This window comes from Somniosus microcephalus, chromosome 1, assembly GCF_052327205.1.
Source record: "Somniosus microcephalus isolate GS21.2 chromosome 1, FLI_Smic_1.0, whole genome shotgun sequence".
In the NCBI taxonomy this organism is placed as follows: domain Eukaryota; kingdom Metazoa; phylum Chordata; class Chondrichthyes; order Squaliformes; family Somniosidae; genus Somniosus; species Somniosus microcephalus.
The window spans coordinates 411,021,401-411,165,579 of NC_140987.1; the positions used below are offsets into that span (position 1 = coordinate 411,021,401).

Sequence of the window (144,179 nt, forward strand, 5' to 3'; positions counted from 1 at the left end):
GCCAATTAACTGCCTGTTAACAGGTAGTTAACAGGCAGTTTTTAGCCTAATGCCTATTTTGAGGGGTGTCGTGTGGGATTCCCGACGGCTCCAAACCACGCCAGGTTAGAGCAGGCGGGCCGTCGGGTTGAAGGAGTTGGAGGGGTCGCAATGTCAGTGTTCAGGTGAGTGATGGGTACATGAGTGCAAAGGTGAAATAAAGAATAGATTTGCCTTTCTAATCTAGGCTTTATTAACTTAAAAATCCTGTAGCACATCTTTCAACACCCAGTCCCAACTAAAGGCTGGAAAGAACTGAATTTAAGATGGCCACCACAAATCACATGACATCAACTACCAATGAGATTACAGCATATATCCCAAGGCAGGAAACAAACAACCAATCACAATACTTCTTACTAAACATAGAGAATAATCACCACATTCACCCCTCCTTTTAAAATATACTCCAACCTAAATAACCTTTACAATTTATAATTAATTATTTACATCTAAAACTATGCACAGACAAAATAAAACTATTCAACATGACACAATACTAAGTGAGCAACAACAAATAGTAACATTGCACATAAGTATTAAGTATCTCTCAACTAAAACAATATAATATAATATTTCAACAATTTTAAAACATTACTATCAATTTAAAAGTCCATTTTCAATCGGTCGACCAGATATCTTGTTCGTGTCGACCTTCTTAACCTTGGTGAAATTCCTTGCCCTCCCACACCAGGAGACACAGAAGTATCTTCTGCAGGAAGGCTATCCATATCCTGATTTTCAACGGTTTCCGGATTAGAAATCCCATCAGGAGGTAAACTGGGACGGTCATGAACATCCATCGAGGGCTGACTAATAGAAGTATAATTATCTGCAGTCGGATTGGAAATATTCGTAGTATCTGTAACAGCATCCACATTATCTGAATCATGACTATTGTTAATATCCTCAGAAGAGGGCTGGCCACCACAAGGAGCCAAGTCTTTAATTGAAACGGTACTTTCTTTCCCATCTTGGAATCGAATATGAGCATATTGGGAATTTGCCTCCAACAGCTCCACCTCCTCCACTAAAGGATCATCTTTTGACAATCTAACATGGCGTCGAAGCAGCACAGGTCCCTGCATAGTAAGCCATGAGGGTACCGAATATCCCGTAGTAGATCTCCGCGGATAGTTAAAGAGCCTTTCATGGGGGGTCACATGAGTAGCCGTTGAAAGCAATGATCTAATGGAATGCAGGGCATCAGACAGTACCATTTCCCACTGTGTATTCTTAAGGTTCCGGGATGTCAAAGCCAACATAACTGCCTTCCAGATCACCCCATTGTATCGTTCGCACTGGGGATTATACGGGGTAGTTCTGCTAGTAGAAATTCCCCGACTCTGAAGGTATTCCTTCAACTGGGAAGACATAAAAGAACTTCCCTGATCCGAATGGATATACGCAGGCATCCCAAAGATGACAAAAAGTTGAGTCAGACATTTGATAACTGTAGCAGCTGATACATCTGCGCAAGGAAAAGCAAAAGGGAACCTTGAAAACTCATCCACAACAGTAAATATATATCGGTTTTGAGTAGTTGAAGGAAGAGGCCCCTTGAAATCGACGCTCAAATGTTCAAAAGGAGAAGTAGCCTTTATAAGATGAGCTCGTTGAGGCTTAAAGAAATTCGGTTTACACCGAGCACAGATAGAACATGATGAAGTCATCCGCTTGACGTCTTCAACTGAAAAGGGCAAATTCTTACTGCGTACGAAGTGTATCATCTTCGTAACCCCAGGATGGCATGAGGCATTGTGAAGATTAATAAGCGTATCTCCGTGAATCACAGAACAATAAGCCCTCAACAGCGCATCAGCAGCAACGTTATCCTTCCCCGGACGATAAACTATATCAAAATGGTAACATGCCAACTCAATCCTCCACCTCATTATTTTATCATTCTTAATCTTTCCAAAATGTTTGACATCAAACATAAAGGACACAGACTTTTGATCAGTTACCAACGTAAAATGTCGCCCCGATAAATAATGTCTCCATTTACGCAGTGCTTCTACTATTGCATACGCCTCTTTCTCTATTGAAGAATGCCTTTTTTCACTATTGTTCAAGGTACGTGAGAAAAAGGCCACTGGTCTTCCATTTTGGTTCAGAGTAGCCCCAATTGCAAAATCAGAAGCGTCCGTCTCAATCACAAAAGGAACCTGCTCATCAATAGAATGCACAACTGCTCCAAGGATATCCTTTTTTAAATTATCAAAACACGTCCTGGCCTCCCATGATAGAGGATATGTCGTAACCCGAATAAGAGGCCGGATCTTCTGTGAAAAATTTGCAATCCAATTAGAATTGTAAGAAAACAGTCCAACAACTCGTTGCAAAGCCTTAGAATTAGTAGGACAAGGTAAATCAATCAATGGTCGCAGACGTTCTGGGTCTGGTTTAATCTTGTTTCCCGAGATAATGTACCCCAGTAGATTTACCTCAGTGGTCGAAAAGGTACACTTCTCTTTATTGAAAGTTAAACCAACTTTTTCCGCAGCTTGAAGGAATCTTTCTAAATTAGAATCATGCTCCACCCTTGATTTGCCACACACCGTGATGTCATCTAAGTATGAAAAGGTGTCAGAGAGAGAGTTATCACTTATAAAAGCATCCATTGCCCGTTGAAAACAAGCAACACCATTAGTAACACCAAATGGTATTCGGCAAAACTGATACAGCTTTCCACCAGCCTCAAAGGCCGTATATGGTTGATCCTTCTTAACAATAGGAATCTGATGATAAGCACTCTTTAGGTCAATAGTGCTAAAAACCTTATACTGAGATACTTTATTGATAAGCTCATCAATCTTAGGCAAAGGGTACGCATCTAATTGAGTATACCTATTAATAGTTTGGGAATAGTCTATCACCATTCGTTTCTTATGTCTCTCGTTAGTCGTGACAACTACCTGTGCCCGCCAAGGCGAACAACTAGGTTCAATGATTCCTTCCAATAAGAGACGTTGAACTTCAGAATTAATAAATTCTCTATCCTGACTGCTATACCTTCTTGACTTGGTAGCAATTGGCTTACAATCCGGCATCAAATTGGAAAAAAGTGATAATGGAGAAATGGATAAAGAGGTTAATCCACAAATAGATAAAGGTGGCTTAGTCCCTCCAAATGAAAAACTGAGAGACTCGTGTAACTGAAGCACATCATGACCAATCAAAATATCCGCACAGAGATTAGGCAAAACAGATAGGCGTATATCAGTATACGTATTACCTAGAAGAATCAATTTCACAAGGCAACAACCAGCTACTTGTGAAGTGAGAGTCGTCTGAGCCATACACACCTGATAGGAAACAGGCGAAATTTTCAAATGCTTCTCCTTTGCAAACTGAAGACTTATAAAACTCTCGGTACTGCCCGTATCTATAAGGGCCTTCACTTCCAACCCATTAACTTGGGCCGTAGCTATAGCTTTGTTTAGGCCATGAGCAAATGCAGCAGAAATTGATGCAATAAATGCCCTATCTAAAGGCTGAATAGTCACAGAGGAGGTAATTGAACCTGATGATTTACACACACGTGCGTAATGACCTCTCTTGCCGCATTTACTACACACAGCCTCCCGAGCAGGACACTTCAGACGAGGGTGCCGGACGTTCCCACAAAAATAACACTTCTGAATCCTAGAGGCAACAGCCGCTGAAGTAGAAACTGTTTCAGAATCTAGTAAACCACTCCTATTAAGTCCACATAATTCCTTTTCATCCGGAACTGCTGAAACCACAGTCACAGGCCGATTAAAAAGAGCATAAGAATCCGAACTTCTCTGAACCACATCCAATGTAGAAGCTTGCTCAAAAGCACTCTTAAGATCCAAAGTCTTATTTTCTAACAACCGCTGACGAATTGATCTAGACAGTAATCCATTAATAAAAGCATCCCGTACCGATTCTTCCTTATATTCTTCAGCCATCACGGCCTTATAATTACAGTTAACACTAAGGCACCGAAGTGCTTGTAAATAAGTATCCAAAGATTCTCCCACCTGCTGCCTACGGGCAGATAGAAGGTGACGTGCAAATGCCTCATTCTTTGGTTTAACAAAAATCTTTTCCAATGTAGAAATAGCCACTTCGTAAGTTTTACAGTCCAAAATATACTTATACACATCCGGAGCAATGTAGTTGATCAGCATATTCAGCTTATTTAGAGCCTCTTGATCCAACACGCCCAAAAAGTTTTTAAATGTACAATACCAATGTTTCCATTTATCATCCACTCCTGCAGAATTAGGGTCAGCATTGAATCGTTCTGGTTGAAGATATCGCTCCATTCTGACATTAAGTTAATAAATTGAAATAAAGAATAGATTTGCCTTTCTAATCTAGGCTTTATTAACTTAAAAATCCTGTAGCACATCTTTCAACACCCAGTCCCAACTAAAGGCTGGAAAGAACTGAATTTAAGATGGCCACCACAAATCACATGACAGCAACTACCAATGAGATTACAGCATATATCCCAAGGCAGGAAACAAACAACCAATCACAATACTTCTTACTAAACATAGAGAATAATCACCACAAAAGGTAAGTATGTTTGGTGTGTCTAAAGTGTGTAAAGAACTTTTACTTACCTGTACTTACCTTAACAGCCTTTCTTCCTGTAGGCGTCGGGAGCGCATCACTCAGCCGGCACTTAAAGCTGAATGGCTGCGATCTGTGAAAAGTGACAGCCTTCAGCTTTGAGTGCTGCTGAGAGTTCTAACTGAGTCTGTGCAGAAGGACTCATGTTAGAACTCAGACTGTCAGCGTTTGGCAGCTTCAAACAGCTGTGAAACACTGATATTTCATCTGTCAAGAACTCTTGACAGATGAAATTGCAATCTGTGACGTCACCTGTTGCCGGGTGGCCCTTAATTGGCCTGCTGAGCCCGCTGGGCGGGCTCAACAAGGTCAATCAAGGGAAAATCGCGCGGATTGGCCGGACGTCGATGTAGGCGGGTCTAAAACCCAAAAGTTGTAGTCCCGCCTTCTTCCCGACAGCTTCGGGAAAATCGACCCCAACGTTTCTGACTCAGCTGTTCCTGTTCAACTCTTGAGGCCAAATTCAGTTGAACAAGATTCAATCATGTTCTCAATCTCCTCTTCATCAAGAGCTCTGCTGGGGTATGTCCAGTTGTAGTGTGCGGAGTAGTTCTGTACTTCAGCAAGAAATTTGACAAATGTTGCATCATGCTGAGCCCCGAACAACCCTGCAACACTTGCTTTTTGAGAGCTTCTTTCACTATTCTAACTGACCTTTTGGCTGCTCCGTTTGAAACTGGATGGTATGGTGGAACGAGAGTGTGTTTGATACCATTCTGTTGCATGAATTCTTCGAATAGAGCAGAATGGAACTGAGGGCCATTGTCAGAAACAAGCTCTTCAGGTAAGCCATGGCATGCAAAGATAGACCTCAACTCATCTATGGTACATTCAGTTGTAGTATTTGAACCCATGTGTTTCACTTCAATCCACTTTGAGTGACTATCTACAAGTACCAGGAAATAATCATTTGCTTTCTCACAGAAGTCTACATGCATTTTCTGAAAAGGTCTACTTGGCCATGACCAGGGTTGTAGTAGAGTTTTGAGTGGTTTGTTTCTGCAGTTTTGGCAAACGCTGCATTTGCTGACAAGTGATACAAGATCACTGTCCAATCCAGGCCAGTAAACAAAGCTTCTTGCAAACTGATTTCATATTGGCGATCCCTGGATATTCAGTATGAAGTTCGGCCAGAATGCTAGCTCTCAAAGAAGTAGGTATCACCACTCTGTTTCCCCACTTGATACAACCTTGCTCACAAGACAATTCAGTACAATGGTCATGGAATGGTTTCAACTCTGTGTCCAGATACTGATCAGTCCATCCATTCAAGGTGTTTTCATACACTCTTTTCAGTCTCATCTGCAAACTCAGTTGCATTCACGGGAAAGTCTTTGTCAACTGCACCTAGCGTGAAAATCGCACCTTCACTCCCAACACAAGTCTTCATGTGGCAACCTGGACAAGGCACCTGTGATTGCATTTTGCTTTGAAGTGCGATGTTCAGTCATGTAGTCATATTGTGACAACAACACTGCCCAACGTTGCATTCTTGATGCAGCCATTGCAGGGATGGCAGATTTGGGCTCCAATATTGCTCGGAGCGGTTTGTGATCAGTGATGTGCCAAATAACTGCCCGAATCCGAAGTTAAAGCTTAAGACTGAAGCCTTTTATTAAATAAGAATCATGGCAGAGTTAACAGAGTTCATCATTGACCGAGCCCTTAGTAGAACATACCAGAAGAGGGGCGGGGCCAGGGAGGAGCATTAGTGGTTCCCCCCGGTGGAACATTCCAGACATTACAAGTACAAGTACAAATATCAGAACACAGTTATTTCATAACATTCACCCCCTGCTATAGATTCAGTCTGTCAGGAGGTCTGATAATCCTCTGGGAACGACGTAACTCTTGCTGAGGCTCCTCCCGGAGTACTAACTCCGGTTCATTCGAATTCCCAGAATCATCAGTATTTTCCACACTGAGGGTTTGTGTCGCTGAAGGTCCAATACCACGATTGAAAACTCTACTCTCAGAGTCGAACTCTTTTCGAGCTCCAGCAGGTGCAAGATCTTTAATAGAGACCGTATCCTCTCGCCCATCCGAATATTGAATATACGCATACTGGGGATTAGCATGGAGGAGTTGTACTTCCTCCACCAGTGGATCAGTCTTGTGGCCTCTCACATGTCTGCGCAACAACACAGGGCCCGTGGTCGTCAACCATGTGGGTAACGATACTCCATTAGTAGCTTTTCTTGGAAAACTAAACATCCTTTCATGAGGGGTGGCATTCGTCGCTGTACACAAAAGAGACCTTATGGAATGCAGCACATCTGGCAGGACATCCTGCCAGCGAGAGGTCGGCAGGCCTCGTGACTTCAGAGACAGTACGATAGCCTTCCACACTGTCGCATTTTCTTTCTCGACCTGCCCATTACCACGAGGGTTTTAGCTGGTAGTTCTACTCATTGCAATCCCCTTCGATAGCAAAAACTGTCGTAATTCTTCGCTCATAAAGGAAGAACCCCTATCACTATGTATATAGTTAGGCATGCCGAACAAGGAAAACAGTTGGCAGAGGCATTTAATTACAACAGCACTAGTCACATCCGGACAGGGGATAACAAAAGGGAACCGAGAGTACTCGTCTATAATATTAAGAAAATAGACATTACGGTCGCTCGATGGAAGGGGACCTTTAAAATCGAGACTCAAACGCTCAAATGGTCGAGTTGCTTTAATAAGATGAGCTGGCTCGGACGGCTTATAGAAGCGGGGTTTGCATTCAGCACAAACATGACAGGTTCTGGTCATTGTCCGGACCTCCTCAATAGAGTAGGGTAGATTGTGGGACTTAATGAAGTGGTTCATTCTGGTAACCCCAGGGTGGCAGAGTGCGTCGTGGAGACTTTGAAGCTTATCTGTACCTAGACTAGCACATACTCCTCGTGACAAAGCATCCAATGGCTCATTAAATACTCCAGGCCTGTACTGAATATCATAGTCATATGTTGACAGTTCTATTCGCCATCTTAAAATCTTATCATTTTTGATCTTGCCTCTCTGCTTAGTGTTGAACATAAAGGCCACAGATCGCTGGTCAGTAATGAGCATAAAACGTTGGCCAGCGAGATAATGTCTCCAATACCTGACTGCTTCAATAATTGCCTGTGCCTCCTTTTCCATTGAAGAATGTCGAACTTCTGGTCTTTGCAATGTACGAGAGAAGAAAACTACTGGTCTACCAGCTTGGTTAAGAGTTGCTGCCAACGCAAAATCAGATGCATCACTTTCCACTTGAAATGGGATCTTCTCATCCACGCCACATACCACTGCCTTCTCAATGTTTGATATTAAGGAAAGCCTCCTGAGCTTCTGCCGATAGTGGAAAAGACGTCGACTTAATAAGAGGTCGGACTTTATCTGAGTAACTAGCCACCCACTGGGCATAGTACGAGAAGAATCCCAGACACCTTCTTAAAGCTTTTACAGTGTGAGGTAAAGGTAATTCCTTAAGTGGGCGTAATCTTTCAGGGTCTGGCCCGATTACCCCATTCTCCACAACGCAACCAAGAATACACAAACGTGTAGTATTGAAGGTACACTTGTTTTTGTTGTAGGTCAGGTTTAACCTCTTTGCAGTCTCCAGGAACTTCACGAGATTTTGATCATGCTCCCGTTGGTCACGCCCACAGATGGTAACATTGTCCAGGTACGGGAATGTTGCTTCCAACGCGTATTCATCCACCATACGATCCATCTCCCGTTGGAAGACGGATACCCCATTCGTCACTCCAAAGGGCACCCGAAGGAATTGGAACAGGCGCCCATTAACTTCGAAGGCCATATAAGGTCAGTCTTCTATTTTGATGGGGAGTTGATGGTAGGCAGACTTTAAATCAATGGTGGAGAACACGCGGTACTGAGCTATCTGGTTCACCATCTCAGAAATACGAGGCAAAGGATAGGCGTCTAATTGGGTATACAAGTTTATAGTCTGGCTATAATCGACCACAAGTCTTTTCTTCTCATTAGTTTTAACCACCACCACCTGGGCACGCCACGGGCTACCACTGTGTTCGATGATTCCCTCCCGTTGAAGCCTTTCCACTTCCTCTTTTATAAATGTTTTATCTTCTGAACTATACCATCGACTCTTAGTCGCTATAGGTCTACAATTAGGAGCAAGGTTCGCAAACACAGAAGGCGGACCTACGTTTAAAGTAGAAAGGCCGCAGACTGTGAGCGGAGGCTGAGATCCACCATACTTAAGGGTAACGCTCTCATGCTGACACTGGAAGTCCAAGCCTAATATTAAGTTCACACACAACTGAGGTAATATGAGGAGTTTAAAGTCCTTATACTCCGTATCCTTAACGGTCAATGTGACTTTACAATATCCAGTTACCTCCGAAGTAAGGGATTTGGACGCCATCACAATTTCACTTCGAGTAGGATACACCTTCAATGAACAGGAGTTAACAAGGCTGGGGTGTATAAAACTTTCAGTACTGCCACAGTCTATCAAACACCCAGTAAGACGACCATTAATCTTAATGTCCATCATAGATTTTGACAAGGAACACGGTATGGTCTGGTCAACCGTAGCCGAGGCTAGAGTAAAACGATAGGCGGCAGCAGAGAAGACATCGGGTACAGGATTACCCTTACACACTTTACTAAAATGTCCCCGTTTCTTACATTTAAAACAGGTAGCCTCTCTGGCTGGGCAACTTTGCCTGGGGTGTTTAGATTGGCCACAAAAATAACACTTAGACCCATGGGGCACAGCCGCAACAATAGGATTAAGTGGGGGCTCCATTGGTGTTATGGATGCCTCCATACTCGGAACACACGAGGCTGAGAGAGATGCATGGGCTGATGCATGCACTTCTGAATTCTTCTGGGCTACATCTAACGACCGAGCAGCAGCGACAACCGTTTTTAAAACTAACGAGTCGTTCTCGAGGAGTCTCTGTCTAATATAATTAGATCGGAGGCCAGATATGAAAGAATCGCGGATGGCTTCTTCCTGATACACTATGGCAGAGACAGCCTTGTAGTTGCAACCCTTAGCCAAAGCCTTAAGGTCCTGCAGGAAATCGTCCAGAGATTCCTCGGGTAATTGCCTGCGAGTAGACAGGAGATACCTGGCGTATACTTCGTTAACCGACTTAAGGTACTGGGCTTTAAGAGCTGCGAGGGCCTCTTCATATGTAGTAATATCTTCAATTATAGAGTAAGTTTGATGACTTACCAAGTTGGTTAGAAGACCCAACTTGTTAACCGTCGGATCGGTCGATGATGCGATGAAGTGTTCAAAACATCGGAGCCAATGCGTAAATTTCTTCGACGCATCTGCCGAATGGGGATCGATATCCAGACGCTCTGGTTTCAAAAATCGATCCATCTTCCAAAAGTTGTTATTTAATAAAATTGATGTGCCAAATAACTGCCCGAATCCAAAGTTAAAGCTTAAGACTGAAGCCTTTTATTAAATAAGAATCATGGCAGAGTTAACAGAGTTCATCATCGACCGAGCCCTTCGTAGAACATACCAGAAGAGGGGCGGGGCCAGGGAGGAGCATTAGTGGTTCCCCCCGGTGGAACATTCCAGACATTACAAGTACAAGTACAAATATCAGAACACAGTTATTTCATCACAATCAGTTATCAGGGTAAACTTTCTGCTGATCAGGAACTGTTGGAATTTCTTGATTCCAAACACTATGGCGAGTGCTTCCTTTTCAATTTCCGCGTAGTTTATTTCGCTCTGTGAGGGTTTGCGATGCGAATGCGATTGGTTTCTCTTGGCCGTCATCCATTATGCGGCTTAAGACAGATCCCACACTGTAGCTAGAAGCATCACACGCTATCTTAAGCTCACGCTCTGTGTCATAGTGCACAAGTAGAGCATCGCTAGAGAGACTTCTCTTACAAGTGTCATAAGCTTCCTGTTTTGCTTTCGTCCACTTCCACTGGACATCCTTCTTGAGGAGCTCGTGCAATGGAGCTAACATGGTCACTAATTCAGGTAAGAAACGTACATAGTACTGGACCATTCCAAGGAAAGATCTTAACTCAGTCACGTTCTGTGGCTTTGGAGCATTGATAACAGCATCAAACATTTCCTTAACTGGTTGCAAGCCATTTGCATCAACTTTCAGACCAACAATCTCGGGCTGCACAAAAGCTCATTTGCTCCTTTTCAATTTGACATTGTGGGCATTCAACCACTGAAGCACTATATCGAACACTTCTAGATTTTCTTCCTCACTGCTTGTTGCGCTCAGCACATCGTCTTGATTGCATAAGCAATTTGAACTCCTTGCAAAATCTTATCCATTGTAGCCTGGAAGATTTTGGGGGAGGACATTATATCATACGGCAGCTTGGTGTATGAGTACAGTCCCTTGTGTGTGTTGATGGTGAGATACTGCTGACTCTCTTTGTCAACATTCAGCTGAGCGTAAGCATGCGACAGGTCAAGCTTGGAGAACACCTTTGACCCAGAGAGTGCTGCAAACACATCTTGTGATGTAGGTAACGGGTACTGCTCGTCGTCAACTGCTTGGTTGGTAGTTCTTCTTAGGCAGTCCCTCGGAACCGAGGATGACTTGCTTCCACACTAAAAATGAGTTCTCAGGTGACAGATGAGTCCAATGCGGGACCTACAGACTCTGTCACAGGTGGGGCAGACGGTGGGTGGGGTGCTTGGATTGACGTGCGCTCCTTCCGCTGTTTGCGCTTGGCTTCCACTTGCTCCCAGCGAAGAGACTTGAGGTGTCGGGCGCCTTCCCGGATGCTTCTCCTCCACTTTGTGCAGTCTTGGGCCAGGGATTCCCAGGTGTTGGTGAAGATGTTGCACTTTTTCAAGGAGGCTTTGAGGGTGTCCTTGAAGCGATCCTCTGCCCACCTGGGGCCCTCTTGCCGTGTCGGAGCTCCGAGTAGAGCGCTTGTTTTGAGAGCCTTGTTTCGGGCATGCGGACGATGTGACCCGTCCATCGGAGCTGATCGAGTGTGGTCAGAGCTTCGATGCTGGGGATGTTGGCCTGAGTGAGAACACTGACATTGGTGCACCTATCCTGCCAATGGATTTGCAGGATCTTGCGGAGGCAGCCTTGGTGGCATCTCTCCAGTGCTTTCAGGTGCCTGCAGTACATGGTCCATGTCTATGAAGTATACAGGAGGGCGGGTATCACTACTGCTCTGTAGACCATGAGCTTAGTGCTGGGTTTGAGGTCCTGGTCTTCAAACACTCTCTTCCTCAGGCGACCGAAGGCTGCACTGGCACACTGAAGGCGGTGTTGGACTTCGTCATCGACGTCTGCCCTTGTTGACAGTAGGCTCCCGAGGTATGGAAAGTGGTCCACGTTGTCCAAGGCCTCATCATGGATTTTGATAATTGGGGGGCAGTACTGTGTGGCGGGGGCAGGTTGGTAGAGGACCTTTATCTTACGGCTGTTTAGTGTAAGGCCTATGCTCTCATACGCTTCAGTGAAGCTATTGACAATGGTTTGGAGTACGATCTCCGAGTGTGCACAGACGCAAGCATCATCTACAAACTGTAATTTGATGGCAGAGGATGGGATGACCTTGGATCTGGAGTGAAGGTGACGGAGGTTGAACAGTTTCCTGATTTTTCTGTAGATTAGCTCCACTCCAGTGGGGAACTTACTGAGGGTGAGATGGAGCATTGCAGCAAGGAAGATCAAGAAGAGCGTTGGTGCGATGACACAGCCTTGCTTGACCCCGGTCTGTACGTAAATAGCGAGTGGAGCTCAGGGCCAGGGATCACGAGGGAAGCTCGGGGCCAGGGATCGTGAGGCTCACAGGCACAAATACAAAAATCTGATGGGTTCCACTAACCTCCTCCCGGTTAACCTTCACCAGAATTGGTTGATAGTAACTTTATAGTCACCGCACAAGCGTACAGTTTTGTCTGCTTCGGACACTACCACAATCGGGGTAGCCCATTCACTTTTGTCAATTTTTACTAGCACTCCATTTTCTGAGCTTCGCTAGCTCTTCCTCCACCTGACTTTTCAACGCATAGGGGACCAGCCGTGCCTTACAATAGATAGGCTTCGCAGTGGACTTGATGTGGATATGCACGTCATAACCAGTGATGCCCTCATAACTATCTGTGAACATGCTTTCGTACTTGTTCAGCATTGTGTCGAGACGTGTCTTTGAAACATCTACACCGAAGATGTTTTGCCAGTCTAGTTTTACCTTTCTCAACCAGTCATTGCCCATGAGAGTTGGCCTGTTGTTGTAGCTTGCTACAATAATAGGCAGCTTTACTGACTGGCCATTGTGTTGAACTGTACATTCCATTTGTCCACATGTCAATAGGGTTTTTCCGGAGTAGGTTTTTAACTCTACGGTTTCTTTGTAAGTGGTATTTGATTAAACTTACTCTCATATGTGTCCTTACTCATGATAGAGCAGTCCGCCGCTGTATCGATACACATATCAATATATTGCTCGTTGATCAAAAGTTTTGTACAGAAGTCTTTCTCACGACTACTAACATTGCCGCTAGTGGCATAGATACTGTAGATGCCTAGTCTTCAACATCAGGTGTGTTCACTTCAATATTGTGAACTCCTCCCTTTTGTTGTCACTGCTTTGCATTGTCATAGAATGGTTCTTACTTCCTCCTTTTGATCTAGCTCTGCATGCTGTTGAAATATGGCCTTGCTTCTGGCAGTGAAAACACTTCGCATTTCTGTATTGGCAGGACTGTGGTGAGTGATTTCCATTGCAGCGATAACAATTCACTGAACTGCTCTCTCTGACAGGGTTTTGACTTGGTCTCACAGCTTTAGGTTTGGTGGTGGCTTTGTGACTGTAGACCTCAGCTGCACTCGTTACTTGAGTTGGACGGAGCTCCCTAGCATTCTTAGACACCATCTCCATAGGTAGGACAATTTTGCATGCTCTGTCAAACGTTAGGTTCGGCGTGTTCAATAACTTGGACTGTGTCCGCTCTTCCACCAGTCCACACAAAAACTTATCTCGCAACACACGATCCAAAATGTGCTGAAGTTACAATGCAAAGATAGGTTCTTAAGAGCTACAATGTACTCACCGATGGTTTGATTTTGCTTTTGGTTTCTGGTACCAAACTTATAGCTCTCTGCTATTTCTAATGGCTTTGGGTCAAAATGGTCCTTGAGTTTCTTGACAATCACAGAATCACAGAAACCCCACAGTGCAGATAGAGGCCATTTCGGCCCATCGAGCCTGCACCGACACATATCCCACCCGATCCCTGTAACCCCTACACCAACACATATCCCACCCTATCCCCGTAACCCCACGTATTTAATCCCCCTAACACTAAGGGTCAATTTATCATAGCCAATCAACCTAACCTGCACATCTTTGGACTGTGTCATCTGGACAATGTCTTCAAACGAAGCATCCTTCGCTTTCCCCAGCGTGAGTAGGTTTGTCAACGTTCCGTAGACATCTGGCCCGATCTCCATTAGAAAAATTGCTTTCATCCGTTCACGAATTACTTTATTTTGAGCTTGAACGATCTCACCTTCGGTTTCAATAATGTTATTGGCCCTAAAAAAGTCTCTATCTGCTCAATGTAAGAACTGAATGGTTCGCGAGCTCAGTCATACATGCCGAGGCTTCCAATGAATCCCGTAGGTGCGGCCATGATTGTCCCAATCCCGTCGAACAGTGACTCAGCGCGCTACCTGTGTACCTGTGAGAATCAATGCCGCTGTTGCTGTGTATACATACACGCGAAAGCAAAGCACAGGCAATTCTGCATCAGCATTAACAGTAAAACATCACAAAAAATTCAGTTTAGGTGTCACAAATTCACCTTAAACCTGTCCACTCGAAGGTTGAACACTGTGCCCTTCCATGATCCCTAAAAATGACTTTGGGATCCCATCCTTGTCACCAAAATGTAATATACATGGACAGAACAAATGATGGACAGAGACAGGATGCGTTGCTAGCCTATGTGCTTGCTTTATTAGGCCAGAGTGAACTGAGCATGCTCATACTAAACCACATCACAAACCATGTGATAATACATGACATAGTTACATTGGTTTTTTTTTTGCATTGAACTTAATTTATCTGCTTATTTTTGTTTCTTTGGCCCCGATACTTACCCAGAAGTCCGGGTTTCCCTGAACGCAGTGGAGTTTTAACTCCATGGTGTGCATGTTTTTTTTATGAACAGGTTCCCTACCCAGAAGCCAGCCTGATTGACAGGCTTGGCTGCCTGTCAAGTGGGCAATGCTCCAGGAGAAGCCACAGCCCAGGAGCAGGTAAGTTTAGTGCATGTTGGGGCTAGAGATTGCGGGGGTGGGTAGAGCATGGTTGGGAGGGTTAGGGGTGATCACCAGAGGTGGGGGGTGTGTGGAAGATTGGGGCGAGGATCGGGGAGAGATCAGAGGGGGGTCAGAGTTCGGGAACAGAGATCGGAAGGGTTGGCGAGAGATCGGGGGGTGGGGTGTCAGAAATGGGGGTGGCAGTCGGAGAGAGATCGGAGAGATCAGTGATGGGAGGTTGGGGAGAGATCGGAGAGGGGTTGGAGATGGAGGGTTCAGTGATGGGGGTGGGGGAGAGATCGGAGAAGGGTTGGAGATGGAGGGGTCAGTGATGGGGGGTCGGGGAGAGATCAGAGAGGGATTGGAGATGGAGGGGCCAGTGATGGGGGGTCGGGGAGAGATCAGAGAGGGGTTGGAGATGGAGGGGTCAGTGATGGGGGGTCAGGGAGAGATCAGAGCGGGGTTGGAGATGGAGGGGTCAGTGATGGGGGTCGGGGAGAGATCGGAGAAGGGTTGGAGATGGAGGGGTCAGTGATGGGGGGGTCAGGGAGAGATCGGAGAGGGGTTGCAGATGGAGGAGTCAGTGATTGCCGGGGGGTCGATGATCATGGGGCGAGAGGCGGTGAGGGGGTTCGGTGATGGGGTGTGTGTTGCTCCTCCTGGCTCACAAGCCGTGCTGTAAATGCACTTACTTCATGAATCCGCCCTTCTCGTCTCCTTTTACCTGCCGAGTTTCCCGAGGCCGACTGTGGTTAAAAATAGAAATCCTGTTAGAATGAAGGCACGCAGCTTGAACGTCTATGCCACTGGCTGCTTTCAGCTGGTGATGTTTGCCAGATCAAGCAGTATGCTTACATCAGGTGAATGATGCATTGTTTACCAGGGCCAAAGACTTCATAACTTTTCCTAAAGACGATGCTTATCATCAAACAAGAGAGGGTTTTTCATTTTTGCAGGGTGGCTGTCTTCCCAAAAGTGCAGCACCTCAGTAGCCATACGAGCTCCTTTCACCACCGGGGAAGAATTCCATTCCATTGATCTGCAGCTTGGATGTGACCATCAGAACTATGTTGTACAGGTGGAAGCCAAGCACTCTGGAAGCCACCATGATGCATTTATTCTGCGCTAGCCTACAGTCCCACCATTATTTCAAGGCAATTCTGCCCTAGATGAATGGATATTGGGTGTCTAGGGATACCCTCCCAAGCAATGACTGATGACACCTATGCAGAATCCAAGAACTACAGCAGGAAGAATACATAATGTGGCATATGCCTTTCTAAGGATATGAATCAAGTAGACAATAGGACTGCTGAAACAAAGATTCCACTGTTTGGATCGGTCCAAGGAATTGCTGCTGTACAGCACCAAAAAAGTATACACAACTATAGTTGTTAAGTATACTTTCCAGTGCTCATTCCAAAAAGGAAATTATCTTTCCTCTTCCCAACAACAGAAAAAGCAAGGCAAAACAAATACTTCTCACAAAACGTGCAGGTGCTGCTTTAAGGAATGGCATATGCACTTTTAAGCGCATGCTCCGGATTTCCCACCCATCCCCTGGCCACCATGCTCCCAATGCATCGGGCAATCTGCGCTGGGAACACTTTACCATTATGTAAATGAGAGCATCTTGGAAACATGGGAGAGGCTCTTCCCTGTTTCTGTAATGTGGAATGCACCTGTGCTGTACCATTACTGTAGCCTCCAGCAGAATGTTATTGCTGTGGGAGGCGGATAGCTCTAATTAAAGCTTTCAAGAGAAAATTATGACATTTCAGACGCAAAAAGGTTTCAGGCAAAATCTATGAGACCCCAGTGGAAAGAAAATAAATCTAACCTCTCATCTTGGTTGACAACTTTGCACTTATGTCTTATATTTTTACGATCACACTTAAATAAACTTAACTGTCCACATTATTTACACCTACCAACATTTTAAAGACTCAGATTATGTCCCTTCTTATTTTTTGTTTTTCAATGCTGGCAGCCATTGTCATTGCATAGAATTTTATATCCCAGTATCACCCTTGTTGCTCTTCTCTGAACCCACTCCAATGCATTATCTATGGTATGTCCAACACTGCACAATATTCAAAACATGGCTTTACCAATGAACTACATCAGGTTAAAAAAGGCTTGTTTCTGGTTATAGTCCCTTTTATATTACAGGGATACAGCTGACAGCAGACACCCCACTCTTCCTCCATCAGCTACATCCTTGAATGGAAATGAGCCATCGCCCAACTCCATCCCTGCCTTAGCTCATCTGCTGCTGAAACCTTCATCCATGCCTTTGTTACCTCTAGACTTGACCCCCACATTCTACCCTCCGTAAACTTGAAGTCATCCAAAACTCTGCTGCCCATGTCCTAATTCGCATCAAGTCCCGTTCACCCATCACCTCTGTGCTCGCTGACCTACACTGGCTCCTGGTTAACCAATGCCTCGATTTAAAAATTCTCATCCTTGCTTTCAAATTCCTCAATGGCCTCGCCCCTCCCTATCTCTGTAATCTCCTCCAGCCCCACAACCACCCCCCTGAGTTATCTGTGCTCCTCTAATTCTGGCCTCTTGAGCATCCCCAATTTCAATCACTCCACCAATGGTGGCCGTGCCTTCAGCTGCCAAGGCCCTAACCTTTGGAATTCCCTGCCTAAACCTCTCCGCCTCTCTACCTCTCTTTCCTCCTTTAAGGCGCTTCTTAAAACCTACCTCTTTGACCAAGCTTTTGGCCATCTGCCCTAATATCTCCTTTAGTGGCTCGGTGTCAAATTTTGTTTGATAACGCGCCTGTGAAGTGCCTTGGGATGCTTTACTGTGTTAAAGGTGCTATATAAATGCAAGTTGTTGTTGTTGATGAGCAGGAGAGCCTAGCACAACACAAACCCAGCTGAAACAAAAAAGGGGAGAATAACACATGGAGGCCATTTTCCCTTCACAGAACCAGTTTTAATAGGCAGTGCCTTATAATCCAGTGCTCTTGAGATGTAGTGTAGTAATTTCATTAGCGTTGTTGGCAACAGCCTCATAGTGACTGGATATGAATTATGTTACAAAGTCCAAAATTGTTAAATATGTCATCTACAAAAGCTATGGAGCCTCACAGAGATTCTCTTCCAGTTGAGTACCCTTGAAGTGTGCTCTGCAATATAAGGAATACCTCCATGTTGATACTTATTTTCATCAATCAATTAAAGCGGGGAAAGGAAGCAGAAAAAAATAATAGTGCACTGGCAGCTTCTTTAACAGGTACGCGCTAGAATGAACTGGTGCAGCAGCCATTTAACATCTGTTCTGGAAAGTTTTCTCTGAAACCTTACAATTCTGCTACATAAAGGCTGACCCTAAAGTTTTTTCTGCTATCTAGTTTGTTTGTTTTATAGGGCCTTCACTCCCTTAATGTCCACAGTCATATATCACTGTTTTTGCTGTCTGTCATTAAAATGCTAAGGAGCAGCAATTGGAGTGCTACAATTGGCCTCAGTATCACAATGGAGGGAAAAATCAGCCAGGGTTCATGAGCCTGTTCACTATCCAGAGACTCCTGCTAGAAAATGTGGATGTGTAAACATTGCCGAAGGGCAGGATCTGACTTGGCTGCGATGCCCTCCACAATAGTGTGCCGACACTTGCTGTCTTGGCTCATATGTGAAGATGTCCACTTGGATGAGATACCATAGGAGAGCCAGCACTTGTGGGAATATATCCTCGTGAGAGTCGGCACTTGTGGAAATATATCCCTGTGAGAGTCGGCATCTTCAGGAGGGAAGGGGAGAAAAATTGAAAATAAAACGGTTTAAAAATTTGTGATTCATACCTCGAGTACTTTTAAATGGACAAACACTCATATGGGACACTATGAGACATCTAGAGGGGCTGAACGGCCTACTCTTGTTCCTATGTTGCTAAAAGATTGCCTTACAAAGATATCCTTCAAACTGCTATGAGTGTTTCAAAATTATGAGGGGTTTTGATAGAGTAGATAGGGAGAAACTGTTTCCACTGGCAAGGGGGTCGGTAACCAGAGGACACAGACTTATGATAATTGGCATAAAAACCCTGGGGAGAGATGAGGAGAAATATTTTTACTCAGCGAGTTGTTATAATCTGGGATGCATTGCCTGAAAGGGTGGTGGTAGCAGATTCAATAATAGCTTTCAAAAGGGAATTGGATAAATACTTCAAAAGGAAGAATTTGCAGGGCTATGGGGAAAGAGCTTGGAGAACCGGCACAGGCACGATGGATCGAATGGCCTCCTTCTGTGCTCTATGATTCTATGTTTGACACCTCCTTTATTTCCGCCCTATAGGTCAATTCCACTTCTTTCTCAGATCACATCATAAAAAAATATATGTACTTAATTTTCATGTTGATAGTGAGTGACGGGAACATTGGGCTTGACTATAGTTTCCTCCACAAAAGAATAGTCTGTCGGCATTGAGGGTTCACATGTGGATGAGCTACTACAAAAGTGTTGCCTCCTGCTGAAGTAAAATTCCATAGAAGTCAGGGAAGAATAGAGGGGAATTGATTAGAATAAATAAACAAACATTACACTGAAAAAAATAGTTCTGATAGAGTATCTACCCGAAACATTTTTTTCCGTTGCTGACAGACTTGCTGTGTGTTTCCAACATTTTTCTTTTCTAGTTGAGATTTGCAGTTTTTTCAAATAAAGCCATATTTGGTGAATTTTCAAACATAATCGTCCTGTGTTTTTTCAACTAAATGTGATGAGTCTTATCGTGAAACGTGTATATAAGCCGTATGCTTTTGTTTTTGTTGGTTTTCCTTGGTCCTATATTGTTTGGATAGTTGCATGTATCCCTCATAATAAGAAATTAGATTTATCTCTGCCAGTGCACCAGCATAAAAGGTCTTTATTATCATGGCCCTGCGGGGCGAGTTTCTAATGGGAACAGCAGCAGTGATCCAAAGTGTTTGTTTCTGTCTCTCTAATCATCTTCTGCGGCCTTAATGCAGTTGCATCTTTTAACATTTTCAAGTAACTAACATATTTGTTAATCTAAGCAGGGATCTTCCATGTATCAAAAGATCATGAGGTATTTAACTTTGCTCAGCAAAATAGCTAATGGAAATAAATGTACTCTTTTACCTCAATTACTCTTTGTTGTGTGATGCTTAACCACCTGAGGACCATACCATTAGCCTCCTAAGTGCAGAATATTAAAACACCAAACATTACAACTGATACTTTCACGTTGAAGGTCATTTGTACCAATGCATAGAGTACATCGGAAAATCACACATTCAAAAATCGTCAAGTGGCTTAGTAGATTGTACTTTATTGCCTTTAAAGAGCTCTGGGACATCCTGAGGTTGTGAAAGGCGCTATATAAATGCAAGTCTTTCTTTTCTTTTTAACTGAAAACATACAGGCCAGAAGGTGCCAGGTGGAACTCCTGGCCTATGCTGAGTTAGCCAATTGTAGCTGGGGAAGCAGTTAGATCGACTACAATTGACCTCAGAATCTCTGGACTACAAAAAGAAGAACATTCAGCCAGCTTCCCCCTCCTGATAATTGTCCAATGAATGCTGCTGGAAAGTAGAAGCACATGGACATAAAGTGAGGATCAGAAATAACAACAGAAAATGCTGGAAAAACTCAGCAGGCCAGGCAACATCCTTGGAGAGAAAATAGAGTCAACGTTTCGGGTCAAACCCTTTGTCAAATCTGGAAAAGCACTGGAAATGAAATAGATTAAGAGGCCAGGCTGGGAGAGAACAAAAGAGAAGTGAAGAGACATTAAGAGGTATTCAAAACGAGACGAGACGGTGATAGGATTGGGGAGACAAAAGACGGCTCTAGATTAGGTGTGAAATGCGCTGGCAGAATGGGAGACAGCTGCCATGTGGAAGAGGAAAAAATAAGGCGGGGGGGGGGAAGGGGCCAAAACAAAGGTGTGGATAAAAAATAAGTAAAAATGTAATGGGGGCCGAGGTTATGATCTGAAATTGTTGAACTCGATATTGAGCCCGGAAGGCTGTAAAGTGCCTAATCGGAAGTGAGGATCAGACTTGGCTGAGATATCCTTTATGATCAAATAGCCTGCTGACACTTATTGTCTAGGCTCATACATGAAGAAGAGCCCTTTGTAAGTTGACCAGTGCCCATGGAACTGTATCCTGGCAAGACTCAACATATTAAGGAGGGAAGAGGAGAAATATTCAATATTCGTCACTAAACATACATGACTCCAGCAAGGTTTTACAAAACAAAGCTGTTACCAACTAATCAGTGTTGGCGGTATAATGGGGTAAGTCATTCTCTTGCTCATACCTGTGTGGTTCTTAGTCATATTGGGATGCTCTTGCTGAGCTAAAGCTTGGCCACATTCCCCTGAAGTCACTCCTCAGGTATCGTAGTGGTGTGTATAATTGGAGAGAGAGGAAATTACCAATTCTGAAGAAGCCCAAGACCATTTCCCCGAAATAGGTAAGCTCTTTCCCATGGTCCCATGCAGCGGTCTTGCATACTGGACCGTAGAAGTACATCTGAATAGAATGATTTGATTACTCTTCACCTCCGTAGAGTCTAATATAGTGACCCTATAGTTACATATGCGATGTAAGAATCTGGGTCTAGGGGAAGTTTTGTAAAAGCTGTGGGCTTTTCACCAATTTTTCATCATGTAGATCAGTGAGTCAGGCATGTCTGAGCAGAACTACAGCCATGAGATTGGACATCAATTCCTCCACTAACAAGATCAGAAATACTCTTAAGTTTATAGTTCTGACAAATTGGAAAAAGGGGCTAATATATCAGTGACCTTGTACTGTACTGAGTAATGGAAATTGCTCTGTCTATTTGCTTGAAATCAAGCTTCTTTTCAATCTGAACAAATCTAATAGAGCTGCACAATTCCCAGGGTCAATTTTAACTTCTCTTTTCTAGAGAAAGGCACCCCAGCCAGTTCACTCTTTCCTGATAAGTATATCCTCTCAGTTCTGGTATCATCCTTGTGAATCTTTTTTGCACCTTCTGCAGAGCCTCTATATCCTATATTCTATTCTATTGAATAGAACAGCTTACTACCAGGGCAAAAATCAGATCAGATGGGGATGGAAGCATGCAGATGAGGGTAAATAGGAAGAGGCTTGAGAGAGAAGTAGGTGTAGAAGAAGTAAGGCTAAGCTTCAGAGTTGGGGAGGCAGGACGCCAGCTTGACGTGGGGCACAGAAGGATGAGATTGTGACTGCACACATGCACTTTGTTTTGGGCACATAGGAGCAAGAGCCACTGGGAGCAAGGAAGGAAAGGAAGGGGGGGGGTGGTTTACGGGGTTTGCTTGTTGGACTGGGAGGAAACACTCCTGCTCCTCCTGGCCCACAAGCAATACTGTAAAGGTACTTACCTTATGGGTCCAGCCTTTCTTGCCTCCTTTTACCCGGCCGCCATTAGTTAAAAATAGAAACCCTGTTAAAATGGAGGCACACAGTCTCCTTAAAAGGTTTCAACGACTGACCTGCCTCCTGAGAGCGGCCTGGATGCTCACGCCGCCCCACCTTCCCGCTGTTCTGCCTCCATTAAAACCAGAAATGGCCGGGTTCGAGGCAGGTTGGGTACAGATTTGAGATTTTTAACATCTTAACTTCCTACCTGACCCAAACCCATATTTTTGGGGGGTTTAAAATTAACCTCCCCGGAGTCTGAAATGTAGTGGAAGGTGTAAGTAGGAGGGTCCATGGGAGTGAGGGGAATATAGTAATGGCAGCTGAGGCCAGATTGAGGCAGCTGGGGCGACGGAAACAGGGGCTGGACTTCCAACCTTGGCGGAGGTGTAAAACAGATGGCAGCAGATCGATTGCCCGTCACACATCCCGCTCGAGATTCCCTTGCATTGACGTCAATGGAAAGAAAAATCGGTGTGCAACAGGTGGCTGAACTGGCACCACCCATTGCACACCTCCACCGAGGTGGATAGTTTCACTCAGGGTTTTTCTTTTGTTTTGAGGAATATAATGAGCTTTTTGTGGGGTTTTTCCCCACAGCTAAATTGGGTTGTGTGGTACTGAGCTATATAGACCAGAAAGTTCTACCTTGAATTTGATGTGTGACAACACTGTTGATTTCATTCAGGGGCAAAATTTGTCTCAGCATCAGAGATGCTGTCCAGGGACTCCAATGGGGAAAACATCCAAAGGACAGCTCGGGTGTGATTTGCATGCAACTACCTGCCAATCATCAGTCAACAAATGGGTAATTTATTTCCACAGTCAACATGCTGCATTCGCCAGGACTGACATTTTAACTGCAGTAATAACACAAACAAGAAATGCCAATAAATGCTGTTCGGCATCTGAAAGAGCAAAGTAATGGGTCACTTTGGGGGGAGAAAGTCCCTTAGAGGGCCGTTTGGGGCGCTAAGCGAAGAATGTTTGGAAAGTTAGTGCCAGGCACTAACCTTTTCAAACATTTGTTAAATTCCCTGGAAATTCCCCTCGTTTGCACCTCCAGTGGGAGGCGCCAACAGGACATGAATGGCTTTTCGCCCCCGCCAAGGCGATAACTGCGCTTCCCGCAAAATTCCATGGGAGGTTAGAGGCGGCGCTACTGGGTATCGCCCTGATTTTCTGCGTCCGGAAATCATGACCTCATCTCCGGGCGCAGCGCCTCGGTAGCGCCTCGGGAGAAAAATTCACACTCGTGCCCCGCAGCAGCGCCGGGCGATGTTACCGACTGCTGCAGGGGTCGTGAACAGTGAGGCTGGCCGTTCGCGGGGTGCAACTTAAAGGCGGGTGGGCGGCCGGCCAAAAAAAAAGCCAATTTAAAAAAAAAATTGCGTCCGTGCTGCGATCGCTGAGCCCGGCACTCTGCTTGAGCGCCTGGCTGATCGCGCGGCACTCCAGCTCCCCGGTGGACCAGAAATCTACAATGCAGAGCTCGCAGCGTGGGGCCCTTCCCTTTTTCACTTAGTACCCCAAATGGCCCTCATGGGGAATTTCTCCCCTATCACTGTGGGGCACAAGTGCAAATTTTCTCCCGAGGTGATGACATCATGACCTCCGGGCGCAGAAGATCGGGGCATCCCAGAGTACTAAAAGAGGTAGCCATGGAAATAGTGGATGCATTGGTTGTCATCTTCCAAAATTCTATAGATTATGGAACAGTTCCTACAGATTGGAGGGTGGCAAATGTAACCCCACTATTTAAAAAAGACTGGAAAGAGAAAACAGGGAACTACAGGCCGGTTAGCCTAACATCAGTAGTAGGGAAAATGCTAGAGTCTATTATAAAGGATGTGATAACAGGGCACTTAGAAAATATCAACGGGATTAGACAAAGTCAACATGGATTTATGAAAGTGAAATCATGTTTGACAAACCTACTGGGGTTTTTTGAGGATGTAACTGGTAGAATAGATAAGGGAGAACCAGTGGATGTGGTGTATTTGGATTTTCAGAAGGCCTTTGATAAAGTCCCACATAAGAGGTTAGTGTGCAAAATTAAAGCACGTGGGATTGGGGGTAATATACTGGCATGGATTGAAAATTGGTTAACAGAGAGTAGGAATAAATGGGTCTTTTTCAGGGTGGCAGGCGGTGACTAGTGGGGTACCGCAGGGATCAGTGCTTGGGCCCCAGCTATTCACAATATATATCAATGATTTGGATGAGGGAACCAAATGTAATATTTCCAAGTTTGCTGATGACATGAAACTAGGTGGGATTGTGAGTTGTGAGGAGGATGCAAAGAGACTTCAAGGCGATTTAGACAATTTGAGGGAGTGGTCAAATACATGGCTGATGCAGTATAAGGTGGATAAATGTGAAGTTATCCACTTCGGTAGGAAAAACAGAAAGGCAGAGTAGTAATTAAATGGTGATAGATTGGGAAATGTTGATGTACAAAGGGACCCCTAAGTGTCCTTGTACACCAGTTACTGAAAGCAAACATGCAGGTCCAGCAAGCAGTTAGGAAGGCAAATGGTATGTTGGCCTTCATTGCAAGAGGATTTGAGTACAGGAGCAAGGATGTCTTACTACAGTTAGACCACACCTGGAGTACTGTGTGCAGTTTTGGTCTCCTTATCTAAGAAAGGATATATTTGCCATAGAGGGAGTGCAGTGAAGGTTCACCAGACTGATTCCTGGGATGGCAGGACTGTCATATGAGGAGAGATTGGGTCGACTGGGCCTGTATTCACTAAAGTTTAGAAGAATGAGAGGGGATCTCATTGAAACGTATAAAATTCTGACAGGGCTAGACAGACTGGATGCAGGGAGGATGTTTCCCCTGGCTGTGGGGTCTAGAACATTTAGGACTGAGATGAGGAGAAATTTCTTCACTCAGAGAGTGGTGAACCTGTGGAATTCGCTACCACAGAAGGCTGTGGAGGCCAAGTCACTGAATATATTTAAGAAGGAGATAGATAGATGGGGAGAGAGTGAGAATATGGTATTGAGATAGAGGATCAGCCATGATCATATTGAATGGCGGAGCAGGCTCAAAGGACCGAATGGCCTACTCCTGCTCCTATTTTTCTATGTTTCTATGTTCCTATACCAGGTAGTGCCGCCGCTAACCTCCTGCTGAATATCGCGGGAGGTGCGGTTATCGCCTCGGGGGGGGGGGGGTGAAAAGCCATTTGCACATTGTTAGCTCCTCCCACCGGAGGCGCAAATGAGGGGAATTTCACCCCCTTTGTGTTTAACATTTGATATTTATATTTCTCCCATTCCCTGAAATTGCTGACTTCTTCCTGGGGCAGAGTTCCATGACTGTTGACTGAGTTCAGTTGACCCAGCATAGATTAGGAATCAAGCATAGAATTTTTCAGTCTGTTTGGCTTAGCCCTATTCCAGTCAGCGTCTTTACTCACTAGACCATCACAGAAGCTGGCAATAGAAAAAAATCTATTTTGTTAAATATTATGCAATGTCTGTTTCATAGCTAATTATTATTCATAGTTAAATTAAACGGAATGACAAAACCTTACCGAGTGCAACTGATTGGATCTGAGTAGTCGTAATAGCAATCCGAAAAACGAAATTCTCTATCATTGTTACACTGTGAATGATAATGGTTTCCACAGTGCCATAAATCATAGTACTGTACTTTGATATGTGGCAGAACATGAGAGATTTGTGGCTAAACGTTTGTCTAACAGAATGTAAAGTATTAAATCCTACTGCTATATATCACATATTTAATAATGCACAAAAATGTGAAAATTGGTAGCTGGAGGTAATGGCAGGCTGTGCCCAATAAAACTTTTAAAGACAGAGAGAGAGATGTAGAGAGATGAAGGAATTAGGAGGGGAGTTTCCGAGTAGGGTTGAGAAAGCTAAAGGATTTGCCTCCAATAGTAAAGTGAAAGGAGGGAGCAATGCACGGAAGGCCAGAGTAAAAGGATCAGAAGGCACAAGATATAAGGCTGAAGGAAGTTGCAGCAACGCCATGCAAGCATTTATAAATGGGGACAGAAATTTTACAACTTGATGCATTTGTTGATAGGGAGCCAGTGTGGGTCAGCGAGAACAGGGTTAATGAATGTACAGGACATGGTGTGGAACAGGATGTGGGCGATACAGTTTCGAATGAATTGGAGCTAATGGATGGTGGAGGTTGGGAAGCTAGTAGGGAAGACATTGGAGAAATTGAGTCCAGAGCTGACAAAGGTATGGTAAGGGTTTTGGTGATGGTGGCGACGAGGTAGGGCTTGAAATGGGTGATGTAGTGAAATTAATGGGTCTATTGATGGATCGGATATGGGGTTTGAAATACAGACGGTACTGGGTTGAACAAGACAGTGTGGCTGTGCACAGCCTAGTTCTGCCTGAGTGAGCAACCAGGAGGGGGGAAGGCAAGGAAGGGAAGTTTTTGGCAGTGGGCCATGGTCTTCCTGATGTTCAACATTCGATGTTGGAGGAAATTCTGCCTTATTCATGATTTAATTTTAGATAGGCAGTCTGACAGCACAGAGCTAACTGTGAGGTCTAGGGGGCTGGTGATGCAATGGTGCAATGAGTCTTGATTTTAACTTGAGACTTGAAATTTCTGCCAAGCATAAGAGCTTACGATGGCAGGAGTTATGTGATTGGGGGGTCAGAAAATTGCAAGTTTTTCACTGGCGTTCTGCTTGCTCGGCGCGTCACATTTCATTCCTGACCTAGTTTCCTGTCAACAGCAGTCTCTGACACAGAGCTTCATTATCCATTTAAATCTGATGCACAATTCTTGTTCATGAGGGAGCCTGTGATTTTTCTGCACCGCTAATCTCACATTAAAGGCCAACCAGGTTCATGAATGCACTATTCATTTCTTGCAAGCTATATGGACTCTCTCACTGCATTTAATGGAAGAGGCTGAAGAACAAAGAGAATGCCAGGAATATAAGATTGCACCAGAGGTGTACTGGCCACACCCACCATTGTTCCACTAACTCTATCTGCAGGCCCAAAATAACCTGTAGCCAACCTCCACCATGTGCTTGGCACTGTCAGTAGCAGTCAAGTTGATCATGGCCTTCAACTTCTATGCATCTGGGGATGTCTGCAGTTTCAGCTATTTGCTGTCCACACATGTATCGAAAAGGTAACTGATGCATTGTTCAGCAGGGCCAATGTTTTCATCTCCTTTTTCAATAAATACGAACAGCCGTGTGACAGCTTCAAAATTTCACCGTGCTGCAGGATTTCTCAAAGTACAGGGAGTCATTATTGCCACTCATGTAGCCAACCAGGCCCCATTGGCACAGCATTGTGCTCTACATGAAGGAAAAGCGACTGTACTCCATCAATGTACAGCTGGTCAATGAGCGCCAACATTACATCATAAAGAAAGAAAGACTTGCATTTATATAGCGCCTTTCACGACCACCGGACGTCTCAAAGCGCTTTACAGCCAATGAAGTACTTTTGGAGTGGAGTCACTGTTGTAATGTGGGAAACACGGCAGCCAATTTGCGCACCGCAAACTCCCACAAACAGCAATGTGAAAATGACCAGGTAATCTTTTTTTTGTTATGTTGGTTGAGGGAGAAATATTGGCCAGGACACCGGGAATAACTCCCCTGTTCTTCGAAATAGTGCCGTGGGATCTTTTACGTCCATCTGAGAGAGCAGATGGGGCCTTGATTTAACGTCTCATCCAAAAGACGGATGCCAACTTCCCAGGCAGCAGTTGTGATGCTTACATTTTGAGAAAATTGTCATTGCTAACTTATTTAAAGGTGAAAGTTGGAAGGATTGTTTTTTCAGAGACCAAGGCCAATTTCATCAGCTAAGGGCCCCCTTGTGTCAACCATTATAGGAACAAAACCCACTGTAGAGCTTACCACTGATATCTTAAAGTAGCATTTCAGATGTCTCAAAAATAGGACACTTTGCAATATAGCTCTGTTAAGGTCTCCAAGATTCTCTTCGCCTACTGCATACTTAATAGTTTTGCAATGCAAAGGGGATTAAACATGGATAATGCAGAAACATCAGGACTTCCAGGAATATTGGTGCATCAAACACTCACACAAGAAGCATTCAGCTAAGTGCTTCAGCTGTTCCTTTGAATCCTGCAGTTTCACTCTGTTCTCTTCTGTTAGCACCATCTTGTCATGCAAGAAGAAGAAATATTGAGATGTTGCAAGCTTAAAGAACACAAATAGTGATACGCAAGTGCCCATCATGCCGCCTATTGCGTGTGAGAGTAAATACATTTGCATTATGTAGTTAGGTTTCATTAGAAGGATTTTCTGTTTAAGCCTCTTTATATTTTCAGTGTGACAACAGTTTCAGTTATAAGTTGCAGTTTATATTTGTGCCCTGCTGCAGTACAGTAGCTCCTGTTAAACATTCTAAGGGCTATAAGATTGCAGGAATGTGTTGGGTGGAGTTGTAGTAAAAGAAAAACAGCTTAAAAAGAAAAAAGACAGACTTGCATTTATATAGCGCCTTTCATGGCCACCAGATGTCCCTAAGCACTTTACAGCCAATGAAGTACTTTTTTGAAGTATAGTCACTGTTGTAATGGGGAACAAGGAAATGGCCGAGCAATTAAACAAATACTTTGGTTCTGTCTTCATGGAAGAGGACACAAATAACTTCCCAGAAATGCTAGGGAACCAAGGGTCTAGTGAGAAGGAGGAATTAAAGGAAATTAGTATTAGTAAAAAAATAGTGCTGGAGAATTTAATGGGACTGAAAGCCGATAAATCACCAGGGCCTGATAATCTGCATCCCAGAGTACTAAAAGAGGTAGCCATGGAAATAGTGGATGCATTGGTTTCATCTTCCAAAATTCTATAGATTATGGACTGTTCCTGCAGATTGGAGGGTGGCAAATGTAACCCCACTATTTAAAAAAGGAGGGAGAAAGAAAACAGGGAATTACAGGCCGGTTAGCCTAACATCAGTAGTAGGGAAATTGCTAGAGTCTATTATAAAGGATGTGATAACAGGACACTTAGAAAATATCAATGGGATTAGACAAAGTCAACATGGATTTATGAAAGGGAAATCGTGTTTGACAAACCTACTGGAGTTTTTTGAGGATGTAACTGGTAGAATAGATAAGGGAGAACCAGTGGATGTGGTGCATTTGGATTTTCAGAAGGCCTTTGATAAAGTCCCACATAAGAGGTTAGTGTGCAAAATTAAAGCAGATGGGATTGGGGGTAATATATTGGCTTGGATTGAAAATTGGTTAACAGACAGGAAACAGAGAGTAGGAATAAATGGGTCTTTTTTGGGGTGGCAGGTAGTGACTAGTGGGGTACCGCAGGGATCAGTGCTTGGGCTCCAGCTTTTCACAATATATATCAATGATTTGGATGAGGGAACCAAGTTTGCTGATGTCACGAAACTAGGTGGGATTGTGAGTTGTGAGGAGGATGCAAAGAGACTTAGGCGATTTAGACAAGTTGAGTGAGTGGGCAAATACATGGCAGATGCAGTATAATGTGGATAAATGTGAAGTTATCCGCTTCGGTAGGAAAAACAGAAAGGCAGAGTATTAATTAAATGGTGATAGATTGGGAAATGTTGATGTACAGAGGAACCTGGGTGTCCTTGTACACCAGTCACTGAAAGCAAACATGCAGGTGCAGCAAGCAGTTAGGAAGGCAAATGGTATGTTGGTCTTCATTTGCAAGCGGATTTGAGTACAGGAGCAAGGATGTCTTACTACAGTTATACAGGGCCTTGGTGAGACCACACCTGGTGTAGCGTGTGCAGTTTTGGTCTCCTTATCTAAGAAAGGATATACTTGCCATAGAGGGAGTGCAGCAAAGGTTCACCAGACTGATTCCTGGGATGGCAGAACTGTCATATGAGGAGAGATTGGGTCGACTAGGCCTGTATTCACTGGAGTTTAGAAGAATGAGAGGGGATCTCATTGAAACGTATAAAATTCTGACAGGGCTAGACAGACTGGATGCAGGGAGGATGTTTCCCCTGGCTGGGGTGTCTAGAACGACACAAAAGGCATCAAGAGGTATGGGGAGAGAGCGGGAATATGGTATTGAGATAGAGGATCAACCATGATCATATTGAATGGCAGAGCAGGCTCGAAGGGCCGAATGGCCTACTCCTGCTCCTATTTGTCTATGTTTCTATGTAATGTGGGAACATTAGATTATAAGGAAACATTGTGGGGCATGCATACTTGGAATATTTACTTGGTACAGGAAGTTATTGTGTAGCCTTCCCCAGGCAGCTTTCCTCAGCTCTGCCATCTTCTTACACATTTCTGTTCAGGTCCAATTCATCGTGTCAGCTATCTGCTGCCAGGATTGTTGCACTTGTCTTTTCTGTGGAGAATCTCTTTCAGGACCAAAGAGCACAAATCTCCTTTCCCTTACTTCGATTAGCATGAATTCCAGTGCCACACCAGTGAACAAGAACCGTTCACTGTGCGAGAATTTGACATCTTAGAAACTGAACCACGTCTTTCGGGCAAGAAGTTTAAATGGCTGCTGGAATCCTTTAAATTACTGGCGACTGTGTTTTTCATGCAAGCTCTGCCTCAGGCAGCCTGCTGTGCATGCTGGAGCGCGTACACAATGTGAATGTAGACTAATCCCAAATGTCGGAAATAAACAGCTATTTAAGAGCAGGCACTAGAAGCACTTGTATCATGCTCTGGGGAGGAAGAACATGGAAAATGCAAACTTGTGGTAATTATACCAAAAGTGTAAGTTACTAGCAAAATAACAATACTGCAGGCTGTATCATGCCAACCTTTTTTTTTAATCTTAGGAGGGCTTTCAAACATCCATAAAACGCAGTGTTGATTAAATCAATTTCAGATTTTCTACTGAAGTTAAGGGATCATTTTATGGTTGGAGGTGGCATTGCCGAGGAGGGAAATGGCTCTGGTCACAGCTTAATGCAACTTAAGCGGTTTCCAATAGCAACTGTTACTGCCCAACATGGTAGCAAACTATGAGTCTCCTGTCAATGTTTTCAATTATGCTATTCGTGGAAGAGTTTAAACCGCACAGTCTTCATTGAGAAGCCTTCAGAGACCCCCACCACAGGAAATGTCTTGCCACAACATGAAGGCAAGTGCACGGCAGTTTTATCTGTGGAATGCAGTTGTGTTTGAATGTCAATCTGGACTCGGGTTTGAATTTGGGCCCTGCAGCTGAGTCCCGCTCCAGACTACCAGGCGTAAATAATTCATTTTTCAGACTTACTCTTTAACTAAAATACCCTGAAGTAATTCTATACACCAAAACAGCTGAGTCAACATGTGTAATGATCTTCACTACTTTTTTATTTAACAAGCGTGGTAGAAGATGTCTGTGCACTGGAAAGTATAATGCAATGTTTGATACCCAAAGGGAAATGATCATCCCTCCATCTCTATAGCTTTGCTTGCCTAATTGTCTTTGTCACAGCGAGAGAACAAAGGAAAAAGCTTCTGATGCTCAGTCTTGGCCAGCCAGCTCTGTAGCTCATTACAGCTGTCAAGTCTCATCACCGAAAGCTGGAGAAACACGCATCGCAAAACCTTCTGACTGCTGCGATATCGCCCTAATCACAGAGTGTGGCATCATGTCTTCTCATAATCTGTATCAATTTGACCATTCATAATTCCTCAGAAATGACAAATGACTACCGACGCCTGGATGTTCAAACCTTTAACTGTTTGAAAAACAACCATTTCAAATTCCCTCCCACACTAGCTTAAGTAAAGAAAAAGGTGGGGGGGTGGTAAATGACATTTCTGTCCTCAAGAATCTTTTTCATTCGGAACCAGCAGTACAGAGCTAAGTGCTTTAGTGTTGTTGAAAGGAATGCTGATGTCAAAACCTTCAAACAGCTAAAGTACACAATGCATTTCTTCATTCTGACCTATTATCCTCCATGACAATGATTTTATTTTTTTGCCTGTCAGTGGGACCGAAGCTCCTTTTTTGCTTAGCCAAAACTAAAATCAACATTTTAAAAATGATAACATTTGAATAAGTTTGCTTTTGATCACTTTTGAGGGTGCAGCTTATCAGGAATCAGAGCAAACTGGATTTGTAGCACTATTCAAATTAATTTCTATTCATTTATGATTTTGTACTGACTGTAATATTTTTCTGGTGCAGCACAGTATGTAGAGTTGACTGTTTTGAATGCATTGCACATGGCTTGCGACGGCTCAGTTGCACAATTTTATTTAAGTTTTGGCCAGCTGAGTGTCTGATCTGCGAGGGAATCCATTACTAACATATATTTGACAATTTTATATGGCAGATGGCAAAGGCATAGAAGCAGAGGTTGGGGGCTTTTGGAGCATACTGTGCAAGGAGGATATTGGGAGGACAGAGTGATCAACCAAGCTACCAAGAAATCCATAGATAGAAGTCCCAATTTTAATTCGGGGCAGGAATCGGGTGGGTGGGGGGCTGAGGCAGGCAGCAAACCATCCTGATCTTAGCAGGGTGAGATTTGAACTCTCAGGCACTCCGGTGGGAAGTGGCAGCAGGCCAGCAGATGGGAGCTCAATGTCGGGCGGCAGGAAGCCGTTGCCAAGGACTGAAGGAACGCCAGCTAGCCTATAATCCTTCACCTTCCGAGGAAGCCAATCTTCAGCTATATGCACACATACTTTACCCACATGCTTTACCTATCATAGTCTTCCTGCCATAACATACTCCAATACTGGATGGAGGCCACTCCTTCTCATTACTTCAATGTTGGTCACTCTATCCTCTCAATATCCTCGTTGCACAGTATGTTCCAAAAGCCCCCAACCTCTGCTTCTATGCCTTTGCCATCTGCCAACTCTCCACATAAGAACATAAGACATAAGACGTAGGAGCAGGAGTAGGTCATTTGGCCCCTCGAGCCTGCTCCGCCATTCAATAAGATTTGATCTTGGCCTCAACTCCACTTCCCTGCCCACTCCCCATAACCCTTGACTCCCTTACCTTTCAAAAATCTGTCTATCTCCACCTTGAATATATTCAATGACCCAGCCTTCACAGCTCTCTGGGGAAGAGAATTCCAAAGATTCACAACCCTCTGAGAGAAGAAATTCCTCCTCATTTCCGATTTAAAAGGATGTCCCCTTATTCTGAAATTTTGCCCCCTAGTTCTAGATTCCCCCACGAGGGGAAACATCCTCTCTGCGTCTACCCTGTCAAGCCCCTTCAGAATCTTATATGTTTCAATAAGATCCCCTCTCATTCTTCTAAACTCCAATGTGTATAGGCCCAACCTGCTCAACCTTTCTTCATAAGACAACCCCTTCATCTCCGGAATTAACCTCGTGAACCTTCTCTGAACTGCCTCCAATGCAAGTATATCCTTCCTTAAATAAGGAGACCAAAACTGTACACAGTACTCCAGGTGTGGTCTCACCAACGCCCTGTACAGTTATAACAGGACTTCCCTACTTTTATACTCCATTCCCTTTGCAATAAAGGCCAACACTCCATTTGCCTTCCTAATTACTTGCTGTACCTGCATGCTAACTTTTTGTGATTCATGTACAAGGACCCCCAGATCCCTCTGTATCTCAGCATTTTGTAATCTCTCCCCATTTAAATAATAATTTGCTTTTTTATTTTTCCGACCAAAGTGGATAACCTCGCATTTTCCCACATTAAACTCCATCTGCCAGATTTTTGCCCACTCACTTAGCCTATCTAAATCCCTTTGGAGGTTCTTTGCATCCTCCACACAATTTGCTTTCCCACCTATCTTTGCATCATCAGCAAATTTGGCTACATTACACTCAGTCCCTTCATCCAAGTCATTAATATAGATTGTAAATAGTTGAGGCCCCAGCACTGATCCCTGCAGCACCCCACCAGTTACAGTTTGCCAACCTGAAAATGACCCATTTATCCCGACTCTCTGTTTTCTGTTAGTTAGCCAATCCTCTATCCATGCTAATATATTACCCCCAACCCCATGAGCTCTTATCTTATGCAGTAATCTTTTATGTGGCACCTTATCGAATGCCTCAGCAGGACATTAAAAACAATGAAGGTCATTCCAGACCAGAGATGGGCCTTTACCGGCCATCTAAAATATTTTAAAATATAATAACTACCCCGCTGTGCTCCCAGCCCGCCAAAAGTTAAACAAAGACTAACCTGATTTTGGGCGGGAAGTGGAGGGTTCTGAAGGAAAAGTATAATTGGAGGAGTTGAAGTGGAATTCGGAGAGTTACAGTGAGAGTCGCAGTTGTCGAGCAGTCGAGTCGTTGGAGAGTTGAATTCGAGCAGTGGAATCCGGCGGTTGTTGAGCTGGGTAAAGAGGAGCTGGTTTGGGAGAAGATCAGCGAACTCCTCTCCACCATCGGAGGAAGAAGAAGAAGACTAAGCCACCATCAAGAAGACCGTCCGAGCCGACGTCCCGCCCTGGGGTCAAACATCGGGAGATCATCGACCAACCCTGGGCCATTGACGAAAACGAGAGGCCCTCTCCCAACTCGGGAGACGAGACAAAAGTAAACTGAAGAAGCGATGGGAGCCAGCCCAAGGCTCCTCTGACCGGGGTCGAGCCGACGATCCCCAACCCCGCCGACATCCAGAATCAGCCGGTGTCCAGCCGCCCCCGACCCCCACCTCAGGAGAGAGGTGTGGCGCAGCTCGCTAGGGCTCCACGATCCACGTGGAGATGGAACGCCTGAAAGGATCAAACGCAGACTGGTTCAAAACCTGGCACTTCCTAGTTGGATTGGTGAGCATGTTTCTGGCCCTTCACAATCAGATCTAGATAGGTTTAAGGGGGTGGATTTAAGGGTACAATTAACATGAGTTGTTGTCCCTCGATGTTCCGTGTGTTTCCTTATTTCATGATGATCTTTGTAGAGTATAGGATGCCTGTATTTGCCTTAGTTAGTATTGTGTCATTATGATTTGTTTGTGTTTTTCCCTCCCATGTACTCTCTTATCTGCTTGCATTTGATTTATTTTTCCTTATGCAATAAAATTTCATTTTGTTTCATCAAACTTGGTCTACAAGAGTTTTCTCTACATTGTAGTTCCTGCCCCAAACTCTAGAATATAGGCCTAGAAATTCATTGACGCCACTTTTGGGGCGCTAAAGTGGGGCGTCCGCTAAAGTTAGCGGCCGCCGCCAAATCTAGGCCACTTCTCCGATATTCATTAGCTTCGCCCTACTAGTTCGGGCGAGCGCTAAAACTGCTGTTGGACGCCTCTCTTTGGGCGCTAAGCCGGAGGTGGTGATCGATAGCGCCGAGGCCGGGCGCAGCGCAGGTGCGGCCATCTCGTGACTGACAGCAGACACCCTGGCGCCGGCCAGCTCTTAAGGGGGAAGGGTCGACTGTGTCTGCTGCCACGCCCTGGATAGTGGAGCCCTCCAGCTAGGCCTGAACACTGCTGCTGGACCCAAATAGCGCCTGAAGACATGGAGAAGGCCCGTGAACGTGCGCAGCGCTTCTCAGAGCGTGATCTGAGTGTGCTGCTTGCTGCTGTGGAGAAGAGGCGCCATGTTTTGTACCCGGACAATGGCAAGAAGGCGACGGTCCGCATCTGCAGGAGAGCCTGGAGGCACGTCGCCAGCAAGCTGTCAGCCAACAGCGACGTCCCCAGGACCGGTGCCCAATGCCGCAAAAAGATAAATGACCTCACACGCATTGTCAGGGTGAGTACCCTTTCCAATGACCTCCTCATCCTTGCATGTGCACCTCACATTATGGGCAAAGGGACCTGAAAGCTCTAATGGCCAGCCTTCATCCAGCAGCTATGGCACAAGCATGAGCATCAATTGCACATTCTGCACTGAACACACTGGCCATGGGAGGCAGTGCACACCAGATCATGGCGACACACTGGCCAGGCTATTCCACCATGGGAGGCAGTGCACACAAGATCACGGCGACACACTGTACTTAGAGGCCATCCTTTCTCTTGTAGGCCAAGCTGGCGAATAATCACAGGAGCCGGACTGCGACCGGGGGAGGACGACCCCATATCCAGCCACTCACCGACCTGCAACATCGCGTGGAGCGCCTCATGGGTCGCCGGGTGATTGGGCCCGTTGCATGTGGAGATGCCGACCCTGTTCTGGGAAGCAATGGTAAGGACATCACCTTTTGCACCTCTCTCGTCCCACTTGCGCATCAGATCTACATCCTTTGCCACTGTCCGACCAATGCGCTGAATGCCACCACTCATGCATCCCGCACTGACGCCCTCTCCTCACTCTAAAGCTACTCTTGTGCCTTCCTGCTTTCAGATGGTCAAGAGGAGGTCCCTCAACTTGCCAGTGACAGACCCTCCGAGGAGGAGCAGGAGGAGGAGCAAGAGGAAGGCGGCCCATCAGGGGAACCCTCAGCCGCGGCCACCCAGGCCAATGTAGGGGACACGTCTTCCCTGGAGGGCAGCGTGGCGGAAGTGTCGAAGGGGAGGGGAGCTCCTGGGACCTGCGTGCTGCAGAAAGGCGGGAGGGAGGTGGAAGCTCGGCGGCCTTCTCCCCAGAGGGGGGATGCGTCGGAGGGGAGTCCAATTGCTGGGCCCAGCGGCCTCCAGCAACGCAGGAAGGGTCGGCCAGCTCGGTGGCCTTCTCCCCAGAGGGAGAGTCCGGCCTCCAGTCAGGAGATGCTCTTCGCCGAGGAGATGGAACGCCTCGAAGACTTGTCCGCGGACTCGGAGCGCCGGCACACGGAGCTCATGGCGGCAGTGGCACGGTTGCCTGAGTCCATCGATTCCCTCTCTCGGAGTGTGGCCGAGTTCGGGCCCTTAGAGGCCACCAGTCGGGCGGAATACCGGGCAGATCTTTCAGCGACTGGCCAGGTGATTAGTGGTGCCGTCCAGTCACTGGCTGCTCTGCTGTGGGCAGTGAACAGGTCAACACGGGCACTCACTGCTGCCACACTTGCTGTGTCAGCCAGGCATCGCCAGGGCACCCGGCGCGCTGCAGCAGCACATCGGTCTGTCCCTCGGCAGATTGGTGCGCATGCTGCAGTGCTGGCCCGGGTGAGTGCCAGTGTCTCAGGCGACCAGCGAGCGCCTGCCATCCGCCAGCTTGCCGCCATTCCTCCAGCCGCCACTGCCACTCCCCCAGTGGAGCTGCCAGGAGCTGCTGCAGCGACTGATGCTGGCCAGCCACAGCTGCAGCAATCAACAGCCGGCCGCTCGACGCCCAGACCTCGACTAGGCCGACCCCCAAGGGCATCTGCCGTCACGACATGTGCCCCTCAGGAGCCTGCCCCCAGCCTTGCAGCAGCCAATGGCCTTACTTTGAGGCGGAGCAGCAGGGCGGGCAGGGGCCACCCAAAGATGGCCAAGGCATCGCCCTAGCGGGCCAAATAGTTGAATGTGTGGCCATTTGTGTTTGTTTCTTGAGGCTGAGAATTGGATGTTTGTTTTTTGAAGGCCGATGATGTGATGTTTGTTTTGGACGAAGGCCGAGAATGACGGCCATTTTAGTTGCCCTATTTTGTTAATCCTCCCCAGGTTGTGGGAGCGAGTAATGTGTTTGAGTGTTTTTTGGGGGTTTCTTCTGTTTTTGGTTTTCATGTGGGAAGGGCCCAGAGTTTGTACAATAAAGCATTTTATTTATTCACATTGTCCATGTTTGATCTTTGAAGTGTTTGTTGCCTTAACTGGCTGAGGGCTTGCGGAGCGGCTGCAATCATGTTCTATCATTGGCACAAGCCATTCCCTGACAGGGGGCCTAGAAGTGACGTTCAATAAGCCGACGACGGGCGGCCCTTGGACCTTGTGCGTCCCTCCTGGGCTGGTACTCCTCGGCCTCGTCGTCCTCATGCTCCTCCTGCTCCTCCTCCTGAGGTGGTGGTCCAACGTGAGGTGGCAGTGCCTGAGTCCTGCGGATAGCCAGGTTGTGCAGCATGCAGCAAACGACGACGAATTGGGAGACTCGATCCTGCGAATACTGGAGGGCTCCCCCGGAGCGGTCGAGACAGCGGAACCGTTGCTTGAGCACGCCGATTGTTTGTTCTATGAGGTTCCTCGTCGCTTGATGGCTCTCGTTGTATGCCTCTTCAGCAGGGGTCGTGGGCGCGCGGAGCGGGGTCATGAGCCAGGTACACAAAGGATAGCCTTTGTCCCCGATAAGCCATCCTCTTGGGGGAGGCTGTGCCTGGAACATGTCAGCCACAGTTGTCTGTCGCAGGATAAAGGCATCGTGGCTGCTGCCTGGAAAGCGGGCATTGACAGCTAGGATGCGCTGCCTGTGGTCACACACCAGCTGTACATTGAGGGAATGGTAGCCCTTCCGGTTGCGGTAATCCTCGGCATGCTCAAGAGGTGCCCGCAAAGCCACATGCGTGCAGTCAATGGCGCCCTGCACCATGGGGAAGCCCGCTATTCTTGCAAACCCCACTGCACGCTGCTGGCAGATGCAGCAATGCACGGTGAACTGGGAGATGTTAGCGATGTCCCCAGTAGCGGATTGGAAGGAGCCGGAGGCATAGAAGTTGAGAGCCACCGTCACCTTCACTGCCACCGACAGAGACGTCCTGCGCATCAGCTGTGGCTGCAGATCTCTCTGAAGCAGCCGGCAGATCTCTGTAACCACCTCCCTTCGGAATCGCAGCCTCCTAACACACATCGCGGCAGACATGGTCAGATAGGAGGTCTGCTGGCGGTATACCCTGCGTGGGTAAGGCCTCAGTTGGCGACGCCTGTTGCCCCCTCTGCGTCTAGCCAGGGCTGCCACTCTCTCACGGCGTCTGTAAGCCCTTCTGGCATAAGGCTGAAATTCAGCGTTGCCACCCAATGCAGCCCCCATTATATGCTGGCAAACACTGAGCTCTGAATGAAGGCTAAGATAATTGGTAAGCTCTGGCCTGAGCCAAAAATACCTGTCCAAGTGTTGGTCCAAAGCAGTAAACTCTCCTCCTTGGTCTCTGTCCAAAAAACCGTTGCACAAGAGTGAATGCTGCAAAATGGCTGGCCTTTATACTGCTGGGTAAGTGCCCTTTAATTAGCGCTCCCCCCGGCCCGGCTGGCCTGTGTACCGTTCCACTTCACAGTCGCTCGGGACGCCCGGCGCACAATGGGCCGGCGCGAGTGAAGTTCCGGTTTGGGGCGCACAAAGGGCGTTGCACTATTAAATGACGTCATGATCTGCGCGCGCAGCAGGACGCGCGCTAAGACTTTGCGCCGGCGCTAAATGTGTCCTGAAGTTGGGGAGAGGCGCAGATCGCGCTGCGCCCGGGCGATAAGCGCCTAGCGCTCGAGATCTACTCCCCCTAAGGCGCTAACGGCTGGCGCGCCCAACTGAATTTCTAGGCCATAGAACCTAAGGGGCTAGTGGGTCGAACCACTCAAGGTTTTACTGTGCAAGAGAGAGAGGCCTCTAGAGAGAGAAACCTCTGCGATCTAAAACCCCTTACACTACCTCACAGGTATATAACCTTCACAACTACGTTGTTGGCTAACTTTAGTCTTCCTGCATCTTTCCATGCTTGTCATCAAACTATAACATAATGTTGGTCTTTGGGAACCTGATTTTGAACCCTCACTTCTTTCCTTCATCAACTAGCTCCTCAGCCATCATGCAGTGTGCAACCAAGGATCCAATGGCAAGGGGCAGGATGCCACATTGTATTTGGTTCTTGGAGGACTATGTGAGACTATGCTTCCATTTCTGTTTTCTGTTTCCATAGTTAGTTGTGGGGGTGGGGGGACTTGAGAGATTTGTGCTATTGCTTTCTTTATTGGCACAATCAAAATAAGAACAATACTTTACAGACAAGCACTGTACAACTGTAACTTTACACTATGATTTTATCACCTTTTCAATAATGCCATAGCAGAAAATCTGAAAATTAGTTTAAGACTTTCACCACTCAACATTCAACTGCTGGGATCTTGGAAATATCATGCAGTCGAGCATGATACATAATGCAGGATGTCATTTAGATGGATATTCTGGAGTTTTACTTGATTTAATTTCAGAATGGGAGGCAAGAAGCTTTCCAGAGGCTTTATGCAGGAGAAGAAATTGATTTGATTAGAGTCCATGATAGAGAGGATTATATGCATTCTGTGGAAGGATAAGCTTTGATAGGTCTACTGAAAGTGTGACAGTTGGCTCAGTGGTACCACTCTAACATCGGAGTCAGAACGTTGTGGGTTGAAACCCTACTCCAGAGACGTGAGCACATAATCCAGGTGACATTTCAGTCCAGTACTGAAGGAGTGTAACACTCTCAGAGGTGCTGTCTTTTGGATGGGATGCGAAACCAATCAAATGCCCTGTTGGGTGGACATAAAAGATCCCACTGCACCATTCAAGGAAGAGTAGGGGAATTCTCCTTGTTTCCTGGTCAGCATTTATCCCTCAACCAACAAGGCTTTCAACATTTTCAGCAATTGTTTATCCTGATTCCAACTTTATTTCAAACTAGTGACTTTGAATTGAAACTTGTTACCAGTCTTAGCTCAGTGGTAGCACTCTTACTCAGTCAGAAGTTGATTAGTTGATTACTCCATAGACGGCAAATGTGACACCATTGTTTAAGAAAGGGTGTAAGGACAATCCTAGTAACTACAGACCAGTCAGTTCAACATCAGTGGTGGGTAAAGTTTTAGAAACAATTGGACCAGAAATTGGGGTCCCCACGGGTGAGTACGCGCTGGGTACTCATGTGCAGGGCCAACAAAAGTGCCAGTTTCGTGCATGCACTGCGCATGCACGGGAAACCGGAACTTCCGTTCCCTTGAAAGAAGGGGTTCACAGGTCAAACGCGTGCGCCGGAGAGGCAGTGCATATGCCTGGAACTTCCGGTTTTTTTACACGTTTCTCCAGGAGGGTAAGTCTCCAGCAGCTACACGTTTAAAAAGCAGTCGCAAGGCCTGCTTTTAACAAGGTAAGTGGTGATTTAAGTAAAATTAAAACATTTTTTCCACAAGTTTATTTTTAAATACTTTAAAGAAAGGTAAGTTTATTTTTAGCCCCATTAAAAACTGTAATTAATTTTTTCAAAAATTTAAATTATTGTTTAAAATAGTTATTTTATGTAATTTATAGTTATTTTAAAAATGTGATTTAAAAAAAATTTATTTGAAGTTTTAGTTATGTTTTGGGGCCGATCTCTATTTCATAGATTTGACAGGTCTTCCTGTCAAATCTATGAATAGAGATTCCCTGCTACAATGGGCTCTCCATGGCCCATGTGATCCCAGGGGATGCTTCGAACTAACTGCGCCCCTGTGTAAGGGGTGGTGTGTGGGTTGTTTGTCAGCTTCACCTCTGACTCCTTTGAGCGGTTTGAATCGCTCCCACTCCCTTTTGTTCTAGACTTTGGACTTATTTGGGGGTTGTAATAAACTTGCAACAGACACCTGGGTTAGTCAAAAGAATTCAGATCTTGAGACAGGAAAATATACAATACAATAAAACTTATACTTTAAAAGGGTGGGGAACACTCGGAATAAGCGAGGGAGAATTACAATATGCAAAATCCCTTACCCTCCCAACCCCACTACACTAGCTAGGCTGGAATCCAGAGGACCAGGAAATGCTCACCAAAATGACTTTCTTGACAGACTGTAGGGGTTCGCGATTTTGTGGTTCTCTTTAGTTGTGGCCTGCCGTACCTCGGACGTGGTAGAAGACTGCACCTGCGTTGGGTCTTCAGTTTGGGTTTGTCCGCTGATGCGGTTAGTCGCGCTGATGGATCTATCAGGTAAGCACCCAATTTTCTTTGGTTAGGGCTAGTTTTAGGGTCTTTTGTGTCCAAATCTTACCTAGTGGTAAGTCAGACTAGCCTGTAGAGTGGAAACAAGTCTTTGGTTCATGAGTTTTTCAGTGGTTGGTTTCTTGTTGGTCGCGGTGGCCCAATATCACCTGGTTGGTGGTAATATTGCCGATTGTTGGTTTCTGTAGGCCTTTGGTTGCCGCGATCTCTGTTTCTTCCTTCTTCCTTCAAGTCTCTGATAATGATCTCTCTCTTGAGCTGGTTGACTGAACTTGAACTGACTCGAACCAAACTCGAACTGGTGATGAACTGTCAAGGCAGGCCTCAATTATACTTATTTGGGGCCTGGCTTATCTGACCACCAAATCTCGGGTTTCTTTGTTAAATTTGGCGGGCTTGTTACTTTTAATGTGTTTCAAAACTTTAACGAGCTTCGGGGATGGCCCATCCAAACTTAACGAGTTTAGGGGATGGCTCATCTAAACTTAATCGGCCTTTAACTGGTTTTGGGATTGCCTTGAAACCAGTTTAAAAATGCAAAATGTTTGTCAATCTCTTTAATTGGTTTTGGACTGTGGTTTGTTTGTTGTAACCTGTAGGGCTAATGTTCCTTCCTTTGTGTTGCTGGGGACATGTCCTGTTTATTCAGTACCTGGCTCTGCGAATTCTCGGCGGGAAACAGGTTTCATTGTCCTTATGTAAAATTGGGGTGGCCCAGGACATCCTAGACAGTCCAATATCCAAACTCGGGGGCCCACCCCACCTCCCCTTTGTCCCAGCCTTTTGCAAGCCTGAACATGTCTTTTTAAACCAGCCAAAATCTTCCTGGGATTTTTATATTAAATCCCTTTTGCCTAATAACTCCTTAAAACAGTCCAAATTTCTTCCTTCTTACACTTAGGAAAACTGTGTAATTTAACTCTTTGAAATCTTCTGTTTGGCCCAACCACACTTTTATCCCTTTTAGAGATTTCTTCTGTGATGTTCCAAAATCATTTAAAAAATGACTTTCCTTCTGTTCTGGGGTTGTGCAGAAATTTTCAAACCTTACACCTGGGATACGCAAGCACTGCGCGCCGGCAGTTGGAGCAGGCCCAGGATCGGAATCCCACACAGGCCCACAGCACAACGGCCGGCGCGCTAGGTAAGTGCAGGTCAGGGGCTTGCACCCGCGGGAAGCCTCCAACCTGAATTTCTGGCCCAATAAGTAAGGAAAAAATTAACGGGCACTTGGAGAGGTTTAAGCTAATTAAGGAGAGCCAACACAGATTTGTAAAAGGCAGATCGTGTTTGACACAGATTGGGTTAGCAAAGCATATGGGATCTTGGGCTACATAAATAGAGGTATTGAAAATTTCTGCACAACCCCAGAACAGAAGGAAAGTCATTTTTTAAATGATTTTGGAACATCACAGAAGAAATCTCTAAAAGGGATAAAGGTTATGCTGAACCTTTATAAAGCGCTGGTTAGGCCACAACTGAAGTATTGCGTCCAGTAATCACAGAAATCACAGAAACCCCACAGTGCAGATAGAGGCCATTTCGGCCCATCGAGCCTGCACCGACACATATCCCACCCGATCCCCGTAACCCCTACACCAACACATATCCCACCCTATTCCCGTAACCCCACATATTTAATCCCCCTAACACTAAGGGTCAATTTATCATAGCCAACCACCCTGAACCAGCAGCCTACGAACGAGGTGTACGCTAGGCATCTGCTCGCTACTCGCACACAGCGACCTGGGGAATCGCTGGATGAGTTCCTAGTCACCCTGAAAACGCTCAGCAAAGACTGCAAGTGCCAAGATGTAAAAGCCGCAGTGTACACTGACGAGCTTGTTCGTGATGCCTTTATCGCAGGCCTCAGCTCCACTTACATCCGGCAGAGACTACTGGAAAAAACGGGATTGGACCTGAAACAGGCTGTGGACACAGCGCGATCCCTGGATGTGGCCCAGAGAAACTCGGACGCCTACTCTTCGTCACCACACTTTAGGAAGGATGTGAAGGCCCTTGAGAGGGTGTAAGGGGTTTTCCTTGAGAGATGTCTCTGAGGTTTCTCTCTCTAGATGCCTCTCTCTCTTGCACAGTAAAACCTTGAGTAGTTCGACCCACTCGCCCCTTAGATTCTATACTCTGGACTTAGGCGCAGGAACTACAATGTAGAGAAAACTCTTGTAGACCAAGTTTGATGAAACAAAATGAAATTTTATTGCATAAGGAAAAATATCAAATCAAATGCAAGCAGCTAAGAGAGTACATGGGAGGGAAAAACACAAACAAATCATAACGACACAGTACTAACTAAGGCAAATACAGGCATCTTATACTCTACAAAGATCATCATGAAATAAGGAAACACACGGAACATCGAGGGACAACAACTCATGTTAATTGTACCCTTAAATCCACCCCCTTATTAAACCTATCTAGATCTGATTGTGAAGGGCCAGAAACATGCTCACCAATCCCACTAGGAAGTGCAAAGTTTTGAACCAGTCTGCGTTTGATCCTTTCAGGCGTTCCGTCTCCACGTGGATCGTGGAGCCCCAGCGAGCTGCGCCACACCTCTCTCCTGAGGTGGGGGTCGGGGGCGGCTGGACACCGGCTGGTTCTGGCTGTCGGCGGGGTCGGGGATCATCGGCTCGACCCCGGTCAGAGGAGCCTTGGGCTGGCTCCCATCGTTTCTTCAGTTCGTTTTTGCCTCTTCTCCCGAGTTGGGTCGATGGCCTCTCGTTTCGGCAACGGCCCGGGGATGGTCGGTGATCTCCCGATGTGTTTCCCCGGGGCGGGACGCCGGCTCGAGCGGCCTTCTTGATGTTAGCTTAATTCTTCTTCCTCCTCCAGTGGTGGAGAGGAGTTTGCTGATCTTCTCCCGAAGCGACTCCTCTTCACCCACCGCTGTCTCCGCAACTACAACTCCAGTGTCTCCTTCAGTGTGCTTCCCCAGTGTCTGTACAACTCCAACTCCTCCAGTTATACTTTTCCCCCAAGAAGCTTCCACTTCCCGCCCAAAATCAGGTTAGTCTTTGTTTAACTTTTGGCGGGCTGGGAGCACAGCGGGGTAGTTATTATATTTTAGAATGTTTTCGATGGCTGGTAAAGGCCCATCTCTGGTCTGGAATGGGCCTTTACCAGCCATGGTTTTTAATGTCCTGCTGACCTCGTTATCTAGTCCTTGGTGTTGTTCTCATGAATATGAAATTGTCCCCTTTTGTCTGGGTCAACATTTAGATGGCCTCTGTCTCCAGGCCGATCTTGACTGGATCTGCATCTAATCCATATGTATATGTGTGGATCTGGTTTCGTTCTCTCAGAAACGGCTTCCAGAACTTACTGTGGGTTGAATCCGCAAAGCTGTCTGAGGATTCGCAGGAACCATTTTAAAGTGTCCCAATAAGCCGGTCACGTGGTATGGCAGCCATTTTGTATGCCCCTTTTTCTGGGCTTCTTTGAAAACAGTCTTTAAAATCATGGCCTCTTCTGCCATTTGACCCTTATTAATACAAAGTCCAATTTTGCGAATCCTACAAGGGTGCAGAGGAGATTTACCAGAATGGTTCCGGGGATGGGGGATCTTAGCTACAAGGACAGGTTGGAGAAGCTGGATTTGTTTTCATTAGAACAAAGGAGGTTGAGGGGTGATTTGATAGAGGTGTACAGGATTATGACAGGTTTGAATAGGCTAGACGGGGAAAGGCTGTTCCCACTAGTTGATGGTACAAGGACTAGAGGACACAGATTTGAGGTTTTGGGCAAGAGATACAGGGGGGAACGTGAGGGAAAACTTTTTTATGCAGCGAGTGGTGAGGACCTGAAACTTGCTGCCGACGGAAGTGGTGGAAGCGGAAACACGCAATGTTTTCAAGGAGAAACTGGATAGGCACTTGAGGGAAATAAACTTGCAGGGCTACGGGGATATAGCAGGGGAATGGGACTGACTGGATTGCTCTACAGAGGGCCAGCATGGTCTCGATGGGCTGAATGGCCTCCTTCTGTTCTGTTATGACTCTAGCACATAATCCAGGCTGTCACTTCAGTGCAGCACTGAGGGAATGCCGCACCATTGGAGATGGTGTATTTTAGAAGAAACATTAACCTCAACCAACATCACCTAAATAACAGATATCTGGTCATTTATCTTATTGTTGTTTGTGGGCTCTCGGTCTTTGCAAACGGCTGCCAAGTTTCACTATAACAGTGACTATACTTCAACAGTACTTCATTGGCTGTGAGGTTTTTTCATATATAATAACAACAGAAAATGCTGGAAAAACTCAGCAGGCCAGGCAACATCCGTGGAGAGAGAAATAGAGTCAACGTTTCAGGTCAAAACCCTTCGTCAGGACTGAAAAAGCACAGGAAATGAAACAGATTAAAAGGCCAGTTTGGGGGCTGGGAAACGGGGATGAGAGAACAAAAGAGAAGTGAAGAGACATTAAGAGGTATTCAAAATGAGGCGAGATGGTGATAGGACTAGTGGAGAGACAAAAGACGGCTCTAGATTAGGTGTGAAATGCGCTGGCAGAATGAGAGACAGCTGCCATGTGGGAGAGAAAAAAAGGGGGGAGGGGCCAATACAAAGGTGTGGATAAAAAATATATGTAAAAATGTAATAGGGGCTGAGGTTATGATCTGAAATTGTTGAACTCGATATTGAGTCCAGAAGGCTGTAAAGTTAATCGGAAGATGAGGTGCTGTTCCTCGAGCTTACGCTGGGTTTCCGTGGAACAATACAAGAGCCTGAGTACGGTGAGGTCTGAGTGGGAATGGGGCGGTGAATTAAAATGACAGGCGAGCAGAAGCTCGGGGTCACCCTTACGGACTGAACGGAGGTGTTCCGCAAAGCAGTCACCCAATCTGCGTTTGGTCTCCCCAATGTAGAGAAGACCACATCGTGAGCAGCGAATGCAGTATACTAGATTGCAAGAAGTACAAGTAAATCGCTGTTTCACCTGGAAGGGGTGTTTGGGGCCCTGGACAGTGGGAAGTGGGGAGGAATAAGGGCAGGTGTTGCATCTCCTGCGCTTGCACGGGAAGGTGACGGGCGAAGGGGAAGGGGTGCTGGGGGTGATAGAGGAGTGGACTAGGGTGTCTCGGAGGGAGCGGTCCCTACGGAATGCTGAAAGGGGAGGGGAGGGGAAGATGCGTTTGGTGGTGGGATCACGTTGGAGGTGGCGGAAATGGCGGAGGATGATCCGTTGAATCTGGAGGCTGGTGGTGTGAAAGGTGAGGATAAGGGGAACCCTATCATGGTTCCGGGAGGGAGGGGCAGGGGTGAGGGCAGAAGTGCGGGAGATAGAACAGACACGGTCGAGGGCCGTGTCAACCACGGTAGAGGGGAATCCTCGGTTGAGGAAAAAGGAAGACATGTTGGAAGCACTGGTGGCATCGTCGGAGAAACTGGGAGAATGGAATAGAGTTTTTTCATATAATGCACATGCAAATAGGGGGACCCTTTTGGAAATTGGTTTGCGACTGACTGCAGCATGAGCCGTGCAAGCTGCGGTCAGTTTTTCAGGTGCTCAGTAGCCTGGAGGCTGCCACCCAAAAGATAAGTGTCACGTTTTTTATTTACCTTATTGAGGAGCCAGGAGGAGCCACATTAAAACCACAGGCCTCAGCCGGCCACTGCTCACTCCCTTCCTGATTACAACCCCCCTCGGATTCCCCTGAGAGTGTCAGCCGGTGTCTGAGCCAGCCCGTCTTACTGCCCTCCTGTGACTGGCGAGGTGCCTCCGGCGGACCAATTTGCCGGCTTCATTAGGCACGTGGAATGTGCGCTGCACCAGGATCGTACCACGATTTGGGCGTGAATCAACTTCTAGACCAGAGAGGCAAGCAGAGAGAGAGAGAGAGAGAGAGAGAGAGAGATTGAGAGAGGACACAAAGAATGAATGCAAATGGAGAGAGAAAGAAAGAAAAGATAGACTTGGATTTATATAGCACCTTTCATGACCACCGAACGTCTCAAAGCGCTTTACAGCCAATTAAGTACTTTTTGAAGTGGAGTCACTGTTGTAATGTGGGAAATGCCAATTTGCGCACAGCAAGCTCCCACAAACAGCAAAGTGATAATGACCAGATAATCTGTTTTTGTTATGTTGTTTGAGGGATAAATATTGGCCAGGACACCGGGAATAACTCCCCTGCTCTTCTTCGAAATAGTGCCATGGGATCACTTACATCCACCTGAGAGAGCAGACAGGGCCTCGGTTTAACGTCTCATCCGAAAGACCAGCACCTCCGACAGTATAGCACTCCCTCAGCACTGCACTGGAGTGTCAGCCTAGCTTTATGTGCTCAAGTCCCTGGAGTGGGACTTAAACCCACAACCTTCTGACTCAGCGGCGAGGGTGCTACCAACTGAGCCACAGCTGACACAGCTGTCACAGAGAATGTATGTGTGTGTGTGTGTGTGTGTGTGTGTGTGTGTGTGTGTGAGAGAGAGAGAGTAAGCATTCAGAAGAAAGTGAAGGGCAGAATGTGTGCAAGAAAAAAAGTTAAACTGCAAATGGCAGGAAGTGTGTACTTTTCTCCATTTCCTAATAGAAGTAAAAAAGGGGGCACAACCATAAACTGAAACATCTGCTTTATATTCATTCTGACATTTTTGCAAATGGAAGATAGAACTGTATATATGGGTTTAAATTACCTCAAACATTCAATGGCCCAGAAATTCGGGTCGGAGGCTTCCCGCGGGTGCAAGCCTCCGACCTGCACTTACCTAGCACACCGGCCATTGGGCTGTGGGCCCGCGTGGGATTCAGATCCTGGGCCTCCTCCAGCTGCTGGCACGCAGTGCTTGCGTATCCCAAGGGTGCAGTTAGTTCGAAGCATCCCCTGGGATCACGTGGGCCATGGAGAGCCAAACGTAGCAGAGAATCTCTATTCATGAATTAGAGATCAGCCCCAAAACATAACTAAAACTTCAAATACATTTTTAAAAAAACATCACATTTTTAAAATAACTATAAATTACATAAAATAACTGTTTTAAACAATAATTTAAATTTTTGAAAATATTAATTACAGTTTCTAACGGGCCTAAAAATAAACTTACCTTTCTTTAAAGTATTTAAAAATAATAAACCTGTGGAAAAAATGTTTTAATTTTACTTAATTCACCACTTACCTTGTTAAAAGCAGGCCTTGCAACTGCTTTTTAAAAGCGTAGCTGCTGGAGACTTACCCTCCCGAAGAAACCTGCAAAAAAAACGGAAGTTCCAGGCGCACGCGCTGCCTCTCCGGCGCACGCTTTCGACCTCTGAACCCCTTCCTTTAAGGGAACGGAAGTTCCGGTTTCCCACGCATGCGCAGTGCACGCACGAAACCGGCACTTTCGTTGGGCCTACACGTGAGTACCCAGCGCGTACTCACCCGTGGGGACCCGAAGTTCTGGCCCAATAGCACGGTCACATAAATTCCTGTCTATTTTATTTCCCCTTTATTGTAATATACATGCATTAACCTGGTATTACTGTCTGCATTAAAATGGTGCAGAGAGAAATTAGGCAGTCACATAAATAGGCGAGCTAAAAATAATGAGCAGAGGCCATTAAACCCAAGAATGAGACAGGGCAATCGAGATGTATAGGCTAGATAGTCCACCCATTCATTGGGAATGTACAGAAAATTAAACCCTAGAGAAACAGACAGAAAGACAGAGACAGATAGAAACTGAAACACAATTTTTTAAAAACAGAGAACCAAGGACAAGGAGAACAAAACTGAGGAATGTGCCACTTGACTGATTTGTAACTTTTAATTAGCTGCAGCTCGGTATCCTGGATAACCAGCTTCAAAGTGACATTTCTGGTGAAATGCCCAAATTAATGATTAAAACTTTATGAAAAAATACAGAGGTAAGAAAAATTTATATATAAAATATATAAACAACACATATAATGACACTTTTACCAGAAATCAGACAATGTGAATTTAAAGTGTTTTAAATTCTTACAACCCATTAATTTGACAGAGGTTTATTTCCCTGAAATGCCTTTTATATTCTGAGTTAAATACTGCAACATGACATATAATCAGAGATTAAATTCAATCAGTTCCCCCAATGGCTCATTTGTAAAGCCAGCTGAGTCATAGAGATCAAAAGATCCCAAGTTCAATTGGTGCTCTGTGCTGAGTTAGTTGATTTCAGTCAGAATGGCAGTCGGGGCTTGTCTATCAGCACCCCTGAGCGAGGGAAGGGAAAAATCAGTTTGGGCGTTTGCTCCTGACACTTATCCAGTGACCCCCGCTAGAATGTATACATTTGTATGGACATTGGATGAAAATAGGGTTGGATTCGGCAGTGATGCACCTCTAATTGAATTGCCTGCTGTGATACAGATAAAGACATGGAGAATGACCACTGGGTTGAAATGCTAGAGAATGACGAGCACAAATGGAAAGCTACTTCACCTAGAGGCAGTGTCTTCAGGAGAGCAAGGGGGGAGCAAACTGCCAAAAAATATTCAGTGGGAGTACAATTTTCCAATATTGTCATAGGGATGTTTCTACTAGGCTTTTATAAACGGATGCATAACATGAGACAGCTAATGGTTGTTTTTACAGCAGTCTTCACAGGGTGACAGGTCTATTTTTATTTTCAAACATTCAATTGCTAGTCTTTGTGTTTAACCCCAAGTGCCAAATGCTATACAGTGAGAGAGTGAAAAGAATGTCACATTATTCATTCACAGGAAAGAACTGAAGACAATAAATGTTTTTAAAACCTAACGTTCTAGGAATAAATTAATCTTCCTCTGCTGAAGCTGATTCAGTGTTCGGAATCAGTATGGTATGGGATACTAAGGGTTCCGATCTTTGATTAGAACCAATAAGGCACAATAAAACACACTGCAAGACAGAAACATTTGCAGTCAGTACTTATTTTGGTAACGTTGACAAAATCCCACAGAAGTAAAGGAACAAAAGATAAAGAATTAGGCAGATAATCTCAGAATTGACTGGATTTCCATAATATCTTGGCAGCAAGAGCTCTCCAGTGGTCTGTCAGTCTGATTTAAAATTTAAATTAACTCCCGCCTGCGCAGTTGCACCAATAACCTCATGAATAAGAGATTGATTCCTTTCCAGGTCTACCCAGTTTTGCTCTGATTTGAACTTTTTAAATAAAATACGTCTGGCAGCAACAATAAAACTGCAGATTTCATTTTAAAAAAAGCATTGGAAATTATGTTAAAAAAATAAATAAAAGCCGGAAGCTCAAGTTATGCTCATTTGGAAGTCATAGGTGAGCTGAGCTGATACTGCAGTCTGCTAGTGTACTGTGCAACAGACAAGGAAGGGGGCCGATTTTAACTTGCTGCAATCAGTGTTAACAGGATGGTAACAGCCTCAAAATGGGGTCAGTAGACTTACAGCCCTGTTAAACGCTATCAATCTGTCCGCCATCATTTTTACAGGGGTCTACCTTCAGGCGGCCAAAGTGCCTGCTTGTTTCAGTCGGTAGGCCTCTTTTGATATGCAAATAGGGGCCTTATGCTGTACATAGGACCCTGATTGCCATTTTAGGAGAGAACTGATTGCAGCGTGCGCCGTGCACTCTCCAACCAATTTTACTGGAAATGCAGCTGAATAGACCCTAGCAAGTTAAGCTTGAAATTATTTTTATTAGACCAGGAAGAGCAAGAGTGATCCTCCGTGCCCCACAATACTAATCTGGGCTGCTGTCACTCCGGGCTCCCCTGCCCTAGATCACGACACCGCCCTCTGGACAGAGCTTGCTGCCAGCTGGGCAGCCTCTGGGCCCCCCGATATTGCACAAATCCTGCGAGCTGCATCAATTAAACATTCGGAAGGCTGAAGCCATTGTCTTCGGCCCCTGCCGCAAACTCCATTCCCTAGCCAAGGGATCCCATCCCTTTCATTGGCCATTATTTCAAGCTGAGCCAGCCTATTCAAAACCTTGTCCAATTTGACCCTGAGCTGAGCTTCTGGCCCCATATTCTCTCCATCACTAAAACCGCCTACTTCCACCTCCGTAACATTGCCCATCCCCTCCCATGCCTCAGCCCACCTGCTGCTGAAACCGTCAACCCTGCTTTTGTTACCTCCAGACTCGACTATTCCAATGCTCTTCTGGCCAGCCTCCCATCTTCTACCTTCTATAAACTTGAGAGCTCATCCAAAACTCTGCTGTCCGAATCCTAACTCAAACCAAGTCCCATTCACCCAACACGCCTGTGCTCACTGTTCCACATTGGCTCCCACTCCCCGAATGCCTCAATTTTAAAATTCATATCCTCGTGTTCAAATCTCTCCTTGGCCTCACCCCTCCCTATCTCCATAACCTCCTCCAGCCCTACAACCTTCCATGGCCTCTGCGTTCCTCTAACTCTGGCCTCTTGTCCATCCCACCAGCCCCCCCTTCCTTCACACCAACATCGGCAGCTATTCCTTCAGCTGTCTAGGCCCTATGCGCTGGAATTCTCTCCCTAAACCTTTCCGCCTGTCTCTCCTTCTTTAAGACTCTCCTTAAAACCTACCTTTTTGACCAAGCTTTTGGTCACCTGTTCCAATGTCTCCTTCTTTGGTTTGGTGTCAATTTTTGTCTGATTACGTTCTTCTGAAGCGCCTTGGGACGTTTCACTACATTAAAGGCGCTATATAAATGCAAGTTGTTGTTGCATCAGGATGCCCATTTTTGGAGCGGGCAGCTCGTGGTTCTATTTAAATAAAGTTAGGGCCTCAAAATGCTCTAGACTCTTTGCTGCCGGCCAATGGAAAGCAACATCAGGCAGGGTGTAAAACAGGTGGCCAATCCAATCCATCGGTTTCATGCTGGGCGGGTAGGTTAAAATTACTCTCTCAGCCTTGGCTTCTCCTAGCCAATGAGCTGCCAGGCTCAGCCAAATCATTCTGAGGAATGCCAAGTGGATTTGTGTGCCAATTAACAGGAAGAAGGGAAACTGGCTACCATTAATGCACTGCCGCAGATTAGCATTGTCAGAAATAATGGAGATAGCTGAAGTTCCTTATCCATTCTTACATCTTGAGTGCACAGTTTGGGCAGTTACTTACAAATACATGCAGTTGGAGTGAAGTGTAAATTAGCAAACATAGATCATGAATTTATCAGTTTATCTAAAAAGAGAAAAAGAGAGGAACTATTACTGTATTATGTTAAAGTGGATTTGTACTGCTGAAACCTTCATTATTTAAATCCAAACTGAACTGATTGAATAAACATCTCTCTCTGCTGGCTTTTTAAGATATCTGCACAGAGAACCTGTAGTTACTGAATCGTAATTGTACCAGGATTAGTATCCATGACCATGAGAGATGTCAATTCCCACTCAACACAACAACATAATGGATCTGCTACATATGCCGATTAAATAGCACAATTACAACCTGTGAAACCAATATGGCAGAGAATGAAGAAAAGTCATCTACCCCTGATCTATATTGGCATGAGAATCATGTCAACTCCTAGTTATAAATTTATGGGAAAATTCAGGAGAATTGCAAGTCAGTGAACCAAGAAAATACACTGAGAGCCCAAGTAAAACAATCAGTAAACTGATTGCAGCTCAGTGAGTCAGTCCACCACTTTGCCCTGAAATCAGGGTACAAAACCTAGCATCACGCTCCTCTGAGCTCTGCAATGCTTCCGACAATGTACTGCTGATTAACAAAATTAAACAATATAAAATTGAAATGTCAGCTCAGTTTAGCATGGCCACTGCTGAAATAAGGAGGTTGCGAGAAATGATAGAGCAGATAGAACATGGTGCTGTTGGGAACTGCTACACTGCAGAGGTTGAGGCCTAATTGCAGTATCAGCTCAATAGTGATGCTATTGTCTCCTAGAAATTCAATCAGTTTGATAATTGAGGTTATCTTATAGTTATCAAGAGCTTTGAAATAGATGAGGGGTGAAAAAATAAAATCCAATAAATTTATGGACCAGAGTCACTCGGCATATATATAAACGCACATGTTGAATGCTCTCACTAAAGTCCAGTAAGTTAAGACATTATGGACCATCATGATTCACATGGATTTAAGAGTGAATTTACCTACTTAAACATAAGAATGGTCGTTTTTAACTTTACCGTTTGTTAAGACCCACCAGGAGTAATTTTGACCTTCACTGGTAGATCAACCGTCTGATGTAGAACACACTCAAATTTCGTTCCCCGAAGATGAAAATTACCTCCTTCCTTTTTAATCTGATTATTTTTATATCAAAAGAGGAATATTACTATAAGGGGGGGGTGCTGATTTTCAATATGAAGTACTCCCTCAGTGCAGTCAAGTGAAAAAAGTGAGCTATTACCCATTAGGAATGATCTTTATCTAAAGTGGGTGCATGCACAAAGAGACCTGGGGGTATATGTGCACAAATCGTTGAAGGTGGCAGGGCAGGTTGAGAAAGCGGTTCAAAAAGCATACGGGATCCTGGGCTTTATAAATAGAGGCATAGGGCTGGATTTTGCCAATGGGGAGCTTTTGGAGGCGGGACTCCCACTTGTCGGGTTTTAGTCCCGCCTCCATCAACTTCTGTCCAACCCACTCTATTTTCCCTTGATTGAATTTGGATGGGCTTAGCAGGCCAAATTAAAGGGAAGCCGGTTACAGAGAACGTCAGCGTATGACGTTTCATCTGTCAATTTTGACAGATGAATTGTCATCGTTTGACAGCTCTGTGAAGCTGTCAAACACTGACATTCTATGTTGTTTGATTAATTCTCGTATTCAAGACTCATCAAACCTCTTTTGTGAGCAGAAATTAGATGGTTGTTGCATTGGAGAATGCAGCAGCCATCTGTCATCTCTGCTGGTGAGATGCGAGACTCTCCGCATCCCCAACATTTGAAGCCTGCAGGAAGAAACAAAGGTAAGTAAACATTTTCTATCACTTTCCACTCACCTCACATACTTACCTCTCCACACTTGCACCCATCGCTTATCTTCACAGCACACTTTTGCACCCCTCCGACCCCCGCAGACCCACTGCTTGCCTCGCTGACCCTGGCGGGGTTTGCAGCCTTCGGGATGCCCGCACATGTGTGGGTAAAATGGGGATAATCCTCTTATCTGCCTGTTAACTATCTGTTAACAGGCAGTTACGTGGTTGTAATCCCCTTCCCACCTCCAAGGAGATGGGACCCAGCACGGGTCAGCTACCCGCCTCCTGGCAAGATGACACGGAGGCGGGTTGGGGGCGGGATGGGTACCAGCCCCCAGATTCTGCCATTTTCCCGGCAGTCCCGCCTCCAAACTCGCCTCCCCAGGGCTGGCAAGATCGCGCCCATGGAGTACAAAAGGACGGAAGTTATGATGAATCTTTATAAAACACTGGTTCGGCCTCAACTGGAATACTGTGTCCAATTCTGGGCACCGCACTTTAGGAAGGATGTGAAGGCCTTATAGAGGGTGCAGAAAAGATTTACGAGAATGATTCCAGGAATGAGGGACTTCAGTTACATGGATAGACTAGAGATGCTGGGGTTGTTCTCCTTGGAGCAGGGAAGGTTGAGAGGAGATTTGATAGAGGTGTTCAAATTCATGAGGGGTCTAGACAGAGTAGATAGAGAGAAACTGTTTCCATTGGCGGAAGGGTCGAGAAACAGAGGACACAGATTTAAGATGATTGGCAAAAGAACCAAAGGCGACATGAGGAAAAACCTTTTACACAGCGAGTGGTTAAGATCTGGAATGCACTGACTGAAAGGGTGGTGGAGGCTGACTCAGTTGTGGCTTTCAAAAGGGAGTTGGATAAGTACCTGAAGGAAAAAAAATTGCAGGGCTACGGGGAAAGGGCGAGGGTGTGGGACTAGCTAAAGTGCTCTTGCAGAGAGCCGGCACGGGCTCGACGGGCCAAATGGCCTCCTTCTGTGCTGTCACAATTCTATGATTCTATAATTCAGTTCTCTCATAGCAGTCTGCTGGAGACCTTGCATGATGACTTTAAAATCAATAAAGAGTGGCACCATCTTCGGCCAATGGAAAGTTCGTCATCAAGGGTTCCATGGCAATAGCTTGGATAGGCATTCTCTTTGGTCTTGATTATGGAAGTGCCAGAAATTTAAAAAGTTAAAATTGAATGCTGGCTGAGAACAGTTGTGCACTCGGCCAGTCACTGAATTTTTAAATTATTGCTGCCTCCAGACCAATACCCAGGACCAAGAACAATACAGATTCACACTACTGCTGTGGACCCACTAGATGATATCAAACAGATGAGTTTTCATCAAACTCTCATCAGGGGGATAAAAACAAATGTTCACCCTAACAACTTGAAAATGTATTTGCATTTCTGGCCAATTTTCTTTGCTGCGGCCCCTGAACCTCATTGGAATATTGTTCTACAGGTGCCAGCAGCCCTCTGGTATGTAACGCATGTGACCATTTTCAAACTTAAGTGAGAATTGTGAAGGCTATTCGACTGTGGGGAGATTCACACACAAGTTTAACCCCATTCTTACTCAATATTGACACAGGAAAGTAGATACATTTTTGAAAAAGAAAATTTGGAAGGGTATGGCGAAAGAGCAGAGGAATGGGATTAAGTAGATGGTTCTTTCAGAGAGCTGGCATTGACCTCTTTACTGTAGCATTCTATCACTTTACATGTACGTAGGGGTTGTTGAATAGCAATGATAATCAGGAACCCAGCTGAATATTTTCCACCTTGCTAACTCGGGGCACTAATACCAAATGTGGCACCCCAACTGTTGTTCCTACTGAGATCAGTTAACACAGCGGGCATTCGAGAAATCAAACCTGGCACTTGCTCAGCTGCAGGGCGTTATCCACTAAGCCATCGGCAAAGCTCTTAGAAAAAGAAGTGACAATCCCTAACTACATGGTAGAGAGAATGTTTTACATTGAAAGTACAGCAATGGTCTCTTTAATTGTATTATATCTTTTGAAAAATTGACAAAAATCATTTGCCTTATTTACGTATTTTAAAATTTCAGTTTTATTGATGTTGCACATCGATGGAAAACAATTAATAAAAAATGCAGACTTTAACAGAGAATGGATTTGTTACAAAGTCTGAGTGGCTCTGCTGCAAGTCGACATTAATATTTGAAGCAGATATTTGAACTGTTTGTATAACTGCAATTAGATTAATATAGAGAACATTTTCAATAAATTGCAAGATTATATGCTTCCATTTTAAGATACAGCATTAGATTACTGAAGAATACAGTGAACCCTTGAAAGCACTGCTAATTTATATGGTAATTGGCTTCACTTTACAGAAGTCTTCCCTATTAAATATAAAATCCCATCTGGCTTTTTTGATTTTTGCCAGTACAATGTTCACATTAATTGCAGAATGTGAACCTGATGTCAGACTTACTTTATCATGCGTAATACTGAAAATGAGCAGGCTTAAATTGTATTCTTCCATTTATAATACACAAATTAAAATAATTAAGCTCTTAATAAATTTGAGTGCTTCTACATTTGTTAGAAAAGAGGTACAGAAATATTATTGCTTTAAATGCTATTTTAAGTTGATATGCAACCACTAAATACTTATATGTTACTGTTGTTAAATCATAATATTAGTGAATATTATTGCCTGGCTTTTGCATGTGACTTAAAATGCTTGTATTGACTTTGAAAATGTCTGCAAATATTGTCTGCCTGTCTTTTGCCTTGAAGCAGATATTTGAGAGTTACATAAGGTATAATATATTCTGGGTAAATTAAAACCCAAGCTAAAACTTTGAACTAGAAGACAATGCAGATACCTTTTCCATGGCTGCAATTTCAGGTTGATGCAAAACGATGCTATGTGCACATTGAAGTGAAAATGACAGCTTAAATGTGAAGTCAGGTCCTGCTCTGACTCACTAATCCACTAAAGCCAATAAGGTGTGAGACCCCCTCTAGGAGGCCTTCTCACACCAGATTGATCTCACCCCCCTCACCCAGCTGCAGTATAACTCCAGGTCAGTGTGAAACTGCATCTGATTAGTGTCCAGTTGAACTTCCTGGGAACTTTTAAACGTTGTATGGAATCTTTTTAATCTTAGGAGAAGGTGAATGCTTCTGCTTGCACTCTCAACATTAAAAATGAATTGCTGGAGAAGCAGAGCTCTCTCATGTGTCGAAGAATGCACACACACAGCTCCTCTGTTGCTGACCTTAGTGTGACCATGTGGGCAGTATAATTCTCAATCTGACGACTGCACATTACACTCCATGGATACCAACCTAAGACTGATAGCTACAATGTAACAATCTCTGCTGCAACATGTATTGCACACCTTTAGGCACTCAAAACTCAATACAAAGAAACCCTTTAATAGTGTGTACTCTCCATTAAAAGGCTATTTCATCTGGCTTCTAAATGAGATTGTCATATAGGGTAGCTCCTGTACTAGAATAGAAGCTCACACTTGAAAGGAGATTGGTTGGCATTCTCGCATAAAGAAATATGTAAAGTCCGCGCCTCAATAATACACGGACTTCGGGAGAACAGTTTAACAGGTACTTTACTGAACAAGCGGCAGCTTGAAACTGAAACTACAGAAGCCTGCTAGGGCCTTTTATACAGGGGTGGTCACTGCCGGTACTGCAGTCTAAGACCAGTTATTCCCTTAAAGGGACATACACAACAATTCCTCCCCTTTTAGATAAACAGTACATAACATTCATTTAACAACTAAATAATAACTAATTACAATTACAATTTTCTCAGTAATATATACATCAACTGGAATAGTCATTTATAAGTTCAGTCTTTGAGGAGGCTTCCTGATCCGGACTGGATAGCGCCTTTCTCGAGTATCCTGTTCTGGCGGTGGAGTCAATTCTGGCTCATTGTCATTGGTTGGTTCGTCAGCTTCCAATACCCCTGCTCCTGAGGTAGACGCAATCTGTACTTCAGGCTCATTACCAGGTGCACATGCTTGTGGTACAGGTTTGGCTTGTTCCTGTGACTCTAGAATCTGGTCAGCATGGCGTCTCACGATGCTCTCTCCAACGTCCACTGTGTACATTAGTGGTCCCTGCTGTGTGCATATCGTGCCTGGCTGCCATTTTTCTGTTCGGTAGTCGCGGGCCAAGACTGGTTGCCCTATCTTGAAGCTCCTGGTTGGCTTCTCATTTATGTGCTGGAACTGCTTATCCTCAACATCTCGTCTTATGTTTGGTTTGAGCAAATCCAAGCGACATCTTAGTCTCCGGTTGAAAAACAGTACGGCTGGAGTTTGGTTGGTTACTGCATGTGTCGCATTCCGGTAAGCAAACAGGAAGTTATCCACCTTGTGTTGCAGTGGTATGTCGTCATTATACATTGCCTTTATGGCCTTTTTAAAGGTCTGAACAAACCTCTCAGCCAATCCATTTGTGGCTGGATGATATGGGGCAGATGTGTAATGTTTCACCCCATTATTCTTCAGGAACCTCCGGAAATCCTCAATCTTTATGGTTGCCTTTACTCCTTTTAGAGTCCCAAGTCCTTGTTGGAACACCTCTTCCGCGTCAGATAGAATTTGTGACAGACGGCCAGGTGTGACGTCATCATCTTTTTTGTCAGTCACAGTTAGTGCCAGAATAGAATGCCAATCCAATTGTAGTCTTCGGATCCATTCACGTCCCAATAATGCTGGTCCTCCATCTCGTAGTATATACATGTATAGTTTCTGTGTTTCCTTTCCGTTATATTCAACTGGCACCCTTATTTTTCCTCTGGGGTAGACCTTTTGCCCCGTGTATGTCTTCAATACAATGGACATGTCCTTTAAGGGTATGTGTGAGAATAGCCGCTCATAGTCTCATTGACTCATGACAGTTAGGGCTGATCCTGTGTCCAATTCCATCTTCACTGGGGACCCTGCTATCATGAGGGTGGCCCAAATGGTTCGGTGATCTTCTTTTGCGATCACGTTGTGTAACTTTAAACAACTTAGTCGCCTGCTCCCGGAGTCCTTATCACTCTCCTGATCTTCTGAACTACTATCTGTCAGTTTCTTTACTTTCCTGTACTGTTCCTTAGTAGTTCTTGTCATGTTGGTCTTCTTTCCCGACCTGCAGACTCTTGCTATATGTCCCATTTTCCCGCATTGCCTGCATATTTTGTCTTTAAACCAGCAGTCCTTCTGCTCATGGGTTGTTCTGCCGCAGCGATAGCACTTTTTGGCTCCATACGCCATTTCGTTAGCGCTGTATTCTTGTGGTTTCTGTTGTATTTCCGCAGCTCCCCGTGCTGCTGCTTCATAGGATACTGCCACGCTGAAAGCCTGTTCTAGCGTCAGGTCCTTTTTTGAAAGTAGTCGTTTCTGGGTTCCTTCACTCTGGAGCCCGCAGACAAACTTATCCCGTAAGGTGTCTGCCAGTCCTGCTCCGAACTGGCAGTGCTTCGATAACTTGCGTAGTTCCGTAAGATAGTCAGCATTGCTCTCATCTTTGTGCTGGTTTCTTTTATGGAACTTGAATCTTTCTGCTATCAGCAGTGGTGTAGGGCTTAGATGTTCCTGTAAGATATGAACAATCTCCTCAAAACTTTTCTCCATTGGTTTAGCTGGGGTAATTAAATTCCACAATAGGCCGTACGTACTCGCACCCATCAGATTTAATAATATTGACGCCCTCTTTCCATCAGCTACCTCATTTGCCTTGCAGTACACTTCAATTCTTTCCACATACGTGGTCCAGTCTTCTACCTCGTTGTCGAAAGCAGTGATACTGCCACTTTTCGGCATCTTGGCTGATTTAAAATGGCGCCTCCCGCGCTTTTGCTTCTTCCCCAATGGAATAAAATGGCGCCTCCCGCGCTTTTGCTTCTTCCCCAACGGGATAAAATGGCGCCTCCCGCGCTTTTGCTTCTTCCCCTTACTGCCACGCTGCTCCTAGCGTTCTACAGGGTAATGGCGGTGACCCGCAGCTTCGGCGCGTCTCGCTTTCCTTCCCCCCCCCCTCTCCGCTGTCCTGTTCTCGAGCACCGACCGCGCCCTGTGCGCTCCACCCTCTCTCTCTTGTTTTCTTTTCCCGGCGACGCTGCGCGGCCCGATTTGTAGAGCCGCTCGATCGAGCTTGAGCCCGTCGCAGTCCGGAAGGGTCAGCGCGCTACCTGCTACCAGCACGATTCGCTGAAACCACAGTCTCTCCCGCAATTCTCCAAACACCGATGGATTCTTTGGGCGGTTGCCCTCGGTCGACGCCCGTTGCTCAGACTACGACCTTCCAGGACCTTCCTTTCAGGCGAGATCCCCGTGAGATGATGCCACACTGCAGGTGAGTTCGAACTTACTCGTCGCCACTGTAAAGTCCACGCCTCAATAATACACGGACTTCGGGAGAACAGTTTAACAGGTACTTTACTGAACAAGAGGCAACTTGAAACTGAAACTACAGAAGCCTGCTAGGGCCTTTTATACAGGGGTGGTCACTGCCGGTACTGCAGTCTAAGACCAGTTATTCCCTTAAAGGGACATACACAACAAAATACTTCCATTTATATAGTGCCTTTCACCACCTCAGGACGTCCCAAAGCACTTTACAGCCAATGAAGTACTTTTAGAGCGTAGTCACTGTTGTAATGTAGGAAACACGGCAACCAATTTGCACACAGCAAGCTCCCACAAACAGAATTATGATAATGACCAGATAATCTACTTTAGTGATGTTGATTGAGGGATAAATATTTGCCAGGACACTGGGAATAACTCTCCTATGAAATAGTGCCATGGGATCTTTTATGTCCACCTGAGAGAGCAGACAGGGTTGCGGTTTAATGTCTCATCCTAAAGTACTCCCTCAGCACTGCACTGGAGTGTCAGCCTAGATTTCTGTGCTGAAATCTCTGGGGTGGGACTTGAACACATATCCTTCTGACTCAGAGTCATTTCACTTCTGGCACCAGGGTTTAAATTCAAGTCGATGAGATGAAAGTATGCTCTCTTTCATGTTTGTTCAATGTCTTAATGAATTTGGATAATTTTAACTCAATTTCCTCACAGTAATTCCAATCCATATCCCAAAATTGTTCATAATTTTACATTAATTCAACAACCTCACTCTGAGAGACTCTAAGGATGACATGTGTAGCAAAATAGAATGTTAAATTGAAGCAGTGGGGTATACTCTTTGGAGATTGACATGAAGGAACATTGTTGGGGTATTCAAAAGGGAAGTGAATCTCACTTATGCTGTACCAGCAACACATTGGGCTCGATTTTGCCAGGCCTGAGGAGGCGGGATTGGAGGCATGTGAGGTGGTAAAATCGCAAAAAAAAGGCAAGTGGGCGGGCCCGATCCCGCCTCCATCCCACCTCCGAGCAATTTTCCCACATGCGTGCTTTCTGACCCCATTTCCATCCCATCTCCAAGAGGCGGGATAGGCCCTTAAGGCCCTTAACAACCTCTTAATTGCCTCTATAATCCCATGTTGAGAGGCCTTTCTGATTTTAACACTTTTCCCACGTGCTACACGTCTCCTCTGGAACACGCCAGTGAATCCTGGCGGCATCACAAGTGGATTGCTTACTAACAGCTGCAGCTCCACCATTAAAAAGGAGTTTTCAGCAATCATCATTTGCAGATGGCAGAACTTTGTAGTCTCAGGTCTGGGGGAACTTTTAGCAGGCCTACTCATTGTTGTGGAAGTTTGGAGCCTGACACCCATCTCCAGTGTGACCTCCTGGGAAGCCGCCTCTCCCCACCTTGAATGAGTGCTTCCTCAACTGAGGTATATACCAGAAGAATGGGAAGCACTTATTTCCTTTCCTCCTGGACATCAGATTCAGACGAAGACCAGCCGTGGCAGCAGCAGGATCCTGACCAACAACAGCGCCAACTGCAGGAGCAACAGCAGGAGCTCCAAGCTGCTGCTCACCCACCTGAAGCTGCACAGGCCAGAAGGTGCCAGCACATCAGCGCAGGAGATACCCCCAAAACAGGGTCTGCAGACAGAGGATCAGCTACCTCAACATGACTGAGCAGCAGTGCCAAAGGAGGCTCCGACTTTCGCGAGAGGTAGTGGGTGACATCTGCGCAATGCTGCAGCAAGAGCTGGAGCCCAGAGGAGCAGGTGGACACCCCTTACCAGTGGCCATCAAAGTCACCACCGCACTCAACTTTTTTGCTTCAGGCTCATTCCAGGGATCAGCAGCAGACATCAGCGGCATCTCCCAGGCGGCTGCACACACTTGCAACACGCAGGGAACTGATGCCCTCTTTGCCATCGCTCATAATTACATTAATTTCTCCAAGGATCAAGCCAGTGTAACAGCGCGTGTGGTTGGGTTTGACAATCTGGCAGGATTTCCAAGGGTGCAGGGCGTCGTTGACTGCACACATGTGGCCCTTAAGGCACCCCATCACAATCCAGGTATTTTTGTCAACCGCAAGGGCTTCCACTCCCTCAACGTACAGCTGGTATGTGACCACAAGAAGGAAATTTTGCATGTTTGCGCCAAGTACCCTGGCAGTTGCCATGACTCCTTCATCCTGTGCCAGTCTAGTGTGCCTCCGCTCTTCAGTCCGCCAGACCAACTTTTGGTCCCGCATAGGAGATTAGCGTGTAAAGTTAAGGCACATGGGATTGGGGGCAAGGTATTGACTTGTATAGAAAACTGGTTGGCAGACAGAAAGCAAAGAGTTGGAATAAACGGGTCTTTTTCCGAATGGCAGGCAGTGAATAGTGGGGTACCGCAGGGATCGGTCCTTGTACCCAAGCTATTCACAATATATATAAATGATCTGGACAAGAGAACTAGATGTAATATCTCCAAATTTGCAGATGACACAAAGCTGGGTGGGCGTGTGTGCTGTAAGGAGGAGGTCGAGAAACTCCAGGATGATTTGGACATGTTGGGTGATTGGGCAGAGACATGGCAGATGCAATATAATGTGGATAAATGTGAGGTTATCCACTTTGGTGGCAAAAACAGGAAGGCAGATTATTATCTAAATGGCAATAGATTGGGAGAAGGGGAAGTGCAACGAGACCTGGGTGTCCTTGTGCACCAGTCGCTGAAGGTAAGCATGCAGGTGCAGCAAGCGGTTAAGAAGGCAAATGGTATGTTGGCCTTCGTAGCGAGAGGGTTTGAGTACAGGAACAAGGATGTCTTGCTGCAGTTGTACAGGGCCTTGGTGAGACCACATCTTGAGTATTGTGTGCAGTTTTGGTCGCCTTATCTGAGGAAGGACGTTCTTGCCATGGAAGGAGTTCAGCGAAGATTCACCAGGCTGATACCTGGGATGGCAGGAATGACGTATGAGGAGAGATTGGGTCGATTGGACATGTACTCGCTGGAGTTTAGAAGAATGAAAGGTGATCTCATTGAAACTTATAAAATTCTGACAGGACTGGATAGACTACATGCAGGAAGGATGTTCCCGATGGTTGGGGAGTCCAGAATCAGGGGACACAGTCTAAGGATAAAGGGTAGGCCATTTAAGACAGAAATGATGAGGAATTTCTTCACCCAGAGAGTGGTGAACCTGTGGAACTCTCTACCACAGAAAGCGGTGGAGGCCAGTTCATTAAATATATTCAAGAAGGAGTTGGATATATTTCTTAAGGGTAAAGGGATCAAGGGGTTTGGGGAGAAAGCAGGGACCGGGTACTGAATTTGGATGATCAGCCATGATCGCATTGACTGACGGAGCAGGCTCAAGGGGCCGAATGGCCTACTCCTGCTCCTATCTTCTATGTTTCTATGTTTAAAAATTTTCGGATGGCTACTTGGAGACAAGGGCTATTCCCTGAAGATGTGGCTAATGACATCGCTGAGGAGCGCTACAACTACAGCCACATTTCCACCAGATCCATAATCGAACAAATCATCGGCTTGCTGAAGATGCGCTTCAGATGCCTTGATAGATCAAGTGGAGCCCTACAGTACTCAGCAGCCAGGGTCTCCAGAATAGTTGTGGTCTGCTGTGCACTTCTCAACATAGCACAGCATCGTGGCTTGCAGATGCCTGAGGAACAAGTGGCTCATCACATAGCCTCCTCAGATGAGGAGGAGGAGGAAGAGGAGAGCAACAATGACCAGCCTGCAGAGGCGCATCAACCAGCGGCAGCAGCATGCGAGCACATTGCTGCCCGGGATGCAAGGGACGCATTCATCTTGGCCAGATTTGCTTAGCCTAGACAATCAAGCACTTTTGCCTAGCAGCTTCTTACCAGACCATTGACAATGGCCAAGAACCTATGGATTCCTATCACTATGACCACCATACTGACAATTGCAAGTCACCCTATGCCCTCAATGTAGAAGTCCCATTTGCGAAATAACACAGGCCACAACTTCAACAGTTTGACATCAGCATTTTTTATCACAACAAGCAACTGATGGCATTTCAAAAATAAACACATGACACCCAAGTGACTACCCTTGTGACTACTTGTGCATTATCTTCCTCTTACGCGTGCTCCTATGTGGTGCTTCCCCTGAGGCTTCAGCAGATGTGGAGGCCCCTTGCTCACTTTCTTGCTGCTCCTGCCTCAACACCTTTGGTGGGCGTCCTCTGGGGTTGCGAGCCTGTGAGGGCTCGGCAACAGTCTGCTACTCCGGCGGCTGTGCAGGGGTTGAGACACCAATCTCAGTTGGGTGGGGACACTGGTGGGGCTCTGACCGAGGGCTCTGCAGTGGCATGGTCATATGAGTGCTTGGCGAGGAGCCCCCACTTCCTTGTTGTCTGCCACCAACATCCCTCTCATGGGTCAGCCCCACTTCAGACCTAGCAAGTGGCTGGACAGCCCCTTTCTGCACTTCAGGGGGGCCATGAGGACCCGTTTCTGCACTCCAGGGGACTTCCATGAAGGTCTGGTTTATTTGCTCAATAGCTGACCATTGCTCCTCAAGAGATGTCAGTCTATTCTGAACAATGACCATGTTTTCACGACCCTGGCAACTAAGCTCCTCCATGGCCATGGCCATCCTCTCCTCTCCGCTAGCCATCCTTTCCACGGAGGTTGCCATCCTTTCCATGGTGATGCGTTCATGCGCCAACGCCTCCACAAAGGCTCTGCTCATGTTAGTGATGGACTCCTCCATTCGCTCCACACTCGCAGCGACCCTGGAGACAAAACCTGCCAGAGACTCCTTCACCTGTTCCTGGAGTTCCAGCACCGCTCTTCTTCTGGATGGACCCGGAGGCACAGGGTCGACATGCAGCCGAGCCGAGCTGGCAGAGTCGTGCACCCTCCGACGAGGACTCTCCACTGCTGTCCCTGTCTCCACCATCTGCTGATGCTCACTTGTGAGCTGTGATACACCAGGTAACAACACTACATTATCTCGCACAGTTCCCACCGAGGTGTGAGTGTCTGCACTGGTGCTGGGTGCGCTGAATTCTGCTGATGCTACGCCTTCAAAGGTTGCAGCTTCCTCTGAGGAGTCTTGAAGCTCAGGCTCTTCCTCTTGGACAGTGGGGATGGGGGCTGTCAATGGTCCTGTGGGGGAGTAAAGGAAAGAGTTGGAGATGTGAGGGAAAGTTTGCATGCACACTGAATTGTACAGATGATAAGTCAATCTGTTAGACCTTCAGAATCATTATCAGGTACTCATGCAATGTCAATGAGAGAGATGCAAAACTATTCTGTCAACAGCTTTCTGTGATGCACCCGTCTGTCCGTCCCCCACTTGCGCATCCTCCTCCACTCCCACAATCTCCAGGGCCGCCTCCTCTGCAGTTGTGAGCTGGGCTACTGAGGGTGACCTTCCTCCTGTCCTCGCCCTCTCCCTCTTATTGTGGGCTCCCTTTTCCTGCAATGAGGGACACAAGTGGAGTTTGAGTGAAAATGAAGGAGCGAGTGTAGAGATTCCATAGCATAGATGCTTAGAAGGAGACAAAGATGGAGTGAGGTGCCAAGACCAAGGGCCCTCCCTGTGTGTTGTAAGTTGTTGCATAGCATCACAGCGATAGGGAGTGTAAGGGCTGCATAGTCGAATAGCTAAGTGAATGTGAACATACAGAGAGAGGGAATGGGTAAGGGTGCAGGGGTGTCAGTGTCAAGTGGAATGTGGAGGAAGAGGTTGGCAAAGCTGAGTGCTGGTGAGGAGAGGCGATGGGGATCAGATTGAGGGTGATGGGAAAGTCATACTCACTTTTCCTGTGCGGAGAAGGTCATGAAACCTCTTCCTGCACTGCAGCCAGGTTCTGCGGCACATAGACATTGAGTTGACCTCCTGGGCCACTTGCATCCACACAGCTTTAGTCTGCTGGGGAGGCTTTTTCCTCCCTGAGGAAGGGAAGAGCACCTTCTTATTTGATCTTGCTCCCTCCACCAGAGCTTGCAGGGCGGCGTCATCAAACCATGGAGCACACTTAGGCCTACTGGTGGACATATTTGCTGAATGAAGCAATCACAACAATGGCCATAAAGTTTGCAGTTTCCAGAAGAAGCAAGGCTGCTTGCAGGCCTTAAATCCAGCAGCACTGATGATGTCATCGGAGATGACTTTCAGGATGGAAAGACTCATTGGGCCAGGGGTTCCCACACACTGGAAATCAAGTGCCCAATTAGGGGAAAATCGCACTTTTTTCCCACTTCACATCGGAGTCGGGTTCCTGACACGAAAAACACCCGACACGCCCCCAGCCCGTCCCAATGGCAAAATCCAGCCTATTGACTCAGTTGGAAGCACCCAGAGTCAGAAGGTTGTTGGTTTAAGATGCATTATAGACTTGAGTCTATAAGATAGGCTCACTTTTCAGTGCAGTACTGAGGGAATGCTAAGGTGCTGTCTTTCAGATGAGGCGATAAACCAAGGTCCCATCTGCAAGCTTAGGCAGATGTAGAAGATCCCATGGTATTATTCCAAAAAGAGTATGGAGCATAAGTTGTGATTTGTAACCAATAAATAGTGTTTAGTGCAAGACTTGTGGTCTTGCTTCTTCTTTGATGATTTATCAAGAAAGAGTTCATTTACCAACTCAACAGCTTGAGGGTAATCTAATTGAGAGTTAGTAAACTAAATTCATTTTGATCTGAACTGGGTTAAATGTAAGGCAGTGCAGCAACTCAGGTATCATTCATCCCTAGACCTACGCTGGAAGGTAAGACCCCAGACAGCTCCTTAGTAAGAAGTTAAATATATAGGGCATGAATTACAAAAGCTAGGAGTCAATGGTGAATCAGTACAAGGGACTCGTTAGGCCACAGTTGGAGTATTGTATGCAGTTTGAGCAGCCTTTTGAAACATATTGGGCCAACATGGAGTCACCAGCATGATACAAGGAATCAGAGGATATAGTTCTGATGAGAGATTTAAAAACTAGGGCTGTGTTTACTAGAGCAGAGAAAACTAAGGGGGTAATTTAATACAAATGTTCAAAATAATGAAAGTGCTTGTGAGTGTAGATGGTGAAAGATTATTTCCACTAGTTGGTGAAGCAGTGACAAGTAGGCATAAACTCAGGATTAGTACTAAAAGCATAAAGTGGGAGATGAGAAGGATTTTTTTTTTGCATGCAAAAGGCAAGGCTATTAGGATGTGGAATTGTTCTATCAGAAGAAGGCACAGTGCTATGGGGAGAGAGCAGAGCAATGGGTTTAGTTTTAAATGCTTCAGCAAAGAACTGACACAAAAGTTGGTTCACATGGCCTCCTTCTGTGTTGCTATTTTTTTAATGGATTACTACAAGTGGCTATTGAAGTTGGATCAATCGCAAAGATAAGAGGGAATCAGATAAACATTTGAAGGAGATAAATATTATAGTGGAAGGCAAAAGAGCTGGTAATGGGATTAGAATACAAAGTACTGGAGCAGGCACAATTGGCCGCGTGACCTCCTTTTGCACTGAAATTTCATGTTTTTTTTCAGGAAGGAAACTGAGACATTTACTGTTAGCTTCAGCTTCCATTGGAGCTTTGAGTTGAGCTGCACTGAAGCTGGACCAGAAATCCTCTCAGGCCATCACCTTGAAGACCGCACATCAGGTTGTTGAGTTGATTAGTTTGCACTCTGGGATCTCGGTTCAAATCCACCGTAAGATGAAAATCTTGGGTGTCTGCTGGCTGTAAGGGTCCAATGTGAAATGGGTTTGGACAGGCTCAGTCCAGTTCCTGTAGGCATAGGACCACTGCACAAAACTTTCCAAATTTAGTACATAAATTGGCAATCTCGGTCAAACAGCCACAAAATGCCTGAAGCAGAAAATGAAAAAGTGCCATGACGGTGCACTATGTGTTCCTCTGAGGATGGGGCTGATGCACTTTGTTGAAGCAGAGTAGAGGCAGCTTTCTTCTGCATCTAATTGTGCTATACTTCATCTAGGAATGCATGATTCTGACAGTGTGAACCTGAAATGGGATAGAGTTTCATTCCCCAGCACTAACATCCTCACAAGGTAAATATTTTTAGAGATTTAGAAGCTTATATTTGCCTAATAAGATATATAAATTCTATAAAGAAAGAAAGACTTGCATTTATAGCGCACCTTTCATGACCACCGGACATCCCAAAGTACTTTACAGCCAATGAAGTACAGGAAACTCTCTGGTATCCGGCACCGACGGGACAGGGATGGTGTCGGTTGATTAAAAATTCCAGCTGACGGAGAGGGTTATCTATCAAGGCTATTTTTAACAAACAAAGAGTCCGACTCCTGTTATTGAGGTGTTCGGACTTCTGACAGTGCCAAGAAGCCGAGTAGTGGCAGTTTGGAGAACTACCCACACTGACTAACTTGGCCACCGCGGGAGACTCGGACTCGGCAACATTTCCGGTTATTGAGGTGTTTTCGGAGTATGAATTTTGCCGGTTAATAGAGAATTCCGGATGTTGAGGTGCTGTTTAAACGAGAGTTTTCTGTACTTCTTGGAAGTGTAGTCACTGTTGTAATGTAGCAAATGCGGCAGCCAATTTGCGCACAGCAAGATCCCACAAACAGCAATGTGATAATGACCAGATAAACTATTTTTGTTATGTTGCTTGAGGGATAAATATTGGCCAGGACACCGGGGATAACTCCCCTGCTCTTCAAAACAGTGCCATGGGATCATTTACATCCACCTGAGAGAGCAGACGTCTCGGTTTAACGTCTCATCCAAAAGACAGCAGCTCCAATAGTGCAGCACTCCCTCACTAGAGTGTCAGCCTAGATATTTTTGTGTTCAAGTCTCTGGAGTGGGACTTGAACCTACAATCTTCTGACTCAGAGCACAAGGGTACTACCAACTGAGCCACTGGCTGACACTTGCAAACAAAAAATGAACATATTTAATGGTAAATTACTTCCACCAGGTACAATTGTCACTATTTTTGTGTGTTATTTCATACTATAATCAGTCACAATGATATAAGGTTGAAATATTCGACTGCTTGTCAACAACAGATGTCTTATAATTGTCTTATATTATCTGCTATGCACTTCCAGCATTATCTGTTTTTAAATCTATACAAGTGTTCTCATAATGCATTACATTTGTTTGAAGTTTTAATTAATTTGCACGTAAAAGATACATTGGTTTACCTAATTAGTGGTGCATGTAGTAATTCAACATTTCTTCAGGACTTTGGCTGCATTTCAATTCATTAAAATAATGGAATTTATAAAATGGCAACACTGGTACAAAATATCTTGACGTGGATGATTAATATTCGTCATTTATCTAGCTTATGCTTTGGATGACAGCTTGTTCGCTGTCCTGACATTTTCAATATGGCACTCTAAAGAGATTCTGATGTGACTTTTTCTGTTTGAAGTAAAGTATTAAGAACGTGGATAGGATTCCCAACCAGACAGTGGGCAGGGTTGGGGTAGGGCCAAGGTGTGATATAGGAAAGAAGTTTTAAATTATTATTTCAACTACTGTGTTGTCTCAATATTCAACTGGTATAAGCATTATTTCAATGCTCTCTCCTTTCTCTCTCTCTCTCTTGCAGAATTCCCTGCTACTGCTTCATTGACTATTTTTTTTGTTTAAATGCAGCACCTCTGGTTCCTCATTACTGTTTAGTAGATATATATTTGAATTATATTTTATCCCTGCTTTTTCTATTATTTTCCATATATATTTGCAAGCAATTCTGTGATTCCAGTCACAGTAGAAAGTATTTATTGGTACCCTTTTACATTGTTTGTATTTGTTTTGCTGAATTATCTCAGCTTTTGATTAGTATTTCTATTATATTTTGTCTTTCTAAAGCTTTGACCTGAGTTCTGATATTTGTTTGGAGGCAGTGGCTTGTGTTTTGTGTTTATTTTGACACTATCTCCCTTGACAACGCCTTGTCCCAGTTCCGATGCTAACTGACGAGAGGAATGAATTCCTTCTGTCTTCAGGACCAGCTGCAGCTCTAGACTGGAAGCTGGGTCACACTGCTCTGCGTCTTCTTTTGTTAGTAAATATAAGATTGTGGCTGGCTCTAGCTTCACCAACTTGTTGCCATTCTCCCTGAAGCAGCAATGCAGCTGCTCAAGTGTCTCCTGTGAGTCCCACTCTTACAGCTCACAGTGTTTTGCTGTAAACTTCCAGGACCAGCTGCTCTCTTTTGTTTGCATCCCTGGACTTTATCTCCATTCTCTGGTAGTTTGGGAGCAGCAAGAGCAGTTCAAATCACTTGGTGTTGACATTTTATTGTTCGCCAATAATACCAGACAGAAAAAGCTTGATGAAAACTTGACAAAAAGTTAGCAAAACCAGCATTTCAATAAAATGTCCCAATGTGCTTTGCAGGAGAAGTGGATGAACACAGAACAGGATGTAGAGAGAAGTTATGGAAGTGACGGGAACCAGAGGGCTATGGTGGTATTTGTAGTGTATGTACCTTTAAGAGAGAACTACTTTTACAGCTCCTGTATACTGTAGTACCGGCAGTGACCACACCTGTATATAAGCCTTGAGCAGGCATCTGTACTGTTAGTCTTTAGACTACCCTCCTCCAGTAAACACCTGTTGATTGTTAATCTGCAGCCTCCGTCTAGTTATTGAAGAACACCATACTTTAAGATTCACGGATTCAACAGTGGCGACGAGGTCGATTCGAATCTACCTGCAACTCTGCATTCCCTTCCAAGGATTCGCTCCGGGAGGACGGTGGAAGAAAGTCGAGGCCAGAAGCACGGGCATCGACCACGAGCAACCGCCCAGTCATTCGGCAGAGAGTGAACATCGCAGGGGAGGCTGTTGAGAGCTGGGCTTGGTTCTCCAGCCACGACGATCCAGTAACAGACTGGCAACAGGTAGAGCGCAGACCCTTCCCGGACAGCGGCGGCTGGAGCCAACCGACGGCACAGAAAAGGCCGAGCAGCGTCGACGGGGTAAGAGAGAGGGTAAAGCGCACAGGGCGCAGCCGGGGGTTGAAGACCGAACGGCGTCGACGGAAAACAGAAAGAGAGAGAGGGTAAAGCACAGCCGGGGTTCAGGACCGAGCGGCAGCAACGAGAGAGGCGCACAGGAGAATGCGCAGAGTGCAGCCAGGGCTCAAGGGCTGAGCAGCGTCCGCGGGGAAAGAAAGGGAGCGCGGGAGACGCCATTTTAGCCGCGGAGAAGAAGGGAGAGTGCGGGAGACGCCATTTTTGAAGCCGCAGCGGAGAAGAAGGGCGAGCGCGGGAAGAAAGGAAAGCGCGGGAGACGCCATTTTGAGCCCGCGGAGAAGAAGGGAGAGCGCAGGAGACACCATTTTAGAAAGTCTAACCACACCCAGGAATGCCGAAGCGTGGCAGTGTCACTGCGTTCTACAATGAAGTCGAAGATTGGACGACATATGTGGAACGCATTGAGGTGTACTGCAAGGCGAATGAAGTGCCAGATGCCAGGAAAGCACTGGTTTTGTTGAATTCCATGGGTGCAAAAACGTATGGCTTCCTGCGAAACCTAATAACCCCAGAGAAGCCAGTGGATAAGGATTTCGAAAGCATAGTGGAAATCCTACAGGACCACTTAAACCCCACACCGCTGCTGATAGCAGAAAGATTTAAGTTCCACAAAAGGAACCAGCATAAAGACGAAAGTAATGCTGAGTATTTAACGGAACTGCACAAGCTATCGAAACACTGCCAGTTTGGAATGGGACTAGCAGATACGTTAAGGGACAAGTTTGTGTGTGGGCTTCAAAGTGAAGGAACCCAGAAACGGCTTCTATCAGAAAAGGATCTTACGCTGGACAAGGTTTTCAGCATGGCAGTATCACATGAAGCAGCCGCACGGGGCGCTGCAGAAATACAACGGAGACCGCAAGAATATGGCACCAATGAAATGTCATATGGAGCAGGGAAGTGTTATCGCTGCAGCAGAACAACACACGACCAGAAGGATTGTTGGTTCAAGGACCAAGTGTGCAGACAGTGTGGAAAAGCAGGACACATAGCAAGAGTCTGCAGGTCAGGGAAGAAAACCAGCAGCAAGAAATCTCCACAGGAGAAGTACAAAAAGGTACATAAGGTGATGGACAGTAGTTCAGACGAACAGAAAAGTGATACAGACTCCGGAAGCAAGGAGCTGGGTTGTCTGAAACTACATAAGGTAATCAAAATGGAGGATCACCAGACTATCTGGGCCACGCTCAAGATAGACGGAGTCCAAGTGAAAATGGAATTGGACACAGGATCAGCCCTAACAGTCATAAACCAAAGGGACTACAAGCGGCTATTCTCACATATACCCTTGAAAGCTACAGAGATTGTCTTGAAGACGTACACGGGGCAAAAAGTCTACCCCAAAGGAAAAATAAGGGTGAACGTGATATACAAAGGCCAGGAAATACCAAAAATGGACCTATATGTATTGCCAGATGGAGGACCACCACTACTAGGACGTGAATGGATCTGGAAGATACAATTAGATTGGTATTCCATACAGGCACTGAAGGTTGAGGCCAAAAAGGATGACGACATCACACCTGGACGACTGTCAAAAATGCTAACTGACGCACAAGAAGTGTTCCGGGAGGGACTCGGAACACTAAAAGGCATAACAGCGATGATTAAAATAGAGGAAATGCAAGCCCAAAGTTTTTTAAGGCCAGACTGGTGCCTTATGAGATCTGACCAGCCGTCGAAGCAGAGCTGCAAGGTTTGGAACGTTCAGGAGTACTGTCCAAAGTGGACTGGAGCGAGTGGGCTACACCCATCGTTCCTGTAATGAAGCGGTCATTGAATAATACGCCTGGGGAACCAAAGAAGGTCCGCATCTGTGGGGATTTTAAGGTGACAGTGAACCCAGTCCTTCACACGGTACAATATCCGCTTCCACGGATTGAAGATATTTTCGCCTCGCTATCTGGAGTTAAACGCTTCACTAAGATTGATCTGGCTCAGGCGTACCTGCAAATGGAGGTAGAAGAAGCCTCGAAACAATACCTCACGATCAACACTCATAAAGGTCTCTACCAATACAACCGGCTGGTGTTCGGGGTAGCATCGGCTCCGGCTATTTGGCAAAGGGCAATGGATCAAGTCCTGCAAGGGATTCCAGGGACCCAGTGTTATTTGGACAACATCCTGGTCACGGGCGAAAATGACAGTGATCACCTCGCCAACCTGGAGAAGGTGCTCACTAGATTAAAGGAATATGGGCTACGAGCTAATCGCCACAAGTGCGAGTTTTTCCAGAAGCAGATCTCGTATTGTGGCCACGTTATTGATGAAGAGGGGTTACATAAGTCCCCTGAAAAGATTGAGGCAGTAGCCAAGGCTCCAGCACCAGAAAATGTGTCACAACTGAGGTCGTCCCTCGGGCTGGTGAACTACTACCATAAGTTCTTACCAAATTTGTCTACAGTATTACACCCACTGAACACCCTACTGCAAACGGGGTTACCATGGAAGTGGAATGACAAATGTAAGCGAGCTTTCCAGAAGTGCAAAGAATTGATCACATCAAAAGAGGTGTTGGCCCATTTCAACCCAGCACTACCAATTCGGTTGGCGTGTGATGCATCACCCTATGGTATTGGAGCGGTGCTGTCGCAGAAATTCCCAGATGGGTTGGAGAGGCCAGTAGCCTTTGCGTCTCGGTCACTAACCTCAGCCGAGCGCAACTACGCCCAGATTGACAGGGAGGCCCTCAGCCTAGTATGGGGAGTAAAAAAATTCAACCACTATCTGCACGGGCAGAAGTTCACCTTGCTGACTGACCACCAACCACTTGTCTCCATCTTTAATCCAAAGAAGGGCATTCCGGTGATGACTGCACAATGGCTACAAAGATGGTCCCTTTTTCTAGGGGCGAACCAATATGAAATAGAGTATAAGGGCATGAAACAGCATGGAAACGCTGATGGGCTATCATGCCTGCCACTGCCTACTGTGGAGGAAGCACCAGCAGTGGACCCTATCGAAATATTTTGTTCGTCGATAATTGAACGCTTGCCAGTAACTAACGTGGATATAGAGAAGGAGACCCGAAATGATCCGATGCTGTCTCGGGTATATGATTTGACGGTGAAGGGATGGCCAACACATGGCAACTCACTGTTGCCAGCATTCTCATCCAGAAGAGAACAGCTGTCAGTATGCCAGGGGACAGTGATGTGTGGATCCCGAGTGGTAATTCCACCCAAGTTAAGGGAGAGAGTGCTCAATGAGCTTCACGAAGGCCATCTGGGAGGGGTGAAAATGAAAAGCCTTGCTAGGGTTTATGTGTGGTGGCCAGGGATCGATCAACAAATCGAGGACCTAACAAAGAGCTGCCCAGGATGCCAGAAGGTCCAAAATGCACCACCACATGCCCCTCTACACCCATGGGAGTGGCCCTCCTCTCCATGGCAACGGGTGCATATTGATTTTGCTGGTCCATTCATGGACTCAATGTTCTTAATAGCAGTGGATGCGCACTCAAAATGGCCTGAGGTGATCAAAATGTCCTCCACCACTACGGAGAAAACGATTGCAGTCCTACGGACCATATTTGCCAGGAACGGCTTGCCAGAGTAGATTTGCTCTGATAACGGACCACAGTTTGTGTCCGAAGAATTTCGGAAATTCATGAGAAGGAATGGGGTAAGGCATTACACATCCGCCCCGTATCATCCAGCCAGGAATGGATTGGCTGAGGGGTTCGTACAAACCTTTAAAAAGGCAATAAGGGCCATGTGCGATGATGACATTCCACTACAGCATAAGGTGGACAATTTCCTGTTAGCCTACAGAAATGCGACACATGCAGTTACCAACCAGACCCCGGCCATGATGTTCTTTAACCGAAGGTTGAGATCTCGTCTGGATTTGCTCAGACCAAATGTGCGAAGAAATGTTGAGGATAAGCAATTCCAGCACATCAATGAGAAGCCGACAAGGAGCTTCAATGTAGGACAACCAGTCTTGGCCCGCGACTACCGAACAGAGAAATGGCAACCCGGAACGATATGCACACAGCAGGGGCCACTAATGTACACAGTGGATGTCGGGGAGAACATTGTGAGACGCCACGTTGACCAGATCCTAGCGTCACAGGAACGAGTCAGCCCCATGTCTCGCGTACCTGGGGATGAACCCGATATACCGGTAGCATCTACCCCAGAAACAGTAGCAGCGGAAACTGATGAACTAACCAACGAAAGGGGGCCAGAATCGCCTCCGCACCAAGAACAAGACACTCAGGAAAGGCGCTATCCAGAAAGGATCAGGAAGCCGCCCCAAAGACTGAATCTATAAATGGACTATTTCAGTTAAATGTGCATGTTAAAGTGTTAACTGTTATTTGAATGTTATGGGTACTGTTAATCTAAAAGGGGAGGAATTGTAGTGTATGTACCTACTTTTACAGCTCCTGTATACTGTAGTACCGGCAGTGACCACACCTGTATATAAGCCTTGAGCAGGCATCTGTACTGTTAGTCTTTAGACTACCCTCCTCCAGTAAACACCTGTTGATTGTTAATCTGCAGCCTCCGTCTAGTTATTGAAGAACACCATACTTTATGATTCACGGATTTAGCAGTATTGGTCTGCAGCAATAGTCGAGTTATTTCTGGACTTTCAAAAAAGTATCTATTGTATATATTGGAAGTCTTGTGCCTACATGCACCTTCTGTTATGTAACACCTCTGTAAAGTCACCCTTCTTTTTCCACACTCACAAACCCCTAAGCTGCTGTCCTAGACCATGAGACTGCTCCCAATGCAACTAGAGCCTGGGACCCTCCCTCCCTCCGCAATGCTTCCTGACCCCAGAACCCTTCTCGCAGTGATCCCTGATCCCAGGATCTACTCCAATAATCCAGGACCCATTTCCACAGTGCTCCGAGCCCAACGAATGCTTCTCAGCGCACCCAAACCTCAGAATCACCCTCGAAGTACTGCCATACATTGATACTGGGCCACCATCCCCTCAGACGGGCACCAGCTGGCCTAAAACAAATGTTAGGCCCCCTGAATATGCTAAGCATGGATCTAACACCTGTTTTAGTACCCCAATGCCAAATTTGCAAAAGACTGGGAAATTTTTCAGTGCCCCAACATCGAACACCCAATTATGTAGATGAGGCCTAGGCCCAATTTCCAGCCAGCCTCGGAGTGTAATCTTTTGGTACACGTTGCAAGCATGCCACCTACTTTTCGCTGGTTTTCACCACGAGACCAATTTCCTGCCTCTGTCAAATAACTGCCTGTGCTTTTTTGTTCTTTTTATGAAGTGTGACACTGAAATTTGACTATGACATTTTAAGTGTGGTGACTGCAAAGACGAAATATGACAGCTAGCAAATGCACACCAGAAATAGTATTTCATATTACGCATGAATTTTCCAATAGTGCTACTCACAGGAAGTTAGAGAACAAAGGGGAAAAAATTCGTCCCCTTAGAGCCTCCCATTAGCACCACTAGATATGTTTTTTTGTTAGTTACACCCACTGCAACAGTTTTATTCAGTAATTTCAAGGTTCTTTTATATCAGGAGTCTTCTGGCAGCTAAAAAGAAGCTACATTTATTCTTCAAAGATTCAAACTGCTACACTTGGTAACATTAATGGGGGCTGTACTGGCATGCCACCTGGCCCTCTTAATGCGAGGAGCATTCGTAATAAGGTGGATGAATTGGCTGCACAAATAGAGGTAAACAAATATGATTTGGTTGGGATTACGGAAACATGGCTCAAGGATGGCCAAGGCTGGGAACTCAACATCCAGGGGTATTCGATATTCAGGAAAGATAGGCAAAAAGGAAAGGGAGGTGGGGTAGCATTACTGGTTAAAGAAGGGATTAACACAATTGTAAGGAAGGATATTAGCTCTGATGATGTGGAATCTGTATGGGTAGAATTGAGAAATACTAAGGGGCAGAAAACATTAGTGGGAGTGGTATATAGACCTCCAAACAGTAAGGCGGTGGTTGGGGATAGCATTAAAAGGGAAATTAAAGAAGCGTGCAATAAGGGCACAGCAGTCATCATGGGTGACTTTAATCTATATATAGATTGGGCTAACCAAATTAGTAACAATACTGTGGAGTAGGAATTCCTGGAGCGTTTACGGGATGGTTTCCTGGACAAATATGTCGAGGAACCAACCAGAGATCAGGCCATCTTAGACTGGGTATTATGTAACGAGAAAGGATTAATTAGCAATCTTGCTGTACGAGGCCCCTTGGGTCGGCGCGATCATAATATGATCGAATTCTTCATTAAGATGGAGAATGAAGAAGTTGACTCAGAGACTAGGGTCCTAAATTTAAATAAAGGAAACTATGATGGTCTGAGGCGCGAGTTGGGTAGGATTGATTGGGGAATGTCACTCAAAGGGTTGATGGTGGATAGGCAATGGCAAACATTCAAAGACCGAATGGATGAACTACAGAATTTGTTCATCCCAGTTTGGCATAAAAATAAAACAAAAAAGGTGATTCAACCGTGGCTAACAAGGGAAATTAGGGATAGCATAAGATCCAAGGAGAGGACATATAAATTGGCCAGAAAAAGCAATAATCCTGAGGATTGGGAGCAGTTTAGGATTCAACAAAGGAGGACAAAGGGATTAATTAAGAAGGGGAAAATAGAATGAGAGTAAGCTTTCAGGGAACATAAAAACTGACTGTAAAAGCTTTTATAGATATGTGAAGAGAAAAAGATTGGTGAAGTCAAGCGTAGGTCCCTTGCAGTCAGAATCAGGGGAATTTATAATGGGGAACAAAGAAATGGCAGACCAACTAAATACGTATTTTGGTTCTGTCTTCACAAAGGAGGACACAAATAACCTCCCAGAGATGCCGGGGAACATAGAGTCTGATGAAAGGGTGGAACTGAAAGAAATCAGTATTTGTAGGGAAATGGTGTTAGGAAAATTGATGGGACTGAAGGCTGATAAATCCCCAGGGCCTGATCATCTACATCCTAGGATACTTAAGGAAGTAGCCCTAGAAATAATAGATGCATTGCTGGTCATCTTCCAGAACTCGATAGACTCTGGAACAGTACCCATGGTTTGGAGGGTAGCTAATGTTACTATTCAAAAAAGGTGGTAGAGAAAAAGTGGGGAATTATAGGCCGGTAGCCTGACATCGGTAGTGGGGAAAATGCTAGAGTCCATTATAAAAGATGTAATAGCAGAGCACTTGGAAAGCAGTGACAGGATCGGACAAAGTCAACATGGATTTACAAAAGGTAAATCGTACTTGACTAATCTACTGGAATTTTTTGAGGATGTAACTGGTAAAATAGATAAGGGAGAGCCAGTGGATGTGGTGTATTTGGACTTTCAGAAGGCTTTCGATAAGGTCCCGCTAAGAGATTAGCGTGCAAAATTAAGGCACATGGGATTGGGGGCAAGGTATTGACTTGGATAGAGAACTGGTTGGCGGATAGAAAGCAAAGAGTTGGAATAAACGGCTCGTTTTCCGAGTGGCAGGCAGTGACTAGTGGGGTACCGCAAGGATCGGTCCTAGGACCCCAGCTGTTCACAATATATATTAATGATCTGGACGAGGGAATTGGATGTAATATCTCCAAATTTGCAGACAACACAAAGCTGAGTGGGAGGGTATGCTGTGAGCAGGATGTCGTGAAACTCCAGTACGATTTGGACAGGTTGAGTGATTGGGCAGAAACATGGCGAATGCACTATAATGTGGATAAATGTGAGGTTATCCACTTTGGTGGCAAAAACAGGAAGGCAGACTATTATTTGAATGGCAATAGATTGGGAGACGGGGAAGTGCAAAGAGACCTGGGTGTTCTTGTGCACCAGTCGCTGAAGGTAAGCATGCAGGTGCAGCAGGCGGTTAAGAAGGCAAATGGTATGTTGGCCTTCGTAGCAAGAGGGTTTGAGTACAGGAACAAGGATGTCTTGCTGCAGTTGTACAGGGCCTTGGTGAGACCGCACCTTGAGTATTGTGTGCAGTTTTGGTCGCCTTATCTAAGGAAGGACGTTCTTGCCATGGAAGGAGTGCAGCGAAGATTCACCAGGCTGATACCTGGGATGGCAGGAATGCCGTATGAGGAGAGATTGTGTCAATTGGGCTTATACTCACTGGAGTTTAGAAGATTGAGAGGGGATCTCATCGAAACCTATAAAATTCTGTCAGGCCTGGACAGACTAGATGCAGGAAGGATGTTTCCGATGGCCAGGGAGTCCAGAACCAGGGGTCATAGTTTAAGGATAAGGGGTAAGCCATTTAGGACTGAGATGAGGAGGAATTTCTTCACCCAGAGAGTGGTGAACCTGTGGAATTCTCTACCACAGAAGGCAGTAGAGGCCAGTTCATTAAATATATTCAAGAAGGAGTTGGATATATTTCTTAAGGCTAAAGGGATCAAGGGATATGGGAAGAAGGCAGGAACAGAGTACTGAATTTGGATGATCAGCCATGATCTCATTGAATGGCGGAGCAGGCTCGAGGGGCCAAATGGCCTACTCCTGCTCCTATCTTCTATGTTTCGGAGGGAGCGTTGGCAGCGAGAAAGACTGGATCATGTGGCCAGAGGGAGGAGGAGGGCCATCAGGGCTCTCAACAGGAGAACTTATCCTCCGAAGGTATTCTGAGAGCACTTCTCCTACCGCCAATGAAGTGAGGAGTTGTGATTTAGAAGGCTTCACTTCACCAAGGAGGTGGTCACAGAACTCTGCCACTTCCTGCAGCCAGACCTCCAGCTTCAGACCAGGGCACCCATGGCTCTCCCAATGGCAGTCAAGGTCATTGTCGCCCTCAATTTCTTCGCCAGCGGATCCTTCCACTCTGCAACAGGAGACATAGCTAACATAGTTCGCCGTCCATCACTGAATCTGGGAGGTCACGGAGGTTCTCTAAAGCAAGAGAAGGGACTACATTGGCTTCCTGATCACCAGAGGAGAAGTAGGACGTGCATACATGTGGCTTTGCCAGGATTGCGGGCTTCTCCATGGTGCAGGTGCCATTCTGTAAGGGGTTTTACTGTGTGGGTGTCTTGGGTTCGTCAGTTATGCCTCTGACTACCCCCTTTGAGCGGCTCGAATCGCTCGCCCCTTTTGAGTTCTGACCACTGGACTTATTTGCAGGTAGCGATATAGAAAACAAGCAGACCAGTGGTTTGGTGCAAAGAAAAACCAAGATTTTATTACCAGAGAACGATTCTATACAAAGGATAATATGGATGCAGTACACTTACACTTAACAGGGATGGGAAATAAACGGCACATTGAGGGAAAATGACTAAAATGACAATTTTAGCAATCCCCTTAACTCCCACCCTCTAATCCTCGCTAGGCTATCTTATGAGGGATCAGAATTCCATGCTCACCAGTCCGAGTCGTTTAAACAGACGAGAATCTTGCTTCTTTGCTCTGCTGCCTTTCGATGCCACGTGGTTTCAATGCTGCACAGGGTACCATCCAGGTGAAAATACCCCAGTAATAAAATAATCTCTGGCAGGGTATTTCACCTCTCGGGACGGGCTCTTCTTCGTAGGTCCTCTTCCTGGGGTGGTGGCAGGCAGGGCGCGGGAGAACATAAGAACATAAGAAATAGGAGCAGGAGTAGGCCAATCGGCCCCTCGAGCCTGCTCCACCATTCAATAAGATCATGGCTGATCTGATCCTAACCTCAAATCTTCTATCACTCACCCGAACCCATGTGATCTCCCGGGAGAGGCGAAAAACCAGATAAAGACCCAATGGCCAATTTGGGAGAAAAAAATCTGGGAAATTCCTCTCCGACCCATCTAGGCGATCGAAATTCTTCCAGGAGATCACTCTGTCCCTATATTTTCTACAGTACAGTACAGTACAGTACAAGAGAGCCAGTGGCTTCCTGATGGGCCCATAGTTATACCCCCATCGGGAGCCCTTATCTGCACCCCAACTCAGTTCGGTCCTTTGTCTGATTGGTGTGAGCTCGTTTAAATGTTTAAAAACGTTTATAAAAATGACCTGTAGAGTGACAGTCGTTATGTCTAAAGTAGCCTCGAAACCCTGGCCGTTGTTAAAGACAAGTTGTGAATTTCTCCCATTCAGGCTTAATGTCTCTGGTGAGCGGTTCCTGATTTAAAATAGAGAGAGCCTAATGGCTTGATGGAGCCCATTCCCACTTGAGGACTGGAATGTTACAGTCTTTTGTCCATTTCATCAGTCTTTACAAAATCCTTGATTAGTTTAAAACTTAAACTCCTTGACCTGCTTACTTTGCAAAACCTTTGTTTTAAAATCGCATTCGGCCTGGTCACGAGGTTTACCGCAGCCATTTTGGGTGCCCTGGTTTTAATATCAGTCTAACCAGGGTCTCTTTTAATTAAATAATCTTCGGGGGGTGGGGGGCGGAACTGCCTGAATTTTGCGAAACTTACAACTGTACCCACATGGCGTTGCAGACACCACATAACAATCCTGAGATCTTCCGTAACTGCAAAGGCTACCACTCACTTAATGTGCAGCTGGTGTATGACCACAGACAGTGAATTCTTAATGTCAATGCCTGCTGTCCTGGCAGCAGCCATGATGCCTTCATCCTGCACCAGACCGATGTGCCAGCACTCTTCCAGCCACCACACCAAGCGCGAGGGTGGCTGCTCGGAGACAAGGGCTCTCCGCTGTCCACCTGGCTCATGACTCCCCTCCGCTCATACCCAGCACTCATATAATGAGAGCCATGCTGCCACCAGGAACATCATCGAGCAGACTTATTATTGAAGCAATGGTTCCACTGCCTTGACCGCTCGGGAGGAGCCTTCCAGTACTTGTCAGAGCGGGTGTCCCATTTTGTGGTGGTCTGCTGCATGCTCCACAACTTGGCCATCATGAGGGTGCAGCCCTTGCCAGTAGGGATTGTGGGACCACCTCAGGAGGAGGACAAGGCAGAGGAGGATGAGGAAGAGGACGAGGATGAGGAGCAACAGGTGGGATGGAGGAGGCAGCGAGACAATCAGCCTTCTGGAGGGGTTGTCCATGGCCGGTTCATCAGACTCCAATTCACATGAATGAAACCCCAGATCCCCGTGGCTCACCACATTCCCATCATACAATCCCTGTCTCATTGTGTATCACAGTGTCGTCCTGGGTGCAAATGTGAAATGAGAGAGACCACAAAATATTCCAAACACCATTAATAAATTTATCTATAAACACATCCCACATATCACATGAATTCTAATAACAAATGACCCTTGTGCCTGCCATAGTTGAATAGCTATCATTGTGTGCAAGGTGTGAGATGTGGATGTGAGTGTTGCCATGTAGAGATTGTTGGTGGGTGAGTGCTGGGGGTGTGGTGCTTTGGGCAGTGTGTGAAGACTATGGTTCAGATGGTGGCATGTAGCATTTGTTGAAGCAATGACTCACCCTGACCACCCAAGTGAGGTCATTAAATTTCATCTTACACTGTGTGTGGGTCCTGGGGACCACAGTGCTGCCCGAGACATGCTGCGCTACCTCCCTCCACATGGTGCGGAAGACTTGTGGCGAGGGCCTCCTGCCACTTGCCGGGTAGAGCACTGTCCCCCGTCTCTCCACAGCTGTACAGTTAGCAATGCTGAGAATGAGGTGCTGCAATATTAATGAACCTCCCCTTTAAGTAGTGAAAAAAGTCTGTGCAATGATGAGTTGCGATTGGACTGCACCTGATATTGGTTCACCCTTTAAGCCTAATGCCAATGAGCTTGGGTTTTAAGACTTGATTTAGGAATCTAATCATTTTATTGAGCAGTGAGGATGAATTTTGTGTGCAGTCTAAAGCATTTGCACCTGGCGCTAATTCTCCAGTTTTTCTACCGACACCACCCATTCCTTGGCTATAACGAATTCCTAGCCCAAAGTGCATTATCTGTGTAGGATCCACGGGAATACAGAAAAAAAATTCGAAAAACAGACATCATCCCACCCACTTAAAAAACACTTTGGAAACATTGCTTACCAAAACATAAACTTCATTGATTTCCAAACATTTATTTTGTTCCTTCACTAGCAGTGTCAATTTGTACACCTTATTACCACCACATTTTCCCTTAGTGCCAGTATGTGATCTTGTATCTATGACTAATCTAATCTGAAATGCTACTTGAGAGGCTGGAGTGCATGTAGTGGGTGTCTGCTGATTGTCTTTATGAACCTCTCAGGCTTTGTTGGCTGTTGTCAATTGGTATCTAAGTTCTGAGAAGGACTGGCTGCAGGCTGCAGACTGCATCTCTAGAGCCGATGCCTTTGCAGTCTGGCCTTGTTGACTTACTGTCACATGAGTAGGCATCTGAGGGGACTGACCAGCGGGTATGCTTGTCAGCCAGTGGCTCAGATGGTAGCACACTTGCCTCTGAGTCAGAAGGTCATGGGTTCAAGTCCCACTCCAGAGACTTGAACACAAAAATATAGACTGACACTTTAGTATAGTATTGAGAGTAAAAACAGAAAATGCTGGAAATACTCAGCAGGTCAGGCAGCATCTGTGGAAAGAGGAAACAGGTCGATGACCCTTTGTCAAAACTAGAAAAAGTTGGAGATGTAACAAGGTTTTTAAGCAAGTGTAGGGGGAGGGGAGGAATAGAACAAAAGGGAAGGTCTGTGATAGGATGTGTAGTGTATGTACCTTTAAGAGAGAACTACTTTTACAGCTCCTGTATACTGTAGTACCGGCAGTGACCACACCTGTATATAAGCCTTGAGCATGCCTCTGTACCCCAGTCTTGAGATTACCCTACTCCAGTAAATACCTGTTGATTGTTCAGTTACAGCATCCGTGTGGTTATTGAAAAACATCATACTCTCAGAATCACGGATCTAACAGTGGCGACGAGTGTCGATTCGAATCTACCTGCAACTCTGCATTTCCCTTTGAGGATTCGCTCCGGGAGGGCGGTGGAAGAAAGTCGAGGCCAAAAACACGGGCATCGACCACGAGCAACCGCACAGTCGTCCGGCAGAGAGTGAACATCGCAGGGGAGGCTGTGGAAAGCTGGGCTTGGTTCCCCAGCCACGACGATCAGCAATAGACTGACGACAGGTACAGCGCAGACCCTTCCCGGACAGCGGCGGCTGGAGCCGACTGACGGCAGAGAGAAAGCCGACCAGCGTCAAAGGGGTAAGACATAGGGTGAAGCGCACAGGGCGCAGCCGGGGGTTGAAAACCGAGCGGCGTCGAGGAAAAACAAAACGGAGAGACGGTAAAGCAACAGCCGGGTTCAGGACCGAGCGGCGGAAACGGGAAAGGCGCACAAAAAAAAAAAAAAACGCGCAGAGCACAGCCAGGGCTCAAGGGCTGAACAGTGTCCGCGGGGAGAAGAAGGGAGAGCGCGGGAGATGCCATTGAGCCACGGAGAAGAAGGAAGAGCGCGGGAGACGCCAATTTTAGAAGCCGCAGCAGAGAAGAAGGGCGAGCGCGGGAAGGAAGGAAAGCGCGGGAGATGCCATTTTTGCCAGCGGAGAAGAAGGGGAAGCGCGGGAGACGCCATTTTTGACAGTTAAATCACACCCAGGGATGCCGAAGAGTGGCAGTATCTCTACGTTCGACAATGAAGTCGAAGATTGGGCGACATATGTGGAACGTATTGAGGTGTACTGCAGGGCGAATGAAGTGCCAGATGCTATGAAAGCACTGGTTTTGTTAAATTCCATGGGTGCAAAAACTTATGGGTTACTGCGAAACCTAATAACCCCAGAGAAGCCTGTGAACAAGAATTTTGAAAGCATAGTAGAAATCCTACAGGACCACTTAAACCCCACACCGCTGCTGATAGCAGAACGATTTAAGTTCCATTAAAGGAACCAACACAAAGACGAAAGCAATGCTGAGTACCTAACGGAACTGCGCAAGTTATCGAAACACTGCCAGTTTGGAGCAGGACTAGCAGATACGTTAAGGGATAAGTTTGTGTGTGGGCTGCAAAGTGAAGGAACCCAGAAACGGCTTCGATCAGAAAAGGATCTTACGCTGGACAAGGCTTTCAGTATGGCAGTATCACACGAAGCAGCCGCAAGGGGCGCTGCAGAGATACAACGGAGACCGCAAGAATATGGCACCAATGAAATGTCCTATGGAACAGGGAAGTGCTATCGCTGCGGCAGAACAACACATGACCAGAAGGATTGTTGGTTCAAGGACCAAGTGTGCAGACAGTGTGGAAAAGCAGTACACATAGCAAGAGTCTGCAGGTCTGGGAAGAAAACCAACAGTAAGAAATCTCCACAGGAGAAGTACAAAAAGGTACACAAGGTGATGGACAGTAGTTCAGACGAACAGAAAAGTGACACAGACTCCGGAAGCAAGGAGCTGGGTTGTCTGAAACTACATAAGGTAACCAAAATGGAGGATCACCAGACTATCTGGGTTACACTCAAGATAGACGGAGTCCAAGTGAAAATGGAATCGGACACAGGATCAGCCCTAACAGTCATAAACCAAAGGGACTACAAGCGGCTATTTTCACATATACCCTTGAAAGCTACAGAGATTGTCTTGAAGACGTACACGGTGCAAAAAGTCAACCCCAAAGGAAAAATAAGGGTGAAAGTGATATATAAAGGCCAGGAAATACCTAAAATGCATATATATATATTGCCAGATGGAGGACCACCACTGCTAGGACGTGAATGGATCCGGAAGATACAATTAGATTGGCATTCCATACAGGCACTGAAGGTTGAGGCCAAAAAGGATGACGACGTCACACCTGGACGACTGTCATAAATGCTAACTGACGCAAAAGAAGTGTTCCAGGAGGGACTCGGAACACTAAAAGCCATAACAGCAACGATTAAAATAGAGGAAAATGCAAGCCCAAAGTTTCTTAAGGCTAGACCAGTGCCTTATGCGATCAGACCAGCTGTCGAAGCAGAGCTGGAAGGGTTGGAACGTTCAGGAGTACTGTCCAAAGTAGACTGGAGCGAGTGGGCTACACCCATCGTTCCTGTAATGAAGAGGTCGTTGAGTAATATGCCTGGGGAACCAAAGAAGGTCCGCATCTGTGGGGATTTTAAGGTGACAGTGAACCCAGTCCTTCACACGGTACAATATCCGCTTCCACGAATTGGGGATATTTTCGCCTCGCTATCTGGAGGTAAACGCTTCACCAAAATTGATCTAGCCCAGGCGTACTTGCAAATGGGGGTAGAAGAAGCCTCGAAACAATACCTTACGATTAACACTCATAAACATAAGAACATAAGAACATAAGAAATAGGAGCAGGAGTAGGCCAATCGCCCCTCGAGCCTGCTCCGCCATTCAATAAGATCATGGCTGACCTGATCCTAACCGCCAATCTACTATCACAGAACCATCTCCTGAATCTAACAGAATTAGACACACGAAATAGGAGCAGGATCAGGCTACACGGCCCCTGGGCCCGCTCCGCTACCCACAGGGCCATGACCAATCCAAACCTAGACTCATGTCCAAATTCCTGCCCGCTCCCTGTAACCCTTAATTCCCTTTACTTCTAGGAAACTGTCTATTTCTGTTTTAAATTTATGTAATGATGTAGCTTCTACAGCTTTTTGGGGCAGCATATTCCATGGACCTACCACCCTCTGAGTGAAGTAGTTCCTCCTCATCTCAGTTTTGAAAGAGCAGCCCCTTAGTCTAAGACTATGCCACCTAGTTCTATTTTCACCCATCATCGGGAACATCCTCCCCGCATCCACCCGATCCAACCCCTTCACAATCTTATATGTTTCAATAAGATCGCCTCTCATTCTTCTGAACGCCAATGAGTAGAGTCCCAATCTACTCAACCTCTCCTCATATGTCCACCCCTCATCCCCGGGATTAACCGAGTGAACCTTCTTTGTACTGACTCGAGAGCAAGTATGTCCTTTCTTAAGTATGGACACCAAAACTGTACGCAGTATTCCAGGTGCGGTCTCACCAATACCTTGTACAACTGAAGCAATACCTCCCTATTTTTATATTCTATCCCCCTAGCAATGAAAGCCAACATTCCATTGGCCTTCTGAATCACTTGTTGCACCTGCATACTAACCTTTTGAGTTTCGTGCACCAGGACCCCCAGATCCCTTTGTACTTCAGTACTTTCCAGTTTCTTGCCATTAAGATAATAACTTGCTGTACGATTTTTCCTGCCAAAGTGCATAACCTCACACTTTCCAGTATTGTATTCCATCTGCCAAATCTCTGCCCACTTACTTAGCCTGTCTATGTCCCCTTGCAGGTTTTTTATGTCCTCCTCACTCACTACTTTCCCTCCCATCTTAGTATCATCTGCAAACTTTGATATGTTACACTCGGTCCCCTCCTCCAAATCGTTAATATAGATTGTAAAGAGTTGGGGACCCAGCACTGACCCCTGCGGAACACCACTAGTTACTGATTGCCAGTCTGAGAATGAACCATTTATCCCAACTCTCTGCCTTCTGTTAGATAGCCAATCCTCTATCCATGCCAGAATATTATCCCCAATCCTGTGATTTTTTATCTTAAGCAATAATCTTTTGTGTGGCACCTTGTCAAATGCCTTTTGGAAGTCTAAATACACTACATCCACTGGTTCCCCTTTATCCACCGTCTTTGTTACTTCCTCAAAGAACTCCAGCAAGTTTGTCAAACATGACTTCCCCTTCATAAAACCATGCTGACTTTGTCCTATTAAATTATGATTATCCAAATGTCCTGTTACTGTCTCCTTAATAATGGACTCCAAAATTTTACCTACCACAGATGTTAGGCTAACCGGTCTATAGTTTCCAGCCTTCTGTCCACTGCCCTTTTTAAATAAGGGTGTTACATTAGCAGTTTTCCAGTCTGCCGGGACCTTTGCCGAGTCCAGGGAGTTTTGGAAAATTATTACCAATGCATCCACAATCCCTACCGCCACTTCCTTCAAGACCCTAGGATGTAAGCCATCAGGTCCAGGTGATTTATCCGCCTTGAGTCCCATTATTTTACCGAGTACCACTTCCTTAGTGATTTTGATCGTGTTTAGCTCCTCCCCCCCCCATAGCCCCCTGTTTGTCCAGTGTTGGGATATTCTTAGTGTCTTCTACTGTAAAGACTGATACAAAATATTCATTCAGTGTTTTTGCCATCTCCATATTTCCCACCATTAATTTCCTGGTCTCATCCTCTAAGGGACCAACATCTACTTTAGCCACCCTTTTTCTTTTTATATAACTATAAAAACTCTTACTATCTGTTTTTATATTTTTTGCTAATTTACTTTCATAATCTATCTTCCCTTTCTTAATCAATCTTTTTGTTATTTTTTGCTGTCTTTTAAAGTTTTCCCAATCCCCTATCCTCCCACTAGATTTGGCTACCTTATATGCCCTTGTTTTTAGTCGAATACTATCCTTAATTTCTTTACTTAGCCACGGATGGCTGTCTTTTCTTTTACACCCTTTTCTTCTCAGTGGAATATATATTTTTTGGAAGTTGTAAAATAACTCCTTAAATTGATAAAGGTCTTTATCAATACAGCCGGCTGGTGTTCGGGGTAGCATCGGCTCCGGCTATTTGGCAAAGGGCGATGGATCAAGTCCTGCAAGGGATTCCAGGGACCCAGTGTTATTTGGACGACATCCTGGTCACGGGCGAAAATGACAGTGATCACCTCGCCAACTTGGAGAAGGTGCTCACCAGATTAAAGGAGTATGGGCTACGAGCTAATTGCCACAAGTGCGAGTTTTTCCAGAAGCAGATCTCGTATTGTGGCCACGTCATCGATGAAGAGGGGTTACATAAGTCCCCTGAAAAGATTGAGGCAGTCGTCAAGGCTCCAGCACCGGAAAATGTGTCACAACCGAGGTCGTTCCTCGGGCTGGTAAACTACTAACATAAGTTCTTACCAAATTTGTCCACGGTATTACACCCACTGAACACCCTACTGCAAACAGGGGTACCATGGAAGTGGAATGACGAACATAGACGAGCTTTCCAGAAGTGTAAAGAATTGATCACATCAAAAGAGGTGTTGGCCCATTTCAACCCAGCACTACCAATTCGTTTGGCATGTGATGCATCACCCTATGGTATTGGAGCGGTGCTGTCGCACAAATTCCCAGACGGGTTGGAGATTTGCGTCTTGGTCACTAACCTCAGCCGAGCGCAACTACGCCCAGATTGACAGGGAGGCCCTCAGCCTAGTATGGGGAGTAAAAAAATTCAACCACTATCTGCATGGGCAGAAGTTCACCTTGCTGACTGACCACCAACCACTTGTCTCCATATTTAATCCTAAGAAGGGTGTTCCAGTGATGACTGCACAACGGTTACAAAGATGGTCCCTGCTTCTAGGGGCAAATCAATATGAAATAGAATATAAAGGCACGAAACAGCATTGAAACGCTGATGGGCTATCGCGCCTGCCACTGCCTACTGTGGAGGAAGCACCAGCAGTGGACCCTATCGAGATATTTTATTCGTCAATAATTGAACGATTGCCAGTAACGAACGCGGATACAGAGAAGGAGACCCGCAATGATCCAACGCTGTCTTGGGTATATGATTTGACAGTGAGGGGATGGCCAACACATGGCGACTCACTGTTGCCAGCATTCTCATCCAGGAGAGAACAGCTGTCAGTATGCCAGGGGACAGTGATGTGTGGATCCAGAGTGGTGATTCCACACAAGTTAAGGGGGAGAGTGCTAAATGAGCTACATGAAGGTCATCTGGGGGGAGTGAAAATGAAAAGCCTTGCTAGGGCTTATGTGTGGTGGCCGGGAATCGATCAACAAATCGAAGACCTAAATAAGAGCTGCTCAGGATGCCAGAAGGTCCAAAATGCACCACCACATGCCCCTCTACACCCATGGGAGTGGCCCTCCTCTCCATGGGAACGGGTGCATATTGATTTTGCTGGTCCATTCATGGACTCAATGTTCTTAATAGCAGTGGATGCTCATTCGAAGTGGCCTGAGGTGATAAAAATGTCCTCAACCACTACAGAGAAAACGATTGCAGTCCTACGGACCATATTTGCCAGAAACGGCTTGCCAGAGCAGATTTGCTCTGATAATGGACCACAGTTTGCGTCCGAAGAGCTTCGAAAATTTATGAGAAGGAATGGGGTAAGGATTATACATCCGCCCCGTATCATCCAGCCACAAATGGATTGGTTGAGAGGTTCGTACAAACCTTTAAGAAGGCGATAAAGGCCATGTGCGATGATGAAATTCCACTACAGCATAAGGTGGACAATTTCTTATTAGCCTACCGAAACGCGACACATGCAGTTACCAACCAGACCCCGGCCATGATGTTCTTTAACCGAAGGTTGCGATCTCGTCTGAACTTGCTTAGACCAAATTTGCGATGAAATGTTGAGGATAAACAATTCCAGCACATCAATGAGAAGCCAACAAGGAGCTTCAATGTAGGACAACCAGTCTTGGCCCATGACTACCGAACAGAGAAATGGCAACCCGGAACGATATGCACACGGCAGGGGCCATTAATGTACACAGCGGATGTCGGGGAGAACATTGTGAGACGCCACATTGATCAGATCTTAGCGTCACAGGAACGAGTCAACCCCATGTCTTGCGTACCTGGGGATGAACCCGACATACCGGTAGCATCTACCTCCGAACCAGTAGCAGTGGAACCTGATGAACTAATTGATGAAAAGGGGCCAGAATCACCTCCGCACCAAGAACAAGAACCTCAGGAAAGGTGCTATCCCAAAAGGATCAGGAAGCCGCCCCAAAGACTGAATCTATAAATGGACTATTGTTGTTTAATGTACATGTTAAAGTGTTAATTGTTATTTGAATATTATGGGTACTACTAATCTAAAAGGGGAGGAATTGTAGTGTATGTGCCTTTAAGACAGAACTACTTTTACAGCTCCTGTATACTGTAGTACCAGCAGTGACCACACCTGTATATAAGCCTTGAGCATGCCTCTGTACCCCAGTCTTGAGACTACCCTACTCCAGTAAATACCTGTTGATTGTTCAGTTACAGCATCTGTGTGGTTATTGAAAAACATCATACTCTCAGAATCATGGATCTAACAGGATGGAAGGCAGGAGAGATTAAGAGACAAACAGGATGATGGTGCAAGGCAAAAGGAGATGGTAATGGAACAAATTCAGAAACAAAAGATGACTCTAGATGAAGCGTAAATAGCAATGGCAGAATGATTGACAGCTGCCATGTGAGAGAGGAAAAAATAAAAATAACAAAAAAGATAAGGGCAGTGGTTATGGTCTGAAATTGTTGATCTCGATGTTGAGTCCACAAGGCTGTAATGTGCACAATCGAAAGATGAGGTGCTGTTCCTTGAGCTATCATTGGAACAGTGTAAGAGGCCGAGGTCAGAGTGGAGCAGAGAAGCAAAGTGACAGGTCACCGGGAGCTCGGGGTCCCCCTTACGGACTGAACGGAGGTGTTCCGCAAAGCGGTCACCCAATCTGCGTTTGGTCTCCCCAATGTAGAGGAGACCACATCGTGAGCAGCGAATACAGTACACTAAATTGCAAGAAGTACAAGTAAATTGCTGTTTCACCTGGAAGGAGTGTTTGGGGCCCTGGACAGGAGGAAGGAAAAGGGCATGTGTTGCATTTCCTGCGCTTGCACGTGAAGGGGAAGGGGTGTTGGGGGTGATAGAGGAGTGGACCAGGGTGTCGCGGAGGGAGCAGTCCCTTCGGAATACTGAAAGGAGAGGTGAGGGGAAGATGGGTTTGGTGGTGGGATCACGCTGGAGGTGGCGGAAATAGTGGAGGATGATCTGTTGAATGTGGAGGTTGGTGGGGTGAAAGGTGAGGACAACGGGAACCCTATTGTGGTTCTGGGAGGGAGGGAGGGGAATGGGGTGAGAGCAGAAGTGCAGGAAATAGAACAGTCACAGGCTGTATCAACCATAGTAGAGGGGAATCCTCGGTTGAGGAAAAAGGAAGACATGTCGGAAGCACTAGTATGGAAGGTGGCATCGTCAAAGCAAATGAGACGGAGAAACTGGGAGAATGGAATACAGTCCTTACAGGAAGCGGGGTGGGAGGAAGTGTAGTCCAGGTAGCTGTGGGAGTCAGTGGGCTTATAGTGAATGTTTGTCAATAGCCTATCCCCAGAGATAGAGACAGAGAAGTCTTAAAAACCTGTTACATCTCCAATTTTTTCCAGTTCTGATGAAGGGTCATCAACCTGAAACATTAACTCTATTTCTCTCTCCACAGATGCTGCCTGACCTGCTGAGTATTTCCAGCATTTTCTGTTTTTATTTCAGATTTCCAGCATCCGCAGTATTTTGCTTTTGTACAGTACTGAGACTGCTCTGCACTGTCAGAGGTGCTGCCTTTTGGATGAGGGCCCGTCTGCTCTCTCAGTTGGATGTAAAAGATCCTATGGCAACATTTCAGAGAAGGGAAGAAGAGCAGGGGTGTTCTCTGCGGTGTCCTGGCCAATATTTATCCCTCAATCAACATCACTAAAACAGATTATCTGGTAATTATCACATTGCTGTTTGTGGGAGCTTGCTGTCTGCAAATTGGCTGCCATGGTTCCTCATTACAACAATAACTACACTTCAAAAAGTACTTCACTGGCTTTAAGCGCTTTGGGACGTTCGGTGGTCGTGAAAGGTGCTCGATAAATACAAGTCTTTCTTTTTTGCTATTGTGAATGGCAGTAGGATCATGTGAGCAATGTTCCCTCTAATTTTTTTTGTGCACGGTCCCTTTAAATTTGCTGCACGGCCACAAATGTTTTCCGGTGAAACAGCTGGTGACCGCCCTGCGCGGGACCTCCCGATTGATGCGCGGCCACATGCCCACGCAGCTTAGGGCAATGTTGCATGTGAGCACCTTCCTGCTAGTGCCAGTGGTACTAGGCACTGGCTTTGGAAGACCACTGAGCTGTGGGATGCAGACCAAATATTACCAATTAGATCAGTCAAGCCTTGCCTCATGGTTGTTTGTAACCAGTACCTGAGCCTGCCTAAGCCTGAAGAGACAGCCCTCTCCAAACCATCAGAGTAGAAGTTATGCTACAGCTATTTGAGATTGATAGATTTTTGTTAACCAAAGGCATTAAGGGATATAGGGCAAAGGCAGGTATATGGAGTTAGGTCACAGATCAGTCATGATCTCATTGAATGGTGGAACAGGCTGGAGGGGCTAAATGGCCTACTCCTGTTCCTATGTTCCTACCTAAAACCACACCTGAAGTACTGTGAGCAGTTCTGGGCACCACACCATAAGAAGGATATATTGGGCTTGGAGGCAGTGTAGCGTAGATTTAGCAAAATGTTACCTGGACTCCAAGGGTTAAATTACGATAAGAGATTGTGACTGTTAGGGAGCCGGGTAGCGAGGACTTAGGAGAGGTTGAAAAGGAGGTCCCGCAGACACTGGTCCTGTCTAACAGGTACTGTGTACTCGCTACCTGTGAGGACAAGGGGAAAGACTGCAGGGAGGACAGCCACAATGCAGACCAAGGCATCCAGAAGGCTGTCCAAGAGGCGGAGACGGGGGGCGCGGGGTGAGAGCAGAATAGAAGTTCGGTAGTGATGGGGGATTCTATAATTAGGGGGATAGATAGCGTCCTCTGCAGCCACGAATGAGAATCCCGAAGGGTGTGTTGCCTAGCCGTTGCCAGGGTAAGGGATAACTCGAGGCGGCTGGAGAGGAATTTGGAAAGGGAGGGGGTAAATCCAGTTGTCGTGGTCCATGTCGGAACAAACGACATAGGTAAGAACAGGGAGGAGTTCCTGCTGAGGAAGTATCAGGAGTTGGGAATGAAATTAAAAAGCAGGACCTCGAGGGTAATAATCTCTGGATTATTGCCCGAGCCACATGCAAATTGACATAGAAACAGTCAGATCAGGAGAATTAACACGCGGCTAAAGGGCTGGTGTGGGAAAGAGGGGTTCCTTTTCATGGGACACTGGCACCAGTACTGGGACAGGAAGGAGCTGTACCTATGGGACGGGCTCCACCTGAACCAGGATGGGACCTGTGTCCTAGCAGAAAGGGTAAATAGAGAAGTGGCAAAGGCTTTAAACTAGTAAGACGGGGGGAGGGATCTACACGAAATTAAACCAGCCTAAATATAAACAAAACAGGAAAGGAGAGCATAAGAAAGAATAAAGTAAGGGAGGACATTGATGGCCAGGGAATAAATAGAGATATAGAACAGGAGTGTAAAAAGATGTAACAATAAAGTGAGAGGAACTGATATTAAAAATGAGTTAAACTGTCTGTACAGCAATGCATACAGTGTCCGTAATAAAACAGGGGAACTGGAGGCAATAATACGTAGCAAGGAAGCAGACATAGTATGGATTACTGAGACATGGCTACAGAAAAATCAAGACTGGGAATTATACATTGCAGGGTATAACATATTTAGAAAAGATAGAGGGAAAAAGGGGAGGTGGAGTATCTGTATTTATTAGGGATAACATAATGGCAGTAGAAAAAAGTGACGCAGCTATCAGCAAGACAAAAATAGAATCCATGTGGATAGAGATAAAAGATAATAAAGGATCAATCATACTAATAGGGAATGGTAGCATAGTGGTTACATTATTGGACTAGTAACCCAAAGGTCTAGACTAAGTCTGGACGCTGTAGTTCAAATCCTACCATGGCAACTGGGGAATTTAAATTCAGTTAACTAAATAAATCTGGAATTTTAAGAAAGCGAGTATCAGTAATGGTGACAATGAAACTAGCGGGTTGTCGTAAAAACCCATCTGGTTCACTAATGTCCTTTAGGGAAGGAAATCTGCCGTCCTTACCTCGTCTGACCTATATTTGGCCCACAGCAATGTGATTGACTCTTAATTGCCCTCTGAAATGGCCTAACTCAGTTGTACACAACTACTACAAAAAACAGTAATAAGAATAAAACCAGACGGATCACCCAACTTCGGACATGACAACGGCACATCCAGCACAGTCGACCCTGCAAAGTCCTCCTCACTATCATCTGGGGACTGGTGCCAAAATTGGGAGAGCTGACCCACAGATTAGCCAAGTAACAGCCTGACATAGTCATACTCACAGAATCATACCTTTCAGCCAATGTCCCAGACTGCTCCATCACCATCCCCGGGTATGTCCTGCCTCACCAGAGGTGGCAGCACAATGGTATACAGTTGGGAGGAAGTGACCCTGGGAGTCCTCAACATTGACTCCGAATCCCACAATGTCTCCTGGCTTCAGGTCAAGCATGGGCAAGGAAACCTCCTGCTGATTACCACCTACCACCCTCTCTCAGCTGATGAATCAGTACTTCTCCATGTTAAACACCACTTGGAAGAAGCACTGAGTGTAGCAAGGGCACAGACTGTACTCTGGGTGGGGGACTTCAATGTCCATCATCAAGAGTGGCTCGATAGGACCACTAGCGGCTGAGCTGGCTGAGTCCAGAAGGACATAGCTGCCAGACTAGGACTGCGGCAGGTGGTGAGAGAACCAACACAAGGGAAATCCTACTTGACCTCGTCCTCACCAATCTACCTGTTGCAGATGCATCTGTCCATGACAGCATTGGTAGCAGTGACCAGCGCACAGCCCTTGTGGAAATCCCATCTTCACACTGAGAACACCCTCCATCGTGTTGTGTGGCACTACCACCGTGCTAAATGGGATAGATTCAGAACAGATCTAGCAGCTCAAAACTGGGCATTCATGAGGCGCTGTGGGCCATCAGCAGCAGCAGAATTGTATTCCACTGCAATCTGTAACCTCAGGGCCCGGCATAGCCCTCATTCTACCATCACCATCAACCCTGGTTCAATAAGGAGTGTAGAAGAGCATGCCAGGAGCAGCACCAGGCGTACCTAAAAATGAGGTGCCAACCTGGGGGAAGCTGCAACACAGGACTACATGCATGCTAAACAGTGGAAGCAGCATGCTATAGACAGGGCTAAGCGATCCCACAATCAAAGCTTTGATCAGATCAAAGCTTTGCAGTCCTGCCACATCCAGTCGTGAATGGTGGTGGACAATTAAACAACTAACGGGAGGAGGAGGGTCCATGAAAATCCCCATCCTCAATGATGGCGGAGCCCAGCACGTGAGTGCAAAAGACAAGGCTGAAGTGCCAAGTGGATGATCCATATCAGCCTACTCCCAAGGACCCCACCATCACAGAAGCCAGTCTTCAGCCAATTCAATTCACTTCATGTGATATCAAGAAATGCAGAGCGCACTGAACACAGCAAAGGCTATGGGCCATGACAACATTGTGCTGTCGTGTTGAAGACTTGTGCTCCAGAACTAGCCACGCCTCTAGCTAAGCTGTTCTAGTACAGCTACAACACTGGCATCTACCCGACAATGTGGAAAACTGCCCAGGTATGTCCTGTCCACAAAAAGCAGGACAAATCCAATCCAGCCAATTACCGCCCCATCAGTCTACTCTCAACCATCAACAAAGTGATGGAAGGTGTCATCGACAGTGCTATCAAGCAGCACTTACTCACCAATAACTTGCTCGCTGATGCTCAGTTTGGGTTCCACTAGGACCACTCAGCTCCAGATCTCATTACAGCCTTGGTCCAAACATGGACTAAAGAACTGAATTCCAGTGGTGAGGTGAGAGTGACTGCCCTTGACATCAAGGCAGCATTTGACCGAGTGTGGCATCAAGGAGCCCTAGTAAAATTGAAGTCAATGGGAATCAGGGGGCAAACTCTCCACTGGCTGGAGTCATACCTAGCACAAAGGAAGATGGTTGTAGTTGTTGGAGGTCAATCATCTCAGCCCCAGGACATCGCTGCAGGAGTTCCTCAGGGCAGTGTCCTCGGCCCAACCATCTTCGCCTGCTTCATCAATGACCTTCCCTCCATCATAAGATCAGAAGTGAGGATGTTCGCTGACGATTGCACAGTGTTCAGTTCCATTCGCAACTCCTCAGATAATGAAGCAGTCCATGCCCGAATGCAACAAGACCTGGATAACATTCAGGCTTCGGCTGATAAGTGGCAAGTAACATTCGCGCCGCACAAATGCCAGGCAATGGCTATCTCCAACAAGCGAGAATCTAACCACTGCCCCTTGACAAGCAACAGCATTACCATTGCCAAATCCCCCATCATCAACATCCTGGGAGGGTCACCATTGACCAGAAAATTAACTGGACCAGCCACATAAATACTGTGGCTACAAGAGCAGGTCAGAGGCTGGGTATTCTACAGCGAGTGTCTGACCTCCTGACTCCCCAAATCCTTTCCACCATCTACAAGCCACAAGTCAGGTGTGTGATGGAATACTCTCCACTTGCTTGGATGAGTGCAGTTCCATCAACACTCAAGAAGCTTGACACCATCCAGGACAAAGCAGCCCGCTTGATTGGCACCCCATCTACCACCTTAAGCATTCACTCCCTGCACCACCGGCACACCGTGGCTGCAGTGTGTACCATCTACAAGATGCACTGCAGCAATTCACCAAGGCTTCTTCAGCAGCACCTCCCAAACCCGCGACCTCTACCACCTAGAAGGACAAGGGCAGCAGGCACATGGGAGCACCATCACCTGCAAGTTCCCCTCCAAGTTACACACCATCCTGACTTGGAAATATATCGTTGTTCCTTTATCGTAACTGGGTCAAAATCCTGGAATTCCCTCCCTATAGCACCGTGGCAGCACTTTCACCACTAGGACTGCAGCGGTTCAAGAAGGTGGCTCACTACCGCCTTCTCAAGGGCAATTGGAGATGGGCAATAAATGCTGGCCTTGCCAGCGATGCCCACATCCCACGAATAAAAAAAGTCTACAGATCACCTAATAGTGGAAGGGTGGTGGAGAAAGAAATATGCAAACAAATTAGGGAAATGAGTAAAAAACATAGAATAATGGGGGATTTTAACTACCCAAATATTAATTGGCCAGAAGAGGTAGCTAAAGGGTATAAGGGAATGGAGTTAGTGTACAGGTCTCCTTTCTAACCCAATATGTAAGAATCCCAACAAGGGAGGGTTCGCTATTGGATCTAGTAATGGGGAATGAACCAGAGCAGATAAAACAAGTAAAAGTAGGGAAACATCTAGGCAATAGTGACCATCATATAATATATTTTAAGATAATAATTGAGAAGGATATTAGTGTGACGAAGACCAGAGTAAGAGCCAATTTTGCGGGGCTGAGAATAGAACTTGGCAAAATAAGCTGGACAACAATATTGGCAAACAATGATGTAGAACAGCAGTGGGAAATATTTAAGACGGTATTCAACAGAGTCCAGGAAAAATATATTCTGCTAAAAAACAAGAACAAGCTAAACACTAATGAGACACCATGGATGAATAAAGACATAAGGGAAAAATTGAGGGTAAGAAAAGAGGCATACACTAATTACATGGACAGCAGGGGAGAGCGTGACAAGAGAGAATACAAAGAGAGTAGGAGAGAAGTCAAAAAAACAATTAGAAAGGCTAAAAAGGAACTATGAAATTAAATGATCAAGGAACATAAAACAAAATAGTAAAATATTCTACAAGCACATAAATAAAAAAAGAAAAGTCAGGATGGGAATAGGGCCACTAAGGGATGGACAGGATAATATCATAGGCAGCGATAGAGAGATGGCAGAAATATTAAATAATTACTTTGCTTCAGTATTTAACAGGGAGATAGAACAGGTGGATGATGAGATAAGAAATGAGATAACTGCATTTAAAATAAAAAGAGGAGAAATATTAAATAATCTAATCAAACTCCAAGAGGATAAAACCCCTGGTCCGGACGGATTACATCCGCGCATTTTAAAAGAATCTAGGGAAGAGATAGCAGAGGCATTACTACAAATATTTAATAATTCATTAGAACAAGGTGTAGTGCCAGAGATAGCTAACATAATAGTTATATTTAAGAATCGAGATAGAACATGTCCAGGGAACTATAGACCAGTCAGCTTAACATCGGTGGTAGGAAAAATAATGGAATCCCTACTGAAGGAGAAAATAGAAGAACATCTAGAAACCAAACATATAATAATGAATAGTCAGCATGGATTTCAAAAGAGAAAGTTTTGCTTGACCAACCTCATTGAAGTTTTTGAAGAGGTAACAGAGATGGTAGACAAAGGTAATGCAGTAGATGTAATTTATCTAGATTTTGAAAAGGCCTTCGATAAGGTACCACATAATAAACGAATGAATAAGGTCAGAGCATGTGGAGTCAGGGGACAAGTAGCAGAATGGATAATTAACTGGCTTCAAGACAGAAAGCAGAGAGTAGGGGTAAAGGATAGCTATTCAGAGTGGCAGAAGGTACAAGGATCAGTGCTGGGACCACTGTTGTTCACAATTTATATTAACGATTTAGACTTTGGAATTAAAAACACAATGTCTAAATTTGCAGATGATACCAAATTGGGAGGGATAGTCAATACTGAGGAGGACTGCAACAAATTACAAGAAGACATGAATAAACTTGTAGAATGGACGTATAATTAGCAAATGAAATTCAACACAGATAAATGTGAGGTATTACATTTTGGTAAGAAAAATAGGGAGGTCACATTACTTGGAAAATAAGAATCTAAATGGGGTAGAGGAGCAAAGGGATCTGGGAGTAAAATACACAAATCACTGAAAGTAGCGACACAGGTTAACAAGGCCATAAAAAAGCAAACCAAGCACTAGGGTTTATTTTTAAGGGGATTGAATTGAAAGGTAGAGAAGTTATGCTAAACATGTATCGAACTTGGTTGGACCACACTTGGAATACTGCATACAATTCTGGTCAACATATTATAAAATGAATATAGAGGCACTGGAGAGGGTGCAAAAAAGATTTACAAGATGATACCAGAAATGCAAGGATATACCTATCAGGGAAGGATGAACAGGCTGGATCTTTTCTGAGAAGGCTGAGGGGTGACCTAGTAGAGGTCTTTAAAATTATGAAAGGTTTTGATAGAGTAGATACATGAGAGAGCGTTTCCACTTGTGGGGAAGAGCAAAACTAGAGGCCATCAATTTAAGATAGTCACCAAGAAATCCAATAGGGAATTCTGAAGGAAATTCTTTACCCAGAAATTGGTGAGAATGTGGAACTCGCTGCCACAGGGAATGGTTGAACCGAATAGTACAGATGGATTTAAGGAGAGGCTAGATAAGCATATGAGGGAGAAGGGAACAGAGGGTTATGCTGATAGAGTTAGATGAGGAAAGATGGAAGGAGGCTCGAGTGGAGCATAAACACCGGCATGGACTGGTTGGACTGAATGGCCTGTTGCTGTGCTGTATATCTTATATAATCCTATGTCGTCCTATGTAAGGGTTAAATTACGAGGAGCGATTGCACAAACTGGGGTTGTATTCCCTGGAATTTAGAAGGTTAAGGGATGATTTTATCGAAGATTTCACGATATTAAGGGGAACTGAGAGGGTAGATAGAGAGAAACTATTTCCGCTGGTTGGGGAGTCTAGGACTAGGGGACCTAGTCTAAAAATTCAAGCCAGGCCTTTCAGGAGTGAAGTTAGGAAACACTTCTACTCACAAAGGGAGGTAGAAGTTTGGAACTCACTTCCACAAATGGCAATTGATGTTAGGTCAATTGTTAATTTTAAATCTGAGATTGAAAGATTTTTGTTAACCAGAGGTATTAAGGGATATGGGGCAAAGGCAGGTATATGGAGTTAGGTCACAGGTCAGTTATGATCTCATTGAACGGCGGAACAGACTCGAGGGGCTAAATGGCCAATTCCTGTTCCTATGTTCCTACCTAAAGCCTCAATGGCATCAGTCTGAGTTGCCATAGAAGAAACTTGTCTTGCTCCATAGCCCTCTGTTGTGTGTGTCCACTGCAGTCTTGCCTGGAGCCACCATATGCACAGGGTGGCCTGCAGTGCTATGAAGCCATCCCTTATGTGCTCACCATATGCTGACTAAACAGAACGGTATCCCAAGATCATGCAGCTGAGATATCAGGTACAAGCCATTCCCCCCCTTCTGGGCTGTATATCAAAGGAGTCTGAAGGTGTTTGATTAGAATTTCTCCATTGACTATCGCCCTGCATGGTACCATTGCTATAGGCAGCAGTGAGTCTTTGGAACACAACTTTATAATTAAATACTGGCAAAGACACAGTTATAGCTAACAGAAAGTTAAATTATTCAATTCTAAATTGATTCCTTCTGGGGCTTTACACATTGGTTTATATTTAATGCATGTACACTTCCCTTGTCCTAACCCATTACACGACTATTGGGTGAGGTACGCCACTTGGGCTTTCTGAAGTAAATCTGTCCTGATCCTCCAATCGGTCACACTAAGAGGCTTCTCGGGAGCTTGCTGGTTAGATAATGTGATCAATACTTATTCTGCTCTATTTCTCCTATCTGTCATATGAACCCCTCAGGCCAGGTTACATGTTCCCATCATATTCCCATGTAACCTTGTCATCTCATTTTGTTTTTTCAGCCCTGGAGCCCTTACTGTCTAATAAGCTATATACAGCACTTCCCTGTTAAACCACAGACCATTTCTTTCACAGTTTGACCCAATGAACCATTAATATTTTTGCTAAGTTTATTTAACCGTTCTTGGACCTCCTTAAAATTATGGATATTGCCCAGTTAATATTTTCTGCACTGCAAGTTCTTTAATTCTGTCTGTCATGAGTTCTTCAGTCTCATCCACCATTTCCCTGACTTGCTCGACATCACAGTGTCTTTTTCCTCAATGCTTTGAGGAATGTGGCTGATGATTCAACGAAGGGCCTTGAACTTGCGGGTGGTACTTTCCCAATGTTTTGCACAATTCCTACTGTGAGATCTTAGAGACAGCCGCAATTGTAGGCTGCTTGGGAATTTTAAAACAACTGCAGCATGGCTCGCCCCTTTGGGCATCCTGTCATGCAAGAATATCTGATTCCCAGCTCCCAAAGTGAAAGAATGAGGTGATCGAATTGAAACATATAAAATTCTTAAGGGGCTTGACAGGATTAATGCTGGGAAAATGTTTCCCCCGGCTGGGGAATCTAGAACACGAGGTCACAGTCACAGAATAAAGGGTAGGTCGTTTAGGACTAAGATGAGGAAAAATTTCTTCACTCAAAGGGCTGTGAATCTTTGGAATTCTCTACCCCAGAGAGCTGTGGATGCTCAGTCGTTGAATATATTAAAGACAGAGGTCGATAAATGTTTGGGAACTAAGGGAATTAAGGGATATGGGGATATAGGGATAGTGCGGGAAGGTGGATTTGAGGTAGAAGATCAACCAAGATCTTGATGAATGGTGGAGCAGGCTCAAAGGGCCAAATGGCCTACTCCTGCTCCTATTTCTTATGTTCTTATGAAAGGGGAGGGGAGGGCAGACATGGAATAACCTTTTACTTTGTGGAATAAAGATGGGTGCCCACTCTTTGCAGAAATATTATAGCTCATGGGGGGTGCGGTGGGTGGGTGATGGGGTGACATCAAAATCCTGATGTTGGTCCTCCCCGTGGCCTGTTTTTTTTCTATTATAATGGGCCCTCTTCTCCTGAAACAAGAATGCAAACATTACATAAAGGTCCTTGCATTAACTGATCCTTTAAGCTGCAGCATCATGAAGTTTCTTGTCCCCATCAGCTAATCACTGGCAGGACTCCTGCTAACATTATTTAAATGAGCTGACCCTGGACAGTTAGCTGAGGTTAATGGTGCACACAGGTGGGGGGTAGTAGTTCTGCCCTACTGCACCTCCGCTAGCACTATGGTGAGCCAACGATGTTTAAGATTCATGTTTAAGATTCAAATAACTTAGTCCTTCCTTCCATAAAACTTTATTGTCAGTTATTTGCATCTATCTATACTATAGTAAGTCTTCAGTCTGCATGTGCTTCTTATAATGTAACACTTACTTCCTAAAATGTCATATCTCTGACATCACCATCACAATTTGTTAACGGGTTTAAAGCAAAACAGCAGCGTATCAGAACTAAAAAGGGGAATGTACAAATCAAAAGTGAGAAATGCACTAGTGACATTGTTTATGTGTGAGCCCAGAAAGCGAGCACTGGCATCACAGACTGACCCAATGCTGTCAACACCTAATACCCACAAATGCAAATATTCCAGCACAGCTCACTAGCTTGTTTACTAGGAATGGGAACCATGGCGGAATATTCTCCATTTTAGTCTGGGATACTGAAGTCACTGTAGTCCCAGAACTGCCTCAGCTGAGATCGTATAACTAAGCACAGACCTGGGATTGTCCTGGTTATAGCTCAGTACCACACTCATAATTCATTATTTTTGTTTGCGGTTATAATTAATTTGAGTTAACAGTAGTGTTCCTAATATAGAATATTCAACATTTAAATAGGACTTAGTGGCCTCGATTTTAACTGAGCCGTGGAGGCGGGCTTGGAGAAGCAAAAATTCCAGTAGATTAGTCAAGCATGATTTACCTTTTGTAAATCCATGTTGACTTTGTCCGATCCTGTCACTGTTTTCCAAGTGCTCTGCTATTACATCTTTTATAATGGACTCTAGCATTTTCCCCACTACCAATGTCAGGCTTACCGGTCTATAATTCCTCGTTTTCTCTCTACCACATTTTTTAAATAGTGGGGTTACATTAGCTACCCTCCAATCCATGGGAACTGTTCCAGAGTCTATAGAATTTTGGAAGGTGACTAGCAATGCATCTAATATTTCTAGGGTCACTTCCTTAAGTACCCTAGGATGTAGATTATCAGGCCCTGGGGATTTATCGGCCTTCAATCCCGTCAATTTCCCTAACACCATTTCCCTACAAATACTGATTTCTTTCAGTTCCTCCCTCTCATTAGACCCTATGTTCCCCGACATCTCTGGAAGTTTATTTGTGTCCTCCTTAGTGAAGACAGAACCAAAGTATGTATTTAATTGGTCCGCCATTTCTTTGTTCCCCATTATAAATTCCCCTGATTCTGACTGCAAGGGACCTATGCTTGACTTCACCAATCTTTTTCTCTTCATATGTCTACAGAAGCTTTTACAGTCACTTTTTATGTTCCCTGCGAGCTTACTCTCATATTCTATTTTCCCCTTAATTAATACCTTTGTCCTCCTTTGCTGAATCCTAAACTGCACCCAATCCTCAGTTTTGCTACTTTTTCTGGCCAACCATGGTTGAGTCACCTTTTTTGTTTTATTTTTATGCCAAACAGGGATGAACAAATTCTGTAGTTCATCCATGCGATCTTTAAATGTTTGCCATTGCCTACCCACCATCAACCCTTTAAGTAACATTCCCCAATCCATCCTAGCCAACTCGCGCCTCATACAATCATAGTTTCCTTTATTTAAATTCAGGACCCTAGTCTCTGAGTCAACTACTTCGCTCTTCATCTAATGAAGAATTCTATCATATTATGATCGCTCCTCCCCAAGGGGCCTCGCACAACAAGATTGCTAATTAATCCTTTCTCATTACATAATACCCAGTCTAAGATGGCCTGATCTCTAGTTGGTTCCTCGACATATTGGTCCAGGAAACCATCCCGTATACACTCTAGGAATTCCTCTTCCACAGTATTGTTACTAATTTGGTTAGCCCAATCTATATGTAGATTAAAGTCATCCATGATAACTGCTGTGCCCTTATTGCATGCATCTCTAATTTTCCATTTAATGCCATCCCCAACCTCAGCATTACTGTTTGGGGGTCTGTATACAAATCCCACTAACGTTTTCTGCCCCTTGGTATTTCTCAGCTCTACCCATACAGATTCCACATCATCAGAGCTAATATCCTTCCTTACTATTGTGTTAATCTCCTCTTTAACTAGCAATATTGAATACCCCTGGATGTTCAATTCCCATCCTTGTTCACCCTGGAGCCACGTCTCCGTAATTCCAATTACATCATATCCGTTTACATCTTTTTGTACAGCTAATTCATCCACCTTATTACGAATGCTCCTCGCATTAAGACACAAAGCCCTCAGGCTTGTTTTTTTAACACTCTTAGTCCTTTTAGAATTATTATTTACTGTAGCCCTGTTTGATTTACGCCCTTGATTTCTCTGACTTCCACTTTTGCTTTTCTCCTTCCTGTCTTTTGTTTCTATCCTTGCTTCCGTTTCCTCTGTCTCCCTGCACAGGTTCCCAACTCCCTGCCATTTTAGTTTAAACCCTCCCCAACAGCACTAGCAAACACTCCACCTAGGACATTGGTCCTGGTCCCGCCCAGGTGCAAACCGTCCAGTTTGTACTGGTCCCACCTCCCCCAGAACCGGTTCCAAAGTCCCAGGAATTTGAATCCCTCCCCCTTGCACCATTCCTCTAGCCACGTGTTCATCTGAAATATCCTTCTATTTCTACTCTAACTAGCATGTGGCACTGGTAGCAATCCTGAGATTACTACCTTTGAGGTCCTATTTTTTAATTTACCTCCTTACTCCCTGTATTCAGCTTTTAGGACCTCATCCCATTTTTTACCTATATCGTTGGTATCTATATGCACCATGACAACTGGTTGTTCACCCTCCGCCTCGAGAATGCCCTGCAGCCGCCCCGAGACATCCTTGACCCTTGCACCAGGGAGGCAACATGCCATCCTGGAGTCTCGTTTGCAGCCGCAGAAACGCCTATTTATTCCCCTTAAAATAGAATCCCCTATCATTATAGCTCTCCCAGTCTTTTTCCTCCCATCCTGTGCAGCAGAACCACCCATGGTGCCAGGAAGTTGGCTGCTGCTTCCTTCCCCCGATAAGCCATCTCCCTCAACAATATCCAAAGTGGTATATCTGTTTGAAAGGGGGATGACCACAGGGAACCCCTGCACTACCTGCCTGTGCCTACTACTCTGCCTGGTGGTCACCCATTCCCTTCCTGCCTGTGAAGCCTTTACCTGTGGTGTGACCAACTCCCTAAACATGCTATCCACGATGTCCTCAGCGTCGCGAATGCTCCAGTATGTATCCATTCGCAGCTCCAGCGCTGCAATGCGGTCTGTCAGTAGCTGCAGCTGGATACACTTCCCGCACACATGGTCGTCAGGGACACAGGAAGTGTCCCTGATTTCCCATATAGCACAGGAGGAGCATGCCACGGGGCCGAGCTGTCCTGCCATGACTTACCCTTTAATTAATTTAAATTAATTTAAATCAAATCAATACCACTAGTTGCACTACAATTAAATGATATACTCTAGGGCCCTTGGTTACTAGCACTCCCCGATACACAAGAGAGACCTTAGAAACTATAACCACAAAAATTAAGACCGTCTAAATTTTATAAACTATTAATCTTACCTGTCAAACTATAGAGTAGTATAAATACTCACCTGGCCATACTCACTCAATCAGCTGCTTCCGCTTGCCCGTGTCACTTTTTGAATCGTGACGTGGCTCCGGAACGCCGCCACCAGGCTGTGAGATTGGTAAGCCTGTGTAAAAAAGCCTGCAAAAGTGAGTTTAAGTACTTACTGTACCATCACTCTCTGCTCCTCCCGACACTGGCCACTGTAAAAAAGCTTGCGAAAGTGAGTTTAAGTACTCATTGTACCACCACTCTCTGCTCCTCCCAACACTGGCATCACTGTTGCTGGATGCCAGAGGTCCCCTAAACATGGCGCCAGAAAGAAATTAACGTCAAGAAAGTTGAAATCTATACCACATAGATCGCGAGATTTTTGTGGGTAGCTTACTTTGAGGTCAACGACGAGTGCCGTCACTTCAGCGCTGACCGCAAAATCCGGGCCATTATTTTCTCAAACCACAATAAAGATTTGAAATAATGTTGTAGGCAGGGTAGTAGAGCTTTGAAAGGTGTTTTGACAACTAATTAGGAGCGGAATATTTTGCACTGCCACAACAATACATAAGATTGCGAAATGATTTTTTTGGCACATATACTTCATTTTCCACTAAAAAGGAGCATCAAAAGGGTTGATCCGTCAGTGTCTACAAAGCATAGGTTTTTAAACTGCGATTCACTGATCCCAGAGGCTTTGTACAGGGATCCCAAGGGCTCCATAAAGTCATCAGGTTTCTATTTATTTGGGGCCAGGCATATGGTGAACCATGACCACAGTGCCTTGAGAATTATGTATTCTATAATTATTCTGTATTTATTGACATATTAGCATACTATTTTGATGCTGTGAGTATTCTAAAAAGATGTTTTCAGCATTGACTTTCTTTGGGTAATGAACAGCGTTTCTCAAAAGTTAAAAAAGGGACCCGTGGGAGTGTGTCATTGTTTGGAAGGGGAGCCTAGGAAATTGTCAATAGTTGCAGTGGGTCCCAGGCGTACATTAATATGCACAGGGGAATCCCAGGAGTGGTTCAATATGTGTAGTGTGTCCTCAGGAGTGTGTAAATATTTGCAGAGGTTTCCCCGCATGGAAAAATTTGAAAGCCACAGTCATGAAGTAAAGAATGTTTGCAAAAGCAAAACAAATGAACAGATAATGATGCACAAAAATCTTTCTAGACTATAAAGCTTAAGCTTCTCTAATCTTTGATCATAGCTCATCCCCTTTACAAGTGAGATCACATGTGGCTAACAAGGGAAATTAGGGATAGCATAAGATCCAAGGAGAGGACATATAAATTGGCCAGAAAAAGCAGCAAACCTGAGGATTGGGAACAGTTTAGGATTCAGCAAAGGAGGACAAAGGGATTAATTAAGAGGGGGGAAATAGAGTATGAGAGGAAGCTTGCAGGGAACATAAAAACTGACTGTAAAAGCTTCTATAGATATGTGAAGAGAAAAAGATTGGTGAAGTCAAGCGTAGGTCCCTTGCAGTCAGAATCAGGGGAAATTATAATGGGGAACAAAGAAATGGCAGACCAATTAAATACATACTTTGGTTCTATCTTCACAAAGGAGGACACAAATAACCTCCCAGAGATGTCAGGGAACATAGGGTCTAATGAGAGGGAGGAACTGAATGAAATCAGTATTTGTAGGGAAATGGTGTTAGGGAAATTGATGGGATTGAAGGCGGATAAATCCCCAGGGCCTGATAATCTACATCCTAGGGTACTTAAGGAAGTGGCCCTAGATGCATTGCTGGTCATCTTCCAAAATTCTATGGACTCTGGAACAGTCCCCATGGATTGGAGTGTAGCTAATATAACCCCACTATTCAAAAAAGGTAGTAGAGAGAAAACGGGGAATTATAGACCGGTAAGCCTGACATCGGTAGTGAGGAAAATGCTAGAGTCCATTATAAAAGATGTAATAGCAGAGCACTTGGAAAACAGTGACAGGATCGGACAAGGTCAACATGGATTTACAAAAGGTAAGTCATGCTTGACTAATCTACTGGAATTTTTTGAGGATGTAACTGGTAGAATAGATAAGGGAGAACCAGTGGATGTGGTATATTTGGGCTTTCAGAAGGTTTTCAATTAGGTCCCACATAAGAGATTAGCGTGCAAAGTTAAAGCACATGGGATTGGGGGTAAGGTACTGACTTGGATAGAGAACTGGTTGGTTGACAGGAAGCAAAGAATATGAATAAACGGGTCTTTTTCCGCGTGGCAGGCAGTGACTAGTGGGGTACCGCAGGGATCGGTGCTAGGACCCCAGTTATTCACAATATATATTAATGATCTAAACGAGGGAACTAGATGTAATATCTCCAAGTTTGCAGACGACACAAAGCTGGGTGGGCATGTGTGCTGTGAGGAGGATGCAGAGAAACTCCAGTATGATTTGGATAGGTTGGCAGGTGAAGTACAATGTGGATTGTAAAGTCTGTGGGTTGTGCAGTAAATAAATACACAGACTTTCGAAGTACAAACAAACAGGTCTTTACTATTCAGAGGTCAGGGCGAATCTGCCCCAGTTATCCTGTCACAACACTTATATACTGGTGTGGTCACTGTCGGTATTACAGTATACAGAAGCCAAACAAATAGTGCCACACTTAAAGTAGTTCCCTTAAAGGTGAACGGTTACATACAATAATTTCCTTAAGGGTAGACGGGTACATACACTACAATCCTCCCTTTTTAGCTTTCAACATACTGAGTCCATAGTGGACATACATTATCACATATATATATACAGATTTATTTAAGACAGTTCATAGATTCAGTCTTTCGGGAGGTTTCCGGATTCTGTCCGGGTAACGCCGCAGTGGTGTCGTCATTCCAAGCGGGCTAGTAGGTGTTTCTGGTAAAGTTGAATCGGCTCGAAGCACAGTGTCAGGTTCCTCTGACTCCAGAACTACCAGATCGGACGTAGGTGTTCTGGGTAACTCAGTCTCAACCTTATCCGGGTAAGGTGGTGAAGTCGGGGGCCCATTTGTGGCGGACCCTATGATCTGGTCAACATGGCGCCTTATTATATTGTCTCCAATGTCCACAGTGTACATCAACGGGCCTAGCCTTTTTCCAATCGTTCCAGGCTGCCATTTCTCAGTACGATAGTCCCGGGCCAAAACTCGTTGACCGGTCTGGAAGGATCTAGTGGCCCTTTCGTTCATGCCCTGGAATTGCTGGTTCTCTACGTCCCTTCTGACGTTTGGTTTGAGTAAATCCAGCCGACATCATAGGCGTCTATTACAAAACATCATCGCGGGAGTTTGATTCGTGACTGCATGGGTTGCATTTCGGTATGCCAACAAAAACTTTCCACCTTATGCTGTAAACTTATGTCTTCATTACTCATGGCCTTTACGGCCTTCTTGAAGGTCTGGACAAACCTTTCAGCCAATCCATTGGAGGCAGGATGGTATGGGGCTGACGTGTAATGTTTAACCCCATTGCTCTTTAAGAATTTCTTAAATTCCTCAGATACAAATTGCGGTCCATTGTCAGAACAGATCTGTTCTGGCAGGCCATTCCGAGCAAACATAGTCCTTAACACCGTGATGGTTTTTTCCGTCGTGGTGGTGGTCATCTTAATTACTTCTGGCCACTTGGAGTGGGCATCTACCGCTATTAGGAACATCGAGTCCATAAATGGACCAGCAAAGTCGATGTGTACTCTTTGCCAGGGAGATGAGGGCCACTCCCATGGGTGCAGAGGAGCCTGTGGTGGCGCATTCTGAACCCTCTGACATCCTAGGCAGTTCTTCGTGATCTCCTCTATGTCTCTATCAATGCCTGGCCACCACACAAACGCTCTTGCTAGATTTTTCATCTTTACTCCCCCCAGATGTCCTTCGTGCAGCTCCTTTAGCACCTTCTTTTGGAGTTTGGGTGGAATCACCACTCTAGATCCACACATCAGGGTCCCTCGACACACTGACAGTTGTTCTTTCCTCTGTGCAAATGCTTGCAGTGTTGGTTCGCTCTGTGCTGGCCATCCCTCCACCGTTACATCATAGACTCGTGAAAGAGTCGGGTCATTCCTTGTCTCATTCTCAATCATTGAGTTTGTTATCGGTAGACACTCCACTATGGATGAGTGGAACAACTCTACTGGGTCCACTATACTCGCTTCTTCTACCATCGGCAATGGCAAGCGTGACAACCCATCAGCATTTCCATGCTGTTTAGACCTTTTGTACTCAATTTCGTATTGGTGTGCCCCAAGTAACACGGACCACCTTTGTAACCTTTGTGCTGTCATGGTGGAAACGGCCTTATTTGGGTTGAATATGGACACCAACGGCTGGTGGTCTGTCAGCAATGTGAACTTTTTACATTGTAAGTAATGGTTGAATTTCTTCACGCCCCACACAAGACTGAGGGCCTCCCTATCTATTTGGGCGTAATTTCGCTCCGCGGGTGTCAATGATCGGGACGCGAAAGCCACTGGCCTTTCCGAGCCATTTGGTAGCCTATGCGAGAGTACTGCCCCAATTCCGTACGGGGAAGCATCGCAAGCTAGACGAAGGGGTAATGCTGGGTTGAAATGAGCCAACACTTCTTCAGAGGTAATCAACTCCTTACTTCTGCGAAAAGCCTTTTTGCATTCCTCACTCCACTTCCATGGTGTTTCTTTCTGCAACAGGTCATTCAGCGGATGCAGTACCATGGATAAATTTGGCAGAAACTTGTGATAGTAATTAATCAACCCCAAGAATGATCTTAACTGTGATACGTTTCCTGGGGCGGGGGCCTTCACAACCGCTTCTATCTTTTCGGGTGACTTATGTAGTCCCTCTCGGTCAATGATATGACCGCAGTATGAGATCCGTTTTTGGAAGAACTCACACTTCTTGCGATTAACCCGAAGGCCATACTCCTTCAACCTGGTGAGTACCAGTTTCAAATTCGTGAGGTGTTCTTCCTCATCTTTTCCCGTGATTAAAATGTCATCTAAGTAGCACTGCGTGCTTGGAATTCCTTGTAACACCTGTTCCATGGCCCTCTGCCAAATTGCTGGCGCCGAAGCTACCCCAAAGACCAGTCTATTGTAGCGATACAAGCCTCTGTGAGTGTTGATGGTGAGGTACTGGCGTGACTCTTCCTCGACCTCCATCTGTAGATATGCTTGAGCCAGATCTATTTTCGTGAAATGTTTCCCTCCAGCCAACGAAGCAAAGATATCTTCAATCCGCGGAAGCGGGTATTGTACCGTGTGAAGCACCGGATTCACAGTAATCTTGAAATCTCCGCAGATACGGACCTTCCCCGGTCCCCCAGGCTTATTACTCGGTGAGGACTTCACGACGGGAACAATGGGCGTGGCCCACTCACTCCAGTCCACTTTTGACAGAACCCCTGATCGTTCAAGTTCTTCCAGTTCTGCCTCCACCGCTGGTCGTATTGCGTAAGGAACTGATCTGGCCTTAAAAAACTTTGGGCTTGCATTTTCTGCAATCTTAACCTTTGCTTTAATACCTCGCAGTGTTCCCAGTCCTTGCTGGAATACCTCCTTAGCTTCGTCCAATATTCTGGACAACCGTTCAGGTTTGACATCCTCTTTTTCGGAATCCACCGTCATGGTGTTTAGGGACTGCCAGTCCAATTTTATTTTTCGGATCCACTCCCGTCCCAGGAGTGGTGGTCCTCCCTCAGGCAATACATACAGGTCCAACCGGTGATGATTTTTATCCTTGTATCTCACCTTGACTTCTATCATTCCGATGGGGAATACTTTGTGCCCCGTGTATGTCTGTAGTACTAGTTCCGTATCCCGTAGTGGAATATGCTTGAAAAATTTCTTATAGTCATGCTTATTCATGACCGTCAACGCCGATCCGGTGTCCACTTCCATTTTTACTTGGACCTTTGCAATCTGTAGCGTTATCCAGATAGTTTGTTGGTCAGCTTCATTGCTCACGTTGTGGATTCTCAGACTGTCCAGTCCTTTGCATTTGGAGTGTGAGTCCGACTTCTGTTCCTTCAGACTCTTCCTAGTCGCCTCTTGTACCTTTCTGTACCATTTTTGTGAGGACTCGTTATTGTTGTACGTCGTTCCTGACCGGCACACTTTAGCTATGTGCCCGATCTTGCCACATTTCCGGCATTCTTGGTTTTTACCCCAGCAACGCTTCTGGTCGTGTGTTGTCTTCCCACAACGATAGCATTTCGTAGTCCTCGAGGTGATGTGGTCCACCCCTAGTGCCACCGCCTTCCGCTGCATTACCGCCGTTCCTTTTGCTGCGGCTTCGTATGATGCGGCTATAAGGACAGCCCTGTCAAGTGTGAGGTTGTTCTCTTCCAGTAGTCGCTTTTGCGTCCCTTCTTTGGACAATCCACATACGAACTTGTCTCGCAGTGCCTCTGTCAGATTCCCTCTGAACTGGCAGTGTTTCGCTAGCCTCCGCAGTTCGACCAAGTATTCCGCGTTGCTTTCGTCTTTCTTCTGCATTCTCGCATAGAATCTGAATCGTTCAGCCAGCTTCAACGGTGTGGGGTTCAAGTGATCCTTCAGCACCGCTACTATATCCTCGAAAGTCTGATCCGCCGGTTTAGCTGGAGAGAGAAGATGTTTCAACAACCCGAATGTTTTCGCACCCATCATGTTAAGTAAGGTTACAGCTTTTTCCTCCTTAGCTATTTTGTTAGCCTTACAATGTATCTCAATACGTTCCACGTACGTGGGCCAGTCTTCTATTTCGGAGTTAAAATCGTTGCTGTCCCCACGCTTAGGCATCTTCCTTTCTTTGGGTACAACACAAATATTTCTTTAAATTCTTATGTATTTTTTTTCTAAGATGGCGGCTTTTCCCGCGAATTTGGCGGTTTCCCGCTCTTCCTTTCTCTCCCCGCCCACTTCAATGGCGGTTTCCCGCTTCTGTCGGCTCCTCCGCCTAATGGCGGCTTCCCGCGTTTCTTCCTGGTGGAAGGGGTACGCTTTCCCCGCAGCGGACAGGTTCAGCCGCTGGGCTGGCTCTCGCACAGCTCCCCCTACTCGGCTCTGTCTTCTCCTCCCGCCCGCACGGCTCTACCGGCGCTGGGTACACCCCGTTAACGGAGGACAGTTCAGCCGCTGGACTGGCTCTCGCGCAGTCTCTCACCCCGTTTTCGGCTGTGTCTCTCTCCCACTCCCGTACGTTCGGTTTTGCCGGCTCTGAGTACCCCGTTGGTGGAGAACAGCTCAGCCGCTGGACTGGCTCCTCGCAGTCTCTCTCTCCGCACCCGGCTCTCCCCCGCACGGTTCCCGTTTGCCTCCCCAGCCCTCTCGTAGACCGGTGTTTCCCTCCCCGGCTGCGGCTGGGTTTCTCTTCCCGCGCCTACTCGCAGGCTCAGCGCTTCGTGGCTGCGGTCGCTGCCTGGATTTTTCCCGCCGATCGCGGTCCGGCTGTCACCCGACGCTGTTGGACCCGACTTTTGACCGGCTCAGCTCCCCCTCGACCGAGGTCGAGTGCTCTGCCCTTATCCTCCGGATATTCTCTACACCTTCCCCTACTCACAGTCTCTTCGGCCGCCTTGTTCCCTGCTGATCGGCTCACTCTGTACCGTGGTAGAAGGGTAGTCAGTGCCTGTTGCAGACGGAAGCTTTTGTTGCTAAAGTCTTCCACCTTTCTCCTGCTGCAGCCTCGTGTTTTCTTCCAGCAGCACGACGAGGGCGGTTGCCTCTCTTCGACGCTCTTCTTGCTTTGGTAATCTTGCTGCAGGGTACGATCGGACTCGTCGCCACTGTAAAGTCTGTGGGTTGTGTAGTAAATAAATACACAGACTTTCGAAGTACAAACAAACAGGTCTTTACTATTCAGAGGTCAGGGCGAATCTGCCCCAGTTATCCTGTCACAACACTTATATACTGGTGTGGTCACTGTCGGTATTACAGTATACAGAAGCCAAACAAATAGTGCCACACTTAAAGTAGTTCCCTTAAAGGTGAACGGTTACATACAATAATTTCCTTAAGGGTAGACGGGTACATACACTACATGGATAAATGCGAGGTTATCCACTTTGGTGGCAAAAACAGGAAGGCAGATTATTATCTGAACGGCAATAGATTGGGAAAAGGGGAAGTGCAACGAGACCTGGGTGTCCTTGTGCACCAGTCGCTGAAGGTAAGCATGCAGGTGCAGCAGGCGGTTAACAAGGCAAATGGTATGTTGGCCTTCATAGCGAGAGGATTCAAGTACAGGAGCAAGGATGTCTTGCTGCAGTCGTACAGGACCTTGGTGAGACCACACCTTGAGTATTGTGTGCAGTTTTGGTCGCCTTATCTGAGGAAGTATGTTCTTGCCATGGAGGGAGTGCAGCAAAGCTTCACCAGACTGATACCTGGGATGACAGGAATGACGTATGAAGAGAGATTGGGTCGATTGGGCTTGTATTCGCTAGAGTTTAGAAGAATGAGAGGGGATCTCATTGAAACTTATAAAATTCTAACAGGACTAGACAGACTAGATGCAGGAAGGATGTTCCTGATGGCGGGGGAATCCAGAACCAGGGTTCACAGTCTAAGGATAAGGGGTAAGTCATTTAGGACTGAGATGAGGAGGAATCTCTTCACCCAGAGAGTGGTGAACCTGTGGAATTCTCTACCACAGAAGGCCATTGAGGTCAATTCATTAAATATATTCAAGAAGGAGTTAGATATATTTCTTAAGGCTAAAGGGATCAAGGGATATGGGGAGAAAGCAGGGACAGGGTACTGAATTTGGATGATCAGCCATGATCTCATTTAATGGCGGAACAGGCTCGAGGGGCCGAATGGCCTACTCCTGCTCCTATCTTCTATGTTACTATGTTTCTATCAGTCTTGATAAAAAGAAACAAAAAATGGAATACTGAAAATCTGAAACAAAAGTGTAAATTTTTCAAAGACAAGGCAAGGCACTGAGCATTAGGAAGGCCCTAACTTGTTAGTAAATTCCCCACACCGCCTTCCTTAAACCAAACAATCCAGAGTCCTGCAACAGGAGACCAGGAATATATCAGCCACATAAAGCAGATGCTCACTGTTCAACATCCTTATTACACTCCCAGAGAATGCTGGAGGAGGCTATCTCTATTCCAGGGAGTAGTGTGCTAACACCCTGATGCACAATGACATGACAACATTGGATAGAATCATGCAATTTGACTGGGCACAGTTGACAAGGTTGGCCCTCTTGTCAAACTGCTCATTACCCAGGTGTGAAAGTAGCAAGTCTCTACTTCATAGCTCTGGGATGTTGCTTTTCAGAGCGCCAAGGCATAGCAGTCAGTACAGTGAATTCTGCAAAAGCAGAGCACATACATTTATAAGACAGACCACATTAGAATTAAATGTTTCGCACTAAATGGACTGAATGAGTAAGTGAGTTAATCACTAACAATTCACCTCAAAGATCTAAGTTGAAATGCAGCCCAATGAAAATCTCCTTTATCGGGCGGCTTTAAGTGGTTCTGTGGGAAATGAATTTCAGTAGTTTCATTCCTGTACAGAGTGGATACGGCCTAGAGCATAAAATTGTGCCTAATTTGACACTAAATTGGCAATCTCACTCAGAGAGGCCACATGATGGCACCTCATGCACTTTGCGATCATACTTCTGAATGCCACAAATTAACAAATTTCCACATTGTTAGCAACAGATTCCCACCATCTGTAAACTAATCCATTCTCAAAATGTGGTTTGTGTTCTATTTTTGGTACACTTGTTAACATGTTCATATATATTCCTGGCCATTCTATTTTAACTCAGTTGGCAACCTATTTATTTTCAATGGCTTAAAGACAGCATTAAAACAGTGCAGAAACACATTGATCAGTACACTGAAGATAGTGCACAAATAAATTAAAATGATGGAATCTATCCCACTGTGTCCATTTTGAACTTTATCGTAGGAAGTTCTGGTTAAGTTTTAGCGCAGGCTAGTTTACTTCCCTGTAAAGACCATTCTGGATCAGTCAATTATTCTTTTACCAGTTTGGAATCTATGGTGCTGTGCCTCATTCAGGAATGTGATAGGCCTCCAGATTGCTAATACTTCATGCATGGTTTTGGATTATCAATATTGCTCAGTCAGCAATCCTATAGATTTACATTTTTCATCATATGGTTATAGTTGCTTCTTGTCTCTGTGGTCACACGTAATCTGCACATAAGAACATAAGAAATAGGAGCAGGAGTAGGCCATTCGGCCCTTCGAGCCTGCTCCGCCATTCAATGAGATCATGGCTGATCTTCTGCCTCAACTCCATTCATCGGCCCTATCAACATATCCCTTGATGCCCTTACTAGTCAGAAATCTATCGACTTCTGTTTTGAATATACCCAATAACTGAGCCTCCACAGCCCTCTGGGGTAGCGAATTCCAAAGATTCACCACCCTCTGTGTGAAGAAATTTCTTCTCATCTCAGTCCTGAATGGCCTACCCTTTATCTTGAGGCTATGGCCCCTGGTTCTAGACTCCCCAGCCAAGGGAAACATTCTCCCAGCATCCACCCTATAATAATTTTGTATGCTTCAATGAGATCCCCTCTCATTCTTCTGAATTCAAAAGAATACAGGCCTAGTTTACTCAATCTCTTCTCATACGACAGTCCCGCCATCCCAGGAATCAATCTTGTGAACCTTCGTTGCACTCCCTCTATGGCAAGTATATCCTTCCTTAGGTAAGGAGACCACAATTGTACACAGTACCCCAGGTGTGGTCTCACCAAGGCCCTATATAATTGGAGTAAAACTTCTTTACTCCTGTACTCAAATCCTCTTGTAATGAAGGCCAGCATATCATTTCCCTTCCTAATGGTTTGCTGCACCTGCACATTCAATTTCAGTGACTCGTGTACAAGGACACCCAGGTCCCTTTGAGCATCTGCATTCCCCAATCTTTCACCATTTAGGAAATACTCTGCTTTTCTGTTTTTTCTACCAAAGTGGATAACTTCACATTTATCCACATTATATTCCATCTGCCATGTTCTCGCCCATTCACTCAGCCTGTCGAGATCCCCTTGAAGCCTCTTCACATCCTCTTCACAACTGACACTGCCACCTAGTTTTGTATCATCAGCAAATTTGGAAATGTTACATTTAGTCCCCTCATCCAAATCATTGATATAGGTTGTGAATAGCTGGGGCCCAAGTCCAAGTACCAATCCTTGCGGTACCCCACTAGTCACAGCCTGCCATTCTGAAAAAGACCCTTTTATCCCTACTCTTTGTTTTCTGTCTGTTAACCAATTCTCAATCCATGCTAATATATTACCCCCAATTCCATGTGCCCTAATTTTGTTCACCAACCTCTTGTGTGGGACCTTATCGAAGGCCTTCTGAAAATCCAAATACATCACATCTACTGGTTCCCCTTTGTCTACTCCACTAGTTACACCCTCAAAAAACTTCAATAGGATTGTTAAACAGGATTTCCCTTTCATAAATCCATGTTGACTCTGCCCAATCTTACTATTAGTTTCCAAGTGCCCAGTTATTGCATCCTTTATAATAGATTCCAGCATTTTCCCAACTACTGATATGAGGCTAACAGGTCTGTAGTTCCCTGTTTTCTCTCTCCCTCCTTTCTTAAATAGCGGGGTTACATTTGCTGTCCTCCAATCTGCAGGAACCATTCCAGAATCTATAGAATTTTGGAAGATGACAACCAATGCGTCCACTATCCCAATGGCCACTTCTTTCAAAACCCTAGGATGTAGGTCATCCGGTCCTTGGTATTTATCGACTTTTAGTCCCATTAATTTTGCTAGTACTTTTTTTTACTAATAATAATTTCTTTAAGTTCCTCATTCTCGACACACCCTTGGTTTTCTCGTATTTCTGGGAGGTTTTTGTCTCTTCCTCTGTGAAGACAGAAACAAAGTATTTATTTAATTTCTCTGCCATTTCCTCATTCCCCATTATAAATTCTCCCGTCTCTGACTGTAAAGGACCTACATTTACCCTCACCAGGCCTAGAAATTCAGTTGCGTTCGCCAGCCGTTAACGCCATAAGAGGGGTAGATTTCCAGCGCTAGGCACTTAGCGCCCGGGCGCAGGCCGGTCTGCGCCAACGCCCAACTTCAGTTGACATTTAGCGCCGGCGCAAAGTGTTTGCGCCCGCTCAGCTGCGCGCGCAGCTTATGACGTCATTTCGTCGTGCAACGCTGTTTGTGCGCCCCAAACTGGAAATTCAGTGGCGCCCGCCCAATGTGGGCGTGGCGCTGTTAAGAACTGTGAAGTGGAACGCAGCAGAGGCCCTGCGGGCCTCGGGGAGCGCTAATTAAAGGGCACTTACACTGAACTATAAAGGCCAGCCATTTTGCAGCAATGACTTTAGTGCTTTGGATTTCTGGACAGAGACCAAGGAACAGACCTTACTGATTTGGGACAACATAGGAGAGGTATTTTTGGCTTCTGGCCAGAGCTTGGAAATTTGACTCTTTGTGATTTCACTGTTTGCAAGTTTATTATGGGGGCTGCATGGGGTTCCAACCCTCAGTTCCAGCATTATGTGCGAAGGGCTCGCAGACGCTGTGTGAGAGGGCCAGCCATGCCTAGATGCAGAGGGGCCATCAGGCGTCGGCAACGTAGGCCTTACCCACTCAGGGAATACCGGCAGCAGGTGTCCTATCTCACCATGACTGCCGCGCATTGTGTTAAGAGGCTGCGCTTCAGAAGGGAGGTGGTTGCAGAGATCTGCCAGCTGCTTCACAAAGATCTGCATCCACAGCTGATGTGCAGGACGTCTCTGTCGGTGGAAGTGAAGGTCACGGTGGCTCTGAACTTTTATGCAAGCGGCTCCTTCCAAGCCACTGCTGGGGACATAGCGAACATCTCCCAGTTCGCCGTGCATCACTGCATCCGGCAGGTCACCGATGCCCTTTTCGCAAGGAGACACCAATTCATCTCCTTCCCCATGACCCTAGAGAGGCAGGAGCAGCGTGCAGTCGGATTTGCCAGGATCGCCGACTTCCCCATGGTGCAGGGCGCCATTGACTGCACGCATGTGGCTATGCGGGCACCTATCGACAATGCCAAGGATTACCGCAACCGGAAGGGCTACCATTCCCTCAATGTACAGCTGGTGTGTGACCACAGGCAGCGCATCCTAGCTGTCAATGCCCGCTTTCCAGGAAGCAGCCACGATGCATTTATCCTGCGCCAGACTACTGTGGCTGACATGTTCGAGGCACAGCCTCCACCAAGGGGATGGCTTATTGGGGACAAGGGCTACCCTTTGTGCACATGGCTCATGACCCCGCTCTGCGCGCCCAGGACCCCTGCGGAGGAGGCATACAACGAAAGCCATCAAGCCACAAGGAACATCATAGAGCAAACAATTGGCGTCCTGAAGCAACGGTTCCGCTGCCTGGATCGATCCGGCGGATCTCTACAGTATTCGCCGGATAGAGTCTCCCAGTTCGTCGTCGTTTGCTGCATGCTGCACAACCTGGCTATCCGCAGGACTCAGGCACTGCCACCTCACGTTGGGCCACCACCTCAGGAGGACGAGCAGGAGGACCATGAGGAGGAGGAGGAGGAGGAGGAGGAGTACCAGCCCAGAAGGGAGCCACAAGGTCCAAGGGCCGTCCACCGGCGGCTTATTGAACGACACTTCTAGGCCCCCTGTCAGGGAATGGCTTGTGGCAATGAATGCACCTGAATGCAGCCGCTCCGCAAGCCCTCAGCCAGTTAACGCAACAACCACTTGAAACATGACACCTGGACAAGCTGAATAAATAAAAAGCTTTATTTAACAAACTCAGGGCCCTTCCCACATGAAACAGAAAAACAGACAAGACCCCCAAAAAAGAGTGACAAACATATCTCACTCCCACAACCTGGGGAGGAATAACAAAGCTTGTCAATCCAATTGGCCTTCATCTTCGGCCTTTCCAAAATAAGCCCCCCCCCTCCAGAACACAAACACCCCCATATAAAAAAAACAGTTGCCGACACCCTCTACTTGGTGTGCCGAGAGGGCGAGTCCTTGTGCAGGCTTCTCCAGCCCCTGCCCGACCTGTTGCTCCGCCTCAACCTGGGCCCTGTGGGTGTTGGAAGGCTGGGGGAAGGCTCCTGAGGGCCACAATGCGTAACGGCAGATGCCCTTGGGGGTCGGCCTAGACGAGGTCCGGCCCTGGAGGGTCCGGCTGCTGACTGCTGCAGCTGTGGCTGGGCAGCATCAGTCTCTGCAGCAGCTCGTCGCACCTTGGCTGGGGGAGTGGCAGTGGCGGCTGCAGCAATGGGGGCAAGCTGGCTGATGCCAGGCGCTCGCTGGTCGCCAGAGACATTGGCATTCGGCCGGGCTGGCACTGCAGCAAGCGCAGCAATCTGGTGGAGGCCAGACCGCTGTGCTGCAGCAGGGCGGCGGGTGCCCTGTCGATGCTTCCGTGACACAGCGAGTGTGGCAGAAGTGAGTGCCCGAACTGCCCTGTTCTGTGCCCGCATCAGATCAGCCAGTGTCTGCACGGCACCACTCATGAACTCGCGACTCGCGTCCTGTGCTGCCGCGAGTTGCTCGACACCCCTGGCCTGTGCTGCCGCGAGTTGCTCGACACCCCTGGCCTGTGAGTCCCCGAAAGCGGCCACACTATGAGCCAGGGACTCAATGGCCTGAGGCAACTGTCCCACAACCCCCATGAACTCGTTGTGGCGCCGCTCGGAGGCCGCGGACATTTCATCAAGGAGGCGCACCTCCTGGGCGAGGACCGTCTCCGGACTGGAGGGCGGACTCTCCATCTGGGGAGAAGGCCGCCGAGCTGCCCGACCCTTCCCGCGTGCCTGGACGCCACTGGGCCCAGCAACTGCCCTTCCCTGCAACACTTCCCCCCTCTGGGGAGAAGGCAGCCGTGCTGCCCGACCCTTCCCGCCTGCCTGGACGCCACTGGGCCCAGGAGCTGCACCCCCCTGCAACACTTCCCCCTGGCTCTCCTCCAGGCAAGACGTGTCCCCTCCATTGCCATCCCCTGGCGTGGATGAGGGTTCCCCCGATGTGCCGCCTTCCTCTTGGTCCTCGTCGTCCTCCTCTTCCGAGGGACTGGCACTCTCAGCTTCATGGACCTCCTCCTCACCAGCTGAAAGCAGGAAGGCACAAGAGTAGCTTTAGAGTGAGGACAGGGCGTCAGCGAGGGAGGCATGAGTGGTGGCATTATGCGCATTGGTCGGACAGTGGCAAAGGATGTAGATCTGAAGCGCAAGGGGAACGAGAGAGGTCCAAACGGTCATGTCCTTACCATTGGGGCCCAGCACAGGGTCGGCATCTCCAATAGCAACGGGGCCAACCACCTGGCCACGCATGAGTCGAGCCACGCGCTCCTCCAGGTCACTGAGCTCCTGGAACTGGCCACGGCCTCCCCCGGTGACATTCCGGCTCTACATATTCTTGGCCAGCTTGGCCTGCAAGAGAAAGGATGGCCTCTAAGTACAGTGTGTTGCCCTGTTGTTGTCTGCACTGCCTCCCATGGTCGAATAGCATGGCCAGTGTGGTGCCCTGTTGTTGTGTGCACTGCCTCCCATGGTCGAATAGCATGGCCAGTGTGGTGCCCTGTTGTTGTGTGCACTGCCTCCCATGGTCGAATAGCTTGGCCAGTGTGGTGCCCTGTTGTTGTGTGCACTGCCTCCCATGGTCGAATAGCTTGGCCAGTGTGTAAAGTGCAGAAAGTGCTATTGATGATCATGCCAGTGCCATAGCTGCGGGAGGAGGGATGGCCATTAGGCCTTTGAGGTCCCTTTGCCCATAATGTGAGGTGCACATGCAAGGATGAGGAGGACACTGGAAAGGGTACTCACCCTGACCATCCGAGTGAGGTCGTTGTACTTCTTGCGGCATTGGTCCGCACTCCTGGGGACATCGCTGGTGGATGACACCCTGTGGGCGATTTCCCTCCAGGCTCTCCTGTACTGCCTCCTGGGAGCCTTCTTGCCACTGTCCGGGCACAAGATCTCTCTTCTCTTTTCAAAAGCCTTAAGCAGCACCCTCAAAGCATGCTCTGAGAAGCGCTGCGCTCGTTCACGGGCCTTCTGCATGGCTTCAGGCGCTATTTGGGTCCACCAGCAGTGTTCAGGCCTAGCTGCAGGGCTCCACTATCCAGGGCGTGGCAGCAGACAAAGTCGACCCTTCCCCCTTTAAGAGCTGGCCGGCGTCAGGGTGTCTGCTGTCAATCAAAACATGACCGCACCTGCGCTGCGCCCGGCCTCGGCGTTATCAGTCCGCACCGCCGGCTTAGCGCCTAAAGATAGGAGTGCAACGCCAGTTTCAGCGCTCGCCCAAACTCCTTGGCCAAATCTACTGAATTTCGGTGAAGTGGCCTACACTTTCCGGCGGGCGCTAACTTTAGCGCCCGCCCGACTTTAGCGCCCCAGAAGTGGCGCGACTGAATTTCTAGGCCCCAGTCTTTTCCTTTTCACATACCTATAGAAGCTTTTACAATCCATTTTTATATTTTTTGCTAGTTTGTGCTCACATTCCATTTTCCCTTTCTTTATCAATTTCTTGGTCCCCCTTTGCTGATTTCTAAAAAGATCCCAATCCTCAGGCTCACCGCTTTTTCTGGCAACTTTATAAGCTTCTTCCTTAGACTTAATACTAGCTTTAATTTATTTTGTTAGCCATGGTTAGATCACTTTTCCTTTTGGGTTTTTATGCCCTAGAGGAATATATGTTTGTTGCAAATTATGCACTATTTCCTTGAATGTTAGCCATTGTATGTCCACCTTCATACCTTTTAGTGTAGTCTCCCAATCTACCATGGCCAACTTGTCCCTCATATCCTTGTAGTTTCCTCTGTTTACATGGTCTGAATGGCATGGTGTCAACACTTTTATATTAATTTAAAGAATTTTATATAGTGCCTTTCATGACCACCGGATGTCCCAAAGCACTTTACAGCCAATGAAGTACTTTTTAAAAATGTAGTCACTGTTGTATTGTATTGAACAACGCAGCAGCCAATTTGCGCACAGCAAGCTCCCACAAACAGCAATGTGATAATGACCAGATAATCTGTTTTAGTGATGTCGATTGAGGGATAAATATTGGCCAGGACACCGGGGATAACTCCCCTGCTCTTCTTTGAAATAGTGCCATGGGATCTTTTACATCTACCTGAGAGAGCAGACAGGGCCTCAATTTAACATCTCATCCAAAAGACAGCACATCCAATAATGCAGCACTCTCTCAGTATGTAGATTTTAGTGCTCAAGTTTCTGGAGTGAGACTATGAACCCACAACCCTTCTGACTCAGAGGCAAGGGTGCTACCAACTGAGCCACGGCTTTCACTGAGATTCTATGTATGTATTCATTTATAAGGGCCTAGTTTACCATTGATAACAACTGTGCTCTTTAGCTGAAAGACTACAGCTGTATCCAGTGAGATTCTGCAATATTTTCTGCAAGCTAGAATATATAATGCACAGTCCATGCAGTCAGAATAAGCTCTCTCTGGTGAGCATCAAGCTCGTCATAATAGTTTGTTTTTCGAGATTTTAATGAGAACTGACACAACTGTTCTGGATAAATGTTTTACTGTGGTGAAGAGTTCAAGTACCAGGGGATACAAGTTAAAAATTCGGAAGTTAGGATTAAGAGGGAAGTCAGTCAGAGCATTTACACCCAAATAGAATTATGGAATAAGCTACTAGAGGAGACCATTGAAGCAGGCAATGTAAATTTGTTCAGGAGATAGTTAGATGTGTTTTGGGACGAGTTGAGTTTGAAGGATATGGTGAGGATGATAGGTGGAGCTAATCTATGATAAAGGGGTGGCCTAGTCAAGCCTAATAGCCTGTTCCTGTTATTTTTATGTTGTAATGTATCTATACATTATCTGGTGCATACACATAAACCGTGGGGAAACTTTTGACATGTTCATAGGGCACAAAGCATTCCAATTGGCTTAAATCTCCTATTCTCTAAAAGAAACACTGGAGCCAAAATTCCAGGTCGCAACCATGACAAGTGACTACCTGTTCAAAGTGCTGGTCACTGAAGTTACAATGGTGGAGACAACCTCCACGGGAGAGCTCTATCAATGACAGCTTCAGCAAGAACTACAAATCAACTGTGGGAAGTAAGGGGAAAATATATTTCAAAATAACTGAGAAAAAGAGGGAATACTATTGGGGAGGTAAAAAATTAAATTAATGTAGTACTTGCATCTTACAAAGATATGATTCTCTGATTCTATATGCTAGAATATACATGTGTCAACCATGGCTCAGTTGGTAGCACTCTCGCCTCTGAGTCAGAAGGTCCAGAGACTTGAGCACAAAATCTAAGCTGACACTCCAGTGCAGTACTGAAGGAGTGCTGCACTGTCAGAGGTGCGGTCTTTCAGATGAGATGTTAAACCAAGGTCCCATCTGCTCTCTCAGGTGGACATAAAAGATGCCATGTCATTATATCGAAGAAGAGCAGGGAAGTTATCTCTGGTGTCCTGGCCAATATTTATCTCTCAATCAACATCACTAAAACAGATTATCTGGTCATTATCACATTGCTGTTTGAGGGAGCTTGCTGTGCACAATTGGCTGCCGTGTTTCCTACCTTACAACGGTGACTACACTTCTAAAGTACTTCATTGGCTGTAAAGTGCTTTGGGATGTTCGGAGGTCATGAAAGGCGCTATATAAATGCAACAAAAATAGCAACAACAATAAATTTATTTTACAAATCCACCAAGGGAGGTAGAGCAAATATATATAATTAATATTGTAAATGAGAATAAGAAGTTGGAGGGCAGGAATAACAAACAAAGTTACTTTATAAATATATTTGTTAATCCCAGTATGTTTAGCATCAGTGAGCTGTGCAATATTTTTAACCTTGTGTCAGTCATGTGATATACTGTTTCAGTAAATTTGTTGAATTACAGCGATAGGTGAACCCCAGTTGTGTTTAGGCTGCAATGGACCCCACTCCAGGTCCCAGACTATCTGTGAGTCATGCCATGGGAAATCTGCTGATACAACTGAATAAAGTTCCACTCAAGCATCCCATCAAGCTTTAGGTGGAACTATTTCAGGTTTATGTTCAGCTTCAAGGTTTCCTCCTCATATACTAAGCCACATTGTTACCCAGACAGGTGATGAGATGCCTGTTTGCCACTGTAAAAATTGCATAAATTAGTATATTTTAATGCAGAGATTCATGCATGCAAATTGCTTACCTAATGTATTATTATCTGCATAGTGATGCTGTCACTTGTAACATTAGGAGTTCAGTTTAGTCTAACTGCAGGGCTGCCCGGCTTTACCAAATAAATCCCAGTTTAAATCCACAATGATTTTTGGCCACGATTTTAACTCCAGGTGGAGTCCCTGCTCAAACCTGAGTTAAAATTACAGCCGGGTCTCAATTATGTCGTTGGGCCACAACATGCATATGTAAAGAAGGAAATAACAACAGAAAATGCTGGAAAAACTCAGCAGGCCAGGCAACATCCGTGGAGAGAGAAATAGAGTCGATGTTTCAGGTCGAAACCCTTCGTCAGGACTGAGAGAAAACACAGGAAATGAAACAGTTTAAAAGGCCAGTTAGGGGGCTGGGAAATGGGGATGAAAGAACAAAAGAGAAGTGAAGAGACATTGGCCTAGAAATTCGGTTGGTAGCGCCGGCGTTGAGCACCTAAAGAGACCTAGAATTGGGGCGATACCCTATGTTGGGGTGGTTGCTATGAAGATAGCGACAACTCGCATATTGACTATACATTTAACGCCTGCGCTAAGTGTTTGCGCGCGCCCACGAGCGCAAGCAGATCATGACGTCATTTCAGTGTGCAACGCCTTTTAGGAGCGCCTGAGCGCATATTGGGTGGCGCCCGGAGCCTTAACGCCTAGTGCTATTAGTGACAGTTCGAGGGAGCGCTAGCAGGCCCTTCTCGGAGTAGGGGGGCGCTATTTAAAGTGGACAGCTCTAGTGCAGAAGCTTCAGCCACTTGGCCTGCTCATTGCGATCGTTGCGGGAGAGAGTTGGCGAGCTACTGTGGAGCAGAGTTTTGGGAATTTAGCTTTAGAGTACTTGGGACCTTCAAACCTGTCCGGAGCAGTTGGAGCACTACACCTAACAGCCTTTTGACCAACTGGCATCGGAATGGGAGCTGCTTTGGAGGGGGACGGCCTCATGGCCGAACACTGTGAAGGGGCAGAGAGACGGCGGGAGAGAGGGCCGGGATTGGTCAGAAGGAGGAGGGGCAATGGAGGTCGGCCAATCCGACGGTATGCTGCGAGGGTCTTTAGGCAGCAGGTGTCAAGCCTTGACATGTCGGAGGAGCAGTGTTTGCAAAGGCTCCGAATCGGGAGGGACATTGTTACTGATCTGTGCCACCTGCTTGCTGAGGATCTGCAGCCACGTGAACGGTGCAGGACCTCTCTGTCCGTGTTCGCTAAACTGACTGATGGCCTCAATTTTTATGCCAACGGATCCTTTCAGTCAGCCATTGGGGACATTGCAGTCCACTGTTGCATCCGGCAAGTTACAGATGCCCTTTATAGGCGAAGGCATCAATTCATCACCTTCCCTCTGACCCTGCACAAGCAGGTGGAGCGCGCGCAGGGTATCGCTTCTATTGCGGACTTCCCCATGGTGCAGGGGGCGACTGACAGCACACACGTGGCTTTGAGGGCGCCATGCCAGCATCCTTAGGACTTCCACAACCGCAAGGGGTTCCACTCCCTCAACGTGCAGCTGGTTATCATGGCAGTCAACGCGCATTTCCCAGGGTGCAGCCACGATGCCTTTATCCTGCGGTTGACCTCAGTTTGTTACCTTTTTGAGGGGCTGGCTCGAACACGAGGCTGGCTTACTGGGGACAAGGGCTATCCTCTCTGCCCATGGCTGATGACAACACTCCGTGTGGCCAACACCCCAGAAGAGCTGATCAACAGCGGCCATCAGGCGACCAGACACAGTGAACAGCACACTATTGGTGTTCTCAAAAAGCGTTTCCGATGTCTGGAACATTCGGGGGATCCCTGCAGTACTCGCCGGAGCAAGTGGGACACATCATCGTCATCTGCTGCATGCTCCACAACTTGGCGATTCGGCACACCCAGCCAATTCCAGCTGTCCCTCAACGACCAGCAGAGCAGGCGGGGGAGGAGGAGGAAGAGCAGGCGGAGGAGGAGGAGGAGGAGGAAGAGCAGGCGGAGGAGGAGGATGAGGAGGAGGAGGAGGAGGAAGAGCAGGTGGAGGAGGAGGAGGAGGAAGAGCAGGCGGAGGAGGAGGAGGAGGAGGAGGATGAAGAGCAGGCGGAGGAGGAGGAGAGGAGGAGGAGGAGGAGGACGAAGAGCAGGCAGAGGAGGAGGATGAGGAGGAGGAGGAGGAGGAAGAGCAGGCGGAGGAGGAGGAGGAGGAGGAGGACGAAGAGCAGGCGGAGGAGGAGGAGGAGGAGGAAGAGCAGGTGGAGGAGGAAGATGGAAGGGCTCCTGAAAGTGGAAGGGCCATACGTCAGAGGCTCATCAGGACTCGTTTCAAGACCCCTCTGGCGGAATGATGAGAGTCTTAACTCCTGCGCACTTTGGATGTTTGACGGCCTCTGAATGCCAGCATCACTGAAAGTAGTCACGTGCACCATGCCACATTGAAACCTCTGTTTATTGTCACAAAAGTCTTTCATTACAGCAAAACAACGTCATGTCAACAGAAACCATAACTAACAAAATAACTGTGAACTCTTCGGCAAAGCCGCAAAACTCAACAAAACTTCTGCAAATATTACAACAGGTGAGGGTGTCCTTGAATTTGGACAAAGAAACGTCTCAGCACCTCCCTCTACAACTGGCACCTTGAGGGAGAACGACTTCTCTTTCGCGGCCGGCCCCTTCCCTCCCTGCTGCTCCTACGTAATTGGACCCCAGTGGCGGGCTCAAGGCTGGGGGTCGCCTGCTGACTGTGTGGAAGCGCAGAAGCCCCTGAGGGACGGCCTGGCCGACCTCTGGGCTTGGAGGGTGCGGACGCAGGATGCTTGATGTGACCATGGCTGGAAGCAGTGTGCCCGGCAGGTGGTGGCAGCTGCACTGCAGACGTCCCAGCGCTGGCATGTGCAATGGTCTCCTGCCGAGAGAGGACACCTGCACCATGGTCGGACGACACACTGGCTATCTGAGGGGTCCGGCTCGGCTCATCTGCCACAATCGCATGCTCCACTGATTCCTGGCCTTGTATGGGACTGGAAGGGCCCGGGGTTATCCTAACTGATGCAGAGAGGGTGGCTGCAGTGAGAGATCGCGTTGCCTCAATCTGGGTGTGGACGAGGCCGGCAAGTGACTGCGTGGCAACAGTGAGGACCTGTGTGCCAGGTGCCAGTGCTTCGGAGAAGCCCTGGACAGTTCTTTCCATTGCTTCGGACAAGGCAGGTGCCGACCGCTCCACTGCCTCGGACAAGCCCTGGACAGACCTTTCCAGGGATTGTCCGAAGCCCTGAACAGTCCTTTCCATAGCGGCCTCAAAGCCCTGGACAGTCCTCTCCATTGTTGGCCCGAAGCCCTGGATAGTCCTCTCCATTGTTGGCCTGAAGCCCTGGATAGACCTGTCCATTGTTGCCCCGAAGCCCTGGATAGACCTGTCCATTGTTGCCCCGAAGCCCTGGAGAGTCCTGTCCATTGTTGCCCCAAAGCCCTGGAGAGTCCTCTCCATTGTTGCCCCGAAGTCCAACATACTCTTAGCCAATGTATCTATTGACTGAGGCATCTTCTCCACTGCAGCCATCAGCTACGTGTGTCTGAGCCGGGCCTGTTTGCTCATTTCACCCAGGCGACGCACCTCCTCTGCACTCTGAGCAGCAGTCATAACTACCTGCCTTGCCCTCCGGGGAGACGGTGGCCAAACTTGCCTATCCCCCTTGCGTTGCTGCATGCCGCTTGTTCCGGCAACTGGTTCATCCTCAGAGCACCCACCCCTCCCCTCCAGGGGACTACTATCCCCAGTCTGTAGATGTGTCCGCTCCCCGGATTCTGCAATGGCTGGTCCGGATTCCTCCTGCTCCTCGCCTCCGGTGGCACTGGCACTGGCACTGGCAGCTTCAGTGCGTTGAGCCCGAGTTGGTGCTGATTCATCTGAAAGCAGGGAGGTGGAAGAGTGGCTTTAGCAAAAGGACAGGTTTGCGGAAAGGCATGCCAGATTGCGGCAAGGCTCTGACATGGCTGCACACTGAGGAAGCATGCTGGCGGGGGGACCAAGTGGAAGGCAACAGGTGAAAAAGGTGAGAGTCTTACCCTCGCTGTCGGAAATGGGGTCGGCAGATGCAGTGGTCACAGGACCAGACAGACGTCCTCCAAGAATCTGGTGCACTCTCTCCTCCAGATCCATGAGAGGGACCACTTGTGGAGGCCCGCCACAGGTTTGAAAGTGATCCCTTCACCTGGCCGCCAGCTTGGCCTGGAGAGGAAAGAAGGGGAAGTTGTGTTACATGAGGCCTTGAGGCATCATCGCATGCCCCCCATGATGAAAGAGCCCTTACATGAGGCCTTGAGACATCTGTCCATGTGTGTGCCCAGAAAGGGCCATGGGTGCTTGCTGACAGATGGCCATTGGGGCATCATGGCAACAGGGTGCCCGAAGTCAGCTGCAGATGGAGGGAATCAGAAGTTTGCTAAACCATCACTCACCCTAACGATCCGTGTGAGGTCGTTGAATTTCTTCCTGCACTGAACAGGGGTCCTGGTTGCCATGCTGCTGGAGTTGACCCTCACAGCAACCTCCCTCCAAGATCGTCGGTAAGCCTTCTGATTCAGCCTCTTGCCATTGTCCGGATACAGGACATCTCGACGGCGCTCAACTGCAGCCACCAACTGGTCCAGAGCCTCAGTGCTGAAGCGCTCTGCTCTCTGTCTAACCTTCTCCATGCTCACCAAGTTTCTAACGCCAGAGAAGGGCGAGCGCCGATTCTGAGGCCTACAGGGCGTTGGGTGTGGCAGCTCAGGCTGACTGACCCACCCCTTTAAGAGCCGGTCGGCGCCTGGAAGTCTCGTGGTTTCCCGTAATTGAGATCACCTGCGCTGCGCCCGTCTGCATCGATATTGAGTAGCGCCTGAACTTTTGCACCTTAGGAGCACCGTGCAGCGGCTGAATTTGCGCCTCAATCCCCTTTGGGGGCGATGCAACCCAATATCTCACCAGGCAGCGATAAGTTTCGTCTGGCTATAAGCTTTGCGCACCGCCAGTTCTAGCGCCTCAAGCGGGGCTATACCCAATTTCTAGGCCATTAAGAGGTATTCAAGACGAGACGAGATGGTGATAAGACTAGTAAAGAGACAAAAGACGGCTCTAGATGTTTATTAAATGGATGCAATGTGAAGTGTGAAATGCGCTGGCAGAATGAGAGACAGCTGCCATGTGGGAGAGAAAAAAAGGGGGAAGGGCACAAAACAAAGGTGTGGATAAAAAATATATAAAAATGTAATGGGGCCGAGGTTATGATCTGAAATTGTTGACTCTATTTCTCTCTCCACGGATGTTGCCTGGCCTGCTGAGTTTTTCCAGCATTTTCTGTTGTTATTTCGGATTTCCAGCATCCGCAGTATTTTGCTATCGTACTTATGTAAAGAACGACCTTGTTTGCTCTGGGCGCGAGTCCTTGCTGCCTGCTCAGGACAGCTGGTTAAAATTGCAGATGTTGCGATCATGGTGGCTTTCGGACAGGTAAGAGCCAGTTCAAGTCATCCTCGGTTCCGAGGGACCACCTAAGAAGAAGAGCCAGGGCAATTTTAACTGCCCACCCGCCAGGTTTCTGCTGAGCGAGTAGGGTTAAAATCACCCCCAATCAAGACTTCCCAGTGATTCTCTCCTAATCTAAACACACACTTGGCTTTCTCTGTGTTAGAAGCTTTCTGGTATTTAGAGATACAAAATCATGAATATCATGCACAAAAATATACAGTTTTCTCTGCTCCTCTCCTGGGGCTAATTTCTTCACTTTTGGAATATTGGATGGCAATTCTGCTAATAAAGCAAGTAACTAGCAGCCTTTGGTGTGACCGTGAAGTGGGCCGTACTCTCAGCTGCATCGTAATTTAACCCCCTGTGCTACTTGTGCTAGCAGCAAAAAATAAACTAATTAGCACCCTGGTTGTTGCTTTAACAACCTTAATTATTGAGATAAAAGTGGTTAAAAGTAGCTGTGGCTGCCAGCATAATCATGTAGAGTTGAAGAATTAGAGGTAATATGGCAGCTCCCTGTAGAAGGAAAGCTTGCTTCAGTGATTGTGCCGTGGCTGTTCTTGTTGTAGAACCAGTTCATCTTTGAAAAGAAAGAATTTGCATTTATATAGTACCTTTCACAACCTCTTGACATCCCAAAACATTTTACAGTCAATTAAGTACTTTTTGAAGTGTAGTCACTGTTGTAATGTAGGAAACACATCAGCCAATTTGCGCACAACAAGGTCCCACAAGCAGTAATGAGATACTGACCAGATAACCTGTTTTAGTGATATTGTTTGAGGTATAAATATTTACCAGGACACCAGTGGCTGGACTGTAAACTGAGAAAGCATTCATCAATCGAGTGCAGTGTTTAACATTTGCTGCCAGGTGAAGACAGAATACTGTTAGAGCCTGTTGTGAAGACCGCAAGCAATAGGTGAGTGCGTGATTGGAATGAGGAGAGTTGGTACGGTGCTATTGATGCAAAAACATGTGGTGCAGGGTAGGGAAGTGTTCAGAGTGCTAGGGGAGGGTGTAAGCACTGTGGCTAATTGTAATTCTGAGAAATGGAGGTAAAAAGACCTGTACTCACCCTTGCTGCTCTGGTCAGATCATTCAACCATTTCCTGCACTGAATCCAGGTCATGGGGATGATGCTCTGGGAATTTACTATATCTGCCACTTCCCGCCAAGTTTGCTGCAGATTATGTTTTGGCACCTTCTTACCATCAATTGGAAAAGTATCTCCCTCTATGTCCTCATCTCCTAAACCAGCACTTCAACAGTTGAGAATGAGATCCTAGGTGCTCTAATATGACTCATTGTGCAACCTTTGCACAAAGCCATCAAGAAATATTAACAACTTCAATGCAACCTCTCTTTAAGAGGTGCATTCACACTATAAATAGTGAGTGGGCAGCCCACAGGAAATCCTACCCTCCAAATGTGTGGGCTGTCTGTCACTGATTCAATCATGTGGGCAGCTTACCAATCATATTGAAATTAGGCCGAACACTGGGTGCCTTGCTCACCGCCCACCCAAAAATCACTACCAGTTAAAATCCCCCCTACGCTTTTTTACAGCTGTATGTTCACACACTTTTTTAATTCACCTAATGTGCTGGGCACTTTGGTATAATTACATAGAATTACATAGAATTTACAGCACAGAAACAGGCCATTCAGTCCAAATAGTCTGTGCCGGTGTTTATGCTCCACACGAGCCTCCCCCACCACGCTTCATCTAATCCTATCAGCATATCCTTCTATTCCTTTCTCCCTCATATATTTATCTATCTTTCCCGTAAATATATATATGCTATTCACCTCAACTACTCCAAGTAGTAGTAAGTTCCACGTTCTAACCACTCTTAAAGAAGTTTCTCCTGAATTCTATATTGGATTTATCATGAATTTATTGGAATTCATCTTCTCTCATCTGAATGCAAAGGTGAATACACTTATCTTGTCACTTCTCCTGATATTACTAAATTTCTTATGCATGTACACGCTCTGCTAAATCCATCAACGCACTTGGATCTGAGATTTAACAGTAGAGTGGCCTTCAGCTCCAAAGAGGGCACCCTGCAGCAGGACCTCCAGTCAGTCATCAGAAAGGAACAAAGTCTTCCCCAGTGCCCTCATTGCACATATTTTCAAATCAAACCTTGCACACCTCGTCACAGCAATGAAACTTCTCAAAGTTAATTGACAAAAGAAATGTTCTAACCTTAAGAGCGAGCAGCAGCCTTTGAGAGCTGTTACCTCACCCAATTTCGTATCTCCTAGCCAGGCCTCCTACTGTAGGCCTGACTCCTTGAGCATTTTTTGTATGCACAAGCAGCATATGGAAATAAGGGGAGGAACTTGTCTCGCTAAATTTGGCAAGGTTAGCACCATCCCCATTGCACAGGAGAGCTGGACCTGTTTCTGGTTGAGGTGGAGATCACGTCATGCAAGAGGTAGGTACCCTGTAATCTAAATCAGGGTCAATGTGGTCTCCTGGACTAGTCTTGATCGCCTAAAGGGGTTGGAGAGGAATGTTTCAGATTTTTTTCACCTCTAAGTGGCCTGGGTCTCTCTCTGTTTTTTTGACTCTCCCAGGTGATTACATGGCTCCGGGTGGGTAAGTAGTGTTATGAATAAGACATTACGGCTGTATATAGTACAGTTTAAATGGACCAGCTGTTCTTTTCCTGTCCAACATTTTCATCTGTTCATATCTGCCACAGGCAAACACAGCCTCAATTTAGCTGGTCTTAAAAAAATTCAGGCTTGCCAAAACCCATTCATATTAACTGTGCATTTTCCATCGGTTGTGCTGAGCAGTTTTGTGCCTCTGCTGTAGTTTTGGCTAACTCAGTTAACACTAGCATTCTGACGATGCTCTGCAGTCACCGGCACTTAAATCAGCTTAACCAGTAAGCAGCTGATTAAATACCTCCTCACCCTTTCCTGGCCAATGCACAATGCAGCCTCTCCTGCACAATGTGGTGCTCAGAATATAATATGCTACATAAATAATATTAGTGTTTTTTTGTCAATTTTTGTGCTCATTGAGGTGAGGGATTTTAATGCTGGGGAACGGTATGTTTTGCATTTCAGGCACCCAGTGACAGCATCAAGTACCTCAGGTCAGGTATAATGTAACTCGATGTAGAATAAAGCTGCCTGTACTGTGCCCAGCAATGTGATTTGGCACCAACCTAAGAGGAGCACCCTTGACTACACCGATGTTGCATTTTGATAGTACCTTTATTAGTCCCATTCATTAATCTTAACCCAAAAGCATTACTATGCAGCTGTTCGAAATGCCAGTGTGTGTTGAACACAACTCTGCTCAGAGTGCCAGTTTTGACCTGAATGAAGCAAAAGCACTAACATTCTGTTATGGCACTAATAGTCTGACCGGCACTGCATGGGAGATTGCACGGATTAGATTAGCAGTACACATCAGAGATCATGGGATTACTACCTTCTGCTATACTGTTCAGTCGGCAACATGTTCAATTTGGGCTACTGGGAAATTGACCACTTTATCCAGATTCCATTATTATCCCTCAATACATAGCGTGCTCCATTACCACAAAGTTGGGCATTAAAGGATGTCGAGAGATGACAGGATTGGGCCCATTAGTGATGTTCTCCAGGATTTAGTAGCCAACACTCATTGTCTTGGCTCACACATCAAGAACAGCTATTTGGGCGAACAGCCAGCGTTGTGTTCAGCCAGTCAACGCCTTCAGAAGTGGGAGGAAACAAAAAGGGGAGAACATTAAAAACACTCAAGATTTCACAAAGCAACAAACATGATCTAGCCTGGCGTTTGTTTTACAATGCAGTTTGATTTACTTATTCCTAAAGGCGTTGCCTTCTACTGCTATGCCCACAATTGGTATATCAGGATTTATATTCCCGGGCAATAAATAATTGTGTAATGTATCTTCAACTAAACTAAGCTTCTCTCACACTTTGCTATGTGATCACGTCAATGTTATCTATATGCATGATCACATAGAGAAGTGTGAGAGAAGCTTAGTATATAGATAACATTGGAGTTTGAACGGGGCTTGTCTTTTATCTAACTATGAATCCAACTACACAGAAATCCCAGAAATATGTTACCTTTCAATGTAACTGAATTAAACCCCCCGCCCCCCGCCTTGCCAGCACCATTTGGTATGGAGCTCTTGGTCTCCAACAAATAAATCTGCTTTGTTGCGTTCCTTACTGCATCCCTGTTTCTCTGAGGCTCTCTGTCTCCACCTCCCTTGTTATCTGAATCATGTCATCTCTTCCCGTATTGGACCGTACCACTCTATTCACGTGATGTGATCCTGAATAAACTAAAGTAAAGTTGAAAAGAGAGAGCAAGGGAGATACCGGTAGGATTCATCGCTGAATGTTGATCAAACTGGAATAATGCTGGGTCATTTTAACGCCAGCGCGAAAACCTGTGATACTGCAGCAGTGGAGATCGCCTGTTCAGCAGTGTCTAGCCGTTAAACATTCTTCTATCTGCTGCAGATCTTTCAAACACAGCATCTCAGGTAATGATTTTATCATTCCGAGTTATCTTTTTAAATGAAAATTTGCATCGTTATTGGTTTGATATGAAATGCTGTAACAGATAAGTCGGTGTTGATAATGTAAAAAGACAGGTAATGGATCATTTGTATTTTATGAAATGCAAAACTATGTTTTAAAACCAGATCGTATTGCAATTTACGATGTACGAATCCCGAGTTAGAACATGTAAAATATAGATTCTAGTTCAAATATTCCGAGGCTTCAGTAAATCTTCAGTAATCACATGTATCTCAAATGCATCTTCGGTGTTACCGGGATTAAATATCTGAACCATTTAATCAATTTATATTTCTTAAAATATCTTACTAATATATAAACTCCTAAAGGGGTTGGATTATTTTATTTCCTATCATGTATTCATCATCCCGTGTATATATGTCATATATAAACATGTATTCCCCATGGCTGTTTGACCGTGATGCAAAACTGCTGCACATACCTACACATATTTATAAGTCTAGATTAGTTTGTTTATGTATATAGAAATGCTATTTTGCTCCTCATACAATAATAAATTAGCCATTTTGCTTATACAGTATTTAGATTTACAAAAGTTTTTTTAAGAATTAGATTCAGTAATTAAAAGGTTAATATGTAGCAGACTGAATTAGTTCCGTGTGGGAAAATGGTTTGTATTTGTCTCATTGGACGCTGGATATTTGAAAACGTACAGAAATAAATGCAGTACCATCTCAATTGTTCACCCTACTAATCTGTTCCCTTGGTGCGGACTATGAAATGGTCTGTGCCGACACAAAACTGTACTTTGATCTATATAACTATGTGTTAAACAAACACTGGCACATAGGAATTCTCAACATCAGCTTTACATAAATAAAATTCTATTCAACTTTTATTCTTACAATTGAAGAATTACCCCTATGAATTTAAGATTATCAAAACATAATGTTTAACGAGAAAATAGTTACCCTCCCAACCCTGTACAAATGCTTCTTTCCAAAAGTGTTATTTGATTTATTGACTTTAAGTTCTACTCAGACATGGAAGTTTTCAGTAAGTGTTTTCGATACTAATTGGTTAAACAACCGAATGGCAATGTTTCTGGTGAAACGATAGCTTGACTTTCTACAGTCATCAACAGCACAGTAAAATCAGCAGATACCAATGTTCAGAGGGAAAATATCTGAATAGAGCAAAGCCATCTGCACTGGGGTGTGTTACATTGCAACCCCCAATGTCTCAGCATGTCTTCTTAGTTATTAATACACCAACATATATAAAAAGTGCATAGATAATAATAGAACCAGAATGCTCTTTTAAAAACAATACCTCAAACTGTTCCTAATTAGAGCACATGTGGTGTACTTATATTGTAATATAAGAAGTCTTATTAGTAAAAAATCATCTGCATTTAAAATTGAATAGTTCTCGGTTCTCCTTGGATACAATAGACTTTGAATAATTGCATACCCAATTCAATCATTATTGTGAAGTAACTTCAATTTCTACTAAATTACTTTTCACCGGCTGCATTGAAATTTAAATGAAGTACAAAATTGGTGCCTAGACATAGCACACAGTAAAAGATTATTTTAGCGAAAAGATAATAAAAGGAAATGTTATAAATGTTTCTCTTCTATCCAAGTATCTCACCAAAATTTTATTGTACAGCAGCATATTAGTGAAAAAAATGAAGAATGTTTTCTGTGCTACGTTGTGGTGACCATCCTTCGACAAATCACTGCTGAAACAATGGTTAGCATTTAATCAGGTAAAAGGACTTTATAGTATAAACCAGTTTTGTGCAAAATTAAGCACATCATAAGGCAGTTCTCAATTTCAAATTTAAGTCTTATTTACCATATTCTGTACTTTATTTGCAAATTTCATATTTGCTACAAGTCCTTGCACTTTCCAAGTCTTTTTTCTGCACAGTTCCTCAGTGATCATTTTTCCTAAAGATGGTGAGCACAACATGACTGAAACCTTTTTTTAAACTCAGTAACTACATAAAAACTATCAATATTGTAAATGATTTTATCAAGTAAATATAAATGTTTAATATAAAAAAATTATAGTTTCAGTTGGCCAATGAAAATCAAATGCACTGAAGTAGAGATATAGTAAATTTATTTCATGAATTCCACAGAAATTTTCACCTAGGCTGATCAAGCTAATTAATTTTAGTAATATATATTAGATGGTTCCATTTTCGACAACTTGATTAAGCCTGTCAGGCTACTGATAATGTGCCTTTGCCTAATGAGAGCACCCTTTTATTGCACCAGTGTGACATTTTCATTTCCCACATTCTCTATCCTTGGGGCTTTTCTGATTGAAATGCCAAGTTGATGTCTTTTCTTTTGAACTTGTGTCCACTAGAAAATGCTACGAGACTACCCAAACTCATTTCATATTGAATCAGTAACAGCTGTCAGAGAAATAACGTCAAAGTCTCATCTGTCTGGGCTGAATTTCGTCTCAGTTCCCAGGGTGAAAGGACAGTATTCCACCACAGTCCAGTTCCCTAACGAGATTTCATTCTGATAGCTTCACAATTACTAGATAGATAAACAGAGAAGATACTTAGATTTGAACATTATTAATGATATTTTTCCATATTCACACGTAACCTACTTGCTCCATGGTAACATGCAACAATATTCTTGATTTGAGTGCCAATAGAATTTTACAATAAATTATGCAGCTAGCAATGCTGTTAAAATATTTCACTTCTCAGCTGTACATTTTGTCTAAGAAAAATATTATTGATTTTATATGCAGACCAAAACAGAATCAAACCTACACTTTAAATGGAACCTTTTCCTTTTCCAGGCTGTCTCCTCAAGCATCATATTTGAAACTCAACACTTTTCCTAACAGGAGCCTTGAAATTATGTGTGGTCCCAACTGCAGGACTACTTAAGACCAGCTAGAAAATAACAGAAGAATCCAGCACTTTGACAAAGCTGGTTTGTGACAATGGAAGGCCTCTCATGCTGATTATATCATCTGTCATGAACACTTACTAATCTACCAATTTTGTCTGTGTTAATTCATTAACATTAAATATAACCTGACATTTTGTTGATGGAGACACATTGTTGAACGTATCCATTTGCAGAACTAAATCCTAAGCTCACGTTTATGCTTTATGAAGAACCTGCACGTGAGGGATTTTGAGCCTTTGTATTCAAAATGAATTCCAAATTTCATAAAGTTTCAATGCCTACATTGTTGCCAAGCAACCAAAATGAAAACATTTCAAAATTTAACTCAACTAGTGACGGGGACCCAAAGCGTCTGGAGGAAAGTATCTCTTCCTTTGTGGCACTGGTTATCCTGCTGGCTTTAATTTTCACTTTGTTATCAACATCTCTTGCAACTTTTCATTTCCATAAATGGAAACTGAAAAGCAAAAAAATACAGCGAGCCCAAGAAGAATTTGAAAGGGACCAAGGGAATTCCAAACTACATGACTCCACTTGAATGGGCCTAAAGCTCAGTCGTTGGAAGCCCAGGAAGCATCTTTTAGCACCAGGAATATTTGAAGGCAGACTGGTCTGTTTACATAAACATATTTCTGATTCTAAACTCTTTTGAAAGCAAACCATTTAGTCTTAAGCTTGCCTGCACAGACATAGTATGGGTAACATATTTTTACAAATGGAGGGGAGAAAACTGCAATTATCATATACAGTACATAAATAGTGACAACTGGTAAGATGATAAAATATTTATTGCATTTACATTGTTTTGCTGTGATTAAGCTGTAACTTTTGCATGAATGTAAATTTATATTCCTTATTTACTTGATTCTATACTGGACTGGTCACTTGAGAGGCCCACAGAGATGCTTAACTCATGTCAGCATTGACATTAGTCTAACATACAGAGTATAACATTCTATTTTCATGATTCAAGCATTTTCCAGGATCGGATTGCCTAATATCTACTGACTTCTTCCCAAAAGTTTATTTTGTTTTCCAGGCAATTTTTGGCCAATCCTTTTTGTGCTTCGTTAAAAATTATTTTCCATGAGAAAAGATGCAATATAAAAATACTTTGTCCTTAAATTTCTTCTTTTTTGCTCCAGTGAATTATTTTCCTTATGGTTTCATGGGAGAGAAAGGAATATAAAATGAACATATATAAATATTATATATATACTACAGTACTTTTGCACACAATATTGTTTATAAAGAAATATTATTGAATTGCTTTTTCCTCAATTACCTTAATAATACTCAATATTTATTATCATTTTAAAGAATATATGCATCTTGCAAATGCAGAGTAATAGATAATATCTAATTTGCTACAAGACATGATGTTCTTTGGTTAAAATATGTGAATATTTCTCTTTATTGAAAGCTTAAGCAATAAGATCAAATGATAATTTAAATGATGAAGGCCCATGGTTTCTTATGCCCAGGTTTCATTGGAATCTGATTATACAAGAATAGGTGAAATGGAAAATATGAATGTACTTATCCTTAATGAAAATTAAATTGATCTTACTATGTCCTCTGTGAGTTCTTGTGAGGTGATGGTAAGTGTTTTAATTCTAGTATTTTTTCAAAAGTTATGTTCAATATATATCTTTCTGGAGCAACTACATAGAGAATAGTGCACAGGTGTGGTATTCTATTTAACCTAAGTGTATTATATTTAAAATAAAATTATTACACAGTTTTTAACTTTTAGTTTCTGCTGTCTACTATTTGCATGCTATATTTCTTGTGGTACCAAAGGCTAATAACTGGTATCTCATTACATATTCTCTAAATGCAAACAAAAACAATCAAGGAAACTGTCAGTAACTGGAAAGCGAAAAAAAAAAACAGGTTAACATTTCAGTTCTTCATCACAACTGGAAAGGGAAGGCAGAAGAGCCCCTTTAACGGACTGACCAAAACAAAGGCCTATAAATTCATTGACGCTGCACCTGTTTTACAGGTGTAATGCAGGCACCTAAGTGTCCAATAATGTGGGCTGCCTGTGCGCCCATTCCATGCCAAAAGTGCAGCACCCACCATGTTGCTAAAGGCTGAAGTATAGGTGTCCTGGGCCTACGTCTGAAACAGGTATTAGGCCCTTTGCATATCCAAAGAGGGGGCTGAACGCCCATTTCAGGACAGCTTCCCAAAATTGGGCTGTTGTGGCGGAGCCACTAAGGGACTCCGATCAATTGTATATAATTCCCTTTAATAATATGTTAGCTACAGCCTGAGTCTGTATCTTTGTTTTCACTGTTTACATGTACAGAGCACGGTCACTTTAATAGCGCGGGTAAACACGATGACGTCACGCCGTTCATCACGTGATCCCCCACCGGCGGGAAAAACGTCATGACGTCAGCCACGGGGTGGCCCAAGCAGTCCTCGTGGAGCCTCCGAACTGACTAGACCTATATTCAATGTTCTCCTGTAGTTATCCGTTAAACTCTGTTAGTTTTCATTAAACCTCGTTTATTTGATCGCCTGAGTGGACCTCAGTCTTTTGGATAGGAACTAGACATTCCTATATTGGTGACCCCGACTTTTGCAAATGGTTTTCGCAGAAGTTACTGAACATGGAATCGAATGCCGTTGCTTTGAAGCTACCATAGTTCTGGGAGCAACAGCCAGCCGCGTGGTTCATCCAGGCAGTTCGCAATCAGGAACATCGTTGCGGATCAGACCCGTTACTATTACATGGTCTCCGCCCTCGACAGCGCCACAGCCTCGCGGATCGTCAGCCTGCTTGGTAATCCACCAGAAGATCGCAAGTATGAAACGATAAAGGCGCAGTTGTTACAGGTCTTCGGGCTCACGAAGTCGGAGCGCGCCCGCCGGCTGCTCGCTATGCCCGGCCTCGGGGACTCCAAGCCGTCCGAGCTCATGAGCCAAATGCTCACGCTCCTGGGCTCCGAACCGGAATGCTTCCTCTTCAGGGAGCTATTCCTCAGCCAGCTACCAGAGCAAGTTCAGGCTGCCCTAGCCAGGTCGGAAGTCACAGACTGCGCAGAGCTGGCTGCCGAAGCGGACAAGATCTTCGCGGTGACACAGCAGTACTGCGCTGCCACGAGGCGCCCATCTCCCACAGACGCTGCTCCGCCCCTCAACCTGCGGGGTTGTGCTTCTACCACGCCCATTTTGGCGCGAAAGCAAGATGCTGCCGACCTACCTGCAGCTTTTCGCTCAAAAAAAAACAGCAGCAACCCTGTCGAAAGAGGACCGGTTATAACGAGCGCCCCGCGGCTGCAATGGCAATCGGTAATTCGGGAAAACTCCTCTTTATCACCAACTCCCTATCTGGTCGACATTTCCTCTGCGACACCGGGGCGCAGTGTAGCATCCTACCCGTGTCAATGCCCCCTCCCGCGAGGCGGCTAATGGCGGGGCCATTCGGACCTTCGGAAGACGGCGGGTCCAGGTGTGCTTCGGCGGCCAGCGGTTTTACTGGGATTTCATCATGGCCAAAGTCTCTCAAGCCATCCTCAGGGCGGATTTTTTGTGCGCCAACGGCCTCCTGGTGGATGTACGGCACCGCCGGTTGATCAATGCGGCCACTTTTCACTTCATCCCGTGCCACTGCGGTAACGCCGTGTCGCGCACTGTCTCCTGTGCGTTCCCACCTCCGGATGACTTCACTCACCTCCTCGGAGATTTCCCAGACCTGACCAGACCCACTTTCTCTTCCACAGCCACGAAACATGGTGTCGAACATCACATCACCACTACTGGCTCCCCGGTCTACGCACGGGCCCGGCGCCTCGAACCTGGCAAGCTCGCGGCTGCGAAAGCGGAGTTCGACATGATGGAGCGGCTAGGGATTATTCGCCGGTCGAATAGTCCCTGGTCTTCGCCTCTCCACATTGTTCCGAAACCTGGCGGCGGATGGCGGCCTTGCGGCGACTACCGACGCCTGAACGATGCCACTACTCCTGATTGGTACCCGATCCCTCATATTCAGGATTTCTCTGCCCATTTGGTTGGAAATACCATTTTTTCAAAAGTCAACCTTGTCCGTGGCTACCACCAGGTCCCCGTACACCCGCAAGACATCCCGAAAACTGCAGTCATCACCCCATTCGGCCTGTTTGAATTTCTGCAGATGCCGTTTGGATTGAAGAACACTGCACAGGCTTTCCAGCGCTTGATGGACTCCATGCTTGGGGACCTCAGGTTTCTATTCGTCTACCTCGACGACATCCTCATCGCCAGCCCTAATAAAGAGGAGCGCATCTGCCATTTGCGCACCCTCTTTAGATGCCTCAGTCAACACGGCTTGATCATCAACCTGGCCAAGTGCCAGTTTGGCCTGCAGCAGATTGATTTCTTAGGCCATTGCATCACATTGGACGGTGCAATTCCCCTGCAAACGAAGGTGGAGGCAGTTACTTTGTTCCCGTGCCCGCAGACCATCAAGGCCCTGCAGGAGTTCCTCGGGATGGTAAATTTTTATCACCGGTTCGTCCCTAATGCAGCTCTGCTCATGCAGCCCTTGTACATAGAAACATAGAAGATAGGAGCAGGAGTAGGCCATTCGGCCCTTCGAGCCTGCTCCGCCATTCA

At 45.8% G+C, this 144,179-nt stretch overlaps 1 long non-coding RNA gene across 1 annotated transcript; it reads left to right on the plus strand.

The window, feature by feature from the left end:
* The first annotated feature begins 136,110 nt into the window (after positions 1 to 136,110).
* Positions 136,111 to 141,320, plus strand: LOC147125195 (uncharacterized). The gene is made up of 2 exons (XR_015079746.1): positions 136,111 to 136,619; positions 139,456 to 141,320. It is a non-coding gene; the product is annotated as an uncharacterized LOC147125195 (long non-coding RNA).
* Positions 141,321 to 144,179: the final 2,859 nt, after the last annotated feature.